Source organism: Eumetopias jubatus, unplaced genomic scaffold (assembly GCF_037043125.1).
Source record: "Eumetopias jubatus isolate StellerSeaLion01/CBP00866 unplaced genomic scaffold, mEumJub1_p1.0 scaffold_3, whole genome shotgun sequence".
Classification (NCBI taxonomy): Eukaryota; Metazoa; Chordata; class Mammalia; order Carnivora; family Otariidae; genus Eumetopias; species Eumetopias jubatus.
The window spans coordinates 123,125,631-123,269,809 of NW_028274809.1; the positions used below are offsets into that span (position 1 = coordinate 123,125,631).

Sequence of the window (144,179 nt, forward strand, 5' to 3'; positions counted from 1 at the left end):
GAAAAGGAAGACTTTGATATGCTGCAAGGAACAGTGACTTTTGTCCCCAATTTCTGACATCTCTTTTAACATGAAGTTTTAAAACATGTTTCTGAAGCTGAGCAGGAAATCTCTAAGCAGCCATAATTCTTTGGTTGTGTCACATGGCAACTACAGGCTGTCTGCATTTTTTTTTTTAATCCTACCAGGAAATCTTTCTTTTTCCTTTTAAACCAGTTCAAAGCAGAGCATTTAATGGGCATTTATATGTAGGGAGAGTTTGAGAGGCCACTTTTACAAATGGTGTCATGAGATGAGTCATGGTCAAGGATGCGATTCTGCTTGCAGGGTTATGAATGGGGCTGATTCCTTAGTAAGCCAGGGGCAGGAGGGAGACCACCTGATTCTGCGTCAGTGTCACAGAAAAGGCAAATTGCAAATGTATTTGTCAGGTACCTCTCTTCTGGGCACCTCTTTGAAGCAAGAATGACTGTTCTGGCCCTTTGTTTGAATGAATGGCTTTTGGAACTCTGTTTCCAATCTCTGTGACAGTGGCTTATATCGCTTCAGCGTCCGTGGATTAGACGGAGAGGGTGCGCGAGTATGTGTGCTTGTGTTTGCCTAAGCAGTAAGGGAAGGTCAAGGTAGTGTTTTTTTTCCTTGATGAAATATACGAAGTGCCATATGGTGGAGCAACCTGAGAATATCAGGTGTGCCCGCATCAGAATCTGATGTGCTGTTACCATGGAGACGTTAGCTCCCTCTGCAATGCAGGGCCTCTATTTCCACCCCCCCACCCCCCACCCCCCACCCCCACTCCGCTCTGAGGAGCTTATGTGTCTAATAGGAGCAGATGCTTTGACATACAAAAGAAGTAAACCTTGAAGGCAAGCCTTTAGCAATTTCTGATTTCTTTTTCCTTGATTCTTCCTAGAGTTTTCTCCCTCTCTACTCATGGCTCCTACTTGAGCCCAAGGCCTTGGTGAAATAGTAACAATAATAGTAACATTTATTGAGATGGTACTTTGTGTTATACGTATAGTATCTACCCTTTTAGAAGAAAAAACCAAGGCTTCAAGAAAATAGGAGATTTTATACCAAAGTCATAAATCTCTTAAATAAGCTGTCCAAGACAGAACGTGAACCCAGATCCATCTGACTTCACCCTGTGCACTTAACTTCCTGCCAATGATGAAGTCATTACATCTGGAGTATACCTTTTCAAAGAATCATCAGACTTTTTTGCCCTAGCTGGGCTTTTCTAAGTAAACGCCCCATGTACTCAGAGATGGGAATAGACTAAGAACTGAGAAGCAAAAGCAAAAGGATGTGAGGCTCCTGAGGGTTTTAGAATAGCCAAGTAATGACTTACTAACAGGACATGCCACAACCACACTGAGAATGAAAGGCTAAGCATTACTGAACATCTGTGTGTCATTCATTCATCCATTAAATACGTACTGAGTCCTACCTTATGCCAAGCATTGTTCTGAGTCCCGTGGATACAGCAGTGAACAAAACAAACGGACAAAAATCCCTGCCTGTGGGGACTCCCTGGGCTCCCCAGTCTGTGTCTGTGTCAGGCATTTGGCCCTGGGAACTTGGAATGGGGTAAACCATGGTCCTTCCCCTGAAGTTTAAGAAGCCAAGACAGATGTGCAAGAACTTAACTGTAATGCACCGTGAACAGTACGGAGCGAGGTACAAAGTACTGTGAGTGGTGGATTATTGGGTGGGTGTGGATGAACGGTTCCAAGATTTTTCTCACTAGCTTAGATGACCGAAGCCCTCAAGAGATCCCAGATCCACTGACCTGCCTGGAGGTCCTCTAGGGGCCTCATGACAAACTTCTGGGAAGTTGGAACCCCCTCAAGTAACACATACTGGCAAAGGCCTTTGTCATGTAGTGACCCTTATACCAGGTCTTCCTAAGTTGTGCAACAAGCAATTGATTAAATATAGGATTTTACATCTGTTTCTACCTCATTTCATTTCCTTACATTTCATTTTGCTCATTCCAGCTCTTCCTTCCACCTACTGAGCTCTTTTTAAAATGGTGTTTCAATAATCTTCAATATAATCTGTCCTTCCCAGCTTTGGGCCATCTAGAAATTTGGTATCTTCATCTTCACCTTCTACCAAAACACTTGGATAACAGGGTCATGTGCAAGGTCCTTTGGCATGGTCTTAAGCCTTCTTTCCAGTCCAGCACAGATCTACTAATTAATGCCCTTTGATATAGTCATTCTATTAGCCAAGAACCCATGTAACTATCATTCAGGTTACATTGCTCTACCTTGTCCATAAGGACATGGTTGGAGATGTTGCCAAAAGTCTTGGCAAAGATCCCTCTTCCACCCCCAAAGGCGCATACAAACACACACACACACACACACACACACACACACACACACACACACACACACACACACCTCTACCTTGGTAGAGGTTGGGGAGATCGCAATTGCTTTAAAATCTGGCTCTAGCCAGCCTAGTACACTCAGGCCTGTTGTTCACACTCGGGTTTTGTTGCAATGGTGCCAACTGTCAGTCAAACACAAATGAAATGTTACCAGACAACTGTCCCATTTTGTTTTATTAATTTTTGAGTAGACAGGCATGGTGTCACAGCAACACATAAACACAGTTCAGTGTTAGCATTAAATAAAACTTAAAACAAAGCAAATCTAATACATTTTAATAAAACGCAGAGCCATGATTATGCCAAGTGGTAATAAAAAAAGAGTGATAAGACATTCACAATTGAAATACTCAGTATTTCTTTCTTTCATAAGAAAGAAAATACTTTCTTACCCAGTAAAAAACCCCTGGGGTGAGAGGTAGGTAAAGAGAGGTCCTAAAAAAGGAAGAAGGGAAAAGGGGAAGGGAATTAGGACCATCTAGTAAGATCAGATGTAAGAGTGGGTTTTGCCCTTCTTTAAATCAAGCAATTCCAAGCACTGTAGTGTTTCCAATCCCTGGAGGTGGCTGAATTTACGAGCTAGGAATTTGGGCAAGGAGAAGAGAGTCTAAGAATATCTGTTTGGTTCTTCGAAAAGAAACCAAAGAATTTTAAAAATCAAAATCAACTAAAATCAACCAAAGCTGATTCTAGGTGGACTACTAAGATACTAAGGTGAAAGATAGTGCCTCCCTCAAGAATGGCAAGCAACAAGAGAAAAGCAGACTTTCCTATGCAAGAGTTCCTTACCAGGGAAGCAAAGAAATTGACAATTCAATTAAAATCATCCAGGAAGTTTTTTAAAAATTCAGACACCTAGATCACTCCAAAGCCCGCAAAATCAGGATCTCAAGGGAAGGCGTATAGGCGTGTGTATTTTTAAAAGCTCCCCAAATGGTTCTGACAATCATCCTAATCGATTATCTAGAACTTTGATGTATATAAGTTTTATACCTATGGGTGATTCAGAATTGCAGCCAAAGAAAGGAAAGCCCGAGGAAAGCAAGCTGAAGAAGTAAATTACACCAAGTGCCACAATGTCAATACGTGTAATAAAATGCAGTCAGATTGCTTTCCCACCACCTACCACCTAGGAAAAGGGCACTCTGACTGACATGGAGGATGGGGTGATTGTTTTGACGCAATATGGAACAGGCTGAGTGGGATGCCAAAACATGAGGTTTTAGAAAACCCAAGAGAACTGGGCGCTTGATTCACAGGGATAAAATGTGGTAGGAGGTGAAAGAAAGAGAAAAAACAGAAATGGGCCTTTTCAAAATCTAATCAGATTACTCTTGCCTCCAGTCTCCACATGCCAGAGCAGTTTCCAATTAACTCCCTTTTGGTAGGTCCGTCCCTCTTCCCCTCCACTGTTAATACGGCTACAGGTGGAAACCGTGTGGTCGAGGAGGGCGTGCTCTTTCTACCCTCCATGCCATTTAACCTCCACCGTGCTGAAGCTCTACTAGCTACACCCGGCGCTTTGTGACCTGTGCTAAGTTGCCGACAAAGGCAAACACATTTGAAGTGTTTTGGTCACAGCTCTAGGAGATTTTAGAACGGCTGACCAAGATTTGTACAGTCATGAACCTAGAGGTGCTGATCTGCGAGCTTCCCCTCAGGGAAAGGAGTACCCTGTACATGAAAGGCTCACTGGCGCACGCAAGCCATCATCCCACGTGCTCTCCTTTTCATTCTTATTTGTCTACCTCTCGTGAAATAAGCACTTCCGTCTCCCCCATAACCATCCCATCCCCCAAGGATGGGAGCATCTATTTTGCCTCTTGTTGTCTCCCAACTGCAGTCCTCTGCTCGGGAGCTCTTCCAGTCATTTCCATTTATTTTATCACTTTTTCATTGGTCATTGCCCTGGGAATGTGAAATCTCTGAAGAACAGAAGTGGGGTGCTGGGAAACTCAGTGGCTGAAGAAAAGTCATCCACATTTCCCACAGGCAGTGCTGGGTTATTTTTACCAGTTGAGCACCACGAGGACATTAGGAGCCCACGGAATACCCACTGCACAGCTCGCCCCCTGTTTCATGTCTCCAGCATCAGGAGTCATCCACCTACTGTTCCCCCGCACAAAGGCTCGAAGCAAACATACCGCATACTACATACAGGTTTTATTTTTAATCAAATAAGCACAGGGTGCAGACTATTTATAAAATAGAGACACGATTTGCCTTGGCAGGAACTGTGACTTACTATAGTACTGAACAACTCCTGGTGCTCTGTTGAGGCTACATAATAAATTTAAATAGGTTGCCTCTGACACAAGGTGGCTGGAAAGAAAATGATAGAAAATTGAGTCAGTTTTCATTCCAGGATTGACCACTCAGGATCTGTTTCATTTCTTGGTCTCTCGGATGGGATATGATTTCAGGAACAATAAAGCCGTTTCCTTTACAATTAGCAAAGCAGCAATTCCCGTCTAACATTTTTCACAAGTGGATGTTGTGAAGAGAGTGCTGTAGTGAAGTCTTGCCATGTGATCTTGGGCAAATCACCTCAGTAGGCCTCAGTTCCTCGACAAGAAAAATAAGAGCACAAGACAAGGTCTCTCAACGTCCACTCGGCCCTAAAGCTGTCTGGCTTCCCAATTCCAAAACTTCCAAATAAGAAAAAAATGAGAATTAAAAACAGGAAGCCAAATTGAATAGTCCAGTCACCCAGCATGATGAGTAACTGTGAGGTGGACCGTTGCATGGGTGGATGGACGTCACCAGTGGTAGAGTATATTATTGTTGCCAATTATTCAACCCCCTCCCTGGAAGAGGACTATACATCTCCACCTACTGCCATGTGACACCTTATAGAGAGACTATTTGCCAGTTTCACTGACAATGGCTTTGTCCACGTGACTTGCCTTACCAATGGAACACAGAAGTAATGCATGCACCACCTGAAGTTAAGAACTTTTGAATGCTTCTGAGCCCTCTTGCTCTTTCCCCTATGTCATGAGGATGGGGGTGGGGGCGGTTACTGAAGGCATCATTGATCTCAAAATGAAGACAATGTAGGGAGCAGAATCACAGCCAAAGAAGAGCTGCAGATGACATAGCTATGTGAATAAGAAATACTGATCCATCACCCACCACTGGCCATACCTGATAAAGACTCAAAGAATGACAAGGATTGCTTGGCTATCATGTACTCTTAGAATAGAAGCTCCTGGACACAGCAGCCTTATAATTCAGATAGCACCAGGGATGCCAGAAATATAAAACAATTCAAATATGTAATGCCAGCTGCCTCCTACAGGAATTTGGGGATGGCATGATACTGCCATCATGGCTATGCCCTCAATTCACCATGTATCTAATTGGAGCCCAATGTGATGAAGATAGATCCTGGTTTCACCATCCAGAGGCCCCAGGCTACTGCCTGATTACTAAATTCCTTTAGGTCTACAGGAAAACTTGATCCTGGAGCCAAGTCACGTAACCTTTGAAATTTCAGTGGTAGTTCCCCCTTCAGAGAGGTCTGTGCTTATATTTTTTTGTGGTTGTTCATCTAATGAAAACACAGTATTTAAAAATTTCTCAAAGAACAAATGGATCCTCTAGCTCAGTACTAGAAACACTGGATTCAACGATCTGTAAGGTCCCTTCCAATTCTGAAATAGGTCAATCTTTAAGCATTATCGAATCTGGACATAATTTTCCTCACCATTTCACAGGTGACTATCATATCTATTTAGTGGCACACATCAACTTGATGCAGCAAATTAGGGCAGAAAAACAGGTGAATTTTCCAAATGAACTGACAGCATAATTTAGGTAAAATGAACATGATTATAAGGCAAACCTGTCCCTACTTAATCAGACTTTGTCCAGAAAGTAATGTGTATGTTACTTTAAGAGGGAAAAAAAATCAGAATTAGATTTACAATCTGTGAACATAGTCAAAATACAGAGCTCAAGTCTAGTTTTTTTCATTCCTATATAGCCTGAGGGCAATAGCCAAAAGAAATTACTATTAAGTGTGAGTAATGCAAAATAGATTGTGTGCGAATTTCAATCTGAAATGTGTGAATTTAATATACAACTGCAAATTAAGGAGTGCCTTTTGATTTACAAAGTAGGCTTGGTTCATACGTGGAAAAAAATTCTGTGCTACAGACAACTCCAAGACGGACTAACGGACTGCATGTGAACGTGGAAAAACAAGGGGGGAGTTCTGTAGCACTGGGAAGGTACTGTGATCACAGAGCTGTGTCATGACCCATGGCACATATGGATCAAACCACTGAGAGGAGCGCTGTTGCTGGGTCTCCAGGGCCAGCTTCGGCCAGGGCAGCCACCATCCCAGTAGAGAACGCAGGCAAAGCAGTTTATCAACAACACAATAACCAGGAATCATAATAAGGTGCCTTGAAATGACATGGAAATAAAAGAAAATGAAATTTGTGTTTATTTAGACCATGTCCATAGACTAGACACCCAATTTTGCTCTAGGCTTTCTGCTTAGGAGCGGATTTCAAATCCAAGCTTTGCCATCATCCTGCAGTGAACATGTTTCTTCACATCAGTGTTCCTCAGAACGGTTTTGCTTACAGGGTCACAATGAAGAAAGGAGACCTTCTTTTATGATTACAGATTCTCCTTGCCCACTGGGGGTGTGAGAACCTACAACATACAAAGTACAGGAAGCAACGATTACACTGCTCCCTACCCTCACAGAGCTCACCACGTAGTGAGGAAACAGAGGTGTTAAAGAACTTGCTCTAATAAAAGGCAACCGTCACTCGGATACAAGTCACCAGGAAGGAGATGATGGCTATCTCTACCTGGATTAGTGTTCCTTCCCTTGCCACCTGCCAAACTCCTCTTCATGCTTCAGAACATGGCTGACATCACGTCCTTTGTGAAGCCTTCCTTGTCCTTTACCTCCACACCACTTCTCAGTCACATACTCACCGTTACCGATGCATAGTATTGTGTGATGGTGTGTTTCCAGGCTTTCTCTAGCAGGACAAGTTCCTTAAAGCAGGGTTTCTATCTAGAATCTGCTGGGCATTCAGTAAGTTGAATGACTTGATAAAGGTCTAAACAGACCTACATAAATAATCTGTATAAGATTCAAGTTAGAATAGATGAAAAAATAAGTCCTGGCTAGATCCTCCAGACCCCCTTCCTGCATAATCCCTCATGCATTCATAGAAAACCTCCTTACATGGAAAACCTTGGAAAGTTCCGCTCTATGGAACCTGAGACCCTCTGACATCATGTAACACTTTTTCCTCCTTGGGAAAAGCAAGTGGGGCTAACAAACTATAACTCCAGTCTGTGATTCTTAAGCAAGGTACACAAGGATCTGTGTGATCCTCTAGAAAGGTGTGTATGTATTTACAATTAGAAAAACAGCATGTAGCTTATAAACTCCCAATATAAAGAGCCTCTTTGTTGAGAAATCGTGTTTGCTTTTCTGTTTCTATTGTAAATAGGGAGAAATATATGATCTTGTGCTAACTGAGGCAAGAGAGTTCTAATTGGGTGCTACCACTAAACTCCAGTTTTTGGATCAGGAAAGGTATTAAAAGAAGTGAGAACAGAATCCTCTCTTCCTCTTGCCCCTACCACATTTGCTAGAAAATAGCCAAACATTTCTCACAAATGCCTAGGGCAAAACACTTCTATGTACACATGTCTACAACCACTAGGTAGGCCATGCCAATTCTGCGGTTCAGAACCTTTTGGACAATTAAAGAATCCTCACTTTCGGCGAAACACTGAAAGCAGCATAGGCATTGCCTAGATAGAGCTCAGGCTGTATTCGTCAGGGAATAAAAGGGTAGTGCAACACTTTGGTCTATTTCTGGTGTCCTCAGATTTCTCCTACACGGAAATAAAAGTACTGGAGTAAAGTCTAGCTCAGAAAAGAGAGTGGCCCTAATTTTGGCAGACCCCAAACAGCCATTCACCCCGAGTCAAAAATGGCTCAATGCAAATCAATCTGACCCTATTCATTATGACTGGCAAGGGTTAGGAATATTATTCACCATTGCATCTACTTATTTCAGAAGGATTGACAAAGAGCTAGACTAGGCATCCAGGGCTGCTTTACTTATAGACAAAAAAGAAAAATCTCACACAAAGCAAAAATAGCTAACCAGTGCTGTGCTGGTAAACTGGCTCTCTAAGGGGGTGTGCACAGGAAGCCTCGACAGGTAGTGTTTTGCTGATTTCCGTGGTATAAATACGCCCACTGAGGCCAATTCCAAGCTATCGATGGTTAGAAGATTTGCAGCAATCCTTAATATTCAGCAACTGACTCTGGGAAAGCCTGTCGTGTACCAGCTTAGCACACGTTTACCGAGGATTTACTGCAGTTCCGGAAACTGATACACACTTGACATTCAGGATCTCATTTCATCTCCCCAGTGGTCCTGTCTTATTACCACTCTGTTTTCAGGTGGGATAACAGAGGCGCAGAGAGGATAAGTAGCCTGCCCATGGTCACACAGTTTGGAAGTGGTGGAGGTGGGGCTAGAACCCAGGTTTCTGGCGCCAGAGTTGACGTTCTCACTATGCTGTAACGCCTCTCATGATCCAAACAACAGACCCCTTGTGTAAACGGCTGACAGATCTCTAGCCACACAGCCGGAGTGAGGCTTTGACCAGAGTACACACAGTGCAAATAAGCCTAACATTTGTGGTTCGTGGCACTCTTCGCCTAGTCACGGAATACATGAGGATTCTCTTCCTTTGAAAACTCCATATCCTCTTTCCTCGAGTTTCCCTTCTAGTCTGCCTCTCAGGCCATAAATTAACACTTTCCTGTTAGTAACTAAGGATCTCTGCTCGACTCTTGCTTCTCCCTTCAACAGTTCCGTTCACATTTAACTGAAGAGTCCTTCTCCTCCTCCATGAGCAAGGAGAGGCCAGCCAGGAGCAGTGGCCCCGAGCGGATGAAAAGAAAAGGGCAACAACGGGCGCGTCTGCCAGGGGAAGGTTTTAACAGAAGCCTCAGAAACAGTTGTGGACGTCGGCACAGGGATCCCTGACAAGTGAAAAAGAAGAAATGGACAGTGGCATTCACATCGTATCTACAAGTCAGGAATTACTTTAAGGCTGAGAAGAGGAAAACTCACAACAGGAATTACACTTGTCCCAAGGCATTCAAGGACAATCACGCCCAGACTGAGTAGAATCAGGAAAACCGTCGGTGGGACTGATTGGGAACTAGAATTCCTGGGTACCTGCGGGTCAGGGAGGCAGGCCGGCGGAAGACCCAGTCCCTGACCTTCCGTAGGTGTTTCCACTGTTCCAAGATTTTGTTGCCAAAAACAGTGAGTTTCTTACTAAAAACTCTAATATCTGCAACTTAACCTTGAAATAAATTTCCTATTTCTTTAAAAACCTTCCAAATGAAGCAGTTCACAGGGTTAGCCAAAGGTAAATGAAAACTTCCGCATAATTAGTAAGCATGATTTTTTAATCATTTTTAATGGAGCTCCTGACTTATAATTGCAGCCAATGATTTCTTTCTTCCACTTGATCTATACATTTTTGTGAAGTAACTTCTTCACCACAACAGTCATGAAATTAAGCACTGAAATACACTGAATCACTGTACCCAGTGAGGCCACGGTTTAAAAAGAGAACAGAGTATATTTAATCTCATGGCTCTCAGTACAAATATTCTTCATAATTTTTAGAGGGCATTTTGTACCAATAAAATTATTTTGTCAGTTTTTTCATATTTACAGTCTCTGATTTTCTAACTGTGTGATTATGGTTATAATTTACATAAATACTACTGTAAGTTACAAATATTCTGCAAACTACCAATATAGTCAGAGTGGAAAACTCCCAAATATCTTATTGATGGAGAGGAATCATCACAGAAGTTTGCAAAACACTGTTCCAGGTTACCAGTGACAATGACTGGCACAATTCTGGTCAAACGAAATGGAGTCATGACTGACTTATAGGCCAAGGGCTTTTGGGCGACAGAAGAGCAGGTGCTGACTTGATTTCTATAAATATTCTTTTCTAAAACTACCTTAAAAATCTTGTAAGCATATTTCCTTTGTAAAGTAAAATAAATGTCATATGGAAAAATAGAAGGTAAAAGGTAAAAGCATCCTCTCATGCAAGAGGTTTTTCATTTTGGCTTGAATTAAAAAAAAATTAGGTGTTAATTCTTAAAAGGAATTCATCGATCATAAAAATTTTTCCTAAAATATTAAGAGTTCATGTACAGCACAAACTAGCGAAATGTATAGAAATCAGTATGCCTTGAAAATACATAAAAGATGTTTTGTTTTCATCCCACATTAAACAATTCAGGGAAAAAATGATGGTCTCCACGAAGAACAGGAACTAAAGAGGTTATTTCTTGTGATTAGCAAATATGTATTGCACACAATTCTCTAATGAGAACCCAAGAAAATGGTGCCTTTCTTTTCATGTATTTGTGAATGCAGCTTCTAGCTGCCTTGAGCAACCTCCATTCCTTTGTTGCTATGTTTCAGCAAATCTCTTCCAGAGTCATTCTGGTGTATGACATGCTGTCCAATTAGCTGGCAACGTATTTCCTTTTACCTTCAGTGCAATGACCTTACTTGTTCTAGGAAGATTTCATACAATCACCCCGCTGAATTAAAACTGCACAAAAAGCTGTGCCGGTAGACCGACTGCTAGGCAACACAAACCTGCTGAACTAAATCTCAGGTGAGAAACATTTCTGAAGAGAGATGAGAACAATTACAGTCGTTTCCCAATAAATTATTAATTTAATCCAGAATACAGTAATGTCTTACTAGAATTTGTAAGCACAGGTAAAAACAAGAAAGATAATCTATAAGAATTTAAGCCTTTTATGAATGTATATATGTATATCTGAATATGTATGCATATTCATCATGTATGTGATGGATCCCCCCCAAATAGTTTATTTCGTTTGATGTCTGATCGACCCACATTTGTCACCGGTGCTATGAATTTGGGAAGGCAGTACAGAAAACATCAGGGCACTGTGTTTTCAAGAGAGCACACTGTTATTTATTACAAGCTCTTTGCAGAGACCTGCTTTGAAGAGAAACAAATGAAGCAAGTTCTTTCAGTAAAAGCAGAATAACTTATTACAGTAAATTCAGAAGTAGCTTAGATTTTGAAATATGGGCTCTGCATTGTAAACTGAACTGAAATATTTCATCCACATTCATCTTTGAAGGAAAAAAAGTTTAGATTGGGGAAAAGGCTTTTAAAGAAAAGGCTGATGGAATTCATGACAAGGGTTCCTAAGGCTGCTTGGAAACCAAATTGTTCTTAAAAAATAACTTTGATGAGTTAAGTGCAAATGAATCAGAAACATATGGATTAAATTTCCCTTAAAATACACAAGGGTTTAAAAATTAGAGGAAATATGCTTGGTAAAGTACATTTGAGAAATGTTACAAAACATATTTCAAAATGTTTGAAAAATAGCTTGAGGTATTTTACAAATTGCAAACGAAGCTTGATTCATCCATCTCTAATTACATAATAATTACTAACACTATAGTTTTAGGATTTATGTTCTGTAATACAGTAGTCATACCATGATTAGTTATTTGTCTAAAAAAGTTATTCAAGATGTGCTAATTGAAAGCATTTTGAACATTCAGAACTAAACTTAGCTCTGGGGTAGCGCTTCTAATACAGACAATGAGCCCGGGGCCAAGCACACGGGGATGGCTCTCCTGGTAATTGACAATGACCATAGATACAGCTAATGACTTGAGCTGTCATCCAGTGGGCAGAACACTGTCGGGGATCTTAATAAAAATAACTGATAGAGCTTTATGTTGCTTAAGCTGGTGGTCTAAATACAATTTATGGAAACTTTCAGAATGACTGGTTCATATAATAAAGTCTGTCCTGCAAAACAAGTAGGTGTATATTTACACTCTGATACAGCTCTGAGTGACATTCCCCAATTCATTTTAATCCCACAAGAGCCTACAAGTCTCCTGGTAAAAAAAGCATTACAAGAGGGGCGCCTGGGTGGCTCAGTCAGTTGAGCAGCTGGTTCTTGGTTTCAGCACAGGTCATGATCTCAGGGTCCTGGGATGGAGCCCCACATCAGGGTCCATGCTCAGTGGGGAGTCTGCTTGGGGGGGGTTCTCTCGCTCTCCCTCTGCCCCTCCCCCACTCTCTTTCTCTCTAAAGTAAATAAATAAATCTTTCAAAAAAAAGCATTACAGGAAAGAGAAGGTAGGAATGATTAATAACCTCAGAAAAGTGAGTGAATATAACATTTATTTCGAGAATTGAGTACTTTTGCGTTTACATTGTTGAAAGTAATCTTGGAATACAGCAAACAAAGAAATAGGCTCTGGAACTAAACTGGCCTAATTCCATTCCTTCTTCCACTTCTTAGGGGCCAAATGACTAGAGCAAGTCACTCTATAAACCTGTTTCCTCTTCTGCAAAAAGAATAATGGTATATCTTATAGCTAATGTACAGATTTTAAAAAGCAATAAAGGTATTTAGTGCATAGCAAACATTATAAATGTTAGTTCCAACAATGACATCAATTTATCTTATATTTCTTATCAACTATCACTAACTTGGGTGAATAGGCTGTATTGGCATCATGCTTGAGAGGCTTAAAGGCCCTTAAGAAACATTTTTGCTGTCTGGTTTACTTTCTTTAAAGCTTATCTGCAGCATTCTTCAAGATCAAAAATAGATACAAGTCTTATCTCCCAGTTCAAAATGTGATCTTGAAAACACATAAAATTTCCCTGGATTCGGGTCTTTCACCTGTAAGATAAGAGGACTGCACATGTCATTTGCTCCCAATTTCATTTGTCCTGGGTTGCTGCTGAACACCTCTCAAAACTTACATGAAAGGTCCAGAGATGACCTTAGAAAAATCAAAACTAGAGAAGAGTTGGCCATAAACTTTTCTGATCATAAAGAGGATAGGAAGTAGCCACCGAACACACTGCTCTTCTCCCTTGATTCCTTTCCCATGTGTCCTGGTGTGGCAGGAGCAGCAGTGTGAGGAAGGAGCTGGACACATCCTGGGGGAATCCCTGTATCTGTCCCGGCCAGCTGCAGCAGCCTGAGGTCACGTCCAGCCAGGGAGGGAGGAAAGCACACTGGCCCTAGCCTCCAGAACCCGAGCCTGATGAGAGCCCACGCTTGCCCTCTCTGCCTACCCATTAGCAAGGCAGCAGCTGACACTGGCCAAGCGATGCTTATGCCTGCCCTCACAGTTTCCAACTACATCCCTGGGCAAACACCCCAACATCAAGTATGCTCCACCATACGAGCCAGTCACCACACCACATCACCAGACAGCACTGGAGAAAGTGGCAAGGACTGGAGTGAGTGGGAAGGCTCTCGCCACAAATGTTTCCTATTTTTTTGTCCCACTTACCTAATTCTTTTCCTTGATAGGCTTTAACAGATCAAATCCTCAGTAATGGTCACAGCAAGAAGGGCAGGGCCGTGGAATGAAATTGATGTTAGGTGCTTTCTGGCTATAAATATCATACGACGAACATGACAATATAATCAAGCATAAACATCTACTTCACACTTGGGTCTACCAGGAACACTTCTGGGAACCAAAGATAAAGCTAAAAAGGCCATAGTCTAGAGAAATGACACAAAGCTCTAAGGCTCTAAGACTGAGCAGCTCCCTACTACTCCTCATCCCCAAATGGCTATACTCCTAATTTACCCATAATTCTAACAAGCCGTTTAATGACTGTTTCACTAGGTTCACTACAGACTGGAGATAGGAACTGGAAGAGGAATAAAGGTTGTCAACCTGATAACAGAAGAGTAAAAATGCTATTAGAGCAAACACCAAAACTCAAAGACCATTTAGCGACAGGCAGAAAAGCCCTGCTGCCTACCCTCCCACCCCCCACCCCCACTAGCTGCGGAGGGTAGCATATCTTAAGGATAACTCTGAATCACAAAGAAAAGGTTAAGCTCAAATTCTCTATTTTACAAAGTCAGAGAACAAGTATGATACAGTCTAGCAAGGTTTCAATAAAAGCCAACTAAAAATAGATAAGCATATGAAAAGATGTTCAACATGTCATTAGAGAACTGGAAATTAAAACAGCAATGTTATGCCAGTACACACTTACTAGAGTGGCAAAATCAGAACACTGACAACACCAAATGCTGGAGAGGATGTGGGGCAACAGGAACACTCATTCATTGCTGGTGGGAATGCAAAATGGTACAGCCACTGTGGAATGCGGTTTGGCAGTTTCTTACAAAATTAAACACACTCTTGCCATATATTCCCGCAATCACACTCCTAAGTATTTACTCAAATGAGTTGAAAACTTACGTCCACACGAAAAACTGCACATGAACATTTACAGCAGTTTATAGCAATTTCTAAAACTTGTAAGCAACGAAGATGTCCTTCAGACAGACTTGAACATCCATGTAACAGACAAAAAGAAATGAACTATTAAGCCTCAAAAAGACATGGAGGAACCTTAAGTGCAAATTGTTAAGTAACTGTAGGATTCCAACTATATGACATTCTGGAAATGGCAAACTACAGAGACAGTGTTAAAAAAAAAAAAAAAAATCACTCAGAGCCAGGAGGATTTTTAGGGCACCAGAACTATTCTGTATGATCCTGTAAGGGCAGATATACCACATTGTACTTTTATCAAAACCCACTGAACTGTACAACACAGAGTGAACCTTAATGTAAACTATGTACTTTAGTAATAATGTAATAATAATGTACCAGTAGTGATTCAAGTATCACAAGTGTACTACACAAAAGCAAGATATTAATAAAAGGGGCTTGAAGCCTTGTGGAGGGGAGCAGAGGAGGGAGGAAGAACTCTCCTCACTGTTGAATTTTTCTGTAAATCTAAACTGCTCAAAAAAATAAAGTCTATGAATTAAAAAAATAGTTTTGGGAGATTCATAAAGTAAGATACAGTCATCTGGAAAATTCACCATATGGAACATATATTTTGCAAAGGTGTTATACAAATAAGGCAAGGTATTTATTAAACCCGTTAGAATTAATTAAAAAGCCACTCTTATCTTTCCTGCATCAAACTTGAAATTATCAGTTTAATGCATGGCAAACACAAGAGGTCAGGTTTACAATATGTGATTTTTTAAGAAGAGAAACTCTGGGAAAAGTCATTCTTTACTAGTGAGGGGTTTGTTACTCTCACTGGTGGCAGTAAGTGTAGATCAAATAGGGACCACAAAGAAAACACCAACAAGCAACACTCTAGAAATTTATTACCAAATCATAACCTATGCACAAAGACAACTAAGCTCATGAGACTAGCAAAGTAGCAGCACAAAATGTAAGAAAACGAACATTAAGAAATACAATTTAGGAATGTCATCTTCTTTGAATTAGATTCAAAATACTGAGAGACAGACACTGAAACAAAAATCTTAACCATACACAAACCATCTTAGCATGTAATTATCTGCTGGAAACCATCCACACAATGGTAACTGAAGGCGACTCCCTGTTGCCGTACCAACACATGAACAGACCTGTGCCCATTTTTGTGTGTTTTCATAAAATACATGGGTTCTTAGAGAATAGACACAGGAATAGTTAGATTCCAAGATTTTTACTGTTATCACATTAGTTTGCATTTATGAAGCTATGAGAAAAGAAGGGAATGGGTGTCACGTTTGAAACTGCTCCTTGAAACGAAACACATCTGAATAATGAAGCCACACCAAAAAGAGAAAGAATCATCCAGACATTCACAGAGGCTTAATTTGGAATAGATAGCTTTGCAAAGGCAAATATTTTAAATAAAAAATTCAAGATTAAAAAAAAGGTAGTTGGGGAGGAGGGCAAGAGAAAGAAGGAAGTACTTAAACAAATCTGCATAGATGATGAACAGAATTTAAATATGGTTTCAGTTCATTTCCTCCTAAAACTATGCCTGGTTAACTGAGGTAGACTCTGGAAAAAACAAGTGCAAAGATTCAGGTTTTCCAAAGGGCAATATTTAGTCATTTCAGAGGTTGTAAAACGAAAGTGCATTTTATGAGCACAAAATCAAGTGGAAGCCCTTTTACAGGAAGAAAACCTCTATACTAATTCCCTATTTGTTGTGCCAAACTTCCAAATGTATAAAACCTACACACTGCCGGTGACAAAGCAGTATCCAGGTTATTTATAGACATACATGAAATAAGGTTGATCAAGACATGAGAATGGTAAAATAAAAAGAATAAATGACACTACCTTATTAGTTTTCCTTTATTTATTAACAAGTCACTTGGAAATTTAGAAATACCACTGGGTTAGAGTTGTCTGGAACCAAAAAACCTAGTAAACATTTCAAGAATTACTGTTAATTTGTGAATGTTTAAAAATGTATCTATTATCTTAGGGATTTTATTTTTAAAGTACTCATACCGTTTCTGCATTAAGAAACAATATTAAAAGCAAATAGCCTTGGGGCACCTGGGTGGCTCAGTTGTTAAGCATCTGCCTTCGGCTCAGGTCATGGTTCCAGGGTCCTGGGATCGAGCCCCGCATTGAGCTCCATGCTTAGCGGGAAGCCTGCTTCTCCCTCTCCCATTCCCCCTGCTTGTGTTCCCTTTCTCGCTGTGTCTCTCTCTGTCAAATAAATAAATAAAATCTTAAAAAAAAAAAGTGTTAAAAAAAGCAAATAGCCTTTAAAAATTAAATAAGTAAAGCCCAATTTGAAAGTATAAATAAGTAAATATAGTAATTAACAGAGTTTTTAGTTTTTTCTGCAAAAATAATTAGTGGAGATGAGAATATAACATTTGGGGTTCAAATATTTTTATTCCCTAACAAGCCCTCCAACTGTAATTCCTATTCTTCTCTATTGTGACCGATTTTTAGATTCACATAATTATGTGCATCACAGATTAAGTGATATATAAAAAAAAAATCATAAAATCAAAACAGTTAAGGAACAAAAGACACAAAAAATGTTAAAAAAAAAAAGTTTCATTCAAGTTAATGTGGCCCTTTCTTGGAAAAGGCCAGCAAATATCCTTAACATTTTATGCCTATCACATAGGATATAGGTCAAGGTGATTTATCACTAAGATAAAAGAAAGAGTGGGGATCTACTATTACACAAAAAGGACTCAATAATCAAGATAATACTGAAGGCGCCAAAGCCCATACAATATGAAATACCTGCCTAAGTCCTTCACTTTATCTCCAGGTAGGGTGGAGGACAGAGAAACATAACTATGCCAACTGGCTACCATTTTACAATTCTCATCTAAATTCAACAGTATATAGTACAAAAAACTTCCAATGCAGGAGTTCACACAAACTCAAGCTGTGCAAAACCTAAAGAATATCAATAACTTCATGTTCAACAGAGTCAGGCTACATATAGCCAAGTGAAAGAGTGACAGTTATATTGTACATTGGGGCTGTAAACATGCTTTTTTTCTTTAAGTACCTGTATGTTTGTTCATAGGAGATTCACCAGATATTTGCTTGCTCACTTTTTGAGTAATTAGTGGTTTCAGCCTATACTTTGACAGTCAAATATCACATCATAAAAACTGCAATCTCAGGAGCTCAACTGAAGCCCCTAATTATGCAGCTAGACCACAACACATTTCCTCTTCCAAGCTGTCTTGCTTTTTCTGGAGATAGAGGTCCAAACCGAAAGTGTATTTTGATCACGCTAGAATGTCTACACTGCCACTGACTAGAAGATGAAAGTCTGTGATGCCATAGCCTATTTTCCTGCTTGGATTTCTAGAAGGTTTCAGCCTACGTTTAAAAGCCATTTGTCTGGTACATTTCATCTATACTAAGTTCCTTTAAAAAATAAAGTGATTAGAAGAGCAAAATGTTTACCATAATTACATGTGTACATGTTTACAATAAACATGAACTTTGGGAAACAGTTCATGAAAATCGCCGGATCTATTATAATTACATTGTTCAAACAAACTTAAAACAGATTTAAAGGAGAAAAACAGAAAAACCTGTATATATTATCTTTCCAAAGCACACACAGATTACTGTGCCTCTCGTTTTAAGATCTGAACTTGTTTCATTAGTTGGATCCAGAAGCCACACAGTGTAATTATAGAAAGTGCCCAGTCAGAGCCACACAGCCTCGTCCAACTTTGTAAGCCACAGAGCTCCCACCCGAGGTTCTTGTACATGGTAAGCAACCAATATAAATCTGCTGAATGAAGGAACTATCTGATATTTGCAAGACAGAACTGTATAAAACTCAGTCCTAACCTCATTGTGTTGCAGAGCCCAAAATACTCATGTTTTCAGAAGAAGTATTTGGTAACACAACATAGAGAAAATGAAGCAAAACACAATTTTCTCATTCTGGGTAAGGCAACACACTGTCTTGCGATAAAGACAGCGTACATACAATGTACAGTAAAGGCTGGATAGAACACCTGAGCAATCTCCTCAGGATCCTTTAAGGGGGTTAAGAAATACAAAGCAATTGCCATCCACTGACAGAGCAAAATGAGAAATGAGGGAAATAAAAAATTAAAAAAGCACACCCGATTTACCATCATAGCAAAGATAAGCTTCTAGGAAGCTTGAGTGTCCAAATACTACGTAACTGATAATTTTTAAAAATCACAACTACCATATTATTATCCATGAAGAATTTTAAAAAGAAGAAATACATGCCAACACAAATAACACAAAACCTAGAAAAACAGTCTAACAAGTTTTAGCAATCAAAACACACATGTTTTAATGGCTGCCCCTGGGACCCTGGGACTTCAGGGAAAAAAATATGTTACTGGATGGCAACAGTTTGCAAGATGATCTTAATGTGATCATTTATTTCTTTATTTAAAAAGTTAATGAATAAAAGAAAACTTACTTCAATGTTTTAAATGAATTCATTCAATTAAAATAAAATCATGATGTCTTATGATTTCAACTTTTATAAACTATTTCTCAGAGGAAAGGGGGTAATTTATAGCATTATATAAAATCCTAAAGTCTAGAATCAGACTTAAGTTATCTGAAAATTATATAATTCTTAATAGGGAAAAAAATCTTTTAAAGCAAGATACTAAGAGGCTTTTTGTTAATGTCTAAAAAGTTCTATTATTTTTAGTTTTAAACCAGCTGGGTGCTCTCCAAAACTGAGAACTGAAGACAGCATCAAATACAAATTTTAAAAAGCATCACCATCCAAAGCAAAGGTTGTCCAACCCGAATGGGATAAATGTAATTTAAAAAAATGAACACCAGGATATCCTACATGCCATCTACTTTTTCTGGCCTCTTTTTATTGTCTAATTCCTGCTGAACTCAATGTGTATGTCAGATTTCTATCCTAATCTTACTGTAGTTGTAGTGTACAAGTTCTCAACCTAGACAAGGAATAATTTTAAAATTTTAAAATGAACATCACTTATTATGTACAATGCTATTTTGTTAAACTAGCTGTCTGGAAAACTATAAAGATTTTGTTGTTTGTTTTGCATTGGCCACAAGAGAGTGGGCTTCCTTAGAATACCAAAGTGTTTATTTAGAATATGAAAGTCAAGTTCAGCAAAAATCAAACATTGTTAGAGCTGAGGAAAATAAAGGACTTATCCATTTGAATGTATTGAAAGAAAAGTGAAAACACACCTAGAATTCAAGAACGAAGAAATGCTTCTTATGCAATCATAATATTCTTCCCATCCTTCCAACATAAGTACCAGCAAAAAATACTAAAGACCAGAGAAACAACCTGACAAAACACTTCAAAGACCACAAGGCTTGAGGAGATCATAAAGCTGAATAAATGAATAAATAGCTAATAGAAGAAATGGTGGGGGAACAGAGGGTAAAAATTCAACTGTATGACAGACTGTGACAGTAAGAATTAAATTCTAAAGTTTTAACTAACAAATTCATTATTTAATTCAAAACTATCATTTTTAACAACAATGAATTTGACACAAACCCAGTTCTGATGTTAAAAGTCAACATACATGGGTCCCTCAGCTCAGAGCGAAGAATAGAAAAAAACAAAAAACAACAAATGCAAGTGAGAAAGAGAGGTCCTTCTAACCCTTTTGTAAACAAGCTTCTACAAGAGCGTACTGATCGCTCTTTGGCCTCCCTGACACGCCGCTTTGCATGTGCAATATTAACGCGTGAATACGTGGAGGTACCGGCACAAAGCCAGGTGATGGAGACTATCAGGCTCCCTATGTAAGCTTTCCTTCTTTCCCAACTACATTTATATTCTTTGTGGTTTTAGGTTTTTTTGCCTTTAAGGGAAACATCTCTCCAATGAAAAGTTCTAAACCTGTTTTTAAAAAAAACTGCACGGAATTTCTTCACATTTTATAAATAAAAATACCAGAAATGAAAGAGCTGACAGAAATTCAAGCAGATCCAAATTCAACCATCCATTTTTCATACTTCTCCAAGTCTGCAGCAGAGACAGACTTAGCAATTTTCTTAAGAGCCAATTCAAAGTCTCCTTTGGTAACAGGCATCTGAAGTTCCTCTTTAGAAAGTGCACGGATCTCCTCTGGACCTAAGCCATTGATTCGCCGTCTCATTGCCATTAAAGAGGCGTCCCTAAAAACATACAAAATCAGTGAATCCATACTGATGCAAATGTTTTAAACACTGTCAATTGTAACAAAGTTAAGAGAAAACATTCAAAAGATCATTTTATGTGTTTTTACGATGCTGCTCAAAAGTTCCCATTTTAGAGATATCCTGATGGTTTGGAAAAGGTTAAAACAGGATGCAAACGACTTAAACATAAAATGTACTATTAATGAATCCTAAAAGTCAAGGTTGGGCTCAGATAGTACTGAACTTTCTTTTCCCCACTTGCTCTTTCAAAGGCAGCCAAGAAAGTTAGGAAACAGAAGTAGAGTTTTGAAATACTGAATTGCACACTTGAAAATGAACACATGGCTAATGTTAAGATAATTCAAATCTTAACCAGTTTGTCTACGACCTAATTCGAGGAGGTAAAGCCAGGAAACTCCTTCTCTGGAACATGAATGTATCTACACAGAGTGGATGTGGAATCCCCCACATGGAGCATTGGTGGACAACTAAAGGGATAAAACCTGGCTTCTCCAGATTCTGTTTTCAGTTCCATTCTGATCAGCTGTAAATAATTATGAAGGTTTGGAAGAACTGCACAATTAATGCTCACAAAAAAGCTATTAGGAAGCCAACCCAACCAAAACCTCAAATTTTTATATATTTTACACAGTGATATTAGAAACTATTGGGAGCTTCTTGTGTGCCACTAAACTTACAAGCACATAAGAAAAATACTAGTACAAAAAATGAGAAACAACAGATACTCCAGTTTTAAAAAAGGCTACTGCTGTCAATATAAGTATAGTTAAGAAGGTAAGAAAAAAATCCCTATTGAGTGATGTGAATTGTCTACAAAATACGTCACTAAATTGAAAGGGAAATATATGATATATTTTACACATATGAAATATGTATTTCCCAGCTTAAACTGATGCAACTTTGCTTGCTCATCTGCATGTAGTAAAATAATGCCAACCAAAACTAATTATTATTTTATGTTGACGCAACTAGGCTCCAATTCAGGGCTAAACTGACCTTAGCTTGTCAAAGTCATTATTGCCAAATTAAGTACAATTTCTTTAAAATCAAAGGATATATCAGAGAAAGACAATTATCACTTGGTTTCACTCATATGTTGAATAAGGATCATAGGGGAAGGGAGAGAAAACTGAATGGGTAGTCATCAGAGAGGGAGACAAACCATGAGAGACTCTTAACTCTAGGAAACAAACTGAGGGTTGCTTGAGGGGAGGGGGGTGGGAGGATGGGATAATTGGTGATGGGCATTAAGGAGGGCACGTGATGTGATCAGCACTGGATATCAACTGATGAATTACTGAACTCTATATCTGAAACTAAGGATGTACTGTATGTTGGCTAAATGAATTTAAATTTTAAAAAAATCAAAGGAATAGAAAAGGTGGCCATATTGTTATATAATTATTCACCTAACAATGACCCATGAGGTTATATAGAAAAGAAACAAGACAAGTAAGAAATCAAGGAAATGGGTCGCTGCTTTCACATCAAGGGCTAATAACGATACTAACTTTAAGACCAATCCTCCTGCCAAATCTATACCTAATATCTAAGGTCACGGATCATTAAAAAAATACCTGCAAACATTAGTTATATCAGCACCAGAATAGCCCTCAATCTTCTCCGCTATATCTTCCAACTGAATGTCAGGATCCAGTTCAACCTCACGAAGATTTATCTTCAGCAGCTCAGTTCTTCCTTTCGCTGTAGAAGATTTTTTTGTTACTGTTGGATCTTTTACTTTACAAATCCTTTTGATAAGAAATCACATATTAACATTCAGGAAAAGAAAGAGGAGTCAGTAACTTGAGTCCACCTAGTATCACCAACTCATTGTATGACTCAGAATTCACGAACATCCTAAGTGCCTTGGCTGCAGTAACTAAAAATTGAAACAAAACTCAGAGTTTTCCTTATAGATTGTGAAGATACTTGCTATGAAAACAAAGGGTCTGTGATCCTTTATGAAAAATAAAATCATTAATATTCAAGTACCAAACATGCTTTTAGTAAAAAACAACATTTAGCCTCGCTTTATAAAACTAGATTGCATGGAGTGTAACTCTTGTGAATCATTTTGCTCACCTTTTAGTGTGATATAGAAAAAGATTTCCTAGGATACAGGAAATCAGCCCTTAGCACAGAACACATATTAATGTGTTTTTTTACTTGGAGAGCCAGCCCACAGACATTTGCTATTCCAATATGAGTGAAATGTGTATTGTACTATGTAAGCTCAAATGAATTACAGAATTGTATAAAATAACCAATCATGCTTACTGTTTTACTATCAGTTTTAGTGGCAAATTTCTATTTAATACAGCATACTAAGATAATGCAAACGTAGGTTGCATCTGGCTTTCTACTATTTCCTGATATGTAAAATGAAATGTAATCTTCCCCAACTTTTATTTTGAAAAATTTTAAATCTACAGGTTAAAAAAAAAATCAGTGAACACCCATTTACCTTCCATCTAGACTGATCAACTGTTAATATTTTGCCATTATCACTCCCATCTCCTCTCTCCTCCCTCCTCTTTTTTGAATTGAGAGCTAACTGTAGGCATTGCAACACTTCACCTTAAATTCATGTACCTCCTAAGAACAAAGGTATCCAGAAATTATCACATTACCAGCAAATTTAACATTGTTATATTAGAACCATCTAATACACAATCTAGATTAAAATGTCCCCATTTTCCCCAGGCCCTTATGACTTTCTTAAAAACCATCACACACTGCATTTAGTTATCATATCTCTTTAGTATTCTTTAATCTAAAGCAGTTCCCCAAAGTTTGTTTTATCTTTCATGACATTGACAATTCCCCAAATGATCACATAAAGTCAGAGTATTCCAGTAAAGATCCCAATAGGTCTGTTTATGGATCTGAACAGGCAGATATTAAAATGTTTATAGAAATGGAAAGAATCAAGGACAACCAAGACACACTGGAAAAACAAAAGTGAGGTGGGAGGAACTGCTCTATTAGAATTCAAGACTTATTACAAAGCAATAGTATTCAAATCAGTGATACTCTTGCAGAGATAAACAAATAGATCAATGATACAGAAAAGGGAGTATATAAGCAGATCAAAGCATATACTGTGAACACCTGATTTAAGACATATGTGGTTCAAGCAGTGGGAGAAAATGCCAGAACTACTACTAACAACAGGGTAAAAAAAAGAAATTGCATCCTGCCTCATGCCATACATAAAAATCAGTGCCAGATATATTACTACTCTAAATGTAAGATGGAAAATTACAAGCATTTTAGAAGATAAAACAGGAAATATATTAATGACTTCAGAGTGAATATTCTTAAGATATATAGAGAGATATATATATTCAAGAAGTTGCCCACAAAAGACTGAGAAACTGACCACATTAAAATTAGGAACTCTAATTCACCAAGACTCTGTAAATAGAGTGAAAACACAAAAGTTAAGAGTTTGAGAAGATATTTACAACATATATAAGTAACAAAGTACTCATATCCAGAATATATAAAGAACTCCTACAAATATAAAGGTCAGACCACCTAATAGAAAAAGGGGCAAAAACTTGAACAGATATTTGTTATATATCTTTTCCTTTAGTAGCCATTTGGTTTTGCTATAATCAAATAACATAATAACATAATAAATGGCTACTAAAGGAAAAGACAGTCAAATTATCTAATAAAGAAGGAAATAAAAATTAAACCACAATGAGATAGCACTGCACACCAAGAGACTGATATAAATTTAAAAAGTCTAAGGTTTTGGAAAAATGTGAAGCAATGGGAACTCTCCTATCTTGCTGGTAGGAGTATAAGGTGTAACAACCACTTTGGAACAACCATTTGGGAAGACAGATTGGATTTATCTATTTATTGTTCCAGCTATGCGACATGACCAGTTCACTGCAAGGATGGAATGCTCCATCTCAACCTAAAGAAACTTAGGCATTTTCACCATTATGCAAGTATAAAAATATTCATAGCAGTACTATTCATAATTGCCTAAAATTGTAAACAATCAAAATGTCCACCAAATAATATGATGGATAACTGTGGTATAATGACATAATGGATGTTATAGGCTGAATTGTCTACCCCAACCCCCGAAGTTTTATGTTGAAGTTCTAACTTTCAATACTTCAGAATGTGACTGTATTTGAAGATAGGGCCTTTAAAAAGGCGATTAAAGTAAAATGAAGTCATCTGGGTGGGCCTAATCCAGTCTGACTGGTATCTTTACAAGAAGAGGAGATAAAGACACACACATGGTGAAAGACTACATAAAGACACTGGAAAAAAATGGCTATCTAATGGCTATCTATAAGCCAAGGAAAGAAGCCCCAGAATGAAACAACACCTTGCTTGATCTTGGACTTCTAGACTGAGAAAATAAATTTCTGTTGTTTAAGCCACCCAGTCCGTGCTACTCTGTAATGGCAGCCTTAACTGACTAATACAATAGAATGCTATACAGCAACAAAAATGAACAGCATCTAGATACCATAATATGGATGAATCTTAAAAATGTACTTGAACAAAAGAAGCAAAATACAAATAAACATCATTAGTGTGATTCAATTTAAGTTTTAAAAAGAGATAAAACTTTGTTTAGGGATACTTTATTAGGTAAGAAAATTGTAAGATAAAAATCAATTATTTCCATAAAAGGAATAACAGTGATTACCACCAGGGGGAGGTATGCTAGGGAAAAGAATATACTGGGAGCTTCTGAGGTCTGATAATGCTCCATTTCTTGTCCTAGAAAGTAGTTACATGGTTGTTTGCCAATTATTGGATGGACTGAACTAAATTTTAATACAATTTAGTTCTATAATGAGTTATATTTCTCACTCACACACACAAAGTAAGACAAAGCAAAGCAATGCAAAGAGCAGCCACAGTGGAAGAGAAGTAAGCAGGCATTATCAGGGACTGCCAGAAAAAAAGAGAGTACTAAGTCAGAAATCTTTACCTCCAGAATTCCTTAATCTTGAGAGCTCCTTATCCTTGATCATCCCCAGCCAATAGGCCCACCTTACAGTTCACTATGGTATAGAGGCAAAGAAGTCCTGCACTCAGATGGTCAGCAAGAGGGGCGTGGGAAAAAAGAGGGAAGGGCAGGAAGCCCCTAGGTCTGCTGCTACAGAAAGTGGTTGTGCTCCTGATGCCTCAGTAAGAACTCCGACTTTAACCTAAGTGTGATTTCATAGTGCTCCACGCATAGCAGGTGAATGCTAGCGGACAAATATCACTTTGTTTTCTTAGTCCTAGAGTATCACTATATTTATAAATCAAAATGTTTTACTGCAGGCCACCCTAAGAACTTGAACACCAAGTTCAGTATAATGTATTATCCCACAGAAACAAAGTTCCAGTCAGTCACCTTAAATGAACTTTGGGGCGTAAGCCTGCTCAAAGTGAAGGTCTGCCTGGTAGGAAGCATCTTTTTCCCTAGTAACTATAATTTGGGGAAAATAACTTTTAATTCTGGTTGTATCAGTGAGTTGTTAGAAGATTCCAAGTAGGATTTATCAGTTGTATAAAACTGAATGATATTGTAGAAGGATTTAACCAGAAATTATTATGTTACTAATAAGAACTGCGAATGCCACATAACCAAGTCAGTATGCATTCTAAATTTAAATAAACATTGTTAAAAGGATCATACACTTCTTATACTAACAATTCTTCTTAAGCACACTTGGCAGTCCAGCACAGAAGATAGCAAGTATGTGCTCTGGGGCCAGACTGTCTGGGCTCACAACCCTGCTCTGCCTCACTGGGTGAGATACTTAACCCCGCAGTGCCTCAGTTTCCTCACATGTCAAATAAAGATAAGAACAGAATCTACTGCAGAAGACTGTTGTGAGGGTTAAATAAGTTAGTACATGTAAAGCCTGGTGCACAGTGAGCACTCAAAAAATGTTCATTGTTTACCCCCCACCACCACCACCACTGGCTAGTCAACAAACAAGATTAGAGAGAGACATAGAAAACCCAGATCCCTTCTATTAAGGACCATCTGAGACACAGATAACCCAGAGAAGTAAATTCTACACAGGGAGATAGGCCAGGCCAAAAAGGCTTCATAGAATTAGCATGCTTTAATGTCAACTTTGAAAAAAATCAATAAACTTTTCTTAAAAGTTTTATTTATTTAAGTAATCTCTACACCCAACGTGGGGCTCAAACTCACAAGCCCAAGATCAAGAGTCATATCCTCTTCTGACTGAGCCAGCCAGGCACCCCACTGGATTTTTTGTTCTTTTTCTTCTTTTTAAGTAAGCTCCATGCCCAACATGGGGCTCAAACTCACAACCCCAAGATCAAGAGTCGCATGCTCTACAAACTGAGCCAACCAGGGGCCCCAATAAAATTTAAATAGAGCAATCTGGGATATGGGAGTACCATAAATAATGACATCGAAGTAAGAAGAAGCATGAGCATACGAGAGTTGTGGGGGAGGAGGGGAAGGTAAGTAGAAAAGTACAAAGGAGGACTGAGAAATGGAAATAGACACAATTAAGACAGATAAGGTATGAACCAAAAAGCACTCTGACCCTGATGTGATAGGAAGCTAGACTCAGAGTCTAAGAGACTCTATGACATTTCAGTGATTTAGGGAGGTTATTCTAAAAGCAAAATACAGTTAAATGAAAGGGGCTGAAAAAGGAGTTGATTAAGCTGACCAGGTGCTTGCTGCTATAACTGAGATGCATAAAGGAAGAAGAGACTTAGTGTAAGGCCAAGCTCTAGCTGTGCCTGTTAGTTTGCCTTTTGTTAACTATGGCAGATTGTATTCACCAGGATGGCTGCAACAGTCTCATCCCACACATGCTCTACAATGTAATGTAAATGCTTCAACCTAGGGTACAGCAGAAGTGACACTATATGATCTCTAAGGCTAGGTTATAAAAAGCGATGCCCCTACTACCTTTTTCCAGTGGAACATCTGGAGCCCTGAGCTACCTATGTATGAAATCTGACTATCTTGAAACCCACTATGCCTGAAGCAGCCCAGGCCACATGGAATGGCCACAGGGTAAAAAGGAAGTGCTCCAGAAAGACAAGCTCCAGCTGAGGCCCCAGGGGTGCCTTTAGTTTTGTCTATTCTCATCTTTATACTTCTTTCCTTTTCCAACTAAAAATTTATTTTCGTGGGTTGCTTTTTTCATAAAATTTTAGTCCTTCAACTATTTTTTACTTTCATATAATCCTTCTTTCCATTAATTTTACCCTAGATTTATAAATCATTCTTTCAGGTCTCTCGTCTTTCCACATGTTATTATTTTGTCTATCCCAGACCCTTCTAACCTACCAGATGCTCCAGCTACAAGAGCTACCTGTCTATTCATCTTCAAGCAACGACATCTTTGTTTCTGTTTTTCTCTATGAAAATTAGTGAAGAGGGGCGGAGCAAGATGGCGGAGGAGTGGGAGACCTGGATTTCGTCTGGTCTCAGGAATTCAGCTGAATAGGGATCAAACCATTCTGAACACCTACGAACTCAACAGGAGATCAAAGAGAATAGTAACAACGCTCTGAACAGAAAAGCGACCACTTTCTGGAAGGTAGGACGTGCGGAGAAGTGAATCCGAGGCGATATTCGGGAGGATAGACGGCGGGGGAGGGGGCCTCCGTCGGCCACTTCTGGCGAGTGGTGGAGCCGCGGAGCACAAAATCGGAACTTTTAGAAGTCGGCTCCGCTGAGGGACGTCACTTCAGTGGCTAAGCAGGGGTTGGAACCCTCGCAGGACAGTGTGGTCTCAGGACCCTCGGGGTCACAGAAAGACTGGGGGTGCCTGAGTGCGGCAGAGCTCCCAGGTATGGGAGCGGGGAAGCCGGCTGCAGAGACGGAGCCAAGGCGCGGGCTCTCAGCTCGGGGTTGCCATAAACTGTGATCCGCGGCCCAGTCGGGCTACTGCTCCTCCAGCAGGGACCCAACAAGCGGCAGAGCCGGGGAGACTCCCCTTCCTCCCCCGGGAGGAGCAGCGCGGAAGCGCACCTCAGGGATCTGCTGGGTTTGGAGACTCCACCCGGGGTCAGGTGCCAGACTTAGGAACGCTCAATCACAGGCTGGGTGAGTACGGAGTGCGGCCGGAGACCGGGGAGACAGGAGTGACTGCTTTTCTCTGGGGGCACACTAGGCCAAGCTCTAGCTGTGCCTGTTAGTTTGCCTTTTGTTAACTATGGCAGATTGTATTCTGCAGGGCCCCGAGTTCTCAGCTCCTCCGGGCGGAGATTGGGAGGCCACCATTTTCACCCTGATCCTCCAAAGCTGTACTGAGAGCTTGCAGGGAACAAAAGCTCCTGAGAGCAAACCCGAGCAGCTTGCTTAGCCCGGACCGACAAGGGTGGGGCAATTCCGCCTCCAGCAAAGACATTTGGGAACCACGGCAACAGGCCCCTCCCCCAGAAGATCAGCATGAACAGCCAGCAAGCCAAGACCAAGTTTACCGATCAAGGAGAACGGGAGAACTCCAGCGCTACGGGAATACTGCAAATAGAATTCATGGCTTTTTTACCATAATTCATTAGTTTTTCAAAGTTAATTTTTTAACTGTTTTTTTTTATTTTTCTTTTTCCATTTTTCAAACATCTTATCAATCCTTTTAAAAAAACATTTTTTATTTTTCATTTTTAGAGTCATATTTTTATCCCTTCATATTACTTACCCTTATTTTTGGCATATACATATAAGTTGTTCTCTCTTTAAAATTTTGAGATACAATTTCTTCCAACAGATCAAAATATACCCTAAATCACTAGTGTATGGCTTTGTTCTATTCTCCTGCCTGATCACATTCTCTCCCTTTTTTTTTTCTTACTCTTTTTAAATCTTCTTTCTTTTTAAAAACGACTTATCAATTCCTTTTATAAAATCTTTTATAATTTTCATCTTTACATTCATCTGCCATCCCTTCATTGTATCAACCCTTATTTTGTACATATATGTCTTTATTCCTTTAAAATTTTAGCAGGCACTTTCTTCTAACAGACCAAAATAAGCCCAAAAGCTAGTGTGTGGCACTGATCTATGCACTAGCCTGATCATATTTGATCCATATTCTGGGTTTTTTTTTGTTGTTTTGTTCTGTTTTTGTTTGTTTTTATCTTTTTCTTTTTCCTTTTTTTTTTTTCTTCTCTTCTTTCTTTCCCTTTCTTGTCGCCTGGTTTCAGGTCTTTTCTGATTTGTATAGAGTATATTTGCTGGAGACATTGTTAACCTGTTAGCATTCTGCTCTCCCATTCATCTGTTCTCCTCTGGACAAAATGACAAGACGAAAAAAATCACCTCAGCAAAAAGAACAAGAGATAGTACCGTCAGCCAGGGACGTACTCAAAACTGACATTAGTACGATGTCGGACCTAGAGTTCAGAATCATGACTTTAAAGATACTAGCTGGGCTTGAAAAAAGTGTGGAAGTTATTAGAGAAACCCGTTCTGGAGAAATAAAAGAACTAAAATCTAACCAAGTCGAAATCAAAAAGGCTATTAATGAGGTGCAATCAAAAATGGGGGCACTAGCTGCTAGGATAAATGAGGCAGAAGAAAGAAATCAGTGATATAGAAGACCAAATGATGGAAAATAAAGAGGCTGAGAAAAACAGAGAGAAACAACTACAGGATCACGAGGGCAGAATTCGAGAGATAAGCGATACGATAAGACGAAACAACATTAGAATAATTGGGATCCCAGAAGAAGAAGAAAGAGAGAGAGGGGCAGGAGGTATATTGGAACAAATAATAGCAGAGAACTTCCCTAATGTGGGGGGGGAAACAGACATCAAAATCCAGGAGGCACAGAGAACGCCTCTCAAAATCAATAAAAATAGGTCAACACCCCGACATCGAAGAGTAAAACTTACGAGTCTCAGAGACAAAGAGAAAATCCTGAAAGCAGCTCGGGAGAAGAGATATGTAACCTACAATGGTAGAAACATTAGATTGGCAACAGACCTATCCACAGAGACCTGGCAGGCCAGAAAGGACTGGCGTGATATCTTCAGAGCACTAAACGAGAAAAATATGCAGCCAAGAATACTATATCCAGCTAGGCTATCATTGAAAATAGAAGGAGAGGTAAAAAGCTTCCAGGACAAACAAAAACTAAAGGAATTTGCAAACACAAAACCAGCCCTACAAGAAATATTGAAAGAGGTCCTCTAAGCAAAAAGAGAGCCTAAAAGCAGCACAGATCAGAAAGGAACACAGACAACATACAGTAACAGTCACCTTACAGGCAATACAATGGCACTAAATTCATACCTTTCAATAGTTACCCTGAATGTAAATGGGCTAAATGCCCCAATCAAAAGACACAGGCTATCAGACTGGATTAAAAAACAAGACCCATCAATGTGCTGTCTGCAAGAGACTCATTTTAGACCCAAAGACACCTCCAGATTGAAAGTGACGGGGTGGAAAACCATTTACTGTGCTAATGGACACCAAAAGAAATCTGGGATGGCAATCCTTATATCAGACAAATTAGATTTTAAAACAAAGAATGTAATAAGAGATGAAGAAGGACACTATATCCTACTTAAAGGGTCTATCCAACAAGAAGATCTAACAATTGTAAATATCTATGCCCCTAACGAGGGAGCAGCCAATTATATAAGGCAATTAATAACAAAAGCAAAGAAACACATTGACAATACAATAATAGTGGGGGACTTTAACACCCCCCTGAAAGAAATGGACAGATCATCTAAGCAAAAGATCAACAGGGAAATAAAGACTTTAAATGACACACTGGACCAAATGGACTTCACAGACATATTGAGAACATTCCATCCCAAAGCAACAGAATACACATTCTTCTCTAGTGCCCATGGAACATTCTCCAGAATTGATCACATCCTAGGTCACAAATCAGGCCTCAACCGGTACCAAAAGACTGGGATCATTCCCTGCATATTTTCAGACCACAGTGCTTTGAAACTAGAATTCAATCACAAGAGGAAAGTCGGAAAGAACTCAAATACATTGGAGGCTAAAGAGCATCCTACTACAGAATGAATGGGTCAACCGGGAAATTAAAGAAGAATTAAAAAAATTCATGGAAACCAATGAAAATGAAAACACAACTGTTCAAAATCTTTGGGATACAGCAAAGGCAGTCCTGAGAGGAAAGCATATAGCAATACAAGCCTTTCTCAAGAAACAAGAAAGGTCTCAAATACACAACCTAACCCTACACCTAAAGGAGCTGGAGAAAGAACAGCAAAGAAAGCCTAAACCCAGCAGGAGAAGAGAAATAATAAAGATCAGAGCAGAAATCAATGAACTAGAAACTAAAAGAATAGTAGAACAGATCAACGAAACTAGGAGCTGGTTCTTTGAAGGAATTAACAAGATTGATAAACCCCTGGCCGGACTTATCAAAAAGAAAAGAGAAAGGACCCAAATCAACAAAATCATGAATGAAAGAGGAGAGATCACAACCAACACAAAAGACATACAAACAATTATAAGAACATATTATGAGCAACTCTATGCCAGCAAATTAGATAACCTGGAAGAAATGGGTGCATTCCTAGAGATGTATCAACTACCAAAACTGAACCAGGAAGAAATAGAAAACCTGAACAGACTTATAACCACTAAGGAAATTGAAGCAGTCATCAAAAATCTCCCAACAAACAAAAAAAAGCCAGGGCCAGATGGCTTCTCAGGGGAATTCTATCAGACATTTAAAGAAGAATTAATACCTATTCTCCTGAAACTGTTCCAAAAAATAGAAATAGAAGGAAAACTTCCAAACTCATTTTATGAGGCCACCATTACCTTGATCCCAAAACCAGACAAAGACCCCATCAAAAAGGAGAACTACAGACCAATATCCATGATGAACATGGATGCAAAAATTCTTACCAAAATACTAGCCAATAAGATCCAACAGTACATTAAAAGGATTATTCACCATGACCAAGTGGGATTTATCCCTGGGATGCAAGTTTGGTTCAACGTCCGCAAGTCAATCAACGTGATACAATACATTAACAAAAGAAAGAACAAGAATCATAGGATCCTCTCAATGGATGCAGAAAAAGCATCTGACAAAGTACAGCATCCTTTCTTGATCAAAACTCTTCAGAGTATAGGGATAGAGGGTACATACCTCAATATCATAAAAGCCATCTATGAAAAACCTACAGCGAATATCATTCTCAATGGGGAAAAGCTGAGAGCTTTTCCCCTAAGGTCAGGAACGCGGCAGGGATGTCCATTCTCACCACTGCTATTCAACATAGTATTACAAGTCCTAGCCACAGCAATCAGACAACAAAAAGAAATCAAAGGCATCCAAATCGGCAAGGAGGAAGTCAAACTCTCACTCTTTGCCTATGATATGATACTGTATGTGGAAAACCCAAAAGACTCCACCTCAAAACTGCCAGAACTCATACAGGAATTCAGTAAAGTAGCAGGATATAAAATCAATGCACAGAAATCAGTGGCATTCCTATACACCAACAACAAGACAGAAGAGAGACAAATCAAGGAGTCAATCCCATTTACAACTGCACCCAAAACCATAAGATACCTAGGAATAAATCTAACCAAAGAGGCAAAGGATCTGTACTCAGAAAACTATAAAATACTCATGAAAGAAATTGAAGAAGACACAAAGAAATGGAAAAACGTTCCATGCTCATGGATTGGAAGAACAAGCATTGTGAAGATGTCAATGCTACCTAGAGCAATCTACACATTCAATGCAATCCCATCAAAATACCATCCATCTGTTTCAAAGAAATGGAACAAATAATCCTAAAATTTGTATGGAACCAGAAGAGACCCCGAATAGCCAGAGGAATATTGAAAAAGAAAAGCAAAGCTGGCGGCATCACAATTCCGGACTTCCAGCTCTATTACAAAGCTGTCATCATCAAGACAGTATGGTACTGGCACAAAAACAGACACATACATCAATGGAACAGAATCGAGAGCCCAGAAATGGACCCTCAACTCTATGGCCAACTCATCTTTGACAAAGCAGGAAAGAATGTCCAATGGCAAAAAGACAGTCTCTTCAACAAATGGTGTTGGGAAAATTGGACAGCCACATGCAGAAGAATGAAACTGGACCATTTCCTTACACCACACACAAAAATAGACTCCAAATGGTTGAAAGACCTAAACGTGAGACAGGAGTCCATCAAAATCCTAAAGGAGAACACAGGCAGCAACCTCTTCGACCTCATCCACAGGAACTTCTTCCTAGAAACATCGCCAAAGGCAAGAGAAGCCAGGGCAAAAATGAACTCTTGGGATTTCATCAAGATAAAAAGCTTTTGCACAGCAAAAGAAACAGTCCACAAAACCAAAAGACAACCGACAGAATGGGAGAAAATATTTGCAAATGACATATCAGATAAAGGGCTAGGATCCAAAATCTATAAAGAACTTATCAAACTCAACACCCAAAGAACAAATCATCCAATCAAGAAATGGGCAGAAGACATGAACAGACATTTTTCCAAAGAAGACATCCAAATGGCCAACAGACACATGAAAAAGTGCTCAACATCGCTCGGCATCAGGGAAATCCAAATCAAAACCTCCATGATATACCACCTCACACCCGTCAGAATGGCTAAAATTAACAAGTCAGGAAACGACAGATGCTGGCGGGGATGTGGAGAAAGGGGAACCCTCCTACACTGTTGTTGGGAATGCAAGCTCGTGTAACCACTCTGGAAAACAGTATGGAGGTTCCTCAAACAGTTGAAAATAGAGCTACCATACGATCCAGCAACTGTACTACTGGGTATTTACCACAAAGATACCAATGTAGGGATCCGAAGGGGTATGTGCACCCCAATGTTGATAGCAGCAATGTCCACAATAGCCAAACTGTGGGAAGAGCCATGATGTCCATCGACAGATGAATGGATAAAGAAGGTGTGGTATATATACACAATGGAATATTATGCAGCCATCAAAAGGAATGAGATCTTGCCATTTGCAACGACGTGGATGGAACTGGAGGGTGTTATGCTGAGTGAAATAAGTCAATCAGAGAAAGACATGTATCATAGGACCTCACTGATATGAGGAATTCTTAATCTCAGGAAACAAACTGAGGGTTGCTGGAGTGGTGGGGGGTGGGAGGGATGGGGTGGCTGGGTGATAGACATTGGGGAGAGTATGTGCTATGGTGAGCACTGTGAATTGTACAAGACTGATGAATCACGGATCTGTACTTCTGAAACAAATAATGCAATATATGTTAAGAAAAAGAAAAAGAAGAAGATAGCAGGAGGGGAAGAATGAAGGGGAGTAAGTCGGAGGGGGAGACAAACCATTAGAGACGATAGACTCTGAAAAACAAACTGAGGGTTCTAGAGGGGAGGGGGGTGGCGGGATGGGTTAGCCTGGTGATGGGTATTAAAGAGGGCAGGCACATTCTGCGTGGAGCACTGGGTGTTATGCACAAACAATGAATCATGGAACACTACATCAAAAGCTAATGATGTAATGTATGGTGATTAACATAACAATAAATTATTAAAAAAAAAAAGAAAATTAGTGAAAACGTAACTTCCTCCATGACGTCTCCCCAAAGCACTTTGACCAGAATTTATCATTCCTCTTTCTCCACTCCAAGGTACCATGGACCAGAGGGGAGGTGGGGGGGGTGTTAAATAGGTGATGGGGATTAAGGAGTGTACTTGTGATGAGCACCAGGTGTTGTATGTAAGCATTGAATCACTATGTTATACACCTGAAACTAATATTACACTGTACTGGAATTTACACTGGACTGGAATAAACTAACTGGAATTTTAAATTAAAAAATTTGAAAAGAAAAAATATCATGGAAAACACTAGTATCACGTTACACTGTTTTCCCTACAGTTAGGTTAAGTGTATGCCTACCTTCCAACTAACTGCATCGTGAGTTCTCTAAGGACAAGGCTTGTACTTTGTTTTTATTCCCACACTACCTAATAAATGTCTAACAGCAAAGAGCTAGATAAACACCTACTGAACTAATAGAGAAAGAGTGGAGTTCTAATTATGATTACCTGTTTGGATACACTTTAGGAGAAAGCGATTTCTCAAGTTCTATGGTCACAAGGTACACACCTTCAGACTAATAATGAGCAAAGAGAAGCACCCAAAAATGATTACCTATAATGGATATAACGTTTTCATAAGGGAAAACAAGTTTAGAAGAAAGCCTTTCAGTCAGCCAAATCTATTTTCTTCTCCACTATTTCAAAGAAAGCTAAATTCCCACCGTTGTACCACAAAGCATGTCTTTCCCCCAATAGCTAAGCTCTCCTCAGCAGTTTATAAAATTGCTATCATCGACTATTTTTCCAGTTACATTTTTTTCTCCCTATTACGGTGAATTAAAGTTCAAAGTACCAAAGTTTAAATGATGTCAGTTCAAGTAGTAAAACTTTTATTTTCCCCCATTAGTATTAATTTCTTATTTATAATCACTGTACACAGGAGTAAAATTAAAACCCATTTCATAAAAATACACTAGATAGCACATAGATATTTGGCTTAGAAAACAAGGAAGAGAAAAAAGGGAAAAAAGAGAAAGGAAAGAAACATTAAATCAGAAGTGATAACAAACCACTCAAATTTCAAACCTTCATGTGAGAGCAATATGAGAGCAAGCCAGGAACTGAGGAGCTGCTTCTGGGAGGTGGAATATTCCAGGATGGCTTACAGCTTCTAAATTGAATCACTTTCATTACTGCTTTAAGTAAGTTTATTATTATTGTAAGTTCAACCAGTAATTTAAGCACTGTTTTAAGAAAAAACATTTTTCAAGTAACAAGACTGTTAGTATTAATGGAAAGACAATATAAGACAGAAACTATGAGCTAGAAATCTACCAACTAATTACCTAATAGAGTCTTGAGATCTAGTCAAGAAAGTGAGTAAGGAATATGTTATAAAAAATTAAGTTTCGGGCGCCTGGGTGGCTCAGTCGGTTGAGCACCTGCCTTCAGCTCAGCAGGGAGCGTGTTCCCTCTCCTTCTCCCTCTGCCACTCTCCCTGCTTGTGCTCTGTCAAATAAATAAATAAAATCTTAAAAAAAAAAAGGTCACAGGTGAGGCTTCCACTTCTGGCCATCATGAAAAAACCAGTACCAGACTTGTCTTTCTATGGTAAACAAATATAAAACAAGAGATAAGAGGCAACTGTTTTCATGCATTAGCCAACAGGCAGCAAATAACTAGTTTTTTCTTAAGTTCTGCCAATAATATGAGTGCCTGCCAGAACAAAATTCAATACCCTTCAAAGGAAAAAACATAATCCAGACACCCTATAATGTAGAGCATATAATAGAAATTACTGGACATGTGAAGAAACAGAAAAAATGTGACCCACAATTAAGAAAATTAAAAAGCAGCCAATTCTAGAAACTGATGTTCCAGATGTAAGAATCGGCTGACAAAAACTATAAAGTAGTATATCAATTATCTATTTCTGAATAAAAAATTATACTAAAATTTATTGGCTTAAAAAAAACAATTTATTATCTTCACAGTTACTGTGCATCAGGAATTTGGGAGAAACTTAGCTAAAAAGCTCTCACTTTTGTTTTTAGTCTTTTTTTTTTTGGTCTATGATGGCTAATTTTGTGAACTTGGCCAGATATTTGGTCAAACATTATTCTAGATGTTTCTATGAGGATGTTTTTGTATGTAATATTTAAATCGGTGGACTCAGTAAAGCAGACAGCTCTCCATAATGTGGAAGGTTTCATCCAATCAGCTGAAGGCCAAAGCAGAACAAAAGCCAAACGTGCCCAGAGCAAGAGGGAATTCTGCCCAAAGAGGGCCCTCAGACTTGCATTGTGACATCAACTCCTCCCTGAGTCTCCAGACTGCCAGCCTACCCTGCACATTTTAGACTTCCCAGTCTCTGTAATTCCACGAGTTAATTCATTAAAATAAATTTATCCCTATATACATGTTCTATTGGTTCTGTTTCTCTGGAGAACCCTGACTAATGCAGGGTCTGTCATGAAATTTTAGTCAATGTACAGGCCAGGCCTATAGTCATCCAAAGACCAACTCACATAACAGGTAAGCTGGTTCTGGCTGTTGGTGGGAGACTTTAGTTTCTTCCCATGCGGGCGTCTCCATAGGCTATTTGTCCTCATGGTATGGCAGCTGGCTTCCCCAAAAGCATATAATCTGACAGAGGAAGAGCTAGGCAGAAACTATCCTTTTTATCATTTAGCCTCAGAAGTCACTTATAGCATCATTCTCCCATATTCTATTCTTTAGAAACAAATGACTAAGTCTAGTACATTGTCGGGGGAGGGTAACTAAGCTCCACCTTCTGAAGGGAAAAATCTCAAAGAATTACAGGAATAGACTAAATGGATTAAGACCTGGGGAATCCCAGCAAAGCAATGGAAACTATAATAAATAACCAAATGGAAATGCTAGATTTGAAAAATACATTTGAAATGAAAAATTCACTGGATGAGATTAAAAGATTAGCAATGGCAGAAGAAAGTGTCAATGAACATGAAGATAAATGAACAGAAATTATCCAACCTGAAGAATTAGAAAAAAAGACTGAAAAAAAATGTAATGGAGTCCCAGTGACCTGTGCAACAATATCAAAATCCAACATACATGCAGGTTAAATAAAAGGAAAACTCCACATAGTACATCATGGTAAAATTGCTGAAAACAAAAAGATAAACAAAATATCTTAACAACCATTAAGAGGGGTGCCTGGGTGGCTCAGTCAGTTAAGCATCCAACTCTTGATTTCAGTTTAGGTCATGATCTCAGGGTCGTGAGATTCGAGTTCCGCAATAATAATAAACGTCTAACAGCAAAGAGCTAGATAAACACCTACTGAACTAATAGAGAAAGAGTGGAGTTCTAATTATGATTACCTGTTTGGATACACTTTAGGAGAAAGCGATTTCTCAAGTTCTATGGTCACAAGGTACACACCTTCAGACTAATAATGAGCAAAGAGAAGCACCCAAAAATGATTACCTATAATGGACATAACATTTTCATAAGGGAAAACAAGTTTAGAAGAAAGCCTTTCAGTCAGCCAAATCTATTTTCTTCTCCACTATTTCAAAGAAAGCTAAATTCCTACTTTTGTACCACAAAGCATGTCTTTTCCCCAATAGCTGTTTAAGATTCTCTCTCTCCTTCTCCCTCTGCCCCTCCCTGCCTAAAAAAAAAAGAAGACAACCACTCAAGAAAATTCCAACCTGCTTTCTATAAACACATACTATCACATGACCCAGTTATTTCACTCCTAGGTATTTATCCGAGAGAATTGAAAACATATGTTCACACAAAGAATTGAACATGAATGTTGACAGCAGCTTTATTTACAACAGTTCCAAAACAGAAACCATCTAAATATCCATCAATAGGAGAATGGATAAATCATCTGTAATATGGCCATATAATGAAATCCTACCCACCAGTAAAAAAAACAATAACATTAATAAATCTCAAAATAATTATGCTGAATGAAAGAAGACAGTCCCAAAACAACTCATACTGTATGATCCTACTTGTGAAATTCAAAATAATCTATGGCGGCAAAGATCAGATCAATGGTTGCCTGAGGTAGAAAGGTGTTGGTGAGAGAGGAGAATAGGCTGCAAAGGGACACAAGAAATCATCTCAGAATGAAAGATATGTTCTGCATCCTGACTGTGGTATGGTTTCATGGCTGTATACAATTGTCAAAATCATCAAATTTTAAGTGGATAAAGTTTATTATAGATAAATCATTATTCAATAAAGTTGATTTAAAAAAACAATAGCCAGAAGGGAAAATATACATTACATACAATGGTGTGAATGACAGTGGACCTCACATCAGAAACCAGTGGAGGCCAGAAGATGACAAAATGACATCTTTATAAGTAATGAAAGAAAAAACAAAACAAAAAACTTTTTCCAACCCAGAATTATTTATCAATTAAAAATATCCTTCAGAAATAAGGGTGAAAGAAAGACATTTCAGATAACAAAAACTGAACTTGATGCTGGCAGACCTTAACTAGAAGAAATATTAAAGGAAGTTTTCTAGACAAATGGGAGATGAACCCAGATGGAAATCTGGACCTTAAAATAGAAAAGCAGAGCAGTGAAGGTGTTAAATATGTAGGCAAATAGAAAACACTACTTTTTGTGCTCCTCTTAATTGAAGTTTAAACTAACAATTTAAATCTCATTATATTGTGGGATCTATAATGAATGTCGTTATAAAATACATGACAAAATAGCACAAAGGCTGGGGGGGGGAGGCAAACAGCTCTTATATTTTCCATGAAATGGTACAATATTAGCTCAAAGTCAACTGTGAAACGTTACAGGTGCATATTGTAATCCCCAGATTAACTGCTAAAAAAAAAAACGGGTATAGGTAAAAATCCAATAAAGGAATTAAAGTGGATACTAAAAAATAGTCAATTATCAAAAGAAATTAGGAAAAGAGGTACAGAGAAACAAACAAAAGGGAAAATAGCAAGATGGCATACTTAAACACAGCCATATCAATGATTACATTATATTGAAATGGACTAAATACTCCAATTAAAAACCAGAAATAAACTGGCTAAATAGCCAGACCCAACTATTTGTTGTCTACAAGAACTGCATTGCAAATATAAGGACAGGGTGAAAACTAAAGGAAGAAAGCAGATATATCATGCAAACAATAAGCAAAAGATAGTGAGGCTGTATTATTATCAAAGTACACATCAAGTCAAAGGGTCTAAGTAGAGACATTTCATAATGGTAGAAGAACAAAGAAGATATACCAATTGTAACTGTTTATGTACCTAATGATAGAACTTCAAAATGCATAAAGCAAAGATTGACAGAACTAAAGCAAACAATAAACAAATTCACAATAATATCTGAAGAGTTTAACAACCCACTCTAAGTAACTGGTAGAAAAACCAGAGTAAAAAAATCATTAAGAATCTAAAAGACTTGAACAATATTATCACACTAACTTGATCTGACCAACAATTATAGAATATTATCAACAAGTACAGAATAAACATTCACCAAGAAAGAATATGCTGAATCATAAATTCAATAAAATTTAAAAATTGACATTCTACAGAGTCGTCCCTGATTATAATGGAATTAAGTTAGAAATAAAAAAAGGAAAATTAGAAATGAATAGCAAAGAAAATATGCTATAGCAAAATTGGTGGGATAAAGCCAAAGCAGTGCATAAAGAGAAATTTACAGCTTTAAATATTTATATTAAAAAAAGGTTTAAAACCAATAGTATAAGTTTCAAACTTCAGAAAAAGAAGATTAAACTCAAAGTATAATGGAGAAATAATAAAAATAAGAGGAAAAAAGTCACTGAAATAGGCAACAGAAAAATTACAAAGCAAAAAATTAGGTTTTTGAAAAGATTAATAATATTGATAAATCTCTAGCAAGATGATCAAGAATAATGGAGATAAAACACAAATGACCAATTTTAGGAATGAAAACTGAGCCATTACTGTAGATTCTCCAGACAAGAAGAAGAAAATAAGGTGTGTAGATTTGTATTATGTCAACTTAAGCAAAGCTGTAATTTCATTTCCCAGCATTCACATTGCATAGCTCTGGTTCAGTGTGGACCACATGAGTCATTATGGGTGAAATCTGAAAGAAAGTTGGTTCAGGGCGTGAAGTGCATTTGCAGTTCAAGCTTACTGTCACTTATCTTCTGACTCACCCTGCTAGTATGGAGCAGCTCCTGTCAGATTTTCTCCTTCAGCTTTTTTGACTCCTTAGCCAGGTATATATTTAATACTGTTACAACAGGACACCCCAATCATCAAAGTTGGAAGTCTCAAAAGCAATGAGAGCCCAATATGGGTTCCAGTCTATCCTCATGAGGTTCCAGGTCATCCACACAGGTTATAATTTGTCCTTGTTTCCACCACTTCATCTTCTCTTCCCGATTGCCCTCACTATTGACTTCAGGCTCCAGAAGCAGACATGCAATCAACAGCCTCACATAAACCCTTTAGTCAGCTTGTATGTTTGTATTAGGTCAAATCCCAATTTGAGAATTTAGAAGAAATGGACAAATTCTTTGAAAGACAAGCTACCAAAGCTTACTCAAGAAAAAATAGAGGGGCACCTGGATGGTGCAGTTGGTTAAGTATCCGACTCCTGGTTTTGGCTCAGGTCCTGATCTCAGGGTTGTGAAATTGAGCCGCACATCAGGCTCTGCACTCAGCAGGGAGTCTGCTTGGAATTTCTCTCTCCCTCTGCCCTTCCCACCCCCTGCTCTCTCTCTTTCTCTAAAATAAATAAATCTTTAAAAAAAAAAATAGATAACCTGACTAGATAGCCCTATACTTATTTTTAAATCAATGGAACAGAACAGAGAACTGAGAACTAGAACCCACACATACATAGCAAAATAATTTTCAACAAAGGTGCCAAAATAACGCAATGGAAAAAGAAAACTCCTTTTAACAAGCAGTGCTAAAACAACTCGATATATATATGTGTGTGTATATATATATATATATATAAATAAAAGTGAAACTCAATCTCTGACACTATATACACAAAATTACCTCAAGATGGATCACAGATTTAACTAAAGTTTCTAAAAGAAAAATAGGAGAAAACCTTTGCCCTTTGGGGTAAGCAAAGATCTCCTATGACACAAAAAGTGCTATCCATAAGAGAAAAACTTGACAAGAGAACATCATCAAAATTAAAACTTCTTATCAAAAGACACCATAAAGAAAACTGAAAGGCAAACCAAACTGGAGGAAAATATTCACGATGCATTTCTGATGAAGAACTACGTAGCATTAATAAAACAACAATAAACTAATTAAAAACTGAGCAAAGGACTTGAAAAGACATTGCACAAAAGATATACCAATGACCAAGAGGTACACAAAAAAGGCACTCCACATAATTAGTCATTAGAGAGATATAATTTAGTAGGATGACTAAGATTAAAATACTGACCATACCAAATGTTGGCAAGGATATGAAAATACTGGACTTTTCATTTCGTTGATGGTGTAAGTGTAAAATGGTACAACCACTTAGGAAAACAGTTTGAGTATTCTAAAGTTAAATATTTTGGGGGGTTTTTTTTGTTTGTTTTTTAAAGATTTTATTTATTTATTCATGAGAGACAGAGAGAGAGAGAGGCAGAGGGAGAAGCAGGCTCCCAAGCAGCAGGGAGCCCGATGCGGGACTCGATCCCAGGACCCTGGGATCACGACCTGAGCCAAAGGCAGATGCTTAACCATCTGAGCCACCCAGGCGCCCTATAAAGCTAAATATATACATATCTACCCTAGGACCCACCTATTCTATTCTCAGCTATATCACTCAAAAGAATCAAAAACATTCATCCATAAGATCTGTACCATATTTATAGCCTCATTCATAAGAGCCCCAAACTAGAAATAACTCCAATGTCCACCAAAAAAGGAATAAATTGTGGTATAATCATATCAAGAATAAAATACCAATACATGTAACCACATGGATGAATCTCAAAACATTACATTGAGTGACAGTAACAGACACACAAGAGTACACATGTAATGATTCCATTTATATGAAGTTTAATAATAGGTAAAATTAATCTATGGTGATAAAAATCAGGAAAGGTAATACCTATTGAGGGTTTGAATTAACTGATAGAGGGCACACAGAAACTTCATGGGGTGACAGAAATACCCTACATCTTGAGTAGGGTATTGATTAAACAGGAATATTCATTTGACAAAACTCACCAATTACACACTTAAGATTTATACATTTCATTCCATGTAAATTTTATCTCAGTATAAAAAGAAAAAATTCACTTATGAAAATTTCAAGTCATCAATAGGATGAAGTTATATTTTTCAAAGCAGCATATTTTTAAGAAAATCCCAAGAGAACTTTATTTTTAATCACTTAAGATTTAAGGACTTTAAATTTAAAAGTAAAACTTTAGATATCCTATCTAATTTATTAACATGAATACTGCTCTCAGGGTGCCTGGGTGGCTCAGTCGTTAAGCATCTGCCTTCAGCTGAGGTCATGATCCCAGGGTCATGGGATCGAGCCCCACACTGGGCTCCCTGCTCATCAGGAAGCCTGCTTCTCTCTCCCCTACTTGTGTTCCCTCTCTTGCTGTGTCTCTCTCTGTCAAATAAATAAATAAAATCTTAAAAAAAAAAAAATACTGCTCTGAATATAAGAACTGCTCTGAAATGTAAGGGACTTCAACGGAGTACTACTGTGGCCTTTCTTCCCATCTATTACAAATTGGTTTTGTGATGTTATAAACTTTAAGCAGAATGCCAAAGGACTAAAGACTTAAAGAACTAGAAAAACGTAACAGGAGGAAAAAATATATATATCTTAAAAGGAAGGCATCATACCTGTTGGGAGAGGTATATATATCCTTTTTTCTAATCTCCTTCTCAAAGCTTCATCAATGTCCCATGGGAAATTAGTAGCAGCCAACACCATAACCATCTTGGAAGGATCATCATTCTCTAAAGCTCCTCCAACTCCTATACACAATTAGGGGAAAAGAAGGCATTTTCCTTAAAGTCCTTTATTCTCTCATTCAACTAACATTTCTAAGCATCAGCCAGAGGCTTTGTCATAAGCTCAATGACGAAAATAACGCAGTCCTTCTGACCTCTGTATGGTGGCAGAACCAGACACACCAACAGATTAACTATAAAACAAGGAGGCAATAGAATTCATATAATCTATTACAGGATTCTAATCCTGTAAGAAAAACCATTTTTTTCCTGTAAGAAAGTGAGTGTATAGTTGCTCTGAAAAGAAAAGGCATGGGAGATTATGCTGTTTTATTCCTTTTTTAAATCATGAAGTCCCTCAAAAAAATTTTATTCTAGTTGTCAGTCTAATTTATTTTCTCAAGAAGGAAGAACAGAAGAAGGTTCACATTTGCTAATGTACTAGCAAGCAATCATAATATGGCAGGATATACTGCAATAATTTTATCCTTCAAACTTCTAAGTGACTTGGAAAAAATAAAAAATCTGAGAATGAACCTAATAATCATCACTACTGAAAATATCATTTCTTTTTAAACCAAACCAAACATATATACCTTGAGCCTACTTTTTCAGAATTAAAGTTTTAGAATAAAAAGTTACAGGTTACACAATGGAAACTTTGGAAAATGTGCAGTAAAAAACAAACAAACAAAACAAAACTCACAAGCTTTATTACTAAGAGTTTCTAGTTGTGGCCCGGCATAACAAAGTAGTGAATTTAAAGCAACCCAGTTCAATATGGTATTTTCTTAATAAATTATTACCAAACTCCTGTTTCAATCATTATCACAAAGAATCAAGCTATCCAACTAATAATCAACATTAGTCACAAACACCCCTTGATGAAATTCAGCTGACTAAATTTATATTCAGTGATATTTTTAAAACATCTAATGTATTTCTCCTCTAGATCCCTCCCCCAAAATATACTTTAGCAGAAATTCAAATGATAAACTCAGGGAGGGCAGGGACTCATATACTACACTGTGTTATGCATCCTTACAGTGCCTGGCACTATATATAACACACGCTGTAATATTCAGTAAGTATCCACCGGTGCTGTAGAACCATAGCTGTTTTGAAACAACACATTCTGGATATTTTTTTTAAACACATTTTACATTTGCCACACAACTACCAGAATAATAAACCTCTGAAGGCAGCTCTGGCCCACCACTCTCTTCCTTCACTGCCATTTCTTTGAATAACTTCTACCAAAACTTCAAAGCCCACCTTGGCCATTCCGTTCCATGACTCCCTCAGTCTGGGTGGTACCGCTCCCGCTGTCTTCCCCACCCCCAGAGTTTAGTTCTACCACACAATTTAAAGTGTATTGTTAAGCTGCCCACTTCCCAACTACAGCAGTGGTTCTACTTCTTGGTTTCATGATATGTTGTCTATACTCTTAAAAATTACCGAGCTCCAAAGAGCTTCTGTGTGTGTGGAATACATCTATCAATATTTACCATTAGAAATTAAAACTGAGAATTTTAAAAAATATTAATTCATTTTAAAGGAACAATAAATCTAGTATTTTGTTAATATAAATAACATTTTATGAAAAATAACTGTGATTTTCAAAACCAAAAAAAATTTAGTAAGAGTGGCATGTTCCTACATTTTTGTAAATCTCTTTAATGTGTGACTCAACAGAGAACAGCTGGGTTCTCTTATCGGCTGCTGCTTTCCATCTATGATGACATCCCAAATGTCTTGCAGCCTCTGAAACCCTCCACTGTATTCTCGTGAGAGAATGAGAGCGAAAAAGGGCAAATAATGTCTTGATATTATCATGAAAATGGTTTAGCCTTTGCAGACCTTTTAAGAGGGCCTTAAAGATCCCTGGGGCCCTGGACCACATCTCTGGAAGCTCTGCAGTCCAGGTAAAGTCCTTACCGGCCATGACATTCCTTTTCTTTGTAACCTCAGAACCTGAAATGGCATGTGATTCATAACACATATGCGGTAAATGCTGAGTGCATGAACAAACTGAACAAGTGGGTGGATGAACAAATGATTACAAATAAATTCAGGCTGCCTTCCAGTCTATTCACTGAGAATTTCCACAATATGAATCTACCCAAAATTCAAAAAGGAAATATAACAGTTTGGGGACAGTAATTAAATATCAATTACCATCCATCTGAATGAGTAGTTCAGACTTGACTCTGCGACTTGCCTCATGTTCATCAGAGGTTCCTCTTCGACTACAGATAGAATCTATCTCATCGATGAAGATCGTGGTGGGCGCATAAAATCTAGCCTTTGTAAAAAACATTTTAAAGAAACCATTCAATGAGCTCATAAAACAATCTGAATTTTTTAATGCCATTTCCTCCTCCTAGAACAATGGTTAAAAAAAGAGCAGAAATTTCTCACTGCTTTATTGCCACCATCTGGCTATTGACAGAGATTAAATCATTTACATCAGAAAATGGAAATTTCTAAAAATAAAAGTTAGATGGTTGGTGAAGGTGGGTGACAGATACATGGGGATTCATAGTACTATTATTTCTACTTTTGGGTTTGAAAATTTCCATAATATAAATCTTTTTAAAGATAAATCATCCAAGATGAACCATGAGAGACGATGGACTCTGAAAAACAAACTGAGGGTTCTAGAGGGGAGGAGGGTGGGGGGGATGGGTTAGCCTGGTGATGGGTATTAAAGAGGGCACGTTCTGCGTGGAGCACTGGGCGTTACGCACAAACAATGAATCATGGAACACTACATCAAAAACTAATGATGTAATGTATGGTGATTAACATAACAATTAAAAAATTTAAAAAAAGATAAATCGTCCATCTCCATCTTCCAATACATATTCTTAAATAGCTACTGCAAGTCCCTTATGAAAAAAGAACAAACTTTAATGACAGATTGATGTCTGATTTTTAAAACATATACTAAAATATACTCTGCTCAACCAGCTCATTAGAAATCCAGAAATATCACACCACACACATTTCCAAAGTGTCTTCCACCCTCACTGGATAGGATGCCAAAGGGCCTTCCCTTACCTCAGAGAGGAAAGGAAACACTGAGGACACATCAACTACTCCACAAAACCCACCACCCCATACCTTACTTATGTGTCAGGATGAACTGTTCAACTACAACTCCATTTGCCCTTTTAAAAACAGATCCCTAGGTAAATGGATGTAAAAGGGGTATCATCTGCCTACACAAAGAGTACTTTGAAATCTGAATATATCATCACTCACCATTTCAAACAACAGACGGACTAACTTCTCAGATTCACCTCTATATTTAGATGTCAGTGTAGAAGAGGAAACGTTGAAGAATGTTGTGCCACATTCAGTGGCAACAGCTTTAGCTAGCATAGTCTTACCAGTGCCTGGGGGTCCAACCATCAGTACACCCTGAAATTTCAAAAGCTGTATTAAATGTTTTATCAGATTAAAATGCATTCCTATAAAATATCATCAGCTATTGATGTACATAAAAATTTTCCCATCAAAAGATAAACTCAACTGTCACAGTAAAATCAGTGTATTTGACATAAGTATCATTTCATAGATTTAAAAAAAAAATGACTGATTTCACAAAATGTCTCAAATCAGAGGTACTTAGAGATGGGCTAACAAAAGAGATGGCCAGACAATAAGAAATCTTCTAATACGTTGAGAAAGAACCTACCCAATTTTCTTAAACCTGGAAGAAGATAAATATGTATAGTTTTGAGCATGGCTTAAGAGTGACTGCTCTGCTTAAACATAATGAAAGTAAGCCATTTTCTACCACATCTAGTAGAACTATCTATCCCTTACCCTCCTAAGGGACAAAACCTGTCTTCCACAACACATAATACACAGTTTTTAATCAAAAGTAGAAATCCACTTATTAGTTAATAAGGTAACTAAAAATCCAGTGGCAATTCAAGCATAATCAATTTAGCTAGCATTTTATCAGCTTAATGTGCTACAAAATTAATAGTTTATATAAAAGTGTTACTGATGAAAGAGCCACTAAACATAGACTAAAAACTAAATTTTAGTTACTTCTCACCTTTGAAAACAAATAAAAAACTCTTCTGTAAAAATAAGTCAATAAGGAGTAAAAGTTATTCAAGAACACCAATCCTCTAGTGTTGAAGACTACTGGATATTCAAATACTCAGTATTTTCTTCTTCCAGTGGGAGTTCAAATACAAAGTTAATACATTTTTTTTTTGGTATATTAGTTGGTGATCTTTAAAAGAATTCTGTCCCATTTATTAATTTAGTTTAATAAGCTTCTGGGGATTTAAACTTTGAAAACTATACACATGTAAAGTTTCACAAATTTAGGAACTGTCCAAACCCTTTTCTAGTGTGAAAATTAATGAAAGGAAAACTCCTTTAAAATAGAGCTGCGAGGCCAGAAGGGGGAGTTCTCATGCCCTACAACTCTTAGTCAATTGCAGACCCAATTGGAAGAGACCAGCCTTGAGAGTCTATTCTACATTAGCTGCTTCACCACCCCAGCAGGAGGAAGAAAGGTTTTTCTCCTCCCCTGGCAACAATGAGACAGTGTCAAAACCAATGAGACAGTGTCAAAACCCAGCCAGTGAAAAACGACTATACTTTCACCTCACACTTGACTCCAATAGACTTTTTCTTTATTACAGCCCTCCCAATTTCCCCTTTTCTCTATTAAGAAGTGTTCTCCTTTGTTCTTGAGACTTGCCTATGGTTCTGCCATAGCTTGCGTGTCCCAAATTGCAATTCTCTGCTATTCACAAATAAACCCATTTTTTGCCGATAAAATAACTGACAGTTTTATTTTTAAGGTTAACACTGGCTATAGAATTCTGACACCCAGAAAGAGGATTGGAAACACTACTTTTATAAAAAATCTTTTTGCTTTCCAAGGAGCTTATAACTGAATGAGATGGATATTTTGAAAACTGTAAAAACAACTAATGGTATAAGCCCAGCTATAGCAAAATTCATTCTTTCTCTAACGTCCCCTTTGAACGTCCGCTCAGTTCCTGCAATGTCTTCCATGTGGCCACCTCTAATATGAGTCAATTTCCAACATCAGCATCTGTACATAAATAAAATCACACAGTATTTATAAATTTCAACTCCTCGTAACATTACTCTTTCAGTTATCTCCTTTATTTCTCCTTCTGTATTGGCTCCTTCCCTCAGCATATAAACATACTTAAATCTGTCCTGTTTAAAAAAAAATCCTTCACTTGACCCTACAAATCCACTTTCTCCCTTCTCAGCCAGCCTTCTTAAAGAAAGGGTTCATTCTTACTATTTTTTCTTTATGAGCTACAATCTCACTTCTGCCTCCACTAATTCACTAAAATGACCTAATTTACTAATCCAATGGTCACTTTTCAACTTACATCTTCTTTCCTTCTCCCTGACCTCTGATGGCACTGATACCTGATGTTCATTCCCTTCTTCCTGAAATGCTTTTGCCTAGGTTCTGGGACACTGTTCTCTCCTGACACTCCTCCTACTCATGACTCTCTTCAGTGCGTTCCAGGTTTCCTCCTCGCCTGCCCTCTACATTCTCAAAGCAATTCCAAGCTTCTTGCTCTTTTTCTTTTATAAACCTCCTTGAACAATCTCATCCACACCCATATTATTACAATTTTCTCATCTTCTCAATTTCCAGTATCAGTTTACAGTGTGCACCCTGTATAATAAAGAATTTGGCTGGTCTTTTTCCCCAGTTCCTGGGAAGCAGACTATAAATCCTTGGAATTTCCAAAGTGACAGGAGTGTTTTTGTTGTTCATTTGAACCATGAAATTTTATGCTGAGGTGACTCATGGTGGGCCCCTATATAGTTTATGCTAATGAGATGATTTAAGATGGTGGCTGGACTTGCCAGAAAAACCCACCATGGGATTAGAGGGCTGGACCTTGAGTCATATGATATCAACTAGACCTAGAGAAAGAAAGGAGACTGGAGACTGAGACACATGGGCAGTGATTCAATCAATCATGACTATGTAATGAAACCCCAATAAAAACCCTGGACACTGAAGCTTGAGTGAGCTTCCCTGTTGGCAATACTCTATATATTGCCACACATCCATGCTCTAGGAGGGCAAAGCATCCTGATTCTATGGGCAGAACACAAGAGAAGCTTCACTTTCAGCATCCTCACAGATCTTGCCCTGTGCATTTCTTCCTTTGGCTAGCTCTGATTTGCCTCCTTTTGCTATGACAAAACTGTAATTTTAAGTACAATGCTTTCTTACGTTCTGTGAGTCATTCTAGAAAATTGCCAAACCTAAGGGGGTAGTAAGAACCCCCAAATTTATAACCAGCTGACCAGAAGTGAGGGTGACCTGGGGATGCCCAAGTTTGCATTTGGCATCTGAAATGAGGACAGTCCCATGGAAAAGTGCCTTCAACCTGTAAGGTTTGGTCCAATTTGGGGTTGCTGGTGTCAGAAGTAATTGCACACTCCTTCAAGCCTGGAATTTGGGAGTCATACAACTTGCCCCTCACCCTATAAACACTCAGTCATAATGTTATCATTTAGGTTTTAAACATCTCTCACAAATCCACCCATTTCTCACTAGTCAAATAACAAATGTCTTTTTTCATTGTTCAGCTCAACTATTACAACAGCCTCCTTCATCAGATTCCTCACCTATAACCACCTATGCCCATCTCCAGTCCATCCTTCACACTGCTGACCAAGGTGATCTTTCTACATGTGCAAATCACCTTCCTGGTAAAGACTTACAGAGCTCATCATGATAGAGGTAGGTTATACTTACCAAGCTCACTGTCTTAAAACTCCTTTAAATACCTATTTTAAGACTTTTTTTCTCTCTCTTTTAAATATTGTTTTGAAAGTTATAATAAAGAGGGAATGTATGGTAATATGTTACTGAAATTAGGTAAACCTATACCAGTCTATAAAAGTTTTTAAGTTGTAGAAGACAATCAAAATGCCATGAATATTCCAAGCTATTTGTGTAAATATAAAATCTCTCCTCCTCTTTACTTTTAGGCGTGTCAAAAGAGGAAGAGATATTGAGAAGAGAAACAGACCTTCCTAGCTAATTCAGAAGGGCAAAGTAAAATCATGGTTTTATTTCACTCTACCGATCAGATTAAAGGAAGCCTTTGCCTATGACTAAGACCAAAAAAAGTTCCAGGCAGCCATTGTTAGAAGGGTTTTTTAATATGCTAAAATAAAAACAATGGATTTAGGAACTAGTCCTAAGCAGGCTTTTTACTCTAAAGTGGAAGGCATGTCTGAGAATAATATCAAGCCTAAATGAAGTGATCAAAGCAATTAATTAGTGAGAAATATGCCAACTTTTGGAAAGGTATTTATTTGATCAAATACTTATTCTATAAGACTATCTACTATTTAATTTCTTTCTTAACTTATTTACAGAAACAGACATGTAGAAAATTCTTAAAGCTAATCCCTAACCTGGCAAACCTGAGGGGAGTGACTTAACTAAAGACTGTAGTTTCAACACTCTGTTCCTCTGAGAGACAACACATCCCAACTACAAATTCAAATCCAGGTATTTAGGATGTATAAAAACCTCCTCCAATCTTTACTAACTTGGTTAACAAACACATAAAAAAACCCACAATGCTGTCATTCATGATCACGTAAGCATCATTTTTATACCTATTTTATTTTAATAAATGCTCACCTTCCATGGCCTTCTAATCCCTTTGAAAAAGTCAGGCATCCACATTGGAAGGACAACAGCTTCCCTTAGCAACTTCTTAGCTTCTTCCAGATCTGCTATGTCATCCCTTTGCAAGAGCAGCAAAGTTCCATGTTTATTCACGGATACCAGATATGGTCAATACTAATTTTTTTAATTTTTTATTATTTATGAAATTATATTAAGAACACTATCTTAATTAATACTGTATAAAATGATCAGTGAAAACATACTGCAGTTATTAATTAGGATATGTTATTCACTTAACAACCTTTGTCATTTATGTCAACATCAAGTTAACATGTAAAATGTCTTGGTTAGATTTTTGAAAGAAGAACTGTCCTGTCAATTTTACACATGCGTTTATTATGATGAAATCATAGTCATAGATAATAAGAAAAGATTCACACAAGGCCAACCAATAACTTGTTTTCTCTGCTGCTTTAATTCAAGAACTTAAAAGACTTACCAATGAATGCTAGGATTCCTGGATACAATGTCTCTCTCAAGCGCTTCCACTAGATCCTTATCATACCCGGCACCATCAAATTTAGGAATTTCACCATCACTTGTCCCATCTTGCATATTCTTCCTTCCCTGTAGACAGGTATAAAAAAGTACTGGTCCATAACAAGATAACTTTAACATCACTGAGCTTTCAAAATATTATAATGTAATCATTTTAAGTAATTTTTCATTATTTTAAGAGAGAGTTTTCTGATTACCCAAATGCCATCCTCCCCCGTTTATTTCATCAGAAACAGATGAATTGGCCCACTTTATTACACACTTCTTCACATTTACATCCTTGGGGGTACAGTTTCAAGACAAAAATGATCCTTGCTAGATACTTCTGAATTTGTGGATGCAGGGAATTCCCACCACCACCAAAGAATATACAGAATATTAATGCAGAGGAAGAAACAACACTAATTTACTGAGAACCTACTACATGACAATAAATCTCACAACATTATCTCATTTAATACTCACAATAAGGTAGGTATTGTTTCCGGGACTCAGATGAAGTACCCTAATCAAGTTCATAATTATTAAATGTCAGAGTAGAGATTTTTATGCAGCTCTTCCGGACTCCTCAAACCTATACCCTTTGCACAACATCAGACCACCTCATGCCTAACTAAGTCAGCTTAAAGCTGAAGAGCTTTACAAACTATGAATCCTCCAAAGCCAAGAAAGAGGCTGCAGATGAGGAAAGCCTTTTACAAAGCCTTTTTCCTGTTACTCCAAGCACCTCCCAGGATTCAGGGTTTCTTCCCAGTAAAGTCCTCGGACCACATCACAAAGTCACTGTAATGATAATGGTAAAAGGACCTTTTTAAATAGTATTATTAAGACCACTAAAGCAGTATACTTTACCCCAAATTCTTTATTTAACAATATGGGGACTTAAAAAAAGAATTACATCCTCTGGTTTCTATGGGGTTCTGCTAAGATGTACTCAGCTTTGAAGAGCTTTAAATGAAATGCGCTCAGTTGCTAGAGATAGTTCAACCACTGGAACTACTTCAGGAGACAGAGCCAAATACCTCCCTAGAGCTTCTGCCCCACAGTTACTGTCTAATACAAAAATGAAAGGGAAAGTGGTCAAAAAAATGCATGAATTTCCTAAGCTTAAATCTGAAGACAGAACAGAATGAACCTCTCCTACCACACTTCATCTGAGATTAACCATAGGCTTGATCATAAGTGCTGACAGGGGACTAGATGGCTCCCCTTGGTCAAATGCTTGAGTTCATTAAGCCACTAGGTAAATGACCAAACAGCAGTCTTGGTGACTTGACCCCAAAAATGAATAATTTACTGTTTCTGGGTAGCACAGTGACAATATTAAGCTAAATTTTCAGAAAGATCCTTGTATTTCAGACGATAGATACCAATAGTGACACTATCAAAAAGAGTACATTTCTGGCATACTTACCACAACAAACATAATATCTACAAATTTAAAATAAGCTCAGCCTAGAATCACACTTTATAATACAGGGAGGACAAGGCTACAAAGTCACATTCAAACAAATCACTGGAAATTCTCTGTAATCGTTTTAAAAACTCTTCTAGAAATAAATCAACTAAAGAATGCAACAGAAACCAATATATCTGGGACTTAATATGCCATGATATGGCACTGTAATTTAGACTTACCAAAAAATTATTATTAAAAAATATAAGTAGACATCCATTTTAATATGAATGCCCAAGTGGTAGGGAAGACATGATAAACACTGCCAAGGGAAAGAAAAAGCTGTACAATTATCTCAAAGTAGTAACAATCGGAGGATTTAAGAATAACCATGTGAGTATCTGTCTAATACACTTCATCGTGCATTAGGTTTTATCAGTGAATGAAAATACACTATCTGCCCTCACTGAGCATCTAATCTAGTAGGGGAAACAAGTAACAAGTGAACAAAACAAAAACACACATAATCAAACTGTGAAATGCTATGAAAAAAACTAAGTGGTCTGTGTGGCTAAGAGGTACTGAACCAATAAAACAGATTGGAGAGACAGGCAGAGGCCAGCTCACCTAGGCCCCTACAGGCTACAGGGAGGAGTTTGGATTTTACTCTAAATGCATCGGGAAATTTTTGAAATGTGTTAAGTAGGGGAATGACAGGATCTGATTTATATTTTTAAATGACCCTTCTGCCTACTGAGTGGAAAACAGATGGGGTAGAGGGAGAAGTAGAAGCAGAGAAAGAAAAGCCTGTGTTATAGTACTCAAGGTCAAGCCTTTCAATTCACAGAAGAGAAAATGTGGGTGTAAGCCAGTAAAATGACTTGCCCTAGAATCCAAAATTTATCAAAGGTAGAGATGAGATTTGGATACAATTTAAGTACTCCAAAAAAGATTCTAGGAACTCTTCCAAGTCAAAATGGTGAGGTTATTAAAAAACAAGTTTAGATAAACTAAATTAATTAATTTGGTGACATTGGGAAATCAACAAAATGGGTGACCATTATCCTTCATAACAAATACTCCCATAAACTAGAATAGGGATATCAAATATAAGTAACTGTGGTTTCAGTTAATGAGCTAGATTAACTGTAACACTTAAAAGAGACTTTATTTCAAGCAATAAAGATAACCTCACCCAAGATACCACCTGAACAGTTTTTAATAATAATAATAATAATAGCTGCAATAACACTGAAATGATCTTAGAAATCTTTGCTTAGATTTTCACATTAATTGACAAAGGTCAACATTAGCAAGAATTTGATATTTAGCATGAAGTCTGACAGACCTTTTTCCTCATTAAAGCAAGTATTTTAGCATCTTTTTACTAACATCTAAACTACCCTTATCAAGGAAAGGTTTGATAATGATCTTTCATTCGTACTGGCTAATCATTCTATGTGGAAAAAATGAGGCTAAAATTAGTGACTAACCCAATATTATATAAAGTCAATTAATGACACACATTGGCCTAAAGCACAAATGATGGTTTTTACATTTTATTGCATGTCTTCTCACATTGGCAGATTAAGTGAAAGATAGTTACTAGCTCTGGGTCTTGCATTTCAAGTGACAAGTGAATTGCACCCAAAGAAGAATTATCCAGGGCAATGAAAGATTCAAAAACCACATCATCTAGAGGAGGATCAGGGACACTAGAGACATTTAAGCTAAAGAAGAAAACACTAATGGAGCCACATGACCAACTGACCTATTTACCTGTATTTCCTCTATATTATTCCAAAAGAACCAGGACCAATAGAAAGTAAGAAAAGATATAAATTTCAGATCAGCAAAACAATTTTCTAACAATGAGTTCTATCTACCAAAGGGATCATTGCTCTTATTAGGCTGTGAGCTACCCAACATCAGAATTACTAATTAGTAATAAAAAAAAACCACTGGCCCGCAGTCATAGGGATGTCCAAGCTCATCCCAACTCTGAGCCAAGCAACATCATGTTGGTAGCTTGAAATGGGTCATAGAAGTATTTATATCACAGAAATCAGCTGATGCTACAAATCAGGGCTTAATTTATTGCTTTGGTAATGGTCTAGACTTAAGAAAATAATGGGGAAGATGTTAATAATGCTGAGGAGACTTAAAAGTATGCCATTTCTGTAGTTGTTACATTGTAAATAGTACAAAAATTAAAGAAATATTTTTCCAGTATTTGAAAACTATTAACTGCTTCATGAAAGTTGCTCAAATAACTGATGAATGAGTGAACTACCAACATGCATTTCTATTGTTTTACTGTCATCTGACTCATTAATGAAAAAAAAAAATACTAACCAGCATTCGTGTCAGAACTACATCTTTATTCATTTGTTAACTGCAACCATAGGTTGGCTATAGATATAAGAGCTGAGCAAAAGTCAGCAAAGGCATTCTGTGAGAGTCCATTTGCTCTACAGAATTTATAATAAAGAGCACTATATATTTATTTGTAAATTATGACATCCTTTATAGCAGATTTATAACAAACGTGTGAATATGTATATACACACTTTTTTCAGAAAACTAGTTATTGAACATTTACCAATACACTGCTAGTTAGATGATCATCGTTCACCAAATAGTACCCCATATGACAGGATCCGTTTCTTCACAAGAAAAAGAAAAGTTTTTCTGAAGTCATTGTTCATTTGTATAATCACTTATCAACAGTTCTCAATCCAGTTTACAACATCTCTCCACCTCAGACATCCCTAGACTTACTCGGTGATGAGAAGGAAAGTATTCAGAAAGGGCCATTTGTTACATGTAATTCAATGAAATTAATTCCTTTAAGTTTAATAACTTTAAATCAATTCTATTAACATAATTTACCATACTTCAATCTGAATTCTATTTAAAAACATATATATATATAGCTTTAATCATGAGATCATAATGGAAGCACTGCTCATTTCGCTAAGAGTTAATTAACCATAAAGTCATAGTTTTAAAAATACTTGAGAAATCAGAGTTTTATGAATTAACTTTATTTTTGGTTACAATACAAAAACAGTTCCTCTGCTACTTAATATTTAATTTTAGACCATCCTTTTTCAATTAAAAAAATGCATTTGTTATTTCTATGTGTATTTCTATACTGACTCTAGGCTTAAATAGTTAAATAGTAATACATCAAATTTTCTCAGGTACATTCAAATAAGACTGAAAAATATAGCTGTCAAGGTTAATTGATTCATCTCACTCCCTCTCATCAATAAGAAAATAATCAACGTGCGGCCAGGAGTCACATTTTATTAAAGTCTCTATTCCCAGTACCTGCAAGTATGACAAACACAAAGTACGCACATAATAATGGTGTGTTAAGTAAACAAGGTAACGAACCTGCTTTATGATGACTCTGTGGACTTCAGGGAGAGAAAAACTATAAGGGCTGAACAACAGATCACTATACAAAGTGATTGTTACTTATTGAAAAACAGTATTTTTAAGCTTGGACCCAACTTGAAGCCCATCAACAGTTTAAAAAAAAAAAAAAAAAAGAGGAAAAGAAGACTTAATCACTCCCAGAAAATGAACTGGAACTCTTACAAGAAACAGGTGTTCATGATACATTAAAATAAGATGCTAAGCATTCTCAAATAAGAGGCTATATAGCATACTGATTAAAAGCTCAGGTGTTAGGGGCGCCTGGGTGGCTCAGTCATTAAGCGCCTGCCTTCAGCTCAGGTCACGGTCCCAGGGTCCTGGGATTGAGCCCCACATCAGGCTCCCTGCTCAGCGGGGAGCCTGCTTCTCCCTCTCCCACTCCCCCTGCTTGTGTTCCCTCTCTCTCTATGTCTCTATCAAATAAATAAATAAAATCTTTAAAAAAAAAAAAGCTCAGGTGTTAAAGAATTCAACTCCTAGTTCCCCCACCTACTTGTAGGTGTGACTCCGGTGCCTCAATTTCTTCATATGTAGAACAGGGATAACAATGCTGAGGTCACAGAAATTTATAGAAATTAAATAAGCCAATATATATATATAAAACTTCAAAAAGGGGCTAGTAAGGTTAAGTGTACTCAAGGACGAGTAACAACTGCTCCTGCTATTATTATTAGTTGCCCCATAACACAGTTTGGGCAACACTAAACTAAAAAATCCAAAGACAGTAAGAATCTTGGGCGAGATATGTAATTTCTCTTGTCCTTACTTTTTTTTTTTTACATGTATAAAGTTAAGTGGTTGGAGTACAGCAGCAGCTTTCAAACTTTTGACCATGACACAAAATAATAAATTCATTTGAGATCATAAGCTACTATATACTAATATATAATTATATGATTAAGTTTTTATATATATTCATATAACTAAATATTTTTTTCTCAAAATAACAGTGTCCGAGTCTGTTCTCTTTTTTTTTAAGCTGGTTGCAATACACAAAACTAATTTTAAAAACAACACTGGGGACTACAGTATCTCCGAGGAGCCTTCCAATACAAGGTACTCATTTTCAAATTAGCATTCAAAGGCTGGGGATATCTGTCAGTTTCACCTAAACTCCCTCAAACCCTATCACAGCCTTCAGTAAATTTTAAGGACACTAGTATTCTAATGGGTATTTCAGTGCTTACAATAATAATAACTGAACCAAGTACACTTTTCAAATTCTAATAAACTTTGCATGAGTTTGTTTTTCTAAATTGTAGTCCCTTTTGTGTCCAGAGTGACTCAGAAAACATCTTTGATCTTCAAACAACTGTAGGGTTTTGTCTTTTTTTTTTTTAAATAAAGGGCTTAGTTTCCAGTGACATTTGAGTACTTACATGTCAATGAAAGAATAAGATTTAGAAAATTATTTGGAACTTTTTAAGAGACAATTTGCAATCTCCAGAAAAATCTGACATTCAACAAATGCTGCCTCATTGCTTTGTTCTTTGCTTACGAATCACATTTAAAAATCAACATTTATTTAATTGTTCTGGGACTCCTTTCAAATCCAATCCATATTTTTAATCTAGTTTGGTAGGGATAACTACATAATATGAGAAAATCCTAAAATAAAGAGGAAAAAGATCTGGGACTTCACAAATTCCATTCCAAGCCCCATTTCTTACTCTCTGAACTTGGGTTAGGTACTTCAGATCTCTACCTCAGTTTCTTCATTTATAAGATGACTACCTACTTCATGGGATTGTTTCCTGAATTACTGTCTAATCACTCTGAATGGTGCCTAGCAGGGAAGCATTCAATAAACCATGACCAAGATTATTCTCTTGTGTTATGTAAAATTAAGGTAAAGACTAAAAGTTCCCCACCTGGTTCGAGAAGTTTACCTAAAAGCTACTAGCAGAGTGAGGGTTGAACTTCAGCCCCTACTTTATGCTCTAAAATGCAAACCAAGGTTAGCTGACAAAAATGAAGAACAAGGGAGGAAACAAAGATGACACATAAGACAGAGATTTTTAAGTATCCATTCAGGTGGCTTTTGATAATGGCAGAAAACCAGTTCAATTTCACCAGCAGGAATGATTAATTCATTCATTAATTAGTGCCCCCTCACGAATCCCAACAAGTATCAGAGAAGGAATCACTGTTTTATGGTATAATAGCTCTGACAAATTACAAAAAACAAGTAGAATCTATCTTTGAATCTATCTCATGAATAGAAATACTCATAAAACACCAGTTTTATTCTACCACAGATTAAATATGCACAAGGCCTGGGAAGGTGGCCTGTGCAGAGTCCTGATCTACTGGCTGAAATTATACATGGTAAAAATATGCAAACACAGCATCTAATTTTGAAGGATAACAACTTGCTATTAGTGATAAATTATATTTTCATTATAAATGCCATGGCATCAACATGAGGACATATCCTGAACCCCTAGCTAGGAAAATTTAAAACTTCTTGGTGGCAATTCAATAATAATCATCATTCATGTATGATGTCACAATGGAAATGGGAAATGGTATCACTAAAAATCGAATTGTGTCCTTTCCCTAAAATTAAGGCTAAGAGATGGGTCGGATCACCCTGGCCTGCTCCCTCCTCTGTAAGATTATCTGAAGTCCATTTTAAGGGCAGGACAGAATTTCCACCTAGGACCATGTTCATTCACCCATCAGTTTCCCAGATAAAGGAAATGTACAAAGTGAACCCCAACCAAGGAAAATTCTCTAATTAAGAGAAAAAAATCTACATCCTTCTAATAAGTCTTTCCCCTACAACGGTTTTCATTTATTGCTCATTTTAATTTAGAATACTTGTTAAAATATATTTTAAGTTTTAAACTTTATTTTGAATATTTCTTCCAAGATACATTTTACTAAAGATCTGTGTGTATGTTTTTTTAAATATATTTCTGAGGTTATTAGCACCGCTGAATGGCCTTCAAAATGCAAAGACTGCTTAGGTTTTAGAATCAGACTGTTTTTTAATCTCTTCCATGTCAAAACCGGGTACCCTGAAAAGCCAAAAGATACATATATAATATGCACCAAAAGTCATGGGCTTCAAGGGCATTAGTTACAAAGAGAGTCTTGCCTTATCATCTCTTCCTCTTGCTCTATAATCCTTGTCTCTACTTGTAGAGGGTTTTTCACTCTTGGATATGGGATGTGCTCGGCCTACAGGTCCCCGGCCTCCTATTCCTGGCATGTCTTTCCTCAGAGGTCTTACTTCTCGATTGGGACGCCTTATCTGAGGTGGAGCTCTGACAAGAAAAAATTAAAATGAAAATTAAGCAAAGGCAAAAGTATTTCAAACTACTTTAGTCAATAAAACTATTCAGTCAAGAAGCCCCAAATCTCAGTTGTTCCCTTTTGCCAATTCACGGCTACAACTATTAGGTCAGTTTCTAAAAGTGTTTTTCTTAAGGGAAAAAAAAAGTCCTTTTCTGTAAAACCTACCAGTTGACACAATTTTTAAACACAGATAAATATGTGTAACAGCAATTATTTTGTCAAAAATAATCACCAATAGAGGGCAATACAGACTATTTCCATCTAATAATAGTGTAATGGAAAGCCAATTACTTTATTCATTACTGTCCTAAGCCAAGACTAAGTAACTTAAAAAAAAAAACCAAAGCATATGAAACTAATATTAAGTGTCAATTATACTTCAATTTTTACAAAAGCATTAAAAGCTGAAAGGAGAGGATTTAAAATATGTCTATTTGCATAGTTATTAATTTATTGACAATCAAAATTATTTTCTCTGCTTCCTTACTGGAAAATCCAACATTTCAGTCATCAAATTATAAGCAGTAGGGCTAAGCTAAACAATGAAATCTTTTTATATACAAATTAATTTATGTGTGAAAATGTTATTCATGCTTTGACAGTGTCAAAAGTAATCACAGGATCATTCAAATTACATAGGCTCCCACATGTGAATTAAGAACGTCAATGATTATGTATGGTGAAGGATGTTAGCTAGACAAGTATATAACTCGGAATCCAGCAAAACAGGAAAATAAGATGAAAAGCCAGGAAGGATGCAAACTCGAGGCAACAAAGGTGGAAGACTGTTGACATACTGCAGGTCTAATAGAGCATCATCAGACTGTTGGAATTAGACCACTACATGAAACTGCTAAGGATAAGTGAAGCTGGTGAAAACTGGGTACCTGTCTATTAGGTTATAACATGCTAACATCGGAATCCTTGGAGTTCAGTCCAGCTAAACAAGTATTTATTGACCACCTATTAGGAGGTATATGGCCACTAGTTTGCTAGGCCCTGGGAGGAGAAAGATGAATAAGCAATCTTGTGAAAGAAATCACAAAAAAGGAAATCACAGAAAATAGCGTATAGTACAATGGCTACAAGGCATTTTCAAATATAAAGATATTATTGTGGTATTAGTTCTAGTGCATGATTAGTCTCTTACGTATCTGCCAATAAAATAAACATGTGATGAGGCTGATTTAAAAAAAAAAACTAAAAATGTTACATGCTCTATTCCTACTATTTCATTGCAACCACTATTTTTTGACTGAACTTTTGTTCTATTTTGATGGAGCGGAAAGTAGTACAGCAGAAATTTACTTTTATTTTTATACATTTGTGCATGCATAAATGTCTTTCCTGAATCAGACCCACGGGTAAGGGGCCAAAGACAATAAAAATGAGAGCAACAATCTCCTCCACAGAGAACACGCGTCAAGTTTGCCCTTCTGTTAGCAGCTGCACCAGCTATTCAAATAGTCCGTCATTGTTTGTGGGTCTGCTTTTTAGACACACAGCCGGCCTGAAGCTTTTTGCTCCCTAACAGCAAGCCCGTCCCTTCCAGCTGCATGCCAGGCTGCTCATCAGCTGCTGGGCTTGCCCTGCTAGGCCTCACTGCTTAGGGCTGAATGGTAGAGAATCCCAACACTTCTGCCTTCTCAGCTTGTGCTTTCCCCACCTTGGCTTGCTATTTAACAGTTGCCTTGGAGTCCTGCTGTAGTCCATTTTGCACACGCATTCGGCTCAGGAAAGCTGTGCTGGGAGAAGAATTATTTCAAAGCTCTTACACAGGCTGCATTCCAAGTGCTTGCGGCTGCTGACCTTGTCCTGCCACTCAATATTCTGATAGGCTCATAAATGGTCTGAATGAAACCGCTCGGGAAGCCAGATGTGCCTGGTGGCAAGTCACATATCTCCCAGAAAGTGTGCCTGTGTCTGTGAGTCTTCAGTTCCATCTCACTGCAGGTTGACATTACATTTGTAACAGACTCTGTCAGCTTCCCAAAGGACATCCTTGATTCTGCTCTGTACTTCGTCCATTAGCGCGTCACTGCACAATGTCATGCTTCAATTTAAGGACTCAGTGACAGCTTCCAAGCTGGGTAAAAAATAAGTCTCAAGGCTTCTTTCACTGGACTCTTTTGAAAGAGAGACGTCAGTAGGGTTACAAAGCATCATCAACCTCTGCCCTGATCGTCAAAGAGAAGACGACACTGTACTAGCTCCCAGTATTCCAAATGTAGAGAACTGCCGGTAGATGTGCAGACCAAAGACTGGGTGGTCTACACTGTGCTCAGTTCTCCTCTATTTCCCTCTAGGAATGGGAAGAAATAGGCCTTTTTCTATCATATGCAAATAAGCCTAATCTCCTCCAAAATCCAGGATTTCTTCTTTGTAAGCCATATTAACTATCAATATTATATGTAAATGTTCTTATCAGCACTGCTTGTAATAGCAAACACCTGAAAACAACCCAATGTCCAGTATCAGAACAGATACATAAATTATTATATATTCACATAATGGTTACAATATACATGTGAACATGAATTATAACTACATGCAACAACGACAGATGAATCTCAGGACCCTTATGTTGAGGGAAAAAGTTAAGTTCAAAGGACACATATAGTAAGCAACATAGGATACTGTTTGGGGACACAAATATATGTACTAAAAGTAAAGAGAGGCAAGGGAAAAATAAATCCCAAGTTCAGGACAGTGTCTTACTCTGAAAGGGGAGGATGATAGAATGCAGAGGAGCTCATAGGGGGTGTTCAAAGGTAATAGTACAGTTCTTTATCTTAAACTCTTTGGTGGGTACATAGAAACTACTGTATTGTGACTCCTTATACCTTACATAAATTTTAATTATTCACATTATCTACTCAGTAGTTAATAAAACTTTAAATGTGATTGTACTACACCACCACTAAGTAAAAGATCTGAGCACCTAAAAAGTGAAATTATAGAGTTGCTACAAAGTTTCTGGCATGTTCCGGAAATACAGATGTCCTAGTGACGTGGGCTCAGAGTTCACATCCTTAGTTGACCTACTAGATTACTGCCTGGCAAATCTCCATAAAACATCAGGCAACAGAGAGAAAACTGTCTTATGTCTGTATTATAGCACCACTCTTCTGTGGTTCCAGAAGTCAAAGGGAAAAAGACCTCTTTCAAAGAGGTCCTTCATTCCACACCATATTAAGAAACAGGGTCTAAGATACTAACACAATTTTCTCCAATTGTTATACAGGCTACTTCTTAAGATTCCTATCTATTGAGCTCTATTTCTTCTAGCATTCTGTTTAATGATTACTCTAGTTTTTTTGTTCATACATTGTTAGAATTCTGGTATAAGAATAAGTAATTTAGAGCAAGTCCTAGATATGCCCAAGAACATAAGCCAGATTGCTTAAAGTTAACTTCTGGAAAAGAAAGCAAAATAATCTTATTTTGCTATTATATTAATCTATTACCTATAACTCCAGAAATAAACAATGAAACATCTCTTTCCCTATCTAATAAAAAGATAAGAAACATAAGTTCCAATTAGTTCATAATGATACTTTTGCTATAAGAACTTGGGAGTTAAATATATGAGACTTCTGAGTCCAAGAGAAATTGTTTGTTAAGAAATCAGGAGGCAAAAAACAAAGCTTAAATAGAAATGAGAGGACCTATGATTTGAAATCAAACATTAAAGATTAAGAATTTTAATGTCCACTCTCATCAAATACCTGACTGCTATTTTTTCAAATCAGTAAAGTTATTATTTACCTAATAAGTATAGGAAATGTGCTGGATGTTATATTGACATAAAAACACTGCAAACACTATTCCTACCTTCACAGAAAAACAGCATGGTGATCTGAAGTCAGCATTAGACCTAGAGTCCGAAAACCTGGGTGCCTTTTTACTCCCAGGTCCACCAATTACTGATTATATAAGCCTATCACTTAATATCTATAAGCCTCACGTTCTCCCTCTGTAGGTGGAGATGATAATACTTCATAAAATTTGTAAATCTATTTTTCATTGATATAACTTATGTTCAGTAAAATGTACATATGTTACACAACTCAATAAATTTTAATACCATATAACAACCTGTAGATGAAGACAATAGAACATTTCCCACCATCCCAGAAAGCTTTTTCATGATTCCTCTTAGCCAGTGTCAGCCAGTGAGGTCAGCACTATTCTGACCTTATTATCATAGATTAGTATTACCTATCTCAGTTTCAGAAAAATGTAATCCTACAGTACATACTTTGTACTTGGTTTCTTTCTTTCAACATTACCTGTGAAATTCATCCATGTTCCTGCAAGTAGCATTGAGTTTATCTTTCTTCAATGTTGTGCAGTATTCTATTGTGTAAATATAACTACAATTTATCTATTCTACTGTTCATGAGCACTTGAGCTGTTTTCCATTGGAGAGTATTATTAAAGCTTCTATGAATATGGGGATTGTGTTCATGGTAAACATAAGCATTCATTTCTTTGGAGTATGTACCCAGGAATAGAATTGCTGGATCATAGGGTGCATATATAAGATTAGCTTTAGTAAATAGAGCCAAACAATTTTCCAAAGTGGTGATGCCATTCTACACTTGAATCCACAATGTATGCGAGTACCAGTTGCTCCATCCTAGCCATTCTGGTGGGGTGTAATGGTATCTCATTGTGGCTTTACTTTGCCTTTCCTGAATGACTATGGATATTGGGCACCTTTTCAACAATACACTTACTGGACACATAAACATGGTCTTTTGCAGAGTAACTTATTCCAGTCCTTAGTACACTTTTTTTTTTTCAATCAGTTGTCTGACTTTTTCTTATTGACTGTCATTCTTTATATATTCTAGATACAAGTCCTTTGTCAGATATATGCATTGCAAATATCTTCTCCTAGTATATGGCTTGCCTTTTCACTCTCTTAATGGTGTATCCCCTGATGAAGAGAAGTTCATAGTTTTAGAATTCTGATTTATCAATCTTTTGTCTTTAATACTTTAGTGTCCAGTTTAATAAATCTTTGCTATCCCAAGATCATCATAATATCCTTCCATGTTTTCTTCTGGAAGTGTTTTCTTACTACCTTTTCTATTTTAAGTAATGATCTATTTCAAGTTAATTTTTCTATAGAGTATGAGTTAGGAGGGGTAAGATTTCCCCCCCCATAAACATTCAGTTAACCCAGAAGCATTTAGTGACAAGACCCACCTTTCCCTACTGAATTGCAGTGACATCTTCTTCATAAATCAAGTGACTTCACAAGTTAACCTTTCATGATAAGTTCTAGTCCCAAAAAAGAACTTTAGAAATTTTAGTTGTTTGCTATCAGATTAAAAACAAATATTTTATGATGATATATTCAGGAGTCTGTTCAAAATATTAAGTTTTTCAATAAATACCTGAAATCTTAATGAATACAAGACATATGCTACACAATATGAAAGGCCACATTAAATCTTCCCTACTACCTAACAAACAAATCAATCACATCCAGAAACACACTGAATACTATAGGTCATACTGATAGGAGTTGTTTTGTATCCGCAAGGGTAATTTTTGTACTCTTCAGAAGCTCACTTTGATATTTAAAATATTCAACTTATTAAAGTTAAAAAATGCAAAAATTCAGTTATTCCTTAAAGCTTATAGATTCAGCTTATAAATCTTTCCCGTATACAAAAGTGGCAGATTTTAGAAGTCATTTTTAAGATGCTTTTACATAATGTTTGGTCCCATTTGATACCTGGTTAATTAAATGCCACCAAAATTTTTTACCTACATTTATAAATGTAATATATTTTATTTCCTTCTTCGTTCAACTGTCTTACTCAATAAAGCATAATAATTTACATATAAATATTTTTAAAAGCCTAGTAAATTAGACTTATAAATAATATAAGCTTAAACTTCTCCTAATGTTCCCCAAAAGTACTTAACATAAATTATGTAAAAAAAACACAGATCTCCATTATTCCATAATACATTTTAAGTTGGAATTGCATGCTTATCATCCTCACTAGCCATAACAAATAGGCACATATCCCTTAACAGAAAAATATTATTACTGCAGCTTTGATTCTCTTAGACATTTCTATTCTTAATTCTAAATCTTCCTGGAGTTGAAAGATGCTTAGCCACTACAGAAGACAATTATCATCCAAGTTAACCAAGGTAACATTTAACCAGAAATTTCAGCTGATATGAGATCTGAAGCTATAGACATTCTCACACCAAATATTATACAATCCTATTTAGTATCATGGGGGTTGCCTTCTTAACATTTTGATAATTATCCACAACCTGACAGCTGGAATAGTAACAAAATTTTTGTCAGCAATTTTGATGGAACACACTAAATCCTTATTTAAAGCTGCTACGCCAGTCATTCTATCACTTCAAAGGTGGGGGGAGAGGGGATGATAACATGACTAACTCATTAGTCTAATGGTTGAATTCCACCACTCTCAGGAAGGTTAATTACTGTATTGTAACTTGCTCTTCTTTATCTAAAGATAGACAAGCCTTGTGTTTTCCATGTAACTCTAAAGGCTTTTAAACTTGAAAACCTTAAAATACTCCATTTTCTGCCTAACTCTAAAGACCTTAAAACTAGAATGGACAATGGCATTCTTACAGGGGATAAGGGCTACACAACTTCTACAAATATTAAAATAATACCAGCTGAACTTTAGATATCTCATAGTTCTTTGTCTAGCGTATAGTCAAGTTCTAAGATTATTCTTAATCTGAAAACGCACAGACACAAAAAACAAATGAGATAGCCTCTGCATCCAAGAAGCTTAAAATTTATCTAAAAACACATCCATATTTTAAGAATTATACTGAACATCCCTTTCTGTCCACACATAAATCCTACAACTAAAGCCTTGCTGAGGAGTTCCTCACTAAACTAGAAACAAGAGTCCTCAAAGCCAACAAACTATAGGATAAAACCTTCAAGAACTTACAATAATAGAAATATTTTTAAAAAATGTAGGAATTCTGGATAAAATGTAACAAATACCCTTCTATATACACAGGTGAGCTTACCAGAGGGTAAGAGAAATATCTAATGGCCAAAAAATAAAAGAAAGCTGATGGCATGGCAGTCCTTTAGGGTTTCCAGGCCTCACACACCTAACAGTGCGAAATTCAATGACCACACAAGACCGGAGACAGGGTCCCACCAATCAGAGAAGTTGGAACTGAGACTAACACATACAGCCAGCCCCATCAAGGGACTGCGTCTTCAGTGAAAGGGCTGAATCGAAAACATATGTGGAAGAAACAAGTACATCTGTTTATGTGGGCCTATGTTCCATTATTTGTGGGGTGAGGCCAATGTCTTCCCTGGAAATGGTAACTAAGGTCCTGCTGTAATGTGATCTGAGGTGCAGTTTTATACTACCTGAGGCAAAGAAACTTACCGAAAAGTGGTCCTGGGCAGGTGACATCCCAGGGCACCTGGCTGAAGCAAACACAGACCCTCTCGGGAGTTACGTCCCTCTAAGAGACCTTAGAATGACTAAAATCTTGAAGAGACATTCTTAACTTTACCACAAACAAGAGCCAACAGAAGTTAAAAAAAAAAAAAAGGATAAAACTCCCAATAACTTCAGTTATAGAATATAAAATGAATGTTTAAGGTGGTTTTTAAAAGCATGAAGAATTTGAAACAAAAGAAACACAAGTCTTAAGTAGTATAAGTAAAAATAAATTCACACTTAGATAAGTCATCACAAAACTGTTTAATACCAAAGACAAAAACAAAATCAGGAAAACAACGGGAGAGAAAAGATATCTATCTACAGTTAGACTGATGACATAAGCCAAAAGACAAAAATAATACTATTACTAATGTCATCTTCAAAACACAGAGAAAAAATAACTGCCAATCTGGTGTTCTATACTAAAACTATCATTTCAAAGTGACAGGAAAATAATGATATTTTGAGGCAAAAATTGAGGGTTTACCACTAAGAGAGACGCGTGTAAGAACTACTAAAGGATATACTTCAAAGAAGAAATGGAATCTAGAAGGAGTGAAATGCAAGGAATGGTGAACAAAACAATTAGTAAACACATGAATAAATCTAAATAAGTATTTTATTCACTCACTCACTCATTCAACAAATATTTATTGAATGCCTACACTGTGCTGAGCACTATTCTTGGTGTTGAGGGTACAGCAGTAAAAAAGTCAAAGGCTCTGACCTTACCAAGCTTCCAATGTAGTAAGGATGATAAACAATAAACACAAACTATAATATTAGGCAGCAGTAAGTACTATGAAGAAAAATAAAGCAGAGTAAGGGGACAGAGTGATGACAAGTGAGGGGGTAAATTATTTTTTAATTTTCTGAGTACAGCTGACACATAACATTACATTAATTTCATGGGTACAACACAGTGATTCAACATCTCTACACATTATGTTGTGCTCACAAGTGTAGCTTCCACCTGTCACCGTACAAAGCTATTACAATACCACTAACTATATTCCCTATGCTTTACATTTCATCTGCATGACTTATTCACTCTTATAAATGGAAGCCTGTACCTCCAACTTCCCTTTCCCCATTTTGCCCCTCCCCCTAAGGGGACAAATATTATAAATAAGGTGGTCAGGGTAAGACTTTCTAGGTGACATTTGAACAAAGACCTAAATAAGGTGAGGACATTAGTCATCTAAATACCTAGCGGGGTTGGGTTGAGGACTAGGGGAATGGGTGATGAAAACTACAAATATTTTTTGAGCACATCCCATGTGCCTGGCTGTTCTTTACACTTTACTTGTATTCAATCATACAGTTCTCAAAATAAACCCACAAGGTAACTGTAGCATTGATCCCCAATTTACAGAGAAGGAAAATGAGGGAAAGACTGAATGGCTTGTCCTCACAGACACTAAGTGACAAAGTTAGGATGAACCCTCAAAGTCTGGCTAATTATCAAGCTCCTGGCAAAGGAAACAGCCTTCCTAGAATCTGAGCTCCTGGAGGGCAGGAATCTTCCTCCTTCCTCCTTCCCTTTTGCATCCATAGTGCCTAGTACAAAGTGGGTGCTGGGTATGTTGAGCTGAACTGAATATATAAAGAGCAGAGGGATGGGGACTAGCGAGAAAGAGTTAGTGATTAAGAGAAAGAGGCAACAATCCAAAAAGAAAAAGAGGAAGAAAAAAGGAATACTGTAATGTCATAGAAGCCCTAAGAAGAAAGTTCCTATGAAGAAAGATGGTAAACATTATCAAATGTTACAAAAGTTAAATATAGTAAGTCTTGAGAATAGGCATTCCATTATTAAATTAGGAAGTAATCTTCAAGAATTCAGTCCCAATACCACAATGATGGCGATCCAAGATTTCTAGTTATTCTGGAAAGCACGGCCGTGAAAGGTGATACGGGTACACATGACGGCAGTTTGCCAAAGGAGCAACGAGAGGGACTGACAGTAGCTCAAGTGCAGCAAGGCAAAGATTTTTTCCCAAATTTAAAAGTAATGTGTTAGATTTCATTCTGACTTACCACTATCTTGTTCCCATTCCTTAGTTTATCTCTAATGAATTAAAATTTCTATCTTTCAGTTGTCTTTTCTGTAACATAAAAAAAACGGTAGAAATACCAAGTTTTTAGGCACTTATTGTAATAAATATCTAGAATTCCAAAATAAAGGTTTCAAATGAGTAACTGCATTCTACAAAATAAGACAAATGCTCCCTAGAGAAAACTTAAAAATAAAAGAATCAAAATAATATAAAATAGCCAAATAAAATGACTTCCCACTCTTAGGATACTTTTGATCAGAACTTAGACCCTGGGAAAACATCTGTTCCCTCTGTCCTCACTCTCAAATGATCTTGCTTCCTTTCTTCCCTCATTGAAATAACCAGAAGAGAATTTCCATAAATGCTCACCTCTGTATCTACCCACTTCTCTACATCCATACTCTATTAACTACTGGCCTTCCCTCCAGTTACTGTGAATCAGCTGCACTTATACACTAGACCCTATCTCCCTTTGTCCACTCCAGCACATTGCCCCTGATGTTGTCCCCTCCATCCCTGGCATCAATGGCTTCCCCCTCCCCTGCAGCATGCTCACCAGCCTACAAACAGCCTGCCAGTCCTCTCTTCTCTAAAACAACAAATCTTGGGCACCTGGGTGGCTCAGTCTTTAAGTGTCTGCCTTCAGCTCAGGTCATGATCCCCAGGGTCCTGGGATCAAGCCCCACATCAGGTTCCCTGCTCTGTGGGAAGCCTGCTTCTCCCTCTCCCACTCCCCCTGCTTGTGTTCCTGCTCTCGGTATCTCTCTCTCTGTCAAATAAAAAAATAAATAAAATCTTTAAAAAAATAAATAAAACAACAAATCTTGGCTGTGTCTTCCCCAACTACCACTCAATTTCTCTGCTCCCCTTGTCAGCAAGACTCAGTGAAAGTATTACATATACTCATTGTTTTCAATTCCTCTCTTCCCATTCTCTGAACCCACTCCATTTTTCAGTACCATTTCATGAAAACTATTCATCACAGTCACCAGTGAGCTCCATGTTGCTAAATCCAATACAATTTTCAAATCCTTATCTTACTTTACCTACATGCAGAATTAGATAAAGTTGCTTAATAGAACCATGAAACCTTAACTTCTTCTAAAAAAACAGAGATGATAGTAATAGTATCTATTTTAGAGGATGATTGTGATAATTAAGAAATAAAGCATGTAAAGAGTTTGTTAGCACAGGACCTGATTCACAATTAGGAACTCAATAAATGTCAGTTACTGTGGTTAATCAACACTGCTAGCTGCATTCTACCAACAATCTAAAAATAAAGCCACTCCATCCTCCAGAGACAGAATTTTAGAAGAGAATAGGACTCTATTCTCTCTAAAAATGAGTATAATCCCAACCTGCCAATCATATTAGACAAATAACCTATTCCACCATATAAAGAATGACATTAAAATTTCCTTCTTAAAATTCCTTACTTGCTGACAGTTCCTAAATAACTAAGACTAACCCTAATCTCTCTCATTTCCAGTTCCTATTAAACAGCTTGATCTAGCAATGTAATCATCTGCTCCAATTTTTCTCTCAGTTCTCTATATTTCATTAATCACCAAATCCTATCCTTTTACCTCACTAAAGGCTCTCACACTCATTTTACAAGACCATATGCTTCAGAGGGCAAGGAATGTGTCTGTTTCTGAATCCCACCATATCCCCAGCACAGTACTGGGATATATGACACAGTAGTTGGCATATAATAGGTGCCAGCACCCTAGCTCAAGCTTTCCAGGATGCCTACATTATTTTCTCTTACTGGTTTCTGGAGGCCAAGGTCTGTGGGGGTGTCTATTACCTTTACACTTTCCACAAGGCCAAAGATCATGCTTAGCATATGGTGAATGTTCATAAAATATATGTTGGATATATCAATGATACAGTGTTTTTCTTCCTAAGACTTCAAAACAATTTTACAAAACAATCTCATCATAATACACATTTTACAGGGGGAACAATGAGGCAAGGAGACGGGAACTGAACTTGGAGGACTACTCAATTAGTAGTGGAACTGTTAAAAACAAAAACACACACAGAAAACTTGCTCTCCTGACTCTTGATCCCAGGAAAATAACAGCAAGAGCCTGGATGAAATGTCTATAAGGATGAGATGTTAGTCTACTCTCTTATCAGTACCTGACATTGGCCTTACTTGATCTTTTTCCACTGCAAATTGGGACTTAAAATACTAGCAGTAACTTAATCTACTTTGGTACCCAAAGAAACAAAGCAACAATTTTAATACCAAATCAATAAGAATTTCCTCTTTGCTGAAATCCTAAGAGTAGCACAAATTGGATAAAAAACAATCTTACTGTTTCTATGTACAGAGAAACACATTATGCCATTTTCCTTGGTTCCAGATAAAACAATAGAGGGCCTATTAGAATTCTATTTTACCTATACAGAATAAGCCAAATGATTAATTTCAGGCTTGTGGATCCTATTCTTACTGCCATCTGTCCCAAAAGCTGTAACTTAAAAAGACTTAACACATTTATTTTTTAAGTTGAATAAAGAAGAGTTTATTAAATATATGCTATATCAAATATTGCTCCAATGCACAAAATCTGTTCCACTGCTTCACATCTCACCAGGAGAGACCATTTTCAAATGGCCTCTTTAAAGAGAATTCACTTGGGCACCTGGGTGGCTCAGTCAGTTAAGCGTCTGCCTCAGCCAAGGTCATGAATCCCAGGGTCTTGGGATCAAATCCCACATGGGGCTTCCTGCTCAGCAGGGAGTCTGCTTCTTCCTCTCCCTCTGCCCCTCCCCACCATTCATACTCTCTCTCTCAAATAAATAAAATTTTAAAAATAAAGAGAATGCACTTAATAAACTTACATGGAAAATATTATAAGTAATTTAATTAATACAAAATACCCTTTAACTTAGGACACTAAGAATGATCTGGAGGCTCCCTCTTTCTGGAGTTTAGTTCTAATATTGCCACTATCTCCTATTATAAGACATTTGTAGCTCAATTTCCTCACATTTAAGACAATGAATCTAATTCATTTTCAAAGATTGTTTTGATTAATCCAAGCAGCTGCTAGTGATTTAAAACAGGATCCTGATTAAACTCAGCAGAGGCATGACATATAAGGTATACCTTGAAACAATGTGGCAAACCATGCTGGAGACCATAGTCTACAAATTACCTTGGTGTGCAGAAACAGAGACAGAGAAATTTTGTGTTAGAAGTCCATTAAGTGAAAAGGACAGACCCACAAGCAGGGTTCCTAAATTAGTAGCTAATGCTGAATACATCAGATGCATCCCAGAAACATTTTATACAAAACAAAGTAAATTATTATTTTCCTACTGATTCACACTGTAATTTCAGCAAAAGAAATTTCAGCAAAAGAAAAAAATTTAACTATATTTAAAATATCAATACTTATTTCATTATTTTCAGCTTTATTCTCTTATAACCTCTAATAAAAATTTAATAAGTAGATGATAGATCTATGTATGTATAGGATATACAGATATACATTAAAACCCACAGATATCACTGAATATGTGTAGGAAAGTAATGCAGTAAAGTGGACATAAATAAGTTGAGAAGATCTGGGTTCAAATCCTGGTTCTGCCACTTACTTGTTCAGATGACTTTGGGAAAATAACAAACTCTATAAGCTTCAATTTCCTCAGCTGCAAATGGAGTTCATAATAATAAGTTAGCAGTAGTAATACGGGTAAACAATAATAGTAGCTATTTCATGGGATCCTTGGAGGTTTAAATATGGGAGGTTATAAAACATATAGTAAGTGACCAATAATTAGTGTCATCCCTCCCTGAAAATGATCACCAACTTCACAAGACCTGGACATTTAAAAAACCATTATCTTCTCTGCCAGAGAAGACAAATATTCAAAATGTTTCAGAAAACAAAGGATTTATGCAGAATGAGCAGGGAGGAAAGTTATCATTTTTTAATTGTTATTCTCTTATTACTTATCTGAAAAAAATGATAGTACTTCATTCCAGAGTTGCCCATTCATTTTAATTATTCATTACATGTCAGTTACTGTCTTACACATTAAACTCTTTTTAGTTAATTCCATGAGGTAGAGATTCCCATTTTACATAACAAAACTAACATCTGGAGAGATTAAATAACTCGCTCAAGGTCCAGAAGCAAGTAAGTGGCAAGAACAGAATTCAAACTTGGATCTCATGGACTTAAGAGTCTTCCCATTGAACTAAGAATATCTAAGGAATATGTCCACTAATCACTATCTCTAGGTGAAAATTTCATTACGTTTTGTTTTATGTGACCTGTAGAAGAAACAAAATTGTAAAAGAAAAATATATCCTACAACTCTAACCTCCCAAAACTTTCAACACTAAACTTACAATCTTAAAACTTACACTTATTTTATCAGCCCATGAATACTCAAGGTTTTATACAGAATTCCTTCATCAGTAGAACCTTGTGAAGTTTTTAGGTGTTTTTCCGTGGTTGCTGATGATACACATGGGAATGGGAACCTTTATCCCCCCCCAAACAATATACAGTCTTGGATTTGCTTTTTATTCTGATCTAAACAATGGATACTATATCCACTGTATATAGTATAGAAAAAAAAATACTATATACAACGTCTACATACAGGGAAAATTTCTTTTAATTTAGTATGGAGAAAGGAGGTTCATAGAAATACATTCTGGTCCATTCATCTGTCGCTTTCATTAAGAGTCAGGATTAAAACACAAGCATAAAAATAAATAATTTCTGTGTTATGAGCATCTAAGGGAGGACAAATAAAAGGAAATAATGGCATAACATTTCTCTAATAAGGAGAAGTTTTCAGGTAAGTATTCATCAATGGGCAAATGCCAGCCACACTTTTTTATTCAGTTTGAGCCACAAATATTAGAATTAATATCTGTGGCCACTGTTTTTTGAAATACATCATGGTACTCTAACAATTATTTCCTATGTTGTAAATTATTCCCAGGACTAAATGACTTCACTGGCAAATTCTACCAAACATTTAAAGAAGAGTTAACACAAATCCTTCCCAACTCTTTCAAAAACATCAAAAAGAGAGGACAACTTCTAAACTCATTTTACAAGGCCAGCATTACCTTGATATCAAAGCCAGATAAGGATACTATAAGAAAACTATAGACTGATATCCCTAAGGAATACAAAAATTTTTTTTTTAAGATTTTATTTGTTTATTTGAGAGAGAGAGAGAGCAGATGAGTGGGGGAGGGGGGCATGACGGGCAGAGAAAGAGACGGAGAAGCAGACTCCCTGCTGAGCAGGGAGCCTGACTGAGCCACCCAGGTGCCCCAGGAATACAAAAGTTCTTAATAAAGTATTAGCAAAATATTCACATTGAATATGAATTCAACAATATATTAAAAGGATTATACACCAAGACCAAATGGGATTTATCCCTGGGACATCAGGGTGGTTCAACATACAGAAATCAACACATTAACAATAACACATTAACATACAGAAATCAACACATTAACAATAAAAAATAAAAATCATATGAACATCTCAATAGATGCAAAAAAAAAAAATTTGACAAAATACAACAGCCTTTTGTGATTAAAAAAAAAAACTCCACAAGGACCATACCTCAACATAATAAAGGCCACAAACAATTAAGCTCACAACTAACATCATACTTAAAAGTGAAAATGGAAAGCTTCTGCTCTAATATCAGGAATAAGACAAGGCTGCCCACTCTCATCATTCCTACTCAACATAGTGCTGGAAGTCCTAGTTAGCACAATTAGGCAAGACAAAAAAAATAAAAGGCATCCAAATCAGAAATTAAGAAGTTGTCATTATTTGCAGATGATACGATCTTATACAGAAAAAGCCCTAGAGACTCAATCAAAATTCTCTTAAAACTAAAACAAATTCAGTAAAGTTGCAGGATATAAAATCAACATACAGAAGTCAGTTGTGTTTCTATACACTAACAAGGAAACATCTGAAAAGAAAGACAACAATCCCATTCACAATAGCATCAAAAACAATAAAATACTTAGGAATACATTTAACCAAAGAAGTGAAAGATCTGTACATTGAAAACTACAAAACTTTAAAGAGAGAAATTGAAGAATACACGAACAAATGGAAAGATATCCCATGTTCATGGATTGGAAGATTAATATTGGTAAAATGTCTATATGACCCAAAGCCATCTACACATTCAACACAACAATCCCTATCAAAATTCCAGTGGCATTCTTCACAGAAATAGAAAAAAAAAAAAAACCTAAAATTTGTATGTAACCCCAAAAGACCCCAAATAGCCAAAACAATCATAAGAACAAAGCCAGAGGCATCACACTTCCTGATTTCAAACTATACTACAAAGCTTTAGTAATTAAAACAATATAGTACTGACATAAATACACACATGGAAACCAATGGAACAGAGCAGAGAATGCAGAAACAAACCCTTGTATTTATGGTCACCTGATATTTGACAAGAGAGCCAAAAATACTTGATGGGGAAAGAATAGTCTCTTCAACAAATAGTGTTGAGAAAATTGGATAACTACAAGCAGAAAAATAAAATTGGACCCCTACCTTACACCAGTCACAAAAATGAACTTGAACTGAATTTAAAAGACTTAAGCGTAAGACTTGACATCATAAAACTCCCAGAAGAAAAACATGGAAAGAAACTCCTTGACATTGGTCTTGGCAATGACATTTTGGATATGACATCAAAAGCACAAGCAACAAAAGCAAAACTCAAGTAAGTCTACATCAAAATAAAAAGCTTCTGCACAGCAAAAGAAATAATCAAAAAACGAAAAGGCAATCTTCTCAATGGGAAAAAATATTTGCAAAACATGTATCAGATAAGGGGGTTAATATCTAAAATACATAAAGAACCCCTACAACTCAACAACAACAACAACAACAACAAAATCCAATTAAAAAAATGGGCAGAGGAACCAAACAGGTATTTTTCCAAAGGAGACATCCGAAATGGCCCACAGGTACAGAAAAAAACTCTCAACATTACTAATTATCAAGAAAATTCAAATCAAAACCACTATGAGATATCATCTCACACCTGTTGGAATGGCTATCATCAAGAAGACAAGAGGAAAGTGTTGACAAGACTGTGGAGAAAAGAGAACACTTGTTCACTGTTAGTGGGACTGTAAATTGGTTCAGCCACTATGGAAAACAGTATGGAGGTTCATCAAAAATTAAAAACAAGGGCGCCTGGGTGGCTTAGTCGTTAAGCATCTGCCTTTGGCTCAGGTCATGATCCCAGCATCCTGGGATCAAGCCCCGCATCAGGCTCCCTGCTCAGCAGGATGCCTGCTTCTCCCTCTCCTTCTCCCACTCCCTCTCCCTGTCAAATAAATAAATAAATGATCTTAAAAAAAAATTAAAACAGAACTATCAAATGATCCATCAATTCCACTGCTGGGTATATATCCAAAGGAAATGAAAACATGATATGGAAGAGATACATGCACTCCCATGCTCACTGCAGCACTATGCACAATAGCCAAAATATGAAAACAATGTGTCTATCAACAGAGAGACGAGAATAAAGAGGTGAAACACAACATAGTGTCTATCAACACATGAATGAACATACATATATGTGTATGTAATGGAATATTATTCAGTCATGAAAAAGAAAGAAATCCTGCCATCTTCAAAAACATGGATGGACCTTGAGGGCATTATGCTAAGTGAGATAAGTCAGAGAACAACAAATACTATAGGATCTCTCTTATATGTAGAATCTAAAAAAATCAAAACTGTAACAACAGAATTAAATACCAGGGGCTCAGGAGAATTGGGAAGATGTTTAAGGGTACAAAGTTGCAATTAGTGGATAGGTAAGTCCTGGAAATCTAATATACAGCATAGAGCTAATATATAACAATACTATATTATAACTTTCAAAGGTGCTAAGAGACTAGATCTTAATTGTTCCCACCAGAAAAAAAAAAAAGATAATTACATGACATGATGGAGGTATCAGCTAATGCTACCATGGTAATCAAACTGCTATATATATATATATATATATATATATATATATATATATATATATATCTCCAATCAACACATATATACACCTTAACTTACATAATGTTATATGTCAACTGTATCTAAATGAAGTTATTGTCAGCTTTAAGCTGTAAACTAGAAATAGACCTCTGAATTAATGACTTTCAGAAAAAAAAACTAAGGTATTTTATCACACATATATACACAAAATTTTCAAGTTCTGATAAATCAAAATGCCATTATTTCTTTTTCTCGGTATTTAGTTTGGAACTTCCATGGTAACAACCCTATGACTCCTGAAACGTTGCCTTTTGAGAAGATAATGGTAACCTTAATGCAAAACACCTGAAAGTGGTTACATCTGTGAAAAGGGCTGTATTGTTGTAGACCTTAGAAAGGAATCATCATCTAGTGTTTTTATAATGGGTATCATAAAATTATCTGTAACTCAGTGGAAAAAACCCTGAAGGAATAAATTAACCACTTTTCATAGTTCTTTAAATGCTTTTAGAAAACTTCAAGAGAGCAACAAGTTAAACACATGATCATAGCTACTGACCAAAGGGAAATTTATTTTCTATGATGCAACATTCTGGCCACAATACCACTTCATAATCAAGGAGACTGAAAGCCAGAAAGCCCTTAAACTCGGATCCGGACCTAGACTAACTTATAGGTCAGGGTCTCTCAGGCCTCAGTTTTCTCACTGTGAAATTAATGGAATTATTCATTCAATGTTGGTTGAATGCCTATTATGTGCCAAACACTGTGTTAGCAATAAAAGTTTATTTGTTATTTGTTTTGAGCAAATAAAAACATGGCCCTTGCCCTAGCAAAGCTCCTAATTTTGTGAAGAGACAAAGAAATGCAACATAGTAACTGCTATGAACAAACTGCTGTGTTTGAGCAAACTGAGAAAGGCTGCAGAGAAAAAAAATACAGTTGAGCTGAGACTGGAACAATGACTATGAGTTGCTCAGATGGGGATCATGGGAATCCCCTGAAGAAAGAATAGACTGAGCAAAAACAAAAAGGAAAGAAGAGCAAGAGACAGGTTTAATATAGATGATGCATAGGCTGCACATCAGGGAGATAAACTTAGAGCCTGATATGCCACACTAGGAAATCTAACCTTTAACTTTTAAGGAATAATAAGGTTCATTCTACACTATGACTCTGGAAACTGGCTGTGGGCCCGACCAGATGAATCCAATTTGTCCACCATTTCATCTAAAGTTGTTAGACTCTTTTAAAGCAAAAAGTTTTAAAGCAAAAAAGCCATCCAAGTTTTGATGCTGACAGAAAATCTAAAAGACTTCACATAACTGATAAATTTTAGGACTAGCAGATTTCTATTGTTATGATTTATAGTAGTAAAACATTCTAAAATATACACAACAAATGATTTACTTCTATTCTGTATCAAAAATGAACTCTATAAACCTATCGGTGTGAAAATTGTAAACAAGTATTAAATTTGCACACCCCACAAGATATTTTTTTATTCTTCATTTAAATAAAGCTTCATTCTCTTCACTCTGAGTATCAAAATTAACTATAAAAGTACCTAAAGAGAATATAAAGTCCCATTTACCTGTGTTCTGCAGGTACAGGAGGCGGCCAAACAGCAGGATCTCTAAATGGTTCATCTTGACAAGACACAGGGAAATCTGGGGGCTTGTCAATTTTAAAACTTTCCAAAGTGCTGACAATACTTTTAACTTGTTCATATTCTTCCAATAATTCCTGCCGAACCTTAAAAGAAAATAACCTTTATGCTGGAAACTGTTTAAAGTTTATATGAATGGCAAGTAATAAATTGCTATAGAACACAAGTTTTCTCGGGGTGCCTGGGTGGTGCCATCGGTTGAGTGTCCCACTCCTGGTTTCCGCTCAGGTCCTGATCTCAGGGTCATGAGCCTGAGCCCCATGTCAGGGTCTGTGTTCAGTAGGGAGTCAGCTTGAGATTCTCTCTTTCTCCCTCTCCCTCTGCCCCTCCTGCTTGTGCTCTCTCTCTCTCTCTAGAATAAGTCTTTCAAAGGAAAAAAAAAAAAAAAGAATGCACGTTTTCTCAATGTCACTCCAAGTATGCAAAATGAATCATTAAAACATATTAAAAAACAAAGAACTATTTAAAGTAATATAGATAGGAGGGCAGAAACTGGATTGAAAAAATACATTACACACTTTGTTGTAAGGGAAGTAGTTATATATTTTTCCAAATGGAATTCTTATTTCTACTAATGAATGGGATGACCGTTAATATAATTTAAAACAAGGAACTAAGTCAGGAACAAGTTAATCATTCCCAGAAATCTAAAATGTTATGCTAAATCCTTTTAATATACTTGTAAATAGCTTTCAGAAAATTATCAGCCAAAATTTTCACCAGCATTTCCTACTCCTAGTATCACTAAGTATGAAATGCCTGTCATGAGCATCTGAAAACCTGAAGTGCTAGAATACTGAGCATTACCCATTTCCAATTTTTATGTAAATTCTCCTTCATCTAAAATCTGAAGTCTTCTGAACTTGTTTAAATTCTTTCAAGTGTTGGATAAAGTTCATTATGTGTTCAAAGGCAAGATTTTTCCCATATTTGAGAAACTTCACTGAATACCTACTATGTAGAAATTCTTGTGTTTTCACACTTTGAGACCAAACTAATTTTCAAAGGCAAACAGATAATAGATTGAAAATTATATTTATAAATTCATTTTAACAATTCTAATTTGTTTTTACCAGAAAGCACACTTTACTATAAAGCAGAGAAAAGAAAAATCTAGGTAAAATTCAACTGCTAGCTAATATACGCAATTATATACTTGGAGAAATGAAATTACAGAACCTAATGGAAATAAACATAGTAGAAATATCTGAATAGAAATGGTCACTATTTAACACAATTAAGAAATTGTCAAAAATATTTCCAAGCTAATAAACCACTCTTGCCTATGGTTAGTATGCAGAATAGAAAAAACACAACTAAAAATTCAACTTGGGTTAAAGCAAGTATATTGTTCTCACTCAACATATTTGGTAATGCTTAAGTCGGAAAACAAGCCAAATTTACCCTGAAAACGTAGTGAAACATCAATTTCTGACATGGAAAAATTAAAAGAAACACTTGAAAGGCATTAGTACATTAAATGGAAACTTCAAAGAAATGCTTGACTTTGTACTTTTAATTTTAAAAGGATTTTAAGTTTTAAGAATAAGTGGGGAAATTCTAATTCAAGTTTTTATTAACTGTACTATTATATAATCAAGTTGTACAATCAAGAGACAGCAAATATATTAGTTTTATTAGATTACTGACTCCTTTGAATTTGTAGGGAATCTTTCAAAAGAAGAGGAAACTTTCTTAAAGGAAAAGTTTTATGAAATGGTCAAAACCACATGTAAAAATGAAAGGGGAAAGGGCAAGTAGAAATACCTTATATCAAAAATTTGTGATCACACACAACTAGGTGACTGATCATGAAAATTTAAAAAATTGAAAGTACATTCAATTGGAATTAAATATCCTCAAAATATGTCTCATGAAAGCTATGAAAAATATATAAAATATTAACTGGGCAAGACAAAATTATTCAGAGTACATTTTAAATATATTTCAGTATTTGGACAAATAAGAACTATTTACAAAACCTCCAACTAATTTTCCAACTCTGGTCTTTCAAGTATAATAAACTACTGCCCTCATTCACTGAATACTTGAATCTGCCTTACCTGTTGCCATTTGCCTTTGACAGCCGGGTCTCTGACTGACTGGCAATGTCTCTGAATCTGCTGTATCACCCCCTGGTAATATACCATTGATGAGTCATAGTTTCCAAGAAGTGCATATTCTCTTCCTTTCTTTGCATTGTCACAAATCTCAGCCAAATTCATCTTCCTTCAGAGACCTACACAGAATACATAATGTCTTCTTATTAAGTTTTCGGCACCAACTTTAGAACATTTTCTCTTTTCTCTAAAATATCTGCTTAAAACTACTTTCAAAGTCAAAATGTTCTCTTTTTCTTTGAGGTTATCTGAATGCATCTTATAATACTGAACAAAGTTTCTAATTTTGGAAGTACAAAGGACATCATAAAAGAACACCTAAGGAGATAACACAGAGAAATTACACAGGTCTGAACTACACGTAGCTTATGTTAAAAGTACATAAATTGGACACTAGTTTTCCTTGCTCATTTATAATTACCATAAGCTGTAATAACAATAAAGATGAACTTGACTGTACTCAATTTATTCTTGACAATGTAGAAATAAGTATATGAATATCACATATTTTTCCACTGAAAAAACTACAGACATTAGATTTAAAACATTCTGGGATGCCTGGGTGGCTCAGTTGGTTAAGCGACTGCCTTCGGCTCAGGTCATGATCCCGGAGTCCCGGGATCAAGTCCCACATCCGGCTCCCTGCTCAGCAGGGAGTCTGCTTCTCCCTCTGACCCTACCCCCTCTCTTGGGCTCTCTCTCTCTCTCACTCTCTATCTCAAATAAATAAATAAAATCTTAAAAAAAAAAAAAAGAAAAGAAAAAAACATTTTGGCCTCCAAAACCAGAAGTCATACTTAAGGAATACACTTTAAAGGAACAGCCTACAGTTGTCCATGCATCATTTATACATATTTAATTGTCCCATACAACTGAAATCTAAGCAAAACCCCGTGAATTAAACTACCTGAGCCCTTTTTGCTCAACTTGTAATCTTCTATTGTTTTGTCATTCTATAGTTTTCTGTCTGTGCAAATAACTATCATTGATCTTTTCCCTTCTACAGATGCTAGGAAGAAGAGTTATCATCTGAACCTCTGGTTTCCACCAAAGCCGTCCAACCCAGTAATTCTGGTTTTTCTTCCTGGCTTCCCAAACTCATCCGAGAATCACCCAAGGCTTCTATGCAAAGATATTTTCCGTCCAAGACTACAAAGAGTAGGAAGTTCAGAGATACAGTAGAATAACATCCAGGAAGAGTCCAAATTGCCCTACTCTTATTTCCCAGAATAAACCAATGAATCCACTTAGTAGAGAAAATCAAAATATTTCTCCATGCCTAATCCAGTCAAGAAATGGGCAGAAGACATGAACAGACATTTCTCCAAAGAAGACATACAAATGGCCAACAGACACATGAAAAAATGCTCAACATCACCCAGCATCAGGGAAATACAAATCAAAACCACAATGAGATACCACCTCACACCAGTCAGAATAGCTAAAATTAACAAGTCAAGAAACAACAAATGTTAGCAAGGATGCAAAGATAGGGGAACCCTCTTACACTATTCGTGGGAATGCTAGCTGGTGCAGCCACTCTGAAAAACAGTATGGAGGTTCCTCAAAAAGTTAAAAATAGAGCTACCCTATGACCCAGCAATTGCACTACTAGATATATACCCCAAAGATACAAATGTAGCAATCCGAAGGGGCACCTGCACCCCAATGTTTATAGCAGCAATGTCCACAATAGTCAAACTATGGAAGGGGCCCAGATGTCCATCGACAGACGAATGGATAAAGATGATGTGGTATATATACACAATGGACTATTACTCAGCCATCAAAAAAAAAAAAAGGAATCTTGCCATTTGCAATGACGTGGATGGAACTAGAGGGTATTATGCTAAGCAATGTAAGTCAATCAATTGTCTTACAATTATATGAGTTCACTCATATATGGAATTTAAGAAACAAAACAGAGGAGCATAGAGGAAGAGAGGGAAAAATAAAACAAGATGAAATCAGAAAGGAAGACAAACCATAAGAGGCACATGATGTAAGGAGCACTGGGTGTTATATACAACTGATGAATTACTGAACTCTACCTCTGAAACTATACACTGTATTAATTAACTGAATTGAATTTAAATTAAAAAAATATTTCTCCATGCCTTTCTGAGGGAATCAAATTTTGGTGTTGCTTGGCCCTTTCTCTCTGCCTCTTCTCTATTCTTAAGGGGTTCAAAAACTCTTCCTCAAAATTAAGCACATCTAGTTCTAGGCATTTCAAGAACTCCAGTACATTCTTGAAAATAAAGCTGTTTCCTTTATGTGTTTTGACATATTATTTGTCCCTTAGCCCAGCATAAGTTCCTTGAAGGCAGCATCTATTTTTTTTGAGAATCACACCACAGCAAAGAGTACACTACTTTTGCAGTTAGAAACTTCAGTGTTCAGTAGATTCACCCACATGGAAACCATGGAAAACCTCTTGTTCAAATCAGAACAGTAACACCAAGCAATAAAGTCTTATTACAGTAAATGAGCTGTAATTAATAAATCCAGTAGAAACAAAGCTGTTCCATATATTATTTTCTTTTAAAGTCATTGTGACACAAAAGCATTAATTCTCCTAATATGTGCAGATACACAACTATACAGGATAAAAATACCTTGATGTAAAGCAGGGGTCAGCAAACTTTTTTTTTTTAAAGATTTTATTTGAGAGAGAGAGAGAGAGAGAGCACAAGCTGGGGGAGCAGCAGGCAGAGGGAGAGGGAGAAGCAGGCTCAGGGAGCCTGAGGCAGGACTTGATCCCAGGACCCTGGGATCATCCTGATCCAAAGGCAGACGCTTAACTGACTGAGCCACGCAGGCGCCCCAGCAAACTCTTTCTAGGAAGGGTCAGACAGTAAATATTTTAGGCTTTAAGGGCCAACAGGCAAAATTGAGGATATTATATAAATAAATAATGAGACAAAAATTTTCCTAATATTTATTGATAAAATTCAAAACATTATAGTAATAACCGTTGAGTACAACTTTTTGTAAAACCGATCTCCTGGTAAGAATGAAGCTCTTTGGAGCGGGGGAGGAGAATAATATTTCACTTAGTTGAGAGTCAAAATTTGTGTTCCCTATCATCAAAATCAACTGCAGGGGTGCCTGGGTGGCTCAGTCAATTAAGCAACTGCCTTCGGCTCAGGTCATGATCCCAGGGCTCCCTGCTCAAGTGGGAAGTCTGCTTCTCCCTCTCCCACTGCCCATCGCCCCATTCATGTGCTCTCGTTGTATCTCATAAACAAAATCTTTTTTAAAAAATCAGTTGCAAACATTCATATGGTAATGCTGCTTTTTAATAAGATTTTATGTATTTCACATTTGAAATGTCTTTTTACCCAGAACGGTGCCGTCACATACATATGATTTCAATTCGGCATGTTCATTGTTTGGAAGATATCTACAGACTTTATTCCTCTCTTAATATTTGTCTTTCAGCATGTCCTTACGTTGCAGATTAATCACTTCCAATTAAAGGTTAAGGTGCAAGTTAAATGGATTTTGTAATATGGTAATTTCCTTTGCATTTGCATCAAAGTCTCAGAAGGCTGCTGAAATGGAGCTCAAAAACTATATTTACTGCCAATCAAGTGACATCACTTCTTTACCTTCACGTCTGACGGCATGGAAAGCTACATAAAACAGCTTAATATTACTTGTGATTTAAACAACACTAGTTGGCATCGAAATAACTTTTAGTTTTGCATATAACCACTGTTTTGCTTGTAATTTTAGGTTGAGAACATTAAGAAACATTATCAAGTCTGAAGCAAAAACTGATTTCCAAAGCCATTCAGCATTCAATAACAGTGGTTGAGAGCAGTTCCTCTCATTCAGAAAAACCTCAATTCAGCCCTAAGTGCAAAAAACTAAATTATAACTTTACCACTACTAAGCCACTGAACTGCAGTGTGGTAGGGCAAGTCAGGATATTCAGCATCTATTTCTGACAAAAATTCATGGAGTTGACAAAGACTAAATCCACAAGAGCAACATTCTTGAGTCTTGAGATGCTACTAGTTCTATATTGCGTGGTATATTCAAATATTCTCTGCAAAATACCTGCTGATAAATAAAACAATAAAAAAACTATAGATTTTTAACCACTTTACAATTTCAGTTTTGTAAATTTGCTCACCTAAGCTTTCTTCTGCTCTACATGTATTTTTGTCACCATCAGTTGTAATACATCTTAGCAGATTCCACCTCCGGTCATACACAATTCGTTTTTTCTGAACTTTTTGTAAATATTTTTGTTTGTAGTTATTCCATGAACAGTTTTTCAAACTAATTCTTCAAAAACTTCAAACTTAGGATTGATTTCTTGAATAACAACAATTGAGCTGTACTGGTAACCTCTGTCAATCCACAAAAGCCAAGGAAAACCACCCAAAATCATTTGCTTTGTTTTTTAATTGATTATTAATGTTCTCAACTCTTCCAGCAACTGTTCTCGCCAAAAGGCTAATAGCTTTAAACAAGTTTATTTTCTCCAGACACATTTCTTTGGCTACTACAATCAAACACAATTTAGTTAAGGCACCATCAGTAAACAACTTCCTTACTTGGCTAACAAATGAGACAGAAACTTAACCTCGGTGCAGTCTGATTTTCATTGTTAATAATTTTGTGAAGAAATTCTGCTATGATAAGGTATTCCTTTTTAAATGTTCTAATTCTTCTGACGATTATTTTCCTGTGAGTTGGGAATACTGTGATGAGTGATTAGTCTGGTAATATCAGTGTATACTGTATTTCTTTAGCACAGCTATGGTATTACTGCATAATAATCAACGCTCTGTCATCTAATTTGATAATCCATTATCTAAGGTACTTTAGAAGTATAATATGTCAAGATTTTTCTCATCTTTTCTTGTTTCAACATGATGGGTATGTGCTGATGATAAAGTAAAATGTCACAGTATAGTGATATGCAAGTTACTTAAAAAAGTGATTATAGTGCACCAAGCAGCAGTGCAAAACATTGAGAATGTCACAAAATCTCCGTCCTAACTGCTCAAACTCACAAAAGTAGCCATAAATAATATGTAAACAAATAAGTGTGGCTGTGTTCCAATAAACCTTTATTTATGGACACTGATAACTGAATTTCACTTAAGTTCCACATGTCACAAAATAGTATTCTTCTTTTGACTTTTTTAACCATTAAAAGAATGCAAAAACCATTTTCAGTTCATAGGCCATTCAAAAAAAGTGGCTGGCTAGATTTGGTCCCCAGATTGTTATTTGCTGACTCCTGCTTTCAGCTTCTATCTTAAGAATCGGGGAAGGGGCACCTAGGTGGCTCAGATGGTTGAGCATCTGCCTTCCACTCAGGTCATGATCTCCAGGTCCTGGAATTGGCCCGCATCAGACTCCCTGCTCAGCGGGGAGCCTGCTTCTCCCTCTCCCTCTGCCTCTCCCCTCCCCTCTTACTCGTGCTCTCTCTCTTGCTCTCTCTCCCTCTCAAATAAATAAATTAAATCTTTTTTAAAAAATTAAAAAAAAAGAATCTGGGAAAATACAAGCAAATTAAACCCAAAAGAAGTAGAACATAATAAATTTAATAACAGAAAAACAATAAAGTAGAAACAGAAGAACAGAAAATTTCAATGTAGCCAAACTGGTTCTTTAGAAATATCATTAAAATGAATATACTTCTACTAATACTGACCAGGTAAGGGAAAGAGAAAACACAAATTAACAAAATCAGAAATAAAGGAGGAGTTAGCATTACAAACTAAGAGGGCTTAATGAAATGGGCAAATTCTATAAGGGTCACAAAATACCAAAGCTTACTCAAGAAGAAATAGAGTGATTAATCTGATTAGTCCTACATCAATCAAAGATATGCAACTTGTAATTTAAAATCTTTTCAAAAAACAAACAAACCCTCCAGATCCAAAGGGCTTCACTAGTGAATTCTCCCAAAGCATTAAAAAAATAAATGATAAAACCAATTCTAAACAAACTCTCAGAAAAAAAACAAAGAGGAAGAAAAAGGTCCAACTTATATTTTAAGGTCAGCATTATCTAGATACCAAAACCAGACATTATATAAAAGAAATTTACATACCAATATCACTCAGGAACATAGATACAAAAATCTTTAAATGTTAGGTAGTCAAATGCAGTAATATATAAAAAGGATAATGCATTATGACCAAAGAGGGGTTTATACCAATAATTCAAGGTGGTTTATTTTTTTTTCAAGGTGGTTTACATTAAAAAAACAATCAAGAGAATTTTAAAAGACAAGAAATGAAATATATGATCATCTCAATAGATACATAAAAAGCTTTGACAAAAAGTCAACACCATTCATAAGAACTCTTAGCAAACTAAGAAAAATATGTCCTTAACCCAGTAAAGAGCATCTATGAAATACCTACAGCTAAAATCATATTTACTGTGAAAGAGTGAATGATCTCCCCCAATATCAAGAAAGAACAAGGCCAGTACATTTGCTCTCATCCTTCTATTGAACATTAGAACTAGAAGTTCTAACTACTGCAATAAAGCAAGAAAAAAAAAAAGGCATACGGATTGGAAAAGAAGTTGCTTTTATTCATATACAACATGATTGTTAATGGAGAAAATCCTAGGGAATCTACAATAGCTATGAGAAATAATAAGTGAGTTTTGTAACTCAAAATTCATTTTGTAACTCAAAAGTTATTATGCTGTAGGACACAAAGTCAATATAAAATATCAATTGCAAAAAAAATCAACTGCATTTCTACATACTAATAGTAAATAACTGAAAACAAAAATCAAAACAATGAAACCACCAAAAAATATTAAATACTCAGGGATAAATTTAACAAAATACATGCAAGATCTAAGTATTGAAAACTACCAAAAACTGCTAAGGGAAGTTAAAGATGATCTAAATTAATGGATATACATGTGTGTGTGCACACGTTTATAAACTGACACATTCAATATGGGTAAGATGTCAATTCTCTTGAAAGTGGTCTATAGAGTCAATACAATCCCAAATAAAACTCCAGCAGCCTTTCTTGTAAAAAATGACAAGCTAATTTCACAATTTATATGGAAATACAAAGGGCATTGAATAGCCAAAACAGTTTAGCAAAAGAGTAAAGTAAGATAACTTACACTGATTCCCAAGATTTACTATAAAGTTGCAGTAATCAAGACAGTGTAGGATTGGAACAGAGACAGACTCACAGACCAATGGAACAAATTAGACAGTCCAGAAATAGATCCATACATATATGGCCAATCAATTTCTCACAAAGTTGTCAAAGCAAGTCAACAAAGACAATTTTTTTTCAAAAAAGGGTGCTGAAACAACCAGATATCCAAATGCAAAAAGAACATGAACCTCAGCTCTTACCTCACATCATATACAAAAATTATCTCAAAATGAATTATTGACCAAAACACAAGTTAAAACTATAAAACTTTCAGAAGACAACCCAAGGTATGGGGAAGGAGGGGGCACCAGTTCCCCAAGCCCCAGTTCCCATAAGGCAACGCATAATGGACCCCCTGACATCTGCATATACAGTAGGTTGCATTACAGGACAGGAATCTTCAGTTTAGGGAACCCAATTATACTGAACCTATCCCTTTGTTCCAAAGGAAGATACTATCGCTTTCTTCCAAGGCTGTAAGCAAGCCTAACCTTTGCTCTGAAGGAAGACACTCTACTTTCCAAGGATCTTCAACTTGGTATCAACCTTCACCCTGGGGAGTCCCTTTGCCTCTTCTATGTTGATTTTTTTTCTATGTCTTTCTCTTTCTTGGTTGCTCCCTTACTTTTATGGAACACATTTTCCATATATGGGAGGTAAAGTTTTTGAGACTATTCTACCTTTATTCTACCTTCACACTTTAGTGATAGTTTGATTGGCTATTGAATCCTAGTTTGCAAATAATTTTCCTTCAGAATTTTGAAGGCACTGCTCTATTGCCTTCTAGGTTTCAATTAAGTTGGGAAGACTGATACCATTCAAATTCCTGATCCTTTATATATCACCTGTTTTTTCCCCTTTCTGAAAGTTTGTGGGATCTTCTCTTTGACATAAGCTTTCAAAAATTATTGCGGATGTATTTGAAATGGGTCTATTTGGGACTCTTTCAATCTAGAAATCAATGTCTTTAATTTTAGGAAAATGTCTGAATTATTTCATTAATGATTTCATTTTTTCTGTTCTCTCTTTCTGGAGTACCTTTTATTCAGATGTTGGACTTCCTAGGTTGGTCCTATAATTTTCGTACCTTTTCTCTCCTATTTTCTATCTCTTTATCCTCTGGCTCTACTTCCTTCAAGATTTTCTCAACTTTATATTCTAATCTTTCTCTAGAGTATTTTTTCCTTTTGTATTTTCTTATTGAAGTATATAACTTATATAAGAGTACACAAGTCTTAAATGTACAGCTCAATGAATTTTAACACTGGTGCATCTAGGTAACACCCATATCACAATAGAGAATACTTCCAGCACTTCAGAAGGATCCTTCATGTCCCCTCCCAGATAGTACTTCTCCTCAAGGGCAATTACTATTCTGACTTCAGTTACCATTGATGAGTTTTGCCTGCTTTTTAAATTTTTTTAAGATTTATTTATTTATTTGAGAGAGAGAGAAAGCATGTGCATGAGTGGGAGGGGCAGAGGGAGACGGAGAATCTCAAGTAGACACCATGCTGAGCGTGGTACCCAACAGAAGGCTAGATCTCACAACCCTGAAATCATGACCTGAGCTGAAACCAAGAGTCAGATGCTTAACCGACTATGTCATCCAGGTGCCCCTTACCTGCTTTTTTAAAATCAGTTTTATTGAGATATAACTTTTATACAATGGAATTCACTAATTTAAATCGTATGATTTGGGGGCACCTGGGTGGCTCAGTTGGTTAAGCGACTGCCTTTGGCTCAGGTCATGATCCTGGAGTCCCAGGATCGAGTCCCATATCGGGCTCCCTGCTCAGCAGGGAGTCTGCTTCTCCCTCTGACTCTCTTCCCTCTCGTGCTCTCTATCTCTCATTCTCTCTCTAAAATAAATAAAATCTTTTAAAAAAAATAAAAAAAATAAATCGTATGATTTGATTTCTTTTGAAAAATGTATAAAGTTGCATATCCACCACCACCGTGGATGTAGAGAACATTCCCATCACCCAAGAAAATTCCTTCCTGCCACTTTGCAGTCAATCTCTACCCCCGTGATGTATTCTTCTGTTCACATATCATAGTTTTGTCTATCCTAGAATGTGATATAAATAGAATCACTCAGTATGTATTCTGGTGTTTGGCTTCTTTCATTTAGAATAATGCCTCTGAGATTCAACCATGTTGTTGCATGTATCAATAATTACATGCTTTTTATTGCTGAGTAGTATCTCATTATATGGATACACTAAAATTTATTTATTCACCAGTTCTCCATAGGCACTTTTCAAGAAAAAAAAGTACAGCACATATTCTTTTACCAAGCATTGTAGAATTTGCACTGAGGTTATATCTAAAACTTCAAGATACCAAAAAAAAAAAAAAAAATACAATCTACCATGAGAGAGAGTCAAATGCTACAACATATAGCAGAATTAATTTATTATCTAAAGCACCTGATAATCTATATTTACTATAAAATAAGTATATTTCAAAGCATAGAAAAGACACTAAAAATGAACAGACACATATGAAAAAGAATCAAAACAAACTTCTAGCATTAAAAAATAATCATTGACGGGGTGCCGGCCAGGGTGGCTCAGTCATTGAGCATCTGCCTTCGGCTCGGGTCATGATCCCAGGGTCCTGGGATCAATTCCCACATCGGTCTCCCTGCTCAGTGGGAAGCCTGCTTCTCTTTCTCCCACTCCCCCTGCTTGCGTTCCTTCTCTCGCTATCTCTCTGTCAAATAAATAAATAAAATCTTTAAAAAAAAATGTTTAAAAAAATAATAAAAAATAGCCATTGAAATTAAAAGCTCAATGCACTAATAGGGAAAGAACAGATTAAACACAAGATGAAAAAAGAACCAAGAAACCAGAAGACAGAGCTGAAGAAATTGTCCAGAATGCAGCTTATAGAGACAGAATAAGTAAGCAAAGATAAGAAATGCAGAGAATAAAAGAGATGGTCTATGATAGGTCTATTATGAATTCCAGAAAGAAAAAAAGAGAGTCAATGTTCAGGCTATACTGGCTAAGAAATTTCCAAAATTTATGGAAGATAATAACTCTCTCTTTCAAAATAGATAAAAATAAGTCCACACCTAGAGAAAAGTAGTAAAACTGAAGAATGTTAAAGGCAAAAGAGAGAAATACTACAATATCTTCAAAGAAAAGACAGCTAACTTTTCAAAAGCAACAATGGAAACCTGGAGTCAGTGAAATTATACCTTCTAAGTGCTAAAGGGGGTGTGGTGGGGTGGGGGTGGGTGTTGCAACCTAGAATGGTATAGCAAACTAAACTATTCAAGTGTGAAGGCAATATAAAAATTTCAAGCAGAAAAACCTGAGTATAAATCCAGGCAAATGAATGAGAGGGAATCAGTAAGTTCTGTTTTGTTTTTCTTACCTACTCATGGGAGAATATGGATGAAACTGGTATTTAATATATACTTCCTGGTGTGAATATAGGTATTTTTATACTCCTGTTATTTCCTCTGCCTTATTATATATTCTTTGAAGTAAAGAATTATATGGGCCTTACATTATACATGGGTGTTTGCTAAATGGGGGGTAGGTATTTACTAAATGGTGTAGAGTGGATAATGAACGTATGAGTGAATGGATATGATAATAACATTAATTGTTTAAAGACTACTTGATAAAGTAATATGATGCAGACAGGGTTTTGAAAGGTTTTATGTAATATCTTTCAAATACCATGAAATTAAGGACAGTAGTATTTAATTATATAGGCAATGAATAAAATACATTATTTCATCTCTACTAGTTAGCTTTACATTTTTTATTTTTGGATTAGCTATATAACTTTGAAGGAGCTGATATATTTTGAAGGAATTTGAGGCAGTAGAGTATAATGGGCCAACAGCACAGGCTCTGAGTTTAGACACATCTGGGTGTAAATCCAGGCTCTGGGCAAGTTTAAATTCTTTAAAGCCTCAGCCTCCCCTTCTATTAAATGGGGATAACTATTTTTATTTAATTTCCACAAATTTTTAGTTGTGACCTCAGGCAAATCACGTAATTTCTCTAGGCCTCAGTTCTGTATCTATACAATAGGGAAAATAATATTTATCATCATAAAGTCAAAAACTAAATGTGGTAATATATTAGCATCTTTCCTAGCAAATAATGAGCACTGATTCAATGTAAGCTATTATTTTTACTCCACATTAATATAGAGGTTTAGAGCAGGTAATTTTTCCTCAAAAACAACAAGAAATCAACTGACCCAGTTTTCGTTATAAATGCCTAGAAGTGGGGCGCCTAGGCATTATAAATGCCTAGAAGTGGCTCAGTAGGTTAAGCAACTGCCTTTGGCTCAGGTCATGATCCCAGGGTCCTGGGATAGACTAAGTCCCAAGTTGAGTTCCCTGCTCAGCGGGGAGGCTCTTCTCCCTCTCCCCCACCCCGCTCATGCTCTCTCTCGCTCTCTCAAATAAATAAATAAAATCTTTGTAAAAAAAATAATAAATTGGGTGCCTGGGTGGCTCAGTCATTAAGCGTCTGCCTTCAGCTCAGGTCATGATCCTGGAGCCCTGGGATGGAGTCCCACATCGGGCTCCCTGCTCAGCAGGGAGTCTGCTTTCCCCTCTGACCCTCACCCCACTTGTGCGCTCTCCCTCTCTCAAATAATAAAATCTTTAAAAAATAATAATAAGTAAATAAATAAATAAATTCCTAGAAGTTATATCCTAACTTTACTCTTAACCATAATCTTGAAATATAGAGGGTTTTTTTCTAAATCGCCTTTAATATAAATTAGAAGTTTCTAGGACTTTTAATTTTTTTCAAAGATTTTATTTATTTGACAGAGAGAGAGAGAGAACACAAAGAGGGGGGAAGGGCAGAGGGAAAGGGAGAAGCAGGCTTCTTGGGGTCCTGGGATCATGACCCGAGCCAAGGGCAGATGCTCAACCGACCAAGCCACCCAGGTGCCCCAGAAGTTTCTAGGACTTTTAAAATGGCAGGTTACATCTAAAGAAAGAATGAACTGCTTTAAGCAGTCTAATGCTTGATAATACTTCTCTTAGAGTTTATCATGTATTCAAAAATGAATCCAGCATCTTCTTACAGTATTTACTGCTGAACTGATCCAGTAATGTTGCCCTACACAGAATGATCCAAGTAATATCTTCAGGGAGAGTTCTTTGCTCAAGGAGAGTTCTATGCTCAGAATGAGAAGAGCTCTGTTCAAGTTCATGCTCAGACCAAGAAGAAAGAATATTGTTTCATTTGGTCCTATATAATAATGACTTGTCTCTTTCAGGACTCATATCTAAGCCTAACAAATCAAATAAAATCCTGATTCCAACCTATCTCTCCAGCTACATTACATCCACAACCACAACCTCTTCTCCTTTGAACTGCCATCGTCCCACAATACATACAAACACATACACACACTCTCTCTCTCTCTCTCTCTCTCTCTCTCTCACAAAGAGCTTTCTCTCCCAACACACTTGGGATTTTTATCTCATACCAAGACTAAGGCATATGTTTGGGAAAACCAAAAACTAGCTTATATGAAGAACCCTAAACTGCTTATGATGTCACAAATAATTCTTTTGTATCCACGTAGTGGTTTTAAAATAGGAAGGAAAACATTTTTTCAAACTAATATTTTAGGTGAGTGATATCTAATTCAGATATACTTATAATACACGTGAAGCTTAAGAAAAAAATTATTGCTTTAAGCTCTTTTCATTCTCACACTTCCATAATTATCTCAGAATGTTCCTTTTCCTTCTATGAGTTGCAAATGCCTGAAATATTTATTTTAAAAACATTGAAGCGGCCTCAACTACATCAATGTGAACAAAATAATACAAGTTAGAACACTGGTACCAAAACAACAAATCAGATTTGATTTTAAGCATGTTGTACCACACTGAATTCTACCAATGTTCAGCCTCTACATATTAAAAAAAAAAAAAAAAGTTGATTGCAATCACCAAACTCCAGTCTATTTCATGCAATGACTGCTCTAAGTCCAAGTAATTTTAAAAAACACATAACCACAACTGCTCAAATTACTGCATCCTAAAGTAGGTTTAATAGCAATAAATTAACTTACTATGTGAGTACTAGTCACCAAAACAGTTTACTTTGAAAGCCACAATACCTCCCATCTCTTTACGGTGGGTTATATGCTCAAGGACTGTAGCTTGCCATGAATAACGGAGAATAGGACTTCATCACAAACTCAGACACAACAGGAAAATGTCTGTAGCAACAAAGCCTTTTCATCTGTTTCTAAGCTCACTTCTCAAATACTTAGGAAACAGAAAAATGACTGTCCATACAAAATAAAAGAATCTAAAGAGATCATTCTAAGAGCTTAAATGTTTCTAAAAAGTAACCACTAAAACCATTTCTGCCCATGTACTCAATTCTTTTTTAAAACACTGAAGCCCCAGGGCACCTGGGTGACTTAGTCGTTAAGTGTCTGCCTTCCGCTCAGGTCATGATCCCAGGGTCCTGGGATCAAGCCCCGCATCAGGCTCCCTGCTCCACGGGAAGCCTGCTTCTCCCTCTCCCACTCCCGCTGCTTTTGCGCGCGTGCTCGTGCTCTCTCTCTCTCTCTCTCTCTCTCTCTCTCTCTCTCGCTGTCTCTGTCAATAAATAAAATCTTTAGAAAAAAAAAACACTGAAGCAGCAGAGAATGTTTATCTGCCACACTGTCTCAAGATAGTAGTTTAAACTATAAATTTTATCTTAAGTACTTAAGTAGCCTTTACATAAAAACAATAATAACATTCACTGAATATTCATTCCTCATCAGGAACTACGATAAAAATGGCTGTCTAGTCATTATCTCATTTAATACTCATCACACTACTAAATAAAAATAGTTATCCCCATTTAATAGAAGAGGAGGCTGAGGCTTTAATAAACTTGCCCAGAGCCTGGATTTACACCCAGATGTGTTTAAACTCAGAGCCTGCGCTGTTGGACCCTTATACTCTACTGCCTCAAATTCCTTCAAAATATATCAGCTCCTTGAAAGTTATATAGCTAATCAAAAATTAAAAATGAAAAGCTAACTAGTAGAGATGAAATAATGTATTTTATTCATTGCCTATATAATTAAATAACACTGTCCTTAATTTCATGGTATTTGAAAGATATTACATAAAACCTTTCAAAACCCTGTCTGCATATTACTTTATCAAGTAGTCTTTAAACAATTAATATTATCATATCCATTCACTCATACGTTCATTATCCGCTCTACACTATTTAGTAAATACCTACCCCCCATTTAGCAAACACCCATGTATAATGTAAGGCCCATATAATTCTTTACTTCAAAGAATATATAATAAGTCAGAGGAAATAAGAGGAGTATAAAAATACCGATATTCACACCAGGAAGCATATATTAAATACCAGTTTCATCCATATTCTCCCACGAGTAGGTAAGAAAAACAAAACAGAACTTACTGATTTCCTCTCATTCATTTCCTCCTACCTCCTAATCACCAAGAAAAATGGAAGAAGGGAAAATCATCAGAATGGAAAGGATATTTAAGTGTAAAGACACTGATGGGTACAGAGGAATCCAAGAGAATGAAGGAACATGCTATTGAAATAAATGAAGCTGAAGTTTGTAAGTTATAGAAGCATTTACAAAAAATATCTTCATACTAAAAAAATATTAGAAAGAATAAAAATTTCAAACTAAAGCTCACTTTTAAAAAATAACGACATCTTGCCATTTGAAACGACATGAGAGTATTATGCTGAGCGAAGTAAGTTAAAGACAAATACCATGTGACTTCACTCAGGTGGAATTTAAGAAACAAAAAACAAACAAGCAAAGGGGAAAAAAGGGCGGTGGGGGACAAACCAAGAAACAGACTCTTAATTATAGCGAACAAACTGATGGCCACCAGAGGGGATGTGGATGGGAGGATGGGGGAAATAGGTGATGGGGATGAAGGAGTGCACTTGTTGTATGAGCACCAGTTGTTGTATGAAAGTGCTGAATCACTATGTTGTACACCTGAAACTAATATCACACTGTATGTTAACTATCTGGAATTTATTTTTTTTTTTAAGATTCTTATTTATTTATTTGAGAGAGAACAAGAGAGCACAAGCGGGGTGAGGGGCAGAGGGAGAAGCAGACTCCTGCCAAGCAGGGAGCCAGATGAGGGGCTCAATCCCAGCATCCTGGGATCATGACCTGAGCCAAAGGCAGACACTTAAAAGACTCAGCCACCCAGGCACCCCCAACTAACTGGAATTTAAATAAAAAAGCTTAAAAAAATAAACAAAACTCACTTTTTAATAGGCTGCTTAATAGGAGCTTTTAATCAACAATTACTAATGGACAATTACTAATTAAGAATTACAAAGTTGGAAAGGGACTTAAAAGGTCATTTATTCCATCTCCATACCTTCAAATAGGATCATAATCAAACCATCCATAGCAAAAGAAACATAAAGACATCTAGGGGACATTAAACAACTCACCTTGGAAAACACTCCTTTGGTTTCTTTTTAACTACTCTCACAATCTATGCCTTAAATTTATCTAGCTAATGCCTGTATATACCTAACTTTTACTAAGTATTCTAAGGCGTTATTTCTCGGCCTACCATATATGTTACCTAGGAGAAAAAAGTGTTTGAAATGATGATGAGTACATTAAAATATACATATTTCCATTTACAAACCAATGCTCAAAATTAGTGACATCATAATATAAATCAATCCAGAAATGAGATCTAGTCAGACAACTGAAGAATTTTAGGGCTACTGGGATCTCAAATCATGCAGCAGAATTCCAAATTTCTTTGAAGATGAAACCAAGGCAAAGATGTTAATGTTATTAATGGTCTATAACATAACATTTTAGAGCATTTCAGGAAGCCTCCCTTAAAAGAGTAACTGATGAATCCTTTTATAGAACAAATCATTATTCTGTAATGTACCTACCACCTTGATCTACCTGCTTAATACGATCAGGTAAAGTCACAGAACGTGGCCTCTCGTCCAACAGAACTGACAATCCTGGTACGCACTGTTGCTAAGGGGGACAAAGGGAAGAGAAAGGCCTTCAACCACTGGGCACTTAGGGTTTACCTCCATTAAACTGTCTATTCTTCCCCCAAATCTTATAAATAGTATATTTTTTTTAGTAAGGAGACAGGTTTGGAAACTTGCCCATGATTACACAGAAAATAAGCTGTAGTTCCAGAACTGACAACAGATATATCTGACCCCCTTCCACTACACCATACTCAGCAAATGATCTTGGAGAAATGTTCTCTATAAAAGAATACCACTGCGCATGTTGAGAAAATAAAGTATGAAGTATTAATCCAAAGGATGTGTAAGGGCTTTCTAATTTTACTGTGATATTTACACAAAACAGGTAATTATCAGTTAAGTGAATAAATCCAAAGTTGTTGAAGAATACTCAATCATAAGTTCTTGGCCTGGATTCTCTTCTCTTCAGGAAGACATTAGGCTATTGGTTTCCTCAATATTTTAAGCTCTCCCCATAGTAAATCAAAACTTAAGGGGAAAAAAATATCGCACAACCTTGTGTTTTGCTGCCGTGGAAAATCACTGAATTCTAATCTCAGCTCGATGAAACCCTTCTTAACTTGTCCTAGCTGTCCACAGTGGCTCTTCCAGATCTCCACCACTCTCCTTTCCCAAACCAATCTCCCCTCACCAGTTGACCTTGATTCCTATCTACCTCTTAGAGAACCGAAGGTTGAACTCTCTAACCTTTTACCACCCAACCTATAAATATACATATCTATTCTCACTTCTTTTCTTTCTTTTTCAGTGCATCTCTCCTCCTGTCAACAGTAGCACACTGCCTAGGATCACAGCGAGCACTTAGTTGATACTTACAAAATATAAATTCTAGACTAATTCTTCCACCCTGCTCATCCCATCCTTTCCCTACATTTTCAGAGAACTCTATCAGCTATCTCCTCTTCTCATCTCCTACATCTCCAAACATTTCCTCTTTATGTACTCTTTCCCTAACAGTTTATCTTCAAAAAAAAAAAAAAAAAAGAATACCTACAAACCGTTTTTAGTTACTGCCTCATCTCTTTCTTTTCTTTTCTTAAAGAGAAGTGTGCCTGGAAATTTCATATTAAGGAAGTACTGTCAAGTAAGTAGAATAATATTACAGGGTATTTTTTTTTAAGAATCCTTAATTCTTTTTTAAAGTTTATTTATTTAAGTAATCTCTACACTCAAACGTGGGGCCTGAACTCACAACCCCGAGATCCAGAGTTGCTCACTCTATTGACTGAGCCAGCCAGGCACTCCAAGAACCCTTAATTTTAAAGATACATATTGAAATAATTACAGATAAAAAGATATGATATCTGAGTTTAGCTTTAAAATAATCCATTTGGGGGAAGGAGTAACAGATGAAACAAAATTGGTTATGTGTTCATTCTTCAAGGGAAGTGATGACTACATGGGGAGTTCATTATTCTATTTTCTTTTGTATATGTATTATCAAGGAAAATTTAAACTTGTTTTTCAAGTAGCCTATGCTCACATTCCTCTTCATTTTTGCAAAGTAGTTTAGAAATACTTTACAGCCACCAAATCCATTGGACATGTTTCAATCTTTACCTTACTTGCCCTCTCCAAGACACATGATACTCTGGACCATTCCAGCTTCTTACTTTCCTCTCCTTTGTCATTTGTTATGCATGCTCGCTCTGAGTCTTCTTCTCTGCCTCCCAACCTCTCAGTCTCATTTGTGGGCACTTCTCCCACTTCCTTCCCAACATGACCCCACTCCCCCACCCCAAAACACACACACACACACACACACACAATGCTATTCCTTCCCAAGAGTTCCATATTCAAACTTTTCCTTTTTCATTTCTAAACATTCCTCCAATGTGAGTTGATCCATTCTCTCCTGTAATTTCAACTACTTATGCACATGCAAACTCATACCTCCAGCCCTGAACTCTCTCCTGAGCTCCAGATCCAAATGCATCCTTACCTGAATATCCCACAGGAACTTTGAATAAATGCTTAGAACTGAACTGACCTTTATCTTTCACTCCAACAAAACCCCACTCCTCATCCTCTCAAATCAATGGTTTCACTATCCTCACAGACATCCTAGCCAGAAAACTAAGACTCATTTGCCTCAGGGTTCCAAAACTTTCTAGCCCCCAACTTAAGTCATATCAATTTTATCCCTTAAATACTTCTACAATGCCTGTCTTTCCATAACCCCAACTGCTTTTCAGCCTTTTCATTTTTCTATTGTACTTTTTTCCCCCTAAAACTGGTTTCCCTATACCACTCTATTCTCCCCTCTCCAAGGTCCTTCTCCACACTTCAACTGGAATTATCTTTCTAAAACACAAACCCAATTACACCACTACTCCATTTGAAATTCTTCAGTGGTTGCCCCCCCCCCAGAAAAAAACAAAACAAAACAAAACACTATAAACTCTTTATCACGGTACCGAGTACTTTAAGATCTGCCCTCTTCCCCCCACTACACTGCAAGTACTCTGGGATTCAGGCATCAGAATGACCTAGGCTTCTCCAAACACAAAACACTGGAATCTATCCTTTCTTCTGTTGTGCCATTCTGTTGTGCTAAAATGACTTTCCTCATCTTCTCTCCCAGTGAAAGGTTACTCAACTTCCTTAACACAAGTCAAATGTCACATCATACTGGAAACTTCCCCCAATCTCCTTAGACAGAATCAGGATCTTTCTTCTACCAATGGGTACAGAGAATGGCATCAGTGGTTGAGATCATGACTTAAATGAGTTAGACCCACCTGGGTTGAAATCCCAGGTTCAAACCTTATCAGCTATGACTCTGAACAAGATCTCTAAGTGTATTTCCTCATCTCTAAATAACAGTAGCTAGGAATTTTTTATGAGCATTAAATAATGAGCTACATGCAAAATACCATACAGTGCCTCACTGAAATTAAGTATTCAATAAATGTTACTGTTATATTGCCGTTTATTCCCTCTCTGGGCTCGCATGGCAACTTGCACCTACCTCTATCATACTATTGTGATGACATGACCGTTTCCTCACGCAGAACACAGACTATCTTCTAACATTTTTATTCCCACTACCAGGCATAATACCTATAATATCATAGGTTCTTAACAAATCTTAATAAACAAGTAAAATGCTTCCAGCTCCTGTACTATATACCATAAGGCCTCAATTTTTTTTTCTAATGGTCTTTCTAAATTTACTTTCCATCTCCTTATACAAAATTGGTACTTCAAGTAAAATTTACAAGTCAGCCTCATTTTAATTGAGAAAAAGGGCATTCTGTAGTGGCCTTGGGTTGTTTTCTTGTTGAAAACACACACACAGGGGTGCCTGGGTGGTACAGTCAGCTAAGCATCTGACTCTTGATTTCAGCTCAAGTTGTGATCTGAGGGTCGTGAGATAAAGCCAGAAGTCTGCTTAAGACTCTCTCTCCCTCTAATTAAAAATAATAAAAATAAATAAATAAAACACACACACAAAATAAGCCCACTATCAACAATTTTTCTACATACTATATAAAATAACAAATTTCTAGGATGGTTATCTACTTGTTAAAAAAATTTTAAAGGGCAATCAAGGCAGGTTTTCTAAATCTGTGTTGGCTTCCTTACCACCAGGACCTGAGTCAACTCTAAGGACAAAGGTGTATTGCAGAGTATTTGTTTTTTAAGTAGAACATGGCATTTTTCATTTTGAAAACATGCTCCTGAGAAATTCTGAAATAACCAAAGAAAATATTACTACCAACTGCTAAAAAAAAAAAAAAGACAAGCCTGTGCTTTAAAAATCACTAGTAAGTTAAAGTTAAACTAATCTTCAAACAGAATCAAAATATATGTAGGCAGTATTCAAGCTAGTAAGTGGGGTGTGGGGGTACTCGTTTTGCAATCTTGACCCTCAATAAATAAAATGCAAAAGGCAAAACGGTTTAAAAAAAAAAGATACTACTATAAAATAGCATGGTCTCTACTTCTACACTTGACCTTTAAACATTAATGCCCTTTGAGTAATTATTAATGGATTTAATATGCAAACACCTCTGAGCTACTTCAGAATAAACATGATTAAATACCTAAAATAAACGTATTAGGGAAAGGAGAAAGGCCTGTTTAAAAAAAAAAAAAAACAGTTTCTCGGGTCTCACATCAAAAGTGTGCCATACATACGGTTCGGCACCGAAAGGCAGCAACCTGGGAGGGTCAGAGGCGCCGCAGGCCCGAGGCCCTGAAGCTGGGGCGGCTGCTCATCCCTCAGACTTTGCGGGGCAGTGGCCCAGCCCAGTCGGGGTGGGGCTGAGAGCTGTTAGCCGGGGCGGGCCAAACGGCAGGGCGGGGAGCCCAAGTCTCACCTCCACTTCCCTTTCCCAGCGCAGAGCCCAGTTCCGCGACCACCCAAGAGCCCCTGCACCACAAAGACAGATTTTTCTCTCGCCCGGTCCGCTCAAAGTTTATCGGTCTTTCCCTGCGGTCAGGGCCGCCGGGCTTTGTAGTTCGTCTGTCCAGGCCACCCCGCCAAGGCCGCAAGCCTGTGGAGCCGCTAAACTACAATCCCCATAATGCCCCGCGAGCCTCGCGCTCCCACTGTTCTCTACCTCCCCTCACCGCGCCCCACGACCCGCGCCGCCGCACTGCCGCGGCAGCGGGAGACCGGGTGGGGCTGTGAACCTGAACCCCCACCACCTGCTCTCCTGCTTGCGCCCGTCCCCCTGTGATTCATTACCTACGTGCCGCAGATCGGCGGACCGTTGGTGATGCTGTCCGGGTGGGGGTGGGGCGCAGGCCGCCGCCGCCGCGGAGTCCGTTAGTTCGCGACGTGAGGGAAGAGGCGGTGGCGGCGGCGTACGGTTGCCATGGCAGCCGCAGGCCTAGCCGCGAGGGGAGCGCGGAGGCTCCGAGTCACCTCGGGGGAGGAGCCTGGGAACCCCACCCGGGTGAGGGGGGAAGGGAGGCGCAAGGATGCGTCTGGGAGAGGGAGACGGTGACATTGAGGAGGACGAGTGACTAATTGAACTCGGGTACTGCCCACTGAGCCCTGCCGCGGCAGCGTCCAATCCCCTTGGCAGGACGCGTGTCCTGTGCAGTCGGCGGAGCGCGTTGGTGCCCACTCTATTCTGGGAGGATGCCTGTGGCGTCAGAGGAAGGAGCGCCCGAGCGGCTCGACGCCCGGCTCTTTAAAGGTCGTCCGGTCCGGCCTCTCCCCCGCCGCCTCTGCGGGCGTCCTCGGCTGGCTCTGCCTGGTGGCGTGGTGAGAACCGGAGCCACCTTTTCTGGGCTTTTCACCAGCAAAACCGAATTTGCAGTATTTCACACCTTTCTGCCACTTTCTGAGGAGTAGGATAGAAACGAATCCTTTAGTAAGGCGTAATGCGTATGGCCTTTAGGATTACTGAGATTTGAGAACTTGTAAGTGGCACTGATTTCGGCTCAATTTTTGATGTGTAATATTTCCGAGGTAATCTTTTATGGACTCTCCCAAGACGCGTCTCAGAGATGCGGTGCAGTAGAAACGGGTTAAGCGCATGGGCTTCTAAAACCCGCTTCTCGGTTCACGTCCTGCCCCTACATTTGGTAGCTGATAACCAGGGGCAATTTACTTAACGCTCTGATGCTGAACGTTTTAATCTGCAAAATGGAGATAATGCCTAGCGCATAGTGCTTGTGAGAAATAAAGGCATTCATACTGATGAAGCACTGTAAAACAAAGACTGGCGTTTAACAATAACTTTTAAATCTTACTTAATCCTTCGTGATAAGAATCAGAAGAGTGGTTACCCTGGAGGTGAGACTGGGGTGTGACCGAAGAGGGAATTTTCGGTAGTGATGGAAAAGCTCTCTATCTTGCTTAGGGTTTGGGTTACAGAGGTATGTACATTTGTCAAAACTCATGGAATGGTGCGTGTAAAATCTATACGTTTCACTGTAGGTAAATGTACCTCAAAAAAAGAACATAAAAATAAGATCAGTCTTGGCAATGTTCAAATAAACAATACAGAGTTGTTAACTACAGTGACCAGGCTGGGGCGTCTGGGTGGCTCAGTCGTTAGGTGTCTGCCTTCCGCTCGGGTCATGATCCCAGACTCCTGGGGTCGAGTCCCACATCGGGCTCCCTCCTCGGCGGGAAACCTGCTCTCCCTCTCCCTCTCCCACTCACGCTGCTTGTGTTCCTGCTCTTGCTATCTCTGTCTCTGTCAAATAAATAAATGAAAATTAAAAAAAAAAAAACTATAGTGACCAGGCTGTATATTACATCCGCAGGACTTATTTATTTTATAACAGAAAATGTGTACCCTTTGGCCCCCTTCATCACCCATTTAGCTCCACTACTCCCACCCCCACCCCCACCTCTGGCAACTACCAATCTGTTCTCTGCATCTGTGAGATTATAATTAGAGCTGTAGACTCTATAATAGAGACCACAGAGATGTTCTCTGTCCAATCTCCAGATTTTGCAGATGAGGAAAATGGGACCTAGAGATTTAAGTAAGTGGAGAAAGCGGGGGGAAATTACCCTGTCGTTTTCTACCAATAAATGTCTCTTGAGAAATTATGATTGAAAATAGCAAGCTACTTATGTGTATGTCATCCGGTTCTCAGTCGGGGTCACCTTGTCCACAGAAATTTTATTGAAATTGACTCAAGTCCCTTTTCCACCTCCTGTGGAAAGGCCAATGTTCTCTCCAAGATTGTACATTCCCGTGGGGCAAGGACGAGGGGGGCAGATGACAATTTCAGGGTCACTTCTGGGTCTGAGTTCCTGCTTTCTCTGAACACATGGACTCTCTCTCATCTCACCTTCTGCAACTCTCTTCCCTCCTGCTGACACACGGTTTGGAAATCAAACCCTTTTCTTCGTTTGTTTGTATAGCAGGCTCCTCTGAAGGTTTGGAGCAACTGAGGAGTTTTAAATGAAGGATGCAATAACCTAAAGTTAGAACTCCTTGGTCTTAGAAGGCCTACAGTATCCCAATGGCATTGGTATCCACCAACCCCCGTTCTTTTTCAGCAGAAACTGCAACTCTGCACTAACCACCATCTCCCTGGTACCATCTCTCCCTTCCTCTTTTCTCTCTTTATACAGTACTTTTAGTCACCTCTGTCTCCTAATCTCTACCTTCAGGACCACCTCCCATTCCTCAACTGGTTATCAAAGTATTTTCCAACACAAAGTACTTGCCCCAAGAGAACTCTGGTCCTGGCTATTAAAATCATATGGTAAAACTCAGTATATATCTGCATATTCTATTTGATTCAGCCCAAAGTATACTCGGTAAATATTAAGCTTATGCACATGTCCTGTCTAGGCTACCTGCATAGTGGGTTCAATTATGAAAATGATTCAGTATAAATGAGGAAGCAGTTGATAGTAGCTAGAACCTCATGTCGGAGAGAAGGAAAAACTAAAGTCTCTGTGAGCATAGCTTATATTGTGCAGAAGTAATGACAGCATTCAAGCAATAAAATCCAGAACAAAATCTGAGTTAATACTTAATAGCAATAATGACATCCTTATAGAAGCAACACCTGGACTTGTCACCTCTAGCAATTTGATCACAACTCTGCATATATAATGAGCATATAAATAGAGTCTCCTTTACTCCTGGAGAAGATGATACGGATCTGCTCTCAGCTGAACACATGTTTTTGTAGTAGGGATGATAGGTTCACCCGATCCATCCGTCCCTCATCTGATTTCCCTTGTGACTTGCGCTTACGAGGCAGCTGGCCAGGGTTGTAGTGCAGTCCACAGCCGTGAAGAAGTCTGCAAATGCAAGTCCCCAAATACATAATCCTCCTTGTTTTTTGAAGTCAGAATCCCAGAGAAGCAGTTCAGCAGGACAAGCCACCTAGGGAGAATGAGGACAGCAGTGATAGGCAACAGCCACCTTCAAGTAAGCTGAAGAAGACCATGAGCAGGGCCTTAGAAAACCTAGCATGGCTATGGACAGTTGGGAAGGAATGAGGACCGATAATAGTTTATTGTTTCCACTGGAGACTTTGGATTATTTCAAGTAATAAACACACTGTGCAAATCTGAAAGTAATAACAGATGAATCTACATAGACAATATGGTCATGAGACATTGCCCTCATTAAAGAGACTTAGAACATCTAGGGGCGCCTGGGTGGCTCAGTCAGTTAAGCATCTGCCTTCGGCTCAGGTCAGGATCCCAGGGTCCTGGGATTGAGCCCCGCATCGGGCTCCCTGCTCAGCGAGGAGCCTGCTTGTCACCGTCTCCCTCTGCCCCTCCTCCCTCTCGTGCACATGCTCTTTCTCTCTCAAAAATCTTAGAGGGAGAGAGAGAAAGACATCTGGTTCAAAGTCTGACATTTTTCCTCAGTTATCAGGCTTGACTGGTATAGCATTTGACTTCGCTGGTCACCCTCCTTAGTGGTTCACAACCTTGGTTCTCCTCAAAGCCTACTTCATCGTGTTATTCACCAGCTCTTCTACCTGCTCCTTATTTGTGGAAATAGCTCCCAACATTCAATCAATACACCCTCTCCATGTATAGCGTTTCATCTCTCAGCTCTGGTTGACACTCAGATTTCCCTCACTAGTTCTGATCCCCAAGCTCCAATACTGCCCCGAGCATGCTGTGCACTTCCTTATCTTGTTCTATATAATGTTTTCTTCACCTGGAATGCTATCTCCTTACCCTAAATTCCACCTCTTCTGCAAAAACTAACTCAGGCCTCTACGTGAAGCCTTTCCTGATCATTCCTGCTCACAATCATATCATCCTGCTCTGTACTCACATTTCCTGCCTATATCACTCACTCAGACAACCAACCATACCGCCTAGTGGCAGTTCGTGTGTTGTTTACTCATTGGCTTTTGTCTTTTCTCCTCACTGATTTCAAGCTCCTCTGATGTACATTTCTGGGTATTTCCAAATACGTCTTTATAATATCTTTCATATAAGGACACAATATTTTTGATTGTTGGCTCCTTAACTTTTCTTCTGAGTTATACCTCCTCTCTCATAGCTCTCCCCCTTCTAGTGCTATGAAGGACATTTACAGCCTCCTAAGATAAATATCTCTAAAGCCTATGGAAAAGTGTGGGCCCGCATATATATTCAATGGATGGGTACCTTAGGAGGCCGTTCCTCTAAGTCACTTTTAGTATGAAAGGAGTTCAGGAGGTAAGTGGCACTGAATTCCAATGCTCAAAGTCACAGACTATGTCCTAGAGGAAAGTTTAGTAGGTCATGAAATCAAGCCTGCTTCTCCCTCTGCCTGCCGCTCTCCCTGCTTGTGCTCTCTCTCTCTCTCTCTCTCTCTCTCCTCTCTCTCTGACAGCAATTACTGGGACCAGGCTATTAGGCCATTGCTGGGGCGACGCTGACAGTAATCTAACAGGAGGCAACCATGTGAGCGAGGGGCTTCCTCTTCTTCCAGCCTTGTGCTCTTCCCTAGTGTACCCAGGAGTCAGCAGACAAAGGAGAAATGAGGGTTGCCTAGTTCCAGCTCCATCAGCACAAAGCAGGAGAGAGGGTAGGTTTGAAGCTGAAAGTCCCCTGACTGCTGTCCAGTACTTGACCGGAACTATGTGCATACAACTCTGCATTTCGTTCCTATTGCTTCTGTTCCATTCTACCTTACCCTACTCCGTTTTAAATATTAAAAAGCTGGAGAGGATGCAGGAAATTGATTTCATGACCATGCTCCATCAGCACAAAGCTGTCTCCAGCTTCTAGTGGCACTTCCAGAACCAGACTCATGGCACCTCTCCTCCCTCCACCCCAGACTTACCGCATGGTCAGGTGTGCCTTTCTTTAGAGTTCTGGGTCAGGTGTGCCTTTCTTTAGAGGTCTGGGTCCCACTTCTATGGTGCTGCTGCTCTAGGAGGCTGGGTTCTAAGAACCCCATCCTCCTCTCCGCTCTCTGACCTCTGACCCCAGAGGCTGTCACTGCTTTGCAGTCATGACTGACATGTTACTCCAGAGTTCTTTTTCAATTTTTACAGCCCTCCAACATCTACTTAATTCCCTCTGTTCAATTCTCTCTGTTGAAATACTTCCTCTGCTTTCTTTCTTTTTTTTTTTTTTCAGATTTTATTTATTTATTTGCCAGAGAGAGAGCACAAGCAGGCTTCCCGCAGAGCAGGGAGCCCGATGTGGGGCTCGACCCCAGGACCCCGGGATCATGACCAGAGCCGAGGGCAGCCACTTAACCGACTGAGCCACCCAGGCATCCCTACTTCCTTTGGTTTCTTTTCTCCTGACTGGTGGACCCTAAAAAATATGGATTGGGAAGTAAAATATATTTCCTGCTTTGAATGTCAGCCAAAAGTTTTAAGAAACACTACCTTAGAGGAATGGGAGAGTTCTTCAATAGACAGACGCCCTAAGTGCCAAGGGGCCAGCCCTACCCTGTCCCTGTCCGGGGGGCTCTGCATCTCAGGAGTGCGAGGAGCAGAGATGCAGTTCTTTCACGGCAGCTGTCACCGTCGGAGCCCAGGCCTAGCTAGTGTGGCCTGTTAGAACCACAGCTGACAAGCCGACAGCTGTCTACCACAGGTCAGCTGGAGCCCCAAGCTTCATCTGGAATCTGACCTCTCTCGGATATGTAGAAACTCAGCCTTTTAACTTGCTGCCCTTCCACCCTTTTTGAGTGGGGGAAAACAAAAGTGAATGATGAAAAAAAGCTAGAGACCTGATAAAGTGGGACTTGGCGAGTCGAAGCAAAGGATGAAAAAGACAGATTCTCAGCGAGTATTTTGTCTCTGTGATGCTGCCTTTTCTCACAGGTGATATGAGCAGGTGATAGCCAAGAGAAGGAAAGGAAGAACCTTATCCCTATGATCCAGCCCAAATGAGTCCTTTGCTCTATTTTATTCATGAACTTCTATACTTCTGCTTCAGTGCTCCCATTAGAAGGGAGACACTCTTTAAAGACCGGAGCTATTAGGTCGGCCTCATTTAATCACATATTCCTAATGAAAAGAACTGCTCTACATTTTGGGAACTCAAAATATTTCTTATGTATGCCAAAATAAACACAGAACCTCTTGGCAGTCGCCTGTGGGGATTCTCCTTGCTTAGGATTTTGTATTTCTTTATGCTAATTTAGAAATATGAACAGAAAACCCAGGACTCAAGGCTGTTAAGTGGATTTGTAACACTCTGGAGTGTTGTGGGTACGTAACTCAATGAATGAACGTATAGTCCTCTGTGATTGCTGGAGTAATAGTATTTTCATTGAGCACTGCAGTCAGTCATCGCGGATACTCTGCAAGCTGCTAATACATTAGCAACACGTCTTTCACCGAACTGTTTTAGGACCTTACATTTAGTAGAGGACTACATAACCAAATGTGAATGACTCAGGCAAATGTTGGCAATTTACTTCGTTTGTGATGCGCAGAACATTTTCTAGCGAACTGGAAAGCATGTCACCTTGTGATTTCGCCACTGAAACACGTTACAATGTAGGTGGCATGTCACAGAGGAAAAGCAGCTTGTGATCAGGTTTTCTATTTGTAGAAGGCAGTGTTGTGCCAAGCAACCCCAACCACAAAACATTTTAAGTCTGAATGAAAAAAGGGAGCGGTACAGCTGGGATCCCATTTCCCCTTCCAAGAAGATACGAGCCACCTAGAGAGCTATACTCCTGGATCTAGAATCCTTCTCTTGCCTTTTTTTTTTTTTCCCCTGTGGTCTGTTTTAGTTCAGCCTGTCGGGAATTGAAAGTGATGGGTTTGGGAGGTAATTCCATTTCCTCTCTTCCCTCTTGTTTTTCTGCTACATTTTAGGTTTTCTTTGTGATTTATGTGTGTAAATGATGACTTACATGAATCATTCCTAAATGGTTAACTATTCAAGCAAACTGTTCATCATCCAGTTCTCTGTGATATCCTCGCCTTATGTTCGCCAGGCTGCCTCACTCCTTTCTCAAATCCCACCGCAAATTACACGTTTCCAAAAAACCCTCACTGACAGCTACAGTGAAGACTTCTAACAGCCCTTATTCATCCTCGCCTCTGTCCCTTTTCCCCAGCTCTCCAGTTACCTGTTCTCACTATCCCACAGTGAAATCACAATGAAATAAAGGACAGCAATCACGTAAGTTTTGTGCTCTTTCTTTCCTCTTGCTCTGTGCCTGGATTTATGCCTTTGTGACAAATAAGCGTGTTGTTGTTTTCTTAAACGTTACAACATACATGAGAATTAGAGTTGTCCAGTCACACCTCAGAGATGTGGGTTGGTTCCAGAACACCACAATAAAACAAATATCACAGTAAAGCAAATCAAATGAATTTTTTGGTTCCCCAGTGCATATAAAAGTTATGTGTACACTATCCTGTAATCTTTTAACTGTGCAATAGCATTATGTCTAAAAAACAATGTACTGGGGCACCTGGCTGGCTCAGTTGGCAGAGTGTGCGACTCTCAATCTCAGGGTTGTGAGTTTGAGCCCCACGTTGTGTTGTAAAGATTACTTTAAAAAAAAGTAAAATTTTTAAAAATAAAAATAAATTTAAAAAATAAAAACAATGTACATACCTTAAGACAAAGTTCCTTTATTGCTGAAAGATGAGTTTTCAGCTGGTGGAGGATCTTGCCTCACTGTTGATGGCTGCTGACTGATCAGGGTGGTGGTTGCTGAAGATTGGGGTGGCTGTGCCAATTTCTCAAAATAAAACAACAATGAGGTTTACCCATGTTTATACCTGTAGAATTAGTTCATTTGTTTTAACTGCTGCAACCATATCATACAGTTCATCCATTTCCCATTGATGGACATTCATTTCTTTCCAACCTTCATGTCTTGGTACATCTGGGCTGCTGTAACAAAAATACCACAGGCTGGATGGCTTATAAACAGAAATCTATTTCTGACATTTCTGGAGCCTGAACAGTTCAAGATCAAGTCACCGGCAGATTCAATGTCTGGTAAGAGCCAGCTTCCTAGTTCATTGACAGTGGTCTTCTTGCTGGGTCCTCATGTGGCAGAAGGGGAGAGGGAGCTCTCTGAGGTCTTTTATAAGGACACTAATCCCACTCATGAATGCTCCACCCTCCCAAAGATCCTAATCACCTCCCAAAGATCCCACCTCCAAATAGCATCACACGGGGCGGGGCGGGGGGGAGTGTGGAGGAGTAGGGTTCGAACATATGAATTTAGAGAAGACATGCAGCATTTTACCCTTGGCCCCCCAGAATCCACATCTTTCTCACATGTCATCAACTCTAATGTCCAAAATCTCATCTAAATATCATCTAAATCAGTTATGGGTGAGACTCAATATTCATCCTGAGGCAAATTCCTCTTCAGCTGTGAGCCCATGAAACCAAAAATGTCATGTGCTTCCAAAACAAAAATGGTGGGACAGGCACAGGACTAACTTTCCCACTCCAAAAGGGAGAAACAGGAAGGAAGAAAGGAAGGAGGTCCAGAGTTAAGTCCAAAACCCAAGGAGGCAAATTCTATTAGACCTTAAGACTGGAGAATAATTATTCCACTTTGACTTGATGCTCTGCCCTCCAGGTACACTCGGGTAGGGATCCCACCTTCCAGACACACTGGGCTGGTGGTCCTGCTCTCCCAGCTTTCTTGGGCAGAAATTGGGCCCCAACGCTCCCAACAGCCCTGCCCCCATAGCTTTGAGTGGTCTCACCTGCTATGGCTCCCATGGGCACCACTCTTATGGCCCCAGGGTCCTATCCTTTGAAATTTAAGTGAAAGCAGCCATGTCCCCAGGGATTGTATGCTCTGTAGGCAGTGAGATACCACCAGAGTTTGCTACCTGCACTCTGTCAGGGGTAACCACTGCAACCCACATTGCACCTGGGCCCACTGGCTCCTCACACGGGGCAGCCTAGGAGCGTGGTGGGGTGTGTGGTTGTGGTTGCGCCGTGTGAGGGGAAGCAGTACCCAGCAGCTCACACTGAGCTCCTGCAAGTGCCAGCAACACCTCTTTTGAAACTGCTCTTCCCTGCCCTCCTGCTCTGGGTCTATGTGGGAATGGTAGGCCTGATGATCTTTGAGTCACTCTGAGAGGAATCCTCAGTCATTCCTCCATTGTCTTGGAGAATAGCACCTGGCTTTTGCTAACATGGCTGATCCGTATTCATCCCTTCATCAGATGGTCACTTAGCCACACCCTCAAGTGTTCTCTCCTTTCTCCTTCCTTTCAACAGGGACAGACTGAGAATTTTCCAAATATTTAAGGTCTGGTTCCTTTTTGATCAACATTTCCATCTTTAAGTCATTTCTCTCTTGTTGAATTTTACTGTAAGGAGTCAGGAAGAACCAGGCTGCTCCTGCAACACTTTGCTTAGAAAGTGCTTCAGCTAAATATCCAATTTCATTGCTAGTGTGAAAGGATTTCAATCTCAAATGGAACCAGAGGATATGAAATAGAGAATCTCGAGAACGCGCCGTCGGCAGTGCCTGGGTGGCTCACTTGGTTAAGCATCTGCCTTCGGCTCAGGTGATGGTCCCAGGATCCTGGAATCGAGTCCTGCCTCCCTCCTTAGGCACCCTGCTTCAGTGGGGAGTCAGCTTCTCCCTCTGCCCCTCCCCCTGCTCATTCTCTCTCTCTCTCTCAAATAAATAAATAAAATCTTAAAAAAAAAAGGTGCCATCAGGAGAATAGAACTTAAGAACCAAGAGACTGATTTCCATTAAATGCCTGATTTACCCAAGACCAAGACTTAATGCCTGACCAATGAACGTCCAAAAAGAATCTCTCCCCATCCTTAAGCCAATTGAATTCACTGCTTGGAATCTGGCTCAAACTCCCGCTCATTGCATTCCTTGCCCATAAATATTTGCCCCAGACACTGAATGGATCGGCCTGTAGCTTGCATTTCCCAAGTTGTATTCCTCTGCTATTCCCGAATAAACTCAATTTTAGGTAATTTGAGCTTGCCTCAGTTTACCGCTTTATGTAGGTTGATACTTGCTAGTTCTAACTTCCACAAAACACTAGAACATTAATACAATTCAGTTGTTTGCCACTTTATAAAGGATGGCCATTCCTCCATTCTCCAATAAAATCTTCCTTATTTCCATTGAAGACCTCATCAGAATGGACTTTACCATCCCTGATCCACCACCATTCTGTTCAGGGTTAGTTAAGAAGATTGAGGCTTTCTCTACAGCCCTCCTCTTTTTGAGCTGTCACCAGAATCACCCTTAATGGTCTGTTCACAGCAATGTCAGCCTTTTCTAGCATGCACCTCAAAACTTTTCCAACCTCTACCCATTACCCAGTTCCAGAGCCACTCCACATTTTTTTTTATTTGACAGAGAGAGAGAGAGCACGCACAAGCAGGGGGAATGGCAGGCAGAGAAAGAGGGAGAAGCAGGCTCCTCACCGAGCAAGGAGCCTGGGATCATGATCTGAGTCAAAGGCAGATGCTTAACTGACTGAGCCACCCAGGCACCCACCACTCCACATTTTTTTAAAGACTTTTTTTTTATTTGAGAGAGAGAGTGAGACAGAGGGAGAGGGAGCGAGAATCTGAAGCAAACTCCAAGCTGAGTGCAGAGCCCAGAGCGGGGCTCAATCTCACCACCCTGAGATCATGACCTGAGCCGAAACCAAAAGTCAGACGCTCAACCAACTGAGCCACCCAGGTGCCCTGCCATTCCACATTTTTAAGTATTCATTACAGCAGCACCACACTCCTGGTACTTCACTAATCTAAAGGTTGTACAGTGAATATTCTTGGATGTTACTTTGTACATATGTATAAAAGGTTTAGTAGGATTTATGCCAAGGAGAATCATGGATAGCAAAGCATGTTCATCTTCAATTTTCCTAGATTTTACCAATTACTTCCTAAACTGGTTGTATCTATTTAGATTCAAAACAGCAGAACAAGAGAATTTCTACTTCACCATGTCTTGGAATTATCCAACATTTTAGTTTTTGCTGGTCTGACAAGAATGAAAGTATTAAGGTGTATTTGAGTTTAATATGGGTGTCACTGTGTGTGTATTGTCAAGTCAAGAAAATGAGGCAGAAGCCAAGGAAGCAGAGGAAGTCAGATATGAATTAGGTAGTATATTAGTTATCTATTATAACAAATTACCACAATCTTATAGGCTCAAGACAACACAATTTTCTTATCTCAGTTTCTGTGGGTCAGGAATCCAGGCACAGTTCAGCTGGGTTCTCTACTTCAGGGTGTCTCTTGAAGCTGCAATCAAGGTGTTGGCTAGGGCTGGGGTCTCATCTGAGAGCTTGACTGGGAAGGACCCACTTCCAAGCTCACATGGTTGTTGGCAGGATTCAGCTCTTTTCAGGTGGTTGGACTGAGGGCCTTTTTTCCTTGCTGGCTGTGAACCAAAGGCTGCCTTCAGTTCTCTGCTATTGGAACCTCTTCACAAGACAGCTTATAATATGCCAACTCGCTTCATCAAAACCGGCAAAGGTAAGACTTTGATAGTAAGACTTGATAGTAAGAATCTTCAGTAATCTATTCATGGTTAGTATCTAGTAATCTATTCATCTTGCATATTCTACTGGTTAGAAGCAAGTCACAGACCCCACCCATACTCAAAAGAGAAGGATGACCCAGAAGTGTGACTATTGGGAGGTAGGGATTATTATGGGCCCTCTTAAAGTCCATCTGGCATAGGCAGGCATAAGAGTTGAGACTATTGGTTAGCCTATCATTACAAACCCAAATAATAGTGCGCTCAATTAGACTAGAGATTTATTTCTCTCTCATTTGGAAGTCTAGATAGGTAGTGCAGGGCTGGTACGGCAGTTCATATTCACCAGGGACCCATGTTCCTTCTATCTCATTGATCTGCTGTTCACAACAGGATGTGGATCCTGCCTCATCCTACAAGACAGGTACTCCAAGCACTTGCCACCACGTTGCACTCTAGCCACTGAACTCCATTCTACATACTGCGGTCAGCATAATTGTACTAAGATGAAAATCTACTCATGTCACTCCTCTGAGTAAATACCAATGGCACTTCCAGCCTACAGCAGAATTTCTCAAACTTATTTATTCTTATCATAAAACCCTGTACTCAGTACAGGCATACATATATATGTACATACCACACACACACACACACACACACACACACACACACACACACACTCATAGATCTCAAACACATGAAAGTTTCTGAAACAAAATTCACTCTTACTACTACTCTAATATTCCTTTTTCTTTTATATTGAATTCATGAACTACTAATGAATATGGGAAAACACTGGCCTACAGGCTATAGTTCAGAGTATATGGTGACCTGGTTGTGCTTGTTTTTTCTTCCTCTCTTCACTCCAAACTCTTCATGCTCCCAGACCTTGGTGCCTATATACCTCTTCCTTCTGCCTATAACCACCCCCCACAACTGTCCTTCTCACCTCACCAGCTCCTCCTTGCTTTTCAAGAATCTGCTCAAGCTTTCCCTCTGGAACCCATTCCCTGGCCCCAATCCCTTTCCTTGAGCCCCCATAGAATTCTGTCTCCCCCATCATAGCACTCCTGCTGATTCCAGTCATCTGCTCACATCTCTGCTTCTCTCCTAAATCAGTCCCCCTGAGAATGGGGACTCTGACTAAGGTTGTGTATCCTCAGCCCTTGCAGAGTGCCTGACGTAAAGTCAAGACCTAATAAATGTTTCTTAGATGAATAAATAAATGAATGAATGTCGTAGGAAAAGAAGTTCCTGACAATATTTACTGAAAATCTATTGTATGTAGAGCGTTGTGCTAGAGAGAATCATGAAAAAAAAGCAGAAGCTGACAGTGATAAATTCTTAAAAAGGTATAAATGGCCTATTTTCATAAATAAGGAGTGTCTTTATAACTACAACTAAGTACCATCAGGTGTCTCACTGACAGTGGACAGAATGATGTTAAGTGGAATTGAAAAAACTCATTTCTCACATCCCTTCTCTTAACTGATTCCCCATTTCATCTCTGATGGGAGAAACCTCAGACATCCCTCAGACGTCTCTCTTCTAGCCTGGGTCTACTCTCCAAAGTGAGGCCCAGTGTAGAGCAAATGGACAGAGGTGTTCAAGTGATTTTTGATCAAGTACCCCACATGACTCATTCAGGGCCTTCCAAAACAGGCCCAGGGAGCCAAAATGAGGTAATATGACATGTTACAGACTTCGAGGGTGGTTAAGAACACACGCAGCAGCCGCTGCAGATGCCATCAAAGAGCCAGAAAATTCAGGAGTTCAGCAGGAAGAGAAGTGTGAATTCAAAATGGATTCAGTGGCTCACTGAATCAGACACTTCTTTGATCGTGGGAAACCCAGTCTTCTCAGGTCAATGCTGCGGTCCTGGCTGGTAAATTCAAGAATAAACCAGGCCAAACATATATGCAGACCATATTGGAAAGAATAAAATATTGACAAGGCAACAACTTACACTTTGGTGTTAGTTTAAAATCCCAACTGCTAGAAAACAGCATTAGAAATAACCTGACCTCTCTCAAACTATTGCTTTCCCCCTCTAGTTCATAATAATAGCAACAGTTTATCTTGATACTGACTTTTATCGTCTATAAGAAGCCTTATGTCATTTGATCCCAGAGCAGCCCTGTGAGGTAGGTACGAGTATTATCCCCATTTTATGGATGAGGATCCTGAGAGGTTAAGTGACTGCTTATGTGTCACACAGTCAGTAACTAGAATTGTATGGGATTCTAGTTTATAACGCTGCTGATTTATTGCAAGGGAACAGCAATCAGAAACCTGGATTCTAACCCAACGCTGCTAACGACACAGCTGTGTCCTCTTGGGCCTGTCATTCAGCCTTTCTGAGCTACATTTTCTCACCTATAAAATATGCGCATAGTAATACCTTCCCTATCTGCTTCACAGGGTGCTTATGGGGACAGAACCCTGGGGTGTGTGTGAAAGTCCTTTGTAACTGGGATGGTAATACACAGATGTCTGATCTTAGCGATCTTTTTCAGCAAAATAATGAGAATCATACTCGTTATCATCGTTTTACTTTGGCAGTGTCTTTCGCTGCAGTCATGCAATAATTTTGCAGCATATTATTGCCTTTGTGTCACCCCTGCTGCTGCCATCTCTACAGGGAGGCCAGGGCGGGAGGTGAGCATCACCTGGATTACTTTAAATACACAGGTGCCTAGACCCCACAGTGACCAATTAAAATTTTAGTGGGGGTGGGGGGAGATAGGGAAGGGCCCGGGCGTCCGTAGTTTTTGATCTTCCCCAAGTGGTTCTAACGTGCAGCTAAGATTGGGAACCACCACTGTAGAGACTACAGGTTTGTTCCAGAACTGGCAGGTGCATAAGCACAGTATGTCTGAGGTCGCTTGGGAAAGAGGTCCAGGCGTTGGACTTTGAACCACAAAGATCCTAAAGTCCTTCCATCACATCCGTGGCCGACCTCCTTTCTGGAACTAGTATCAGAGGAAAGCATGGAGAGTATGTGTGTGATGGAAAAGATGATGAGCATGGAGGAGAAGCCGGAGCAGCACAGAGCCCTATTTCTCATCGCTGTTTCTCTGCTAAGATCTGCTTCTCCAAAACTCCGCAGTAAGTTCCTACGTCATTGGGATTACAAAATTGAATACCTTTATAAAACAAAACAAAACAAAAAACTCAGAAGCATGGAATCTACAAGTGGCCAATCCTATAATTTTTCCCACTGATGATAAGGAAAGAATCTTCCATTTAATTCCAGTGGTGCCCTTGCAAATAGTGCTCCATTTGTTTCATTTTAGGGTTAACCAAATAGGCATAATTTACCTTCCCCAGTGTGATATATTTCATGTCTATTAAAAGTACTTGGTTTCCAGTAAAAACGTAGGTTTAGCTATTGGCTCAAATTTCTTAAAGAAGTCATTACTGGAAGAAAAATATCCAGCAAAAATCCAGAGTATAACTGTAATTAGACCTTTGACTTTGCATCTTCATAGGAAACAAAGTAACATTTCCTCCGCTATTCACCTCTGAACTCCTTCTCATACCAGAAATGAGGAAACAAAATAAATAAAAGGATTTGATTTTTCGGGATCCCTCTTTAGATCTGGGCACCAGTAGAAAGGGACATTCCCTTACACTGGTCCCATTGGAAATGATCTTGGGATGAATTACCTTGTCTCATTTGATCAGCCCGCTCCCAAGACTGGAAACAATTTGGTGGGAGTAAACTCTTGTTACAAGACCTGGAGATTTAAATAATGAAGAGGTTTATCTTTCATCTGATAAGATTTTATAGTCCACAGCAGCCTGGAGACAAATACCCAGCCTCTGGGACCCCACAAAGGCAGTAATTAGGCAGCATTTTATTGTGATGCAATGGGTGTGCAAAAGATGGAGCTGAGCTACTCTCAGGGGCTTTGGAACCAAATTGGCTTCCTGGAGAGCCAACAGAAGAAAGCTGGCAACCTAAAAATATTTAAAAAGCTTAGGAACCCCCAGGGAGAATTTCCAACTATTGAAGTGGAAAAGACTAAGCATTTGCTAAGTCCAAAAAGGAGATTTTTTAATGAAAAACTCAGCAAAATGCACAGACTTTGGGTAAGGATCTTAAAAAATAATAATTAAGGTCATACCTATCATAATCAAACTGGAGACTTTCTATTTTCCTTATAATAACATAAGACACAGCATCTAAAAATAGGCTCTGCAGATAATGAACTCCTGTCTCTCCCGAGTTCGTTAGGCTACACCACCTTCATTATACAGAAGATAGGTTCCATCTCACCATCTGTCAGGCATAAAGCTTGACATGGTCTTCAAGATCTTTTTCTCTGGCATTTAATTACAATTCTGCTACTTATTCCTCAACACGGCCTACATCTCACATGCTCCCTATTTGAATGATACGTAGTGTGTGCTGTGGGTAAGCTCTTGGGCACCAGGCCCGGCTGCCTGACCCAAGCTGTCTGACCTTGGCTCTGACTTCATCTCCTTGTGTCTTGCTTTCCTCGGCTGGATCGTGGGGATAACCATAGTACCAGCCAGACCCACAATGCCTGACACACAGTAAGAACCCCAAAAATATTCGCTGTTATTATCATTGCTCATGGCATTTCCCTTAGTGCCTATAAAAATATTTTTAAAATATTTTTTAATATTTTTTAATATTTTAAAATTAAAATATTTTAAAAATAAAAAAGACATGTGGTCTACCAAAGGATTGTTTTCCAAATTGGTGGGTTTACTTATGTGAAAAGTATCAGCAAGCCATCAAGTTACACACTTAGGGAACTGTTTTTTATTATATTGCAATCCTACGCCCAGGACGCTTTCTGCAATGTGGTCCCTGACCTCAACTACTTTATTATTATTATTTTGTTATTAAAAGTTGTTTTTTTTAAAGATTTTTTAAAATTTTTATTTATTTGTCAGAGAGAGAGAGAGCACAAGCAGGGGGAGCGGCAGGCAGAGGGAGAAGCAGGCTCCCCACCGAGCAGGAAGCCCAATGTGAGGACTGGATCCTAGGACCCTGTGATCATGACCTGAGTCGAAGGCAGATGCTTAACTGACTGAGCTACCCAAGCGTCTCTGACCTCAACTAGTTTATACTGCATTTGAGAGACAGAATATATGCTCATGAAGCATTAATTACAAATCCAAGGCTTCACGATTATGTATAAAGTAAGTAGTTCGGACCACAAGAGCTACAAAAACTGAAGAAATCAGGTCTTCGTTGTGTCCATAAAGTTGAGAGAGATCCGCACATAGAAATGAAGGTAAGGAAAATGAAGGAATGTTCCAGCAGGAAGGGGAGCTGGGAAGGTACTGGCAAGTAAACAGAACTCTTCAATGGGAACAGGTGATTTGTGTTTGAAATTAGATGAGCTAGGTGAACAAAGCTCCTCCAGAGATCCAGGCGACATGGTTGAGGGCTTCTAATGCCATGCTGACAAGTTTCATATCGCCCTGAGAATCCCTGAGGTTTGGTTGGTTGGTGAGTGGCACCAACACAGATAGATGCAAGACAGCTTCATGTGGGGAGAGACCAGAAGAAAGGAGAAAAGTTGGATGGCTTTTAGTAAAAATCTAGGTATGAGGTGATGAGGTCCTGGACCAAGGTAGGGACATTGGGAACAGGAAGTGACAGGCAGGAAAGGCATGACAAAGATTTGTCCCTGTCACTCCATTCTCATAGCCAAAATGCTCCCTAGACCAATCCTCTGTTGTCTGAGCACATCAGGCCCAATTCGGGAGCACCCGATGCATTCCTGAGGTTCCGAAGGTGTCTGGTCTCTGGTTCTTCCTCCCTCCCCCTTTCTTAGGTGCTAGAGGACAGAGTCCCCACAGGCTTCCAGGAAGCTATTCCGATGGCCTGGTGGACTGTCTCATCCTAATTCCCATTTTGCTCCCTCTTGCTTTTCTATCTTGTGTCCAGTAGATTCCACGCAGTAAGATAAAATCATATTCGTTTCTCACTCCCTCCAAAGGTCATAGAGCATTCCCAATTGTGTAAGGCTTTTTCAACTATTTTTTATTTGCAGTAACAAAGATTTTTAAATTAATAAGTCATTAGTAAATTAGTACATAGTTTAAAAGGTTAGAATAGTAAGTATGCTTTTTAAATGAAGTTTACTATACCTAAATGATTCCTTGATAAAGTTGAAAAGAAAATAAAACAGACTTATTGAACATACAGAACAATGACAATTACAGATTGAAGGTCAAGTAAAAAAAGCTTAACTGACCAGTTACTTTAGTCCCACAGCATTCGCTGTTGGTTTAGAAGGGTGTGTCATTTGTTATGTGTAGGATAAATTATCTCATATTGTATTATGGGATCATTTCTTATGTAAAATTAACAAAATGCAAAACCGGAACATCCAACTTCTTATTTTTGTGAGTATCAGGACATGAAATTGCAATCATCTGCTTTTGCTTAGCGCCTCACTGGAGGAGACACACTTGTGCCCTGGATGGTAGTTGAAAGCGATGATTAGTCTCAATAATCGCTTGAAACGCCTTTCAACTCAACAAGTAACGTATGGATTCGTGTTTTCTGTGTTGAATTTAATGATGGAGATAGTGACACAGAGCAGCCCCACTTGGAGTGGTCTCCTAATGGGCAGCGCCAGCATCACCCGGGGGCTTGTGTTACAACTGACTAGAAGTACAGATGCTCAAGTCCCACCTAACACCTTCTGAACCAGTGCGGGTGGGGTCCAGATCCAGCAATCATGTATTATAGCAGGAATGGAAAAGCTGTGTGTGTGTGTGTGTGTGTGTGTGTGTGTGTGTGTGTTTAAGCCACGGTCCACACAACAGGTGGGAAGCGGAAACATAATGAAGAGCCATGTGTCTAAATATAAAATAAATGTAGTTGTTTCATAGGTATATTTTTATAGTTACATAAAAATATATAGATACGTTATAGATATGTTTTATAGTTATGTATCTCTCTACATATATAAGATATAATATTCTTCTAATTATTTTTACATTTTAGAACTTACTATTTCCAGTCAACATTCAACACTTACGTACTTTAAGTATTATCTTCTGGCAATTTCCAGGAAGAGAAGGAAGAAGAGAAAGTGAGTGGGAAGACCTAATTATATACTGGTCCAAGCACTGAGAAACACATACCTCGCTCTCTCATTAACACTGCAATCACTGGGGGAGCGAGAGTGTGCTTCAGATTAAAAATGGTTGAAACAGACTTTACCATAAATTGGCATTCTCATCTGCATCTTAAAAAGCACACATCTTCCTGAAATGCTTTGCTCCTGGAATCTCATCACGGCACATACTCTCACCTCCCACCCGGTGCAGGAGTCCTGCAGTCTCTGCTTTGGTATCTGTGGTTGTCAGGCATGCTAGCTTACGTGCAGCCCGTTTTCCACTGAACCTATGGCCACCTCTCCCCGCATGCGTTCTGTTAATGAGGGTTCTCCTGCCCCACGGGTGCCTTGCTCTGTCACAGTTCAGTGCCTTCGCTTGCGCCTTTCTTCTACCCGAAATTCCCAACCGCCACTTGTCTACCAGGCAAACCCTACCCCCACTGAGTCTCAGCGCAAATGCTTTGCGCTCTGGAAGCTCCTTCAGCATCCCCCAGGCAGATTAGGGACATTCTCCCCTGGACTACACACACACACACACACACACACACGCACACGCACACGCACACGCACACACACACCCCTTTGTACACAAATCCATTATAGCCATTATATTTTCTCTCATTGCATATGTTTATACTCAAATTCAACTCTCCATTGGACTACATCCCGTAAGGACAGGAATGATGTCTTACCTTTGCATTCTCGGCAGCTGGCTTATGGCCCCGTAACAAAGTATTATTTAATGAATACATCGCATGAATAGTCAAATGAATGAATGAGTGAGTGAATGAATTATATCTAAACAAATTTCCACAGACGCATAGAAATGGCAGCTAAAACCACTGACTAGCCACACCGAAGAGACAGCATCTGAGCGGGGCACTGAAGGACAAATCTGATTTTACTAGGAAGGAAAAGAAGAGGAAAATTATAAACAGAAGAATGGCAGGTACAAAGTCATGGGGGTGGGATAATATAATGGCCTTCCCAGAGAGGCACTAATACCAGAGGTCCAGTAGCAGACAGACATTAAAGAGGAAGAAGCCAGGGCTGACGCTGGGACCAGGATCATGTGCTGAGGAGTTAGGTCAGGCCTTATTCGGGGACGTAATGAAGAACCGTGAAGGAACTCTGAATAGGGGAGACATGGGATCAGATATGTGACTTGACTGGAGCTTGGGCGGGAGGATATTGCTGTAGTCCAGGCAATTACAGTAATAGCCTGATAAAGCATGGCAACAGGGGGACAAAGAAAACAAAGGAAATTTGAGAAGCATTTTGGAAATAGGATCAAGAGGACCTGGCAACCCGTTGAATGTGGGAAGTGAGGAACCCACGCAGCTGAAGACTGACCTAAACTTTCTGACCTGGTGACTGAGGGAAGGCTCAGACACCGCCACCCAAGTGCTATCTTGTCCTCACAAGCTCTGAGAGAGCAAGGATCTTAGTGGATGCCTTACATTACATTTCCTATACACTCAGAGGTATGTAGTGAACATTCGTTGAGAGATTTAATGTTTCTTAGACTCACCAACTATATAAAAAAGGGAAATATTACAAGACTTATAATGTCTTCTTCAGAGACTCTGAGTTTTTCTTAGATTCTCAGCATGTTTTTCAACCACCAGATAGATTCACAAATGCCTCAACTTGTGCACCCACCAAGCTGACCCCTGTCACTCCATAAGCAGAAATCTCCTTTACAACTGTGTGTGTTGGGGGGCAAGAGGCAAGTGGTTGGTATTTTTCTTTTTTGGAGGGAGTGTTACGACAGTTTCAGTTCCCTGAAAATAAATCCAAAACAATAAAACCGAGTGAATGTTTTTCTCCAGTAGAAGAAAAGAAAGCAAACCTACTACAGGTAAATGGAAATCCTCAAATAGCCCCATAATGCATAGCTGACATTCTTGGGATAATGGCTTAGTTAGACCAGGGCCACAAATCTTTACATTTCTTCATTCACCTGGCAGGACTAATGAGATTTTATGGCGGGCAAGCTGTTTATCCCTTGGGTGACATTGGCAAGAACAACTATATCTTTATTAGTGAAGACTTTTCTGCACTGCAGCTTTTTTTTCCCCCACCAAAGACTGCCCCAGCTAGATCACAACACACGCAACATGTAAGAACCTCATTTCTTCATATAAACACACCACTGTCCCCTTCTGTAGTTTGGCTCCAATCACTCTTTCCTAAAGTCATAATACTCCATAAAAGGAGTGGTGGAAGAAATGGATAAAAGGAAAAGAGAAGAAAAGAAAGTTTCAAAGGGACCTGCAAAGAGATTTAGGGCTGATGGCAACACATCTAGAATATTCGATGTGCCCAAAGGCCGTTAGGAATAAAGCTGCAGACCAACTGTTACCCGCAGTACCATATTTGCTGAACGGGGAAGAGGACTGTGCTCCCATCAGCAGTGGCGAGGAATAAGAGCACGGTGACCTCCACTTCAGTCTCGGACAAGGATTTGGCCCCTTTTGTATTGCCTATAATAGCCGGCCACATCTTTGTTCAGCACTTAATTAGCACCGTCTACACACAGATGTACAAATTCACGTATTTGGCAATTGCCATCATAAATGCCGATAATGACATATCCATTCTACCTTTGTAACTAGGAAAGTGTCCCCAGTCCTGAGCCCAAAGGATATTGGAGAAATGGCTCAGCCAAAGTCAATGAGCAGGTTCTATTTCAGGGTGAGATGGAATCACACTCCTCCCTGTTTCTCCCATTGAATACAGCTATAAGAGCTGGGGGCAGCGCACAGAGCTGCTATTTGAGAACTTTTTAAAAAGTAAAAAGTGGCAGGTCAATTGGGGAAGAAAACAAGAATTCAAAGAACCTTTAAATTGCCTGTGGGTTTACCAGTCTTTCCTTTCGGTGATCCCTGGACAGGACTCAAAGCAGCCTGAAACCCAGAAGTGAGCACCAGTGTGAACAGAGCTCTAGCAGAAGCCTGCTAGTTCAGGCTCAAGATGTGAGCAAGAGGTCTTCCAGCGGTGACAGCAGCAGCATGGAAGTTCCACAGCATAGAAAATGCCAAGGAAGGGGAATCTTCCTCTCCGATTAAAGGAGGGATGGCCCCAAGACCATGTTTTTTTCTTCTCTGTGTGCACTCACCACTTGGCCCAGGCCATGGACAGAGTCACAGGAATTGCACAGAAGAGCAGGGTAAATAAAACCCTAGCCTTCTGGATGGATGAACATAAAGGAGAACACCCAGGAAAAATTGGAAAATACCAGAGAGATCAGGGAGAGAAAGGAGGTTGGGAAAACAAACCCAAGAAGTTCTTTGCTAATTTGGGGTCTCACCCCAAGCTATGAATGCTTAAATTTGACCACAAACAACATACAAAAGAGTTTGAGAACTGAATTAACAGATACATCACCATCTGGACCCCAGACCAACCATGAGATGGTGAGCATTCAGGAGAAACCTAAATAGCACTGCAAAGACTTTGCAAATGGAACCGACATTGGAACCACAGCCCACAGAAATCTGGACAGAACTTGCAGCCTAAGCACAATTCTGCCGATTGTCTGCTTAAAAAAATATCAACATTCTCTACGGATTTAAACAAGATCCAGTATCTCATAACATAATATTCAAAATGTCCATGATATGTAATATTATATTTATTTACTGTAAGACTGTATTTTAAATTTATATCGCCATTTATGGATTCAGTTTGGAACCATTTTAAATTTAGTAATACTTATTTTAAAGCTCAGTCAGTAGAGGGTGCTACTCTTGATCTCAGGGTTGTGAGTTCGAGCCCCACATTGAGTGTAGAGATTACTTAAAAAAAATCTTCAGACAAAATTACCTTGCGTGAAAGAAGCAAGACTCAAAAAGTTATGTATTATAACAATTTAATTTATCTCATGCAGAACAATAGAACTATGGTGATGAAGAACACATCACTAGTTGTTAGGAGTCGGGGGTGGGATGAGGGTGTGAGTGAAGTGGGGTAGCATTGGAGAATTCTGGAGTGTTAAAGATGTCTGTGCTGATTGTGATGGTGGTTACATGAGTATCTACATATACTAAAATACATAGAACACTCCAGACATATGTACAAAGTCAGTATTGCCGCATATTATTTTTTTTAAGTAGACAAATAGAGATGCTGGTCAAAGACTAGAAATTTCTTTGAAAAACACGTGAAGCTTCACCATCTCTCTTGGATGCCTGCTTGTGAGTGCAATCAGTAGAGCCATGGCCATGGTCGATATCAGGCTGTTTCTGCTGCCCTTGAGTGCAGCCAATCCCTGAATTTACCCTCTTCACCTGCCCCACTACAAGTTTAAGCAAAGAATACATTACATGCTCGAGCTGAACAATGAGTAAGAAGTGAGGAGTCATTTTGTGTGATGGCCCTCTTGTTCTACAAAAACTATAAAGCCCTCCTCACAAATAAGAAAAAATCCATTGAACTCATCAGGAGCAGGGCTTAGATATCCATATGTCACCCCATCATTGGAGCACCAGCTTCTGAGTTTCCTTCCCAGCTGCTGCACCCACAGAAGTGCAGCAAATCCCCAGCAGGTCCTGGAGACTCTGCACCATTCTACCACTTTGTGGACATGTAGACTGTCTCTGTTGTAACAGACAGTCCTTGGGTCAAAGAGATCATTCTCCTTTGGTGTTCGGTGCTTGGTATTGCTATTTTTGCCTTAGGTGGACCCATGGAAGGAGAAAGGAATCCGCACATCAGCAGGGGAAGGAATAAGATAAAAGCAAGACCTTCAGCACCAACTCCAATGCTGCAGTTTTGCATTGTTTAAAAGTTGTGTGTATGTGGCTCTCTCCCCCTTAAGGCAGGAAGTGTGCTTTACTCAGTTTGATGTCTCCTGGGAATTACACAGTGACAGACACTCACATAAGTGGAGGTTGTAAACTAGTGAATGGATGCATACATGGCTGAAGAAATGATCTGTGGGACTGATCGAGGCAAAAAGTCCCGCAGACACATTAGATGGCCATGCTCCTCCCTGTTCAGCTGGGTCTCTTGCCACTGAAGGCAATGGGCTGTGGTGATCCAATGGCCTGGGATGGACAAGGGTGCCAACTGGGGGACCCGAGCTGGCAATGGGAAGGCAGGAGAATTGGGCCACAGCAGGTGGCTCACCATCCTACCAGATAGATTGGCATGAGCAGTCCATCCCTATGTCAAGCAGAAGGAAGGAAATAAGGAACAGGAAACAGCACAGTGAAATGCACTAAGGTCAATGTGCAAGCCAAAACATCCTCTAAAACATCTTCTATTCCCTGACGTTCCTTCAAAGAGCGGCCCATCTTCAAATATGTTTAAGAAACACTCTTTGCCCTGTCTCCTTCTTAAAGATGTACCATGTATATTTGCTTGATTAACACCTCTGAAAAGTCCCATAGTAAAGAAATATGCTTAACTTTTTAAAAGATTTAATTGAGGTATAATTAACATATGCACAGTCCATTAAGTGTTCAATTCAATGAGTATTGAGAGTTGAATATTCAATCTACCACCACCCAAAGCAAGATATATAAAACATTTCCAACACCCCAGGAAATTTCCCCATTCCTGCGAATCCCCTGTCCAGCAACAACTAGCGTCTGACTTCTCATCACTATAGTCTGGTTTTGCTACATCTTAGACATCAAAAAAACTGAATCATGTGTGGATTTGCCGGTGGGGGGGGGGGTGCTGTCTGACTTCTTTTGCTCAGTATGGGATTTTTTAGTTTCATCAATGCTGTTGTGTATATCAGTAGTTCATTCATTTTTTTTAAATTGCAGAGCTGTATTCCATTGTGTGTGTGTGTGTGTGTGTGTGTGTGTATATACACATCTTGTGATTTGTTTACCTGTTCTCCTTTCGACGGACATTCGTGTTCTTTCCCAATTTTGACTACCATGAATAAGACAGGTATGAACGGTCTTGTGCAAGTCCTTTTGTAGACATATGTTTCCATTTTTCTCAGGTAAATACTTAAGAGAGGAATTGTTGGGCCAGAAGGCAGACATATTTAACTTTATAAAAAATGCCAAATAGTTCTCTAAAGTGGTTGCATCTGTTTGACTTTTTTTAACTTGGTACTTCCTGTAGTCATTTGACCACAGAAGAACCCCCCCCAACACACACACATACACCCACCAACATCTGTAAAATGAGTAGTTGGGTTAGATAGCTTTTCAGATTCCTCCAACTTTATGGGATGAGAAAATGGCCGTGCCATTCAGAAATGGAGTCATTTTGCCATCTCTGTATATATCTGGTAGGCAAAACCCAATGAGGTGAAACTCAGGATGGCCAGAATTGAAAAGCTTGGGAATAGAAAGAGAAGACAGCACTGAATTCATTGAGTAGGGAAAAGGTGCTGGCAGGCAGTCATCTGGACAGAGGGATGAAAAAGAGATTTTTAAGCCAGAGAGACTCTGCGATACCAAGGTTAGAAACAATTAAAACAGACACAATGGTGCACAGAGAATTCTACACTGTTTAAGAAGTTTCTCTGGTCCAAGGACATCACTGATGGTAAGCTATTAAGAAAACTCTTCAACATTACTTTAAAAAAGTGGTAGGGGAGGGGGATTGGATAGACAATTTGGGGGTAAAAGTAAAAATAAGGTACAGTATCACTGTACTCATTCTAACTCCATTTATGAAGAATTTAAGCTTATAAGGACATATTACTGTAGGGGTATGGTTCTCTGTAGATTTTTCAAATTTCTGCACATCTAGTGCAGAAAAATTGCCCTTTATTTTGGATTTTTTTTTTTGAAGGATGTTTATATAATGACCAGCCTTGATAAAAAGAGACAGTGTTTCCTTCTGGAGCAACTTACAGGTTTGCTAACATCCTTGGAAAATAGAGATAATGTCTACCTCTGAGGCAAAGGGCACATATGCGTACTGCCCTTTATAAATGATTTGGGTTTCCTGAACTCAGGATTCCTCTCTTGAAATGCAATTCACTGCATGTGCAGGTATAATCCAGCACTCTTTGCATTGCTCTCTGGAAAATGAAAAAAAAGTGTTGATTGTCCATCTACTGCTATGGCTGTGAGTAATAAACTGGCCTCCTCTGACCCAGCAGACTCATGTCTTCACCAGTAGCCATGAAACTGAAGCAGGCTAACTTTCAAGTGTGACATAGGGTAAAATATTGGTCCCTTCGCAATTCTTGACTGTTGCATCTGAACTTCTTGAACAAGAGTAGCAAAAATTCTCCCTCCACACTTTTCCAAAGGCTCATGTGTAAAAAAAAAAAAAAAAAAGAAAGAAAGAAAGAAAAGAAAGTTGGGCCACCTGGGTGGCTCAGTCAGTTAAGCATCTGACTCTTGATTTGGGCTCAGGTCATGATCTCAAGGTTGTGAGATTGAGCCCCAAGTTAGGGTTCTTAGGATTCTCTCTCTCCCTCTGCCGCTACCTGCCCTCTCTCCTTCTGCAAGAAAGAAAGAAGGAAAGAAAGAAAGAAAGAAAGAAAGAAAGAAAGAAAGAAAGAAAGAAAGAAAGAAAGAAAGAAAGAAGAAAGAACAACTTAACTTGTAAACAAGGGGAATCAATTCTAAAATCAGAAGATTTTTTAAAAAGAAAAATTCAAGAAATTAAGAACTTTTTAATATGCTGTTAATTTCTAAAGTTAGGGGTTTTGGGGAAAGTATTTTCCGATACTTTTTAGAAAGGTATTTTGCAGGGTGCCTGGGTGGCTCAGCTGGTTAAGCGTTTGCCTTTGGCTCAGGTCATTATCCCTGGGTCCTGGGATCGAGTCCCGCATCGGGCTCCTTGCTCAGCAGGGGAGTCTGCTTCTCCCTCTGCCCCATCCCCCCACTCATACTCTCTATCTCTCTCTCTCTCTCTCTCTCTGTCAAATAAATAAATAAAATCTTTTTAAAAAATGAAGTTCCTATATTTAAAACAAAAAGAAAGTTATTTTGCTAGCACCAGTTCGGAAAAGATAATCCATTCTAGGAACCCACATGCTAAAACTTCTCTCTCAGATTCTGTATCGCAAAGAAGAGAATCACACTCAGCCTCAGCTGCCAGAATCACTAGCATTACCCAAGGGCAAGGGCCTCTCCCGCTTCTCTGGGGTCAAAGGGTGACTGGCTCACTGCTCCCACAGAAGCCCTGAGGAGCGCATGTTTCCTCCGCGGTTTCTAAAACTGGGTCAGAGGAGGCCAGTTTATTTCTGAAAGGTTTTCTTCAGGACAGACAAGTGTCCCTCCGCACTGCACGCAGTTGGAGAACCGTTAAATCTCCAGCCAAAAGGCAGAGGGGCAGGGGCAGGTGCCCTTGTTTCCAACCTGCCAGGTTTATACCTGTTGCTCCCCATTTGGAGAGTAAAGTCATTATCCTAGCCAAAGAATTCAGGAAGACTCTTCACCTCTTTAATTCCAACCCTCACAGCCCACGTGTCGTCACCTCCTCCTATATTCCACTCACTTCTTCAGTGAACTCATCTTTGGAAATGATCGGAGTCATGGGAGTGCTCCCCATACCCACTAGCATTGTGACGTGAATTCCCTCCACCTCCCAAATCATGACTTTCCCTTATAGCTTTCTCTGAAGGGCCAGCCTTTCACCCACTGGGGGGAACAGTCCCCTTCTCTACTGTGAACTCAGTGACCCTCTTCTTCATCAGCGTTCACTCTCATCTTCCACCGTTGGATCAGATGATTTCCTGAGATTCCTGCCACATTTAACATATCATTCAATGTTCCCCACTCATTTATTCCCTCCGCTTGAAATAGACACATACCACCCAAAACTGACATTGACTCTTCATGTCCTTCCCCTTCTTACAACCTCCAGTACAAGTCAATTTGCTCCTAGATAATTTCCAAGATATACTTTATCTCTGTACGCCACAGAAGCAGGGCTCTTAATAAGGTCCCTAGAGACCCACTCATTTCACATTTGATGAGTATTTCTCCTCCCTCTTCTTCATTGCCCTTTATCTGAAGGTGTGTGTGTGTGTCCGTGTGTGCGCACACACATGCACCCGCATGTAATCTGTTGGTCCTTGACCTTGTTATGCCTAGGAAACTATTAAAATGCAGTATGTTTAGTATACTGAGTAGAATATGTGTTCTATTCTCATAGTATAGTCTACATAATGTATTAGTCTGCTCGGGCTACCATATCAAAAAAACACAAACTGAAGGCTTAAACAATAGAAATTTATTTTCCTCACAGTTCTGGAGGCCAAGATGTTGAAGATCAAGGTGCCAGCAGGGTTGGGGTTGGGAGTTAGGGATCCACCTTTGTGACCTCTTTTAACCTTAATTACCTCCAAGGCCCCATTTCCACATAGAGTCACGTCTGGGTTTAGGACTTTAAAATACGAATTTGGAGAGACACAGTCTGGTCCATAACAATAGGGTGAAAAGCATACATGAAATAATTACTGAGTGGCAAGGCAAAAAATAAAGGTCACAGCTAAAGGCAGAATGCTCGCTATTGTCTGTAGAAACAAGGAGCAGATAGCAAATACACAGAGTTTACTTATTTATTTACTTGCTTACTTACTTAGAGAGCGAGTTGAGAGGGAGGGGCAGAGGGAGGGGAAGATAGAGAATCCCAAGCCGACTCCCACTGAGGGCAGAGTCCAAGGCAAGGCTCGTTCCCACAACCCCAACATCATAACCTGAGGCAAAATCAAGAGTTGGACATCCAACCGACTAAGCCACCCAGACACCTCTGTTTTATTTATATTTTAAGTAAGCTCTTCTGACATCTTGTTTACTCACCCTCAGTGGCCATCATTAAATACAATGATTTTTTAAGATTATTTATTTATTTTTTTATTTATTTGAGAGAGAGGGTGAGAGAGAGAGAGAGAGAGAACACCAGCAGGGGTGAGCGGCAGAGGGAGAAGCAGGCTCCCCGCTGAGCAGAGATTCCCGACACGGGCCTTGATCCCAGGATCCGGAGATCATGACCTGAGCCACCCAGGCGCCCCAAACACAATGATTTTAACTTTACAAGCACAACTACATTTTACAAAAAGGGCAGGCTCAGTCAATATTTTCATACAGTACCACCTGTGATGGCAGGCGCTTTAACATTAAACACAAAAGCGCACATAATTCATTAATGGCTTTCATTTCCACTTTCTGGCATTGGTTAGAGACCTTTGCTTAAGAACCAGTCATTCTGAAACAATTGGGGGAAATTGGTTGTCTCTTAGATAACGTTGAAGACTTATTGTTAATTTTATTGAATCCGATAAAGATATTGCGGTTATAAAGAAAATGGAGAAACATATAGAACTACTTAAGGGTAAAAAAGAAGGAGGGGAAAGAGGAGGAAGAAAGAGAAAGGAAAATATGAAGCACATGTAGCAAAACATTCATAACTTGAACTGAGAGAAGGGTCCATGAGGTTCGTTACACATTGCGCCTACTGCAAAATCTTCATTATAAAGTGTTTGTAGGGGCACCTGGGTGGCTCAGTCGGTTAAGCGTCTGCCTTTGGCTCAGGTCATGATCTCAGGGTCCTGGGATCAAGCCCCGCATCGGGCTCCCTGCTCAGCATGGAGACTGTTTCTCCCTCTCCCTCTGTGTGTTCTCTCTCTCTCTCTTTCAAATGAATAAATAAATCTTAAAAAAGTGTTTTTAAAAATTATATTGGTGAACATTTACTATCAATGCCTAACGTGGGAGTCAGCTGGCTGCCTGCTATTAGGGGTAGATCCAATTTTTGTGATGCCTGAAACTTTTACAGTCTGAGAGACCTTTTTTTTTTTAAAGATTTTATTTATTTATTTGAGAGAGAGAGAGAGAGAATGAGAGATAGAAAGCACGAGAGGGAAGAGGGTCAGAGGGAGAAGCAGACTCCCTGCTGAGCAGGGAGCCCGATGCGGGACTTGATCCCGGGACTCCAGGATCATGACCCGAGCCGAAGGCAGTCGCCCAACCAACTGAGCCACCCAGGCGCCCTGGGAGACCTTTTGAAGAAAAATCATGAATACAAAATTCTCCTGGAAGAGGCCTATGTAGTGAGAAGTCCTGATGCTTGAACTTCATGCTTGAGCTTGAGCTCCATGGTAAAGGCTTCTCTGTCTGCCATGGGTTAGGTTTGGCTGGCCCAACGATTTCCCCTTCTTGTATTATTATGAACATTTTAAATATAAGCAAAAATCAGTGCTTATTCAAGGACCTTCTCTGCACCTGCCACCCGGCTTCCATAGCCATCTGTCCTTGGTGAGTCTTAGCCTCTACCCCATCCACTCCCCTCCACACATACTGTGTTATCCTCAAGCACATCTCTGGTATCATTTTATCTCTAAAAATATTTCAGTATGCGTCTCTAAAAGATAAGGAGCCTTGCAAAAACAGAACCACGATATCACTATCACACCTAAAACAACGATTCCCTAATCAAGTTAGTCTGAATTTCTCTCATTGTCTCAAATATTTTTTTATCGTTTGCTTGAATAAGGAACCAAATAAAGCATATATTGCAACTGGTAACGCTAGTGTTTAAGTCTCTTTTCATGTATAGGTTTGCCCTCCACATTTCCTTACAATTGATTTGTTGCAAGAACCGGGTCCTTTTGTCCGCTAGGGTTTCCCATAGTCTGGATGTCACTGATAGCATTCCTGTGGTAACATCTCACATGTTCCCCTAACTCCTTCTTTCCTGTAAATTGGTATTTAGAGCCAGAAGCTTGATCAGATTTGGGTTTGCTTTTTTGACAATAATTCTTCCTGAGTGTGTGTACTTTATCAGGAGGCACAAGATAAATTGTGTGTGGGGGGGGGGGAGTGTGTGTGTGGTATGTGGTGTGTGTGTGTGTGTGTGTGTGTGTGTGTGTGTGTGTGTGTGTGTTTGAGTTGATAGTGCTAGTAACCGTTGCCTGATCCTTACTAAGATCCTTTGTTCCCCAATGTTTGCTTGGTTGTTATTTAAATGTGAGTGCCTATAGGCAGGTGTTGCATACCTGGCTGGGTGCTGCCTTATCTTCACCCCAGGCCCACTCCACACTTCACAGTTGACCTGGCAGGCTCCCAAGGGTGCCGAACCATTGGAAGGATTAGGCCTGGCAACACCGCAAAGATAAACAAGGTGCAAGCCTTGTCCTAAAGGAGTTCATAGCCTGGGTATTGTAAACACAAGAAAATAACCATAAAAGAGGTGTCGTTAAGTGACAAGTGACTTGTGCAGTGTTCCCCCTGGGAGACCCATCAGCAGGGAGAATCAGGCAAGGACTTTAACCCAAACACAGATTTTCCCCAACCAAAGTAGAATATTGTATGGATGACTGCTCCGCAGTCCCAGGTACAAGTTGGCGTCTACCCATGTCCACCTGGACTTCCCGTCACAAGATGTCCTGTCCATTCTTCTCTGCTGTGTGTGTTGGGCCAAAGCTTTCATAGCCAGATTTCTGGCTCCCTCCTGGTTCCATGCCACCTGGTGGTACGACCACAAGTTACAACATATTTTCCCACTGAAGAAGGGGAAGAGGTCAGCCATTATCCGCGTGGGGAAGTGTAGAAAAAAGACAACTGTCACATGCCTGCTCTGAGCCAGGCACAGAGCTGGGCACATTCCCGTGTGTTATGTCATTCATAGCCCTCGCAGCACTGAATACCTAGGTACTCACCCAGTATCCACCTTTGCCTTCTTTCTCTCTGACAGAATCCCAATTTTGATCACGGTGGCAAAGGGCCCGCTAACACTTGCCTACTCAGACTCTCTCAGAGCTAAGAGGGACCATGTGGAATGAGGCTCATCAATGGGTTCTAGCTGCAAGGTGGCTAGGGATCTCTGGGAAAGCTTTTGGGGCTTCTCTTTCTTCCTTTCTCCCCTTTGCCTTCCTGCCTGGAATGCAGAGTTCAAGAGCAGCCATCTTGTGACCACAAGGAGACCAAGGTGAAGACAAACGCTTCACACTGAGGATCACACAGCGGGAGCAAGGAAGTTACCCTCCTGATGTCACTACCCCTCCCTACAATACCTACTTCTAGAATTCCCAAGAAGTGTGAAAAAAGAAAGCCTTACGTGGTTAGACCATCACAATCAGCTGTTACATGCAGCCCAAATATAATCTATCTGACCATTGTTGTTATTATTATGGTAACTCTACTTATGTCTTAAGATAGCGAAGTTCAGGTAGGTTAAGAAACTCAGACGAGCTCACAGAGCCAGAAAAGGACACAGCTGACATTCAACACTTATATCTATGCCCTGCCACCTAATCACAAAATACATGAATCTTTTGCTCTTCCATGATACCTCTCATCAGGCAGGCTTTTCCTCAGCATTTGAAAGCCCGGTGGAATGAGCACTTTTCCCTTCTCCTGGAGTCTGTCCTTCTCTACAGTACTGTGTCAGCATATTCCTCGACCAGTCAGAGCCTAGTCTGCTGGCAATGAGGACATTGTCCCTTCCCTTCCAGGGACCAGTGGCAGCTCCTGGACATCCCATCTCCTCTCCTTTCCACCACATTGCTCATTCCCTACCAGCGGAGAGCCTCCAGAACATCCCTGTCAAAACACAGCTAGCTTGCCCTGTGATCCTCCACTGGGTGTGGCACAAAATCCTAGTCTCACAAGAAGTTACTGGATTTAATTAAGACTAAGATGCACATTCTTTCATGTTTTAATGTCTCCAAGAAATTGGGATGTTTGTTACAATCAATGTATCTTATCATCATCCTTGACCATTTTTCTCTTGCTTTAATATCTCTGAGATCATAGTGTGACTTAAAGGTACTGGCATTTTAGTTTTGTTGGAATAGGTGCTTGAAAATAAAACAGTTCAGCAGTCAAATAAGTTTAGAAAACTTAGCAATCGAATAAACTAAATTAAACAGAAGTGTTTAATGCAGGCCTTCTCAGAGCCTTTAACACGCTAAAGTGCATCTTAAGAGATTTGCTAAAATTTTTTGGCCTTGGGATTCTCTTTTTTTGTACGGCACCTTACAGTACTAGTGTTATATGCAACGTAAGTTTGGAACCACTGCATTAGACCATTATATTCTGGTTAATTAATCAGATTTGCCAAACAACTGTCCTCTGCAAGAGAATTTTGAGAAAGCTGGTCAGAAAATATGTAAACCGTGAAACTGGCAAGTCTGAAGCATGGCCCTTTAGTGAGAGAGTCAAAGACATCATAGAAGCATCATTAACCTGAGTAAGTCGCTGGAAAACAGAGCAGATGCCTTCAGAGGAAATTTTGGGGAAGTGGGGGTGCCAGGATGCCAAATTTCACTACCTGACTCTTTTTTATTGGCGGTCAAGCCTTCGTCCGGCCCAAAAAGACGGGAGTAGGGCTAGAGTCACCCCTCCTTAATTCCTGGAGACTGCGTCTGATCCCCAGAGCCTTAGGACAACATCACTGGTGTCAGAGATATGAATAACCCTGTAATGCTGGAAAGGTGAGACCCCAAACTTTAGATAGTACTGTCTACATTCCTGGGTAATTCCAATGTGCAGACAAAATTGAGGGCCACACATTTAAGGAACCGACTTGACTAAGCAGTGTCTGAACTGTGGCACCTGAGTGGCTCAGTCCTTAAGCGTCTGCCTTCGGCTCAGGTCATGATCCCAGGGTCCTGGGATCGAGCCCCGCATCGGGCTCCCTGCTCCGCAGGAGGCCTGCTTCTCCCTCTCCCACTCCCCCCTGCTCGTGTTCCCTCTCTCGCTGTGTCTCTCTCTCTGTCAAATAAATAAATAAAATCTTTAAAAAAACAAAAACAAAAACTGTGGCGGCTGGTGAAAGATGTATTTAGCTGTTGCAATAATCTATGCCCCAGGCGACACAGGCTAAAGGTGGCGAAGCTAGAAAATGGGAGATGAGGCAAGAACTATTCTTGAGCAAGAATCTCTGGGGAGGGTCTTAACAGAACTCAGATTTTGAGAAGGTTGAAAGAATGTCATGCCACTGAGAAACACAGGACAGTGAGGGTCCTGGGTCCCCGAGGGAAGGGGGAGGGGGTCCTGGGTCCCCGAGGGAAGATGATTGTTTGAGTTTACACGCGGAACTACAGTTTTTGGCATGATGTCCAAGTGGAAATGTCCAGGAGGCAGCTGGAGATGGGGACTGGGTCTCAGAGGGCAGAGTTATAAATTTTGAAGTCATTTGTACCCAGATGACATTTAAAGCCTTAGGAGTTTTTAAAAGCCCTTCCCAGATTGCAATATTGTCCAGGGTATCACACATTTATAACTGCTGGGAGTCCACATGAATGACTTGAAGTTCAAGTTCCACCTCTGCCGCCAGCCAGCTGTGTGGCCTTGTACGAGACACTCTACCTCCTGAGCCTTAGTTTCCTTACCTGGAAAACAGGAATTATCATAGCAACCTCTCTGAGCTGTTGAGACTAATAAGCAAGCGAATCCTTGTAAAGCACCTGGCATACTGCCTCGTGCTAAGTATGGCCTAGAGTCTCCTTAGGTCTCTGATTTCCCTAGCCCTACCCCCCGCAGCTCCCAAACAAGCCGTAGCACTAGTCTGCTCCACAGGGAGAGAACGAGTCCCGCAATAACACACAATCAATTTGCACTCAACCTCAATGGTATCTGAAGATCAAATCTTGGCAGATCAATTTAATTTTCTTTGATGAATAGATAGGCCATGTAGATAAGGAATGAGCAAGAGATATAATCTCTCTGTGCTGGAGTATGACCTCAGAGTCCACTGCCAGTGACTTTTTTACCAAGGAAATAGAAAGAAAGAAAAGAGACTCTCATTTCTTAGGTGCAGGCACCAAGAGCTGAATAATATCCCCCAAAAGGTAGCTTATCGATGACTCGGCCACAGCCTGGAAGGATCAAATTCCACTGCCAGTGACTTTTTTACCAGTGAGATAGAAAGAAAGAAGAGAGGCTCTTATTTCTTAGGTGTGGGCACCAAGAGCTAAATAATATCCCCCAAAAGGTGGCTTATCAATGACTCAGCCTCAGCCTGGAAGGATCCCGCATGATCTCACTCGTGTCAGAGCAGGAGCCGGTGCTGAGCATCTCTATCTTTACCCCAGTGATGTAACTGAGAACTTCCTAAATAAATCACAGATGACACCGGGTTGCGAGGCATTAGTAACAGGGTAGGAATAGAAGTCAAAATACCATTAACTGACTAAAGAAATGGTTCATAATGCAGGCAAGTTTCAATAGGAACAAGCGTAACGTATTTTGAAACCAACTAGATAGACAGAAAGAAGGATATATACTGACTAGTTCACAGGATTATCAACCAGTGTCACCCAGAGTTGTAGGCAGGTAAGCAATGCTCAAGCATGGTAGGGGTGCCTGGGTGCCCCGATGGGCTTAACACATAACAGAAGAAGGCAGTAAGGCAGAAGAAAAGAGAAGGAGAGGCAGGACGAGAAAGGGAGAAAGGGAGAAATGATAGACAAGTGTGATGTTAGCATTGCTGTGATATATGTTAAGAGTGGGAGATCCCAGTTAATTGGAACTACCTAGAGCACACAGCGTGTGCCAGGCACTGTACCCAGAATCCTGCCCTCCTGGGTTCTTCTTTATCTACCTGACTTCTAAATGTTGAAGAGCCTACTACGAGTCATCAGACGTCTTCTCTTTCCATCTGCACTCACTCCTTTGGTGATGTCATCCATTGCCTAGGCTTTCCATGCCACCCATTTGCTAGCAACTCACAACTCAGACTTCCATCCCAGACTCGGGTGACCAGTAGTCCACATGTCCCCTTCACAAATCACACACTTGCTTCCTGTGAAGTGAAATCTTGAGTCTTCTCTCTCCCTCTCAAACCTGTCCCTTCCCCAGTCTTTCCCATCTGCATACACAGCACCAAACACAGCCCAGACAGAGGACTTGTCCTTGGTTCCTGCGTCCCATGCCCTGTTGCTTCTAATTCTCCAGAATTTGATCGCACAGCTGAAAAACGGCGGGACCTAATTATTTCACATCCTAAAGACTACTGCAAATGCCCAGGACCAGAACAGACCCCACCTTCCTTCCTCCCCTGTGCCTTCTCCTGCCCCTTACTCCTGACCTCCAGATATGACCTTGCCTGAACCAGCCCTATCCCGATCAACCCCACAACAAGAAGACTGGGGAAGATAAGACAGCCTTTGGGGTCTATTGCCTTGGGAGTGAGGACTGCAATTTTCTTGGGGAGCGATTACTGACCCTCCCTTTGGGGAAAGAGAGGGAATGGATTCCAAAGTGTTGGGAGGCTCTACAACACAGGCCGGTGAACTTTCTCTGCGAAGGGCCAGATGGTAAATATTGTAGGATTTGCTGGCTGTCCAGTCTCTGTCCCAACCCAAATACTCAACACAGCTATCACGGCATGAAAGCGGCCATAGACGGTGACAAATGAGACATACATGAATGAGCAAGGCTGTGTTCCAATAAAACTATTTATGGACACTTAAATTTGAAACCTATATGATTTTCACATCTTCACTTTTTTCAACCACTTAAAAAGTGTAAAAAAAAATTCTTAGCTCACAAGCTATATAAGAACAGGCAGCGGATCAGGTTTGGCCTCTCGTCCGTTATTTGTCAACCCTGAATCCAAGAGAGACACTTGCAGACACTGTGGGGACCTGCCAGAAGGGAACACCTCAGCCCCCACCCCCACCGCCCTGCCGGCCCAGGGGACACAGCTGATGAACTGTGGACTGCAAGCTTGTCCGGGGTGGAGGAGTGGAGGTATTCCCTTCTGGAAGTTGGGAACACAAGCGAGCAGAGGGCTGGGACTGATTCTTAGCTGGGGTTTCTGAAGACAAGCCCCTTCGTGAAGCCGCACCTGCCCCAAGAGGAATATAACTGATTTTACTTGTAACTCTTTCTCGAAAATATTATATTTTTATAAAATGGTGTCTCCTAAATTCCAGCTCTGTCTGCAGTAAACTTAAAATGTAGCAACATAGTTACAGATGATTTATTGGGATGGAGAGATTTGCGTGGGTTTTTGGAGTATTCATTTTTAAGTTCTACTATTGGTGTAATTAAAAAAAATATTCAAATGAGGGGCACCTGGGTGGCTCAGTCGTTAAGCGTCTGCCTTCGGCTCAGGTCATGATCCCGGGGTCCTGGGATCCAGCCCCGCATCGGGCTCCCTGCTCCGTGGGAAGCCCGCTTCTCCCTCTCCCACTCCCCCTCCTTGTGTTCCCTCTCTCGCTGTGTCTCTCTCTCTTTCTCTCTGTCTGTCAAATAAATAAATAAAATCTTAAAAAAGATTATTCAAATGAAAGAAGGTTAAGCACCAATACCAGTTAACAAGAGCGGCTACAGAATGCCTATCCTGGGAGCTTTCAACTATGACCAACAAGCATCTGTTTCAGAAGTTTTAAGGAGAGGCCAGGCTGCCCCCAGAGGCTAGGTGGGATATCCACCTGGAGTTTCCCCCATCTCCATAATTCCAGGCTACAAAAGGAGACACATACCCACAGGGAAGAGTGGTTGGAAAACGCAGCTCTTCTTTCCTTTTCTCTGACAGCAGAGACAGTGAAGATTAATCCCCCAAATCCCTGTGTAACACTGAATACCCGGCGAAAGAAGTTTCCTTTGAAATTACATTTGCCAGCAGAGGAGGTCCACAAAACCTGCATTTTAACGCTGAAATACCTCCAGTTGTTTGAGCTGCCGTTACTGCTAAAAGATTTTTGAAGAGGAAAAAGAAAAAAGCCTCTCAATATGACGAGGAATTTGTCAGAAGGGCCTGGGTACAACCCAGGTGCTCATGTTTTCCCCTATAAAAGGGGTGGGTGTAGTTCAGAAATTGTCCCCACCCTCTTGGCCTGAAACCCCTGGGGAGACACAGACAGACTTTTTCAGGTCACAGGTTTCTCTGCATCAGGTGGCCACTGAGTCTCTCTGCTCAAGATGTGTAAGTCAGGACATTTTCTCTCCACCTGAGTTCTCCCTAGCGCTAGAGAAGCTGGATATCCATGTGTAATTAGCAAATTGCATTGATGTCACAGAGGGCAAAACTCCGTGCAGTTTGCTCTTCCTAGGCTGATTTCAAATCACCGGATTGACAAGAGCCAACACCGAATTTTTGCCCCCAGTTACACTGTATAACCGATTTTTTAAAATAACATGGGGACAGATACTATGTAAGATGCTCTGTTTTCCAAAATTTTTTTCTGGCAATCACCTTTTGATGTCCGATTTTGTTTCTGCCATGCACGGCAGAAGTTTTGCAGCTATGTTATCTTTTATGCTATGTCATTTTCAATCAAGGTGTCCAGCTATATGACTTAACAGAGACACAGCAGAGATGCCGTTAAGCCGGCTCGATAACCATCCAGCTGAGAAAAGAGTCTTCATTCACTCACTCCCTTCTGTCCTGGACAGAGTCATGTGGTTTCCATTTGCGAGAAACACACTTGCAAATATTGTCTCTTAGCTGCATGTCCTTCCCTCTACTGTAGGATCAATAATTATGAAAAGATAAATACAGGAAAAGAGCAGCATCACTTATATGACCCTCCCCGCTCGCTAGGCACCTACTGCATACCTGTACTAAGCACACTCGTTCCCCACCCCCAACAACTGCACAAGCAGGCATTATTCATCCATTTTTACAGCTATGTAAACTAAACTGTAGGAAGTTAAATAACTTGTCTGGGCTCATACTTCTGGTATGAAGTGGAGGCTGGCTTCAAGCCCAGCTCCATTTGCCTCCAGCGCCTCGTTCTTTCCAATCTTCCACAATGCCTCCCTAAGTAACTACCCCGGGGCTGACCGAGCATTTTCTGTGGCTGTCCCTCGAGCACATTGGTTTGTCTCTTCATATGAACCTCTTCCCACCTCTTCCGAGATTGTTACTTTTCTTTGTAATCACACAAGGATGACTTTAAAGAAACATTCCAAACAGGGGGTGTCACTCTCTTTCACAATTGGTTTCAGTTTTTATCTTTTCTTCCAGTCTTCATATATGGGGATTGAACTAGCACATCGTTTTAAATGCTAAAAATTGTATACCCTTCGTTTTGCACTTAACATTACACCATGAGGGGCACCTGGATGGCTCAGTTAGTTAAGAGACTGCCTTCGGCTCAGGTCATGATCCTGGAATCCCTGGATCGAGTCCCGCATTGGGCTCCCTGCTCAGCGAGGAGCCTGCTTCTCCCGCTAACCCTCCCCACCTCATGTACTCTCTCTCTCTTATTCTCGCTCTCTCGAATAAATAAATAAATAAATCTTAAAAAAAAAAACCTTACACCATGAACATATTCCTGTTTGTACATCATCATTTTAATTACTAATTTAACAACTGCATAAAATCCCGTCAAGTCAACATACCTCAATTTCTTAAACCATTTCTCCTATGTCAAATTGCTTATAACATTTCCCTAATATAAGTAATGTCATAATAAACATTAAAAAAAAAGATTTTATTTTTAGGTAATCTCTACACCCAACGTGGGGCTCGAACCCACAACTCTGAGATCAAGAGTTGCATGCTCCACCGACTGAGCCAGCCAAGTGTCCCTATAATAAACTTTTTTCACGTGTATATGCTTTTAACTTTTACTGGGAATTTTCTTTAGGCTAAATTCCCATAAGTATAATTATAGGACCAAAGGCTTTGACTGTTTTATGTTTGACCCCTGTTCCTAAATCTTGAACATGCGATTTTCAACCTTCTCCTCATCTTGTAAGCATAATCTGCAAAAGCCAGATTCACTTCGTTGCTTCATTTCCCTCACATTTGATTGGGCACTGGGTTAAAGTGGAACAAGCTCACGCTCAAAGCTGTTGCCAATTTCTGAATGTAAGCTGGACTTCTTCAAAACTCCTTGTGTTTCTCATTCAAATGCTAGGCCAGAAAGATAAAAAATAATTACTTGTGCTGGCAAGGGTATGAAGAAATAGACATATAATAAATTTCACTGAGTATAAACTGGTATATTCTCTGGAAGGCAATTTGGCAATATGTAGAAAGAGCTCTAAAAATGTACATATGCCTTAATCTAACCATTCTATATTAATAATTTATCCTAAAGGGGAAAAGTCAATGATAGGTACAAATATTTAGCTGTAAGCTAAATCTATAGCATTTCTTTTTTTTTTTTTAATTTAAATTCTAGTTAGTTGACATACAGCTCAATGTTGGTTTCAGGAGTAGAGTTCAGTGGTTCATCATTTACTTGGAACACCCAGTGCTCATCATAACAAGTGCCCTCCTTAATGCCCATCCCCCCATCTAGCCCATCCCCCACCCACCTTCCTTCATCAACCCTCAGTTTGTTCTCTATCATTAAGGGTCTCTCATGATTTGTTTCCCTCTCTCTTTTTTCCCCTCCCAAATGTACATCTGTTTTGTTTCTTAAATTCCACATATGAGTGAAATCATATAGTATTTGTCTTTCTCTGATTGACTTATTTCACTTAGCATAATACACTCTAGCTCTATCTACATCATCGCAAATGGCAAGGTTTCATTCTTTTTGATGGTTGAGTAATATTCCTATATATATATATGTATACACCACATCTTCTTTGTCCATTCATCCATTGATGGACATCTGGGCTCATTCCATAGTTTGGCTATTGTGGACATTGCTGCTATAAACGGTGGGGATGCACGTGTCCCTTGGAATCACTAGTTTTGTATCCTTTGTATAAATACCGAGTAATGCAATTGCTGGGTCATAGGGTAGCTCTATTTTTAACTTTTTGAGGAAACTCCATACTGTTCTCCAGAGTGGCTGCACCAGTTTGCATTCCCACCAACAGTATAAGAGGGGTTCCCTTTCTCCACATCCTTGCCAACACCTCTTGTCTCCTGTGTTGTTAATTTTAGCCATTCTGACCCGTGTGAGGTAGTATCTCATCGTGGTTTTGATTTGTATTTCCCTGATGATGAGTGATGTTGAACACCTTTTCATGTGTCTGTTAGCCATCTGTGTGTCTTCTTTGGAAAAATATCTATTCACGTCTTCTGCTCATAATTGGATTATTTGTTTTTTGGGTGTTGAGTTTAATAAGTTCTTTATCGATTTTGGATACTAGCCCTTTATCTGATATGTCATTTGCAAGTATCTTCTTCCGTTCCACAAGCTGCCTTTTAGTTTTGTTGATTGTTTCCTTTGCTATGCAGAGTCTATAGCATTTCTTTATAGTATTTCTTATAATAGCAAAAATGGAAATAAGTGTATGTCCAAAAAAAACCAGAATTGGCTTAAAAAGTTATGACATATCTGTAGAATAGAGTACTAT

General features: G+C 38.9%; 1 protein-coding gene across 3 annotated transcripts; it reads right to left on the bottom strand.

Moving 5' to 3' along the window:
* Positions 1-19,486: 19,486 nt before the first annotated feature.
* Positions 19,487-102,949, bottom strand: KATNAL1 (katanin catalytic subunit A1 like 1). Of its 3 annotated transcripts, none has more exons than XM_028105595.2 (11): positions 102,863-102,949; positions 82,253-82,428; positions 80,115-80,275; positions 60,723-60,891; positions 52,718-52,845; positions 52,231-52,336; positions 47,799-47,957; positions 46,710-46,836; positions 44,421-44,555; positions 22,587-22,713; positions 19,487-20,985 (listed from the first exon to the last, which is right to left on the bottom strand). In XM_028105595.2, exons 2-11 carry the CDS (start codon positions 82,412-82,414, stop codon positions 20,787-20,789), a joined length of 1,473 nt encoding a protein of 490 aa, XP_027961396.1. In that variant the 5' UTR covers positions 82,415-82,428; positions 102,863-102,949; the 3' UTR covers positions 19,487-20,786. The 3 variants fall into 3 exon arrangements, with proteins under 3 accessions (XP_027961396.1, XP_027961385.1, XP_027961393.1); XM_028105584.2 differs by lacking the exon at positions 102,863-102,949 and adding an exon at positions 102,681-102,762; XM_028105592.2 differs by lacking the exon at positions 102,863-102,949 and adding an exon at positions 102,659-102,762.
* Positions 102,950-144,179: the final 41,230 nt, after the last annotated feature.

What these genes read in the sequence shown, in the direction of transcription:
- KATNAL1 (XM_028105595.2), bottom strand. Translation starts at nt 82,414, where the DNA reads ATGAATTTGGCTGAGATTTGTGACAATGCAAAGAAAGGAAGAGAATAT. An exon ending in CCTGTACCTGCAGAACACAG is followed by an intron (nt 60,892 to 80,114) that starts GTAAATGGGACT and finishes TTTTCTTGTCAG; the next exon opens with AGCTCCACCTCAGATAAGGC. An exon ending in GGATTAGAAGGCCATGGAAG is followed by an intron (nt 47,958 to 52,230) that starts GTGAGCATTTAT and finishes TTGAAATTTCAG; the next exon opens with GGTGTACTGATGGTTGGACC.